The sequence below is a fragment of the Panthera pardus genome, unplaced genomic scaffold (assembly GCF_024362965.1).
Source record: "Panthera pardus isolate Hobbes unplaced genomic scaffold, ASM2436296v1 HiC_scaffold_10, whole genome shotgun sequence".
NCBI classification, from domain to species: Eukaryota; Metazoa; Chordata; class Mammalia; order Carnivora; family Felidae; genus Panthera; species Panthera pardus.
The window spans coordinates 19,263,170-19,402,990 of record NW_026526655.1 but is presented as its reverse complement, the minus strand read 5'-3'; the positions used below and the strand labels follow the sequence as shown (position 1 = coordinate 19,402,990).

The 139,821-nt window shown below is 49.0% G+C and overlaps 6 protein-coding genes across 14 annotated transcripts in view; 3 read left to right on the top strand and 3 right to left on the bottom strand.

Moving 5' to 3' along the window:
• Window positions 1–1,598, bottom strand: part of LOC109265077 (C-X-C chemokine receptor type 2) — a 3,404-nt gene extending 1,806 nt beyond the window's left edge. The window contains exons 1-2 of one of the 2 annotated variants that reach the window (XM_019446012.2): window positions 1,510–1,598; window positions 1–315 (exon numbers count right to left, since the gene is read on the bottom strand). The exon at window positions 1–315 is cut by the window's left edge and continues 1,806 nt beyond it. In XM_019446012.2, coding sequence (XP_019301557.2) covers window positions 1–306 — 306 coding nt within the window. In that variant the 5' untranslated portion in view covers window positions 307–315; window positions 1,510–1,598. The remainder of the gene's footprint in view (window positions 316–1,509) is intronic. The other variant, XM_019446013.2, reaches the window with a different exon arrangement.
• Window positions 1,599–37,193: 35,595 nt separating this feature from the next.
• ARPC2 (actin related protein 2/3 complex subunit 2) lies at window positions 37,194–66,456 on the top strand. The gene is made up of 11 exons (XM_019446010.2): window positions 37,194–37,318; window positions 37,535–37,616; window positions 45,334–45,368; window positions 47,381–47,493; window positions 51,336–51,381; window positions 54,371–54,557; window positions 55,456–55,549; window positions 61,159–61,285; window positions 62,774–62,874; window positions 63,327–63,427; window positions 65,996–66,456. Exons 2-11 carry the CDS (start codon window positions 37,543–37,545, stop codon window positions 66,018–66,020), a joined length of 903 nt encoding a protein of 300 aa, XP_019301555.1. The 5' UTR covers window positions 37,194–37,318; window positions 37,535–37,542; the 3' UTR covers window positions 66,021–66,456.
• Window positions 66,457–70,206: 3,750 nt separating this feature from the next.
• Window positions 70,207–73,496, top strand: GPBAR1 (G protein-coupled bile acid receptor 1). The gene is made up of 2 exons (XM_019446007.2): window positions 70,207–70,649; window positions 72,328–73,496. The coding sequence occupies exon 2, from the start codon at window positions 72,373–72,375 to the stop codon at window positions 73,363–73,365; it is 993 nt and encodes a 330-aa protein (XP_019301552.1). The 5' UTR covers window positions 70,207–70,649; window positions 72,328–72,372; the 3' UTR covers window positions 73,366–73,496.
• A 251-nt stretch (window positions 73,497–73,747) lies between these two features.
• On the bottom strand, window positions 73,748–79,158 carry AAMP (angio associated migratory cell protein). Of its 2 annotated transcripts, none has more exons than XM_053904922.1 (11): window positions 78,950–79,158; window positions 78,333–78,491; window positions 77,545–77,664; window positions 76,650–76,789; window positions 76,252–76,396; window positions 75,896–75,979; window positions 75,445–75,560; window positions 75,193–75,296; window positions 74,950–75,040; window positions 74,665–74,819; window positions 73,748–74,212 (listed from the first exon to the last, which is right to left on the bottom strand). In XM_053904922.1, exons 1-11 carry the CDS (start codon window positions 79,068–79,070, stop codon window positions 74,137–74,139), a joined length of 1,311 nt encoding a protein of 436 aa, XP_053760897.1. In that variant the 5' UTR covers window positions 79,071–79,158; the 3' UTR covers window positions 73,748–74,136. The 2 variants fall into 2 exon arrangements, with proteins under 2 accessions (XP_053760897.1, XP_053760899.1); XM_053904924.1 differs by having other exon boundaries at window positions 78,333–78,488; window positions 78,950–79,156.
• A 303-nt stretch (window positions 79,159–79,461) lies between these two features.
• Window positions 79,462–139,613, top strand: PNKD (PNKD metallo-beta-lactamase domain containing). 7 transcript variants are annotated; one of them, XM_019446001.2, is made up of 10 exons: window positions 79,462–79,584; window positions 80,323–80,491; window positions 133,259–133,374; window positions 133,545–133,624; window positions 134,244–134,302; window positions 135,026–135,118; window positions 135,462–135,625; window positions 136,351–136,437; window positions 137,372–137,487; window positions 137,726–139,613. In XM_019446001.2, the coding sequence occupies exons 1-10, from the start codon at window positions 79,518–79,520 to the stop codon at window positions 137,897–137,899; spliced, it is 1,125 nt and encodes a 374-aa protein (XP_019301546.1). In that variant the 5' UTR covers window positions 79,462–79,517; the 3' UTR covers window positions 137,900–139,613. The 7 variants fall into 7 exon arrangements, with proteins under 7 accessions (XP_019301546.1, XP_019301545.1, XP_019301544.1 ...); XM_019446000.2 differs by having other exon boundaries at window positions 133,512–133,624; XM_019445999.2 differs by having other exon boundaries at window positions 133,494–133,624.
• TMBIM1 (transmembrane BAX inhibitor motif containing 1) lies at window positions 82,716–99,397 on the bottom strand. Its single transcript, XM_019446008.2, has 12 exons — window positions 99,267–99,397; window positions 90,259–90,483; window positions 88,899–88,999; window positions 88,014–88,078; window positions 87,757–87,810; window positions 87,201–87,251; window positions 86,644–86,683; window positions 86,344–86,381; window positions 86,071–86,158; window positions 85,654–85,749; window positions 84,591–84,644; window positions 82,716–84,181 (listed from the first exon to the last, which is right to left on the bottom strand). Exons 2-12 carry the CDS (start codon window positions 90,458–90,460, stop codon window positions 84,035–84,037), a joined length of 936 nt encoding a protein of 311 aa, XP_019301553.1. The 5' UTR covers window positions 90,461–90,483; window positions 99,267–99,397; the 3' UTR covers window positions 82,716–84,034.
• Window positions 139,614–139,821: the final 208 nt, after the last annotated feature.

Sequence of the window (139,821 nt, the reverse complement as noted above, 5' to 3'; positions counted from 1 at the left end):
AGCCCAGATAGGTAAGGTTAGGGCGAAGAGCAAGTCAGCTATGGCCAGGTTCAGCAGATAGACATCAGTGACAGATCGGCTGACCTGACTGTATAAGACAACCAGTATCACCAGGGAGTTTCCCAGCAGGCTCAGCATGAAGACCAGGGCATAGATGACCAGTACGGCATATTTGTTGAGTGTTTCAATCTCTATCCTACAGGGACTATATTCTTCTGTCGGTGGTGTGCCAGTGAAATTTGCAAACTCGTCCATCAACTCCCACCAATCAGTCTCATTCCCAATATTTTCCATTAAGACAATCATGGAATCTTTCTAGTTGAAAGATAGAAAGAAAAAAATGTGATTTAGTAACTCAAATTAAAATCACTCATCAAGGATGTGAGAACAGTTACTCAAATATCTTTTGCTTTTCTGTTGGTTTGGCAACAGGAGATCCCTTCCTTTGCCCCTATTTTGGACTTCTTTAGAGGTCAGTTTCACAGCATCAGCATTTGAGAGAAGTCCCCATCTTGTTCCCTCATAGCACTCCCTAAATATCCACAGAACCATCAGCAGTTTTCAATTATCTTCCTAAATTGTGAAACATTTTGCTGAAGCAAAATCATACCAGAAGACCAATGTGTAAAACCGATCAAAGGTCATCTGCTGCGGGGCGCCTGGGTGGCTCAGTCGGTTAAGCATCTGACTTCGGCTCAGGTCATGATCTCACGGTTTGTGAATTCGAGCCCCTCATCAGGCTCTGTGCTGACAGCTCAGAGCCTGGAACCAGCTTTGGATTCTGTCTCTGTCTCTGTCTCTCTCTTTCTGTCCCTCCCTTGCTCATCCTCTTTCTGTCTGTCTGTCTCTCTCCCTCAAGAATAAATAATCATTTTTTAAAATTTTATTTTTAAAGTCAGCTGCTGGGAAGGAGGGGGGCTCCATCTCTACCCAGACACCTGCTAAGATGGTTCCCCCAAAACTCCCAAGCTCTCCAGAAAACAGTCTGAAAACCTTTGGAAAATTACCAAGAAATAAGAATACCTGCTATCCAGTCTTCATTCCATCCTGATTTATCATTAATAAGCTGTGTGACCTTGAGTGGGTGATTTTACCTTTATAGATTTCAGTTTTGTCATCTGCAAACTTGAAGCGGGCAGCGTATTTAACCCCTGAGCTGCTTCCAAGCCTGAGGTTCTAGAAATTCATTCAGATCCACACACTTTAGGAGGGTCTCCCCTTGCCAATACTTCTTTTTTTTACAGAAGACAACATTTTAGGGCAAAGCAAGCCTCTTCCCCCCAAAAAGGGGGAGGTGTGAAAGGAGGAGGTGACAAGACCGTGGCCCCCTTGTTACCACCTACAACCACATATGAGGTCAGAACTGAATACACAGTCACAAGGGAAGAGGCAAGAAGCCAAGTGAGCAGAAATCTTCAGGTCCCACAGAAATGGATGCATTTTGTAAAACACAATCAAACTAAATCTCCCTCCCCAAAGAAAGTCCTGGCAGTAGAGGTTGCTTCCTACCTGAGGCACTGGCAAGGTGTGTCCAACTGTAAGAGCCTGGGACTCAGAGATCAGAGTGACTTAACAGTTAGAGGAAACTTGATGAATAAAGGGAAATAGACAAGCCTCTTCCTAGCACACCTCCTCTCTGAGCCCTGCCCACAACCGTATTTGGAGAACAGATGAAGTCAAGGGACCACAGGGCGTTAGAGACTTCCAGGATCTGTATGTCCACTCAGGGTTACCAGACATGAAGGTGGAGTCAAGGGTCCACTATCTGAATTCTCCGCATGGATGACTATTTTTATTCTCTTCCTTTTCTGGCATTTGTTTCCATTTGTTGATCCCTTAAATTCCCTAGCAGATCACCTTTGAAAGCTTCCAACTTGCTTGAGTATGAATAAAGGGGAGAGGACTTTGCTTCTGACAGAGACTTCAGGAACCCACTGTAGGTGAGCCTTGTAGGAGCCCCCCCACTTAGGAGGGCCTGGCGGGGGTGGGGGGGCAATCACTATCCACAATTGGATGATTGGAATGGCCTGAGGCGGGGGGCGGGGCAGGGGCGGGGTTGGGGGGAGTGGGGGGCACTCCTGCAGTCTGGCTGGACCACAGGGAGACCACTGGACCTGGGGCAATCCCTGAACAGAGGGGTTGGAGTTAACGTCATCTTGCTTCTCTCCCAGAATGAAGGGTGACTTCTTGCAACCTGCCTCAGCTGCTCCCAGCAGCTAATGTCTGTCCCTGGCTTCATTCTTCTGGTACTGTAACCACTTCTCTGATACAACATGAACCCTACCGTATTGTAATGATATGTTTACAAGTCAGCCTTCCCCCAGGAGACCGTGAGCTCCTAGAGAATAAAGACCCTCTCTGATCCACCTTCTGATCCTCTACCAGGGAACAAAGCAGGTGCTCAATTGATGGTTGTAGAAAAAATGAGACATACCTCCTGTGATTCATGGATCGGATCACCACCATGATTCAGAGCGTCTATTGCTTTCGGCCACACAGTCATATATAAGGTGTGCCTGAAAACTTCACTTCCACACAGCCAGGCTGTTCTGTCTGGGATTGTGCTCTCCCAATCATCCTCTATGGTTCACAGCACCAACCTGTTCAAGCGTAAAATCTACCCCCTACCATAAGTGCCAATTAATCATGCCCCCAGTGCCTACAATTCTGCCACTGGCACTCCTCCTGGGTACTCTTATCATTCACGAACAGTAGCAGGAAGTATAAGGAGATAATTGTCCCCGGGCCACCCATGCTTTCACTCATGTCTTACTATCCTGATCTGATGCCTCCATCAGAAAGCACTGGAAGATGGGGTAGTCCCTGAAGGGAACAGACATTCCACTATTAATCATCTAGGGGAAAAGTAATCCTGGGGCAGTAAACAGTGACTGGTAACACACAAGAGAACAGACTGTCTGGGGCCTGTCTGCAGACCGCCCACGCATCCTCAAGTGCAAGCCGAGGCCAGGGGGGAAGAGAGTGTTTGCCACAAGGGGGCGGCAGTTGCGGGATGGGGAAGTCCTTGCAAGGGACCAGTGAGAAAGACCAGGGCAGGAGCAGCCCCAGTGAATACCTATTGTATTTATACTCTTTGTATAAAACTCCCTTCTGCCTTTCTTACGCCCTCAGTCCGGTCAGTACAGCATTCCCATCTAAACCAATGAGTGACTGAGGTATGGAGGGAAAGGGTCTGGTCCATCCTCAAGCCCAAGGAGCAAAAGACAAGCAGTCCTCTGGATGAGTGCAGGGGTAGCAACACTGGTAGCTTAGGTCTCCAGGGGGAAGCTGATCTGGAGGACAAGAGTTAAACGTCTAGATGGCCAACAGACACATTAGAAGATGCCCCACATCACTCCTCACCAGGGAAATACACATCAAAACCACACTGAGATACCACCTCACACCTGTCACGATGGCTAAAATTAACAACTCAGACATGACAGACGTTGGCGAGGATGCGGAGAAAGAGGATCTCTTTTGCACTGCTGGTGGGAATGCAAACTGGTGCAGCCGCTCTGGAAAACAGTGTGGAGGTTCCTCAAAAATCAAAAATAGAATTAACCTACAACCCAGAAATTGCACTACTAGGAATGTATCCAAAGGATACAGGAGTGCTGATTCATAGGGGCACGTGCACCCCACTGTTTATAGCGGTGCTATCAACCGTAGCCAAATTATAGAAAGAGCCCAAATGGCCATTAACTGATGAATAGATAAAGAAGATGTGGCTTATATATACAATGGAATACTACTTGCCAGTGAGAAAGAATAAATTCTTGCCATTTGCAACAACATGGATGGAACTGGAGGGTATTACGCTAAGTGAAAGAAGTCAGGCAGAGAAAGACAGATAACATATGTTTTCACTCATATGTGGAATTTAAGAAACTTAACAGAAGACCATGGGGGAAGGGGGAAAAATAGTTTCAAGCAGAGAGGGAGGCAAACCATAAGAGACTCTTAAAATCAGAGAACAAACTGAGGGTTGATGGGGGGGGGGGGTGGCGGGCAGGGGAAATGGATGATGGGCAATGAGGAGGGCACCTCTTGGGATGAACGCTGGGTGTTGTACGTAAGCGATGAATCATGAGAATCTACTCCCGAAGCCAAGAGCACATTGTATACGCTGTATGTTAGCGAACTTGCCAATGAGCTGTATTTTAATTTCCTCTTAATTGTTTTAATTAAAAGAAGTTCCCTTTCGTGGAAGGAAAGAGCATTGCACTGAAGGAGGGGAAAGGCACACATAGATGAGCTTGGAATAAAATGTTATCCACTTGAAAATGTTCCAGCAATCTGCCCACCCAGCATATCTGCTGTACTGCACCTTCCCGCTTAGAACTGCTCCCTCTTCGGCGGATCTATAATGTTCCTAACGGGAAAGCGTCTTTCTATTCTGTGCAGAACATCCAGTGCCACAAAGACTGTTGTGACATGTGTAGCCTGAATGCCAGTCCTCTGGCAAAGTGCGGGGGCCTCTTCTCGCCACTACCCGTTCTAAAAATGAAAGCTTCTAGGCGAGAGCCTGTGAACAGCACAATATGGCTGTAAGTATATCTATTCCGTCCCTGTGTCAGCTTTGATGTCAGCGTCAGCATCTCTTTACATTCCTGCAGAAGGACCCGCTTGGACCTGGGGACCAAAATACAGGCAAGGGAGGTGGAGGAGAGGATTCTCCCCTCTCTCCAGTGATCACCCCCGTTGCCACAGTGCCAGGAGCAGGGTACATATGTGACCTAAGATGAACCACACAGAGCCAAGTTCAGCATGGCTGTTTGGTGACTGTGGAAAAGCAAGGATGTGGTATTGTTACGGCTGGATGCCATTTTACCGTCATGAACGGCAAACCCGTCCAGAGACAAAACCTAACACACAGAGGAAGACAGAACTGAGAGAATCAGAGCCAGAGTCCTGAACAAACCACACCCAGAGGCAATCTTCCCTTGGTACTTTTCCGTTCCGTGAGCCAATAAATTCTCTTTATTGTTCAGACCAGCTCAGGCTGAGTTTTCCGTTGCTTGCAACCAAAACGATGACCAACTGAAAGAGTTCTGGAAAACAAAAGTGATCTGGAATGAAAGGAGAGGGGAGGGATGTCAGCGAATCACAGGGTCCAGGCTGTGACAGTCAGGGTAACAGAGGACTTAACAGAGGTATGACCTGGGCAGGTGCAGACCTCCTAGCCCTGCCTGCCAAACTCTGGCAGAAGTCAAAGAGGAACCTTAAAAAGTAAGCACATAAGAACCCATCTGAGAACACACTCTGGAATGAATTCAAAAATCCTCACGAACGACCCAGAAAGCTCTGCTTTGGAGTCAGACAGACCATCATTCAAATACTGGCCTTCCTTGGGGCACCCGGGTGGCTCAGTCAGTTAAGCGTCTGACTCTTGATTTCAGCTCAGGTCATGATCTCACGGTTCCTGAGTCTGAGCCCTGTGTCGGGCTCTGTGCTGACAGCTCAGAGCCTGGAGCCTGCTTCCGAGTCTGTGTCTCCCTCTCTCTCTGACCCCCCTCCACTCACATTCTATCTCTCTCTGTCTCTCAAAAATGAAAAAATGTTAACAGTGGTTATCTTTGGGTGGTGGGATTACAGATAGCTGCTTTCTTGTTTATATCTTTTGAAGTTGCCCCATTTCTACGATGAGCCTTACTTTTGCAATGAAGAAATATGTATTTAGCCATTTTCACTAAAAAAGAATATATAACATTCTAATGGTCATATCCCCCTCTCCTCACCTAGCTGGTCCAGCTAGGTTTGTGAGCAGACGTCCAGGACTCTGAGCCTCCTGTCCATTGAACTCCCAACTCCTCAAGCCCTAGGGGCGCCTGAGTGGCTCAGTCGGTTAAGCATCCAACCTCAGCTCAGGCCACGATCTCACGACTCATGGGTTCGAGCCCCACATCGGGCTCTGTGCTGACAGTGCAGAGCCTGCTTGGGATTCTCTCTCTCTCCCTCTCTTTCCACCCCTCCGCCACTTGTTCTTTCTATCTAAAAAACAAACAAACAAAAACTTAAGTGCCAACTCCTCGAGCCCTAAATGCCCTGCATCCTCCTGCCCCTCCCCTTGGGGCTCCCGTGTCACCCGCCCAGGTCCTCCACTGTTGTAGTTTTCAGACTGTATTACTGTATCATTCTTAGGAGCCTGTCCCTCCCACTGGGCTGTGAACCGGCGAGGCTCTGGCACAAAGTAGGGATTCATGAAGCATCCCTTCTTTCCTGGCTCCTCCTTAAAGGCAGGAACTAGAAAGGATTCCGTTTTGCATTCTTGGTGCCCTGCAAAGTGTGTGACACATACTAGCAGATGCCAGACAGGAAGTCGGTGTATGACCCGTGCAGCCACAGGAAGCCCCGTGCTCAGAAGAACCCCGAGCTTGGGGCCTGATGCCCTGCAGTCACTGCCTTGAAATTCTTAATAACTTTATCTTGGAATCCGTGCCTTCGCGTGAAGTCCGGCAGGACAGTGGAGCACACGCTGGAGCTTGGGGCTCAGCTCATGTGCAGTCCTGCCTCTTACTGCCTCCTTGGGCTCGGCCACCCACTCTCCCAGCCCACAAGCACCCCATGCTTCAGGGAGCACAGCATCAAATAGCAAATAAAAAACACGGAGTCCAGTTCAGAGAAAGATTGCAAAAGAAACAAACAAGCTTTTCTCTTGCTTTTGGAACACGGAGCCCCACATTTTCCTTTTGACTGGGTCCTGCAGCCAGCCCTGCCACCAAATAAATATTGGTTAAATGGACGCAGTAGTGGAGAGGAGCGAAATGGCAGATTGGAATCTTTATCTTAGCTCGGTCAGTGGCAACTCCGTCCTTCCAGCAGCTCGGGCTGCCATCTGTAGACTCTTCATTGACACCTCTTTATCTCTTACACCTGACATGCGACGCTTGATCTACCAGAAAATTCTGCTGACTTGACCAAAATTGATTCTAACTCCTATTTTTTCACCCCCTCTCCTGTTGGTGCCCTGACCCCTGCCACCTTCCCTTCTCACCTGGATCACCGAAGCGACAACCCAGTCCCCCTTGTGTTGCCCCTGCTCTTCTAGTCTGTTCTCATCACGCCAGCCAGGTCCTTTGACATTCTAAGTCAGACCACAGTCATACTTTCTTACTGCCCTACAATGGCTGCAAAGAATGAATTTCACTGCTTTAATTTTTTTTATTTTTTTAGGTTTATTTTCCAGAGAGACAGACAGTGAGCAGGGGAGGGGCAAAGAGAGAGGGCAACACAGAATCCAAAGCAGGCCCCAGGCTCTGAGCTGTCAGCACAGAGCCCAACGTGGGGTTCCAACTCACAAACCGCAAGATCATGACCTGAGCCGAAGTCAGATGCTTAACCACCGACTGAGCCACCCAAGCACCCTTCACTGCTTTGATTTTTGTAAATGCATTTTAAGCAACTTCACAATGGAGGAACCTGGAGAACACTACCTTACCCAGATAAGGAAGGCTGGTATCACCAGGGATGCCGTGTGGGCTCCTACATGCCCAATAGGATGTGATGAGAAAGGCATCTACATCTGTAGTGTTCTCTCCAAAAACCCATAACCCCCATCTAATCGGGAGGAAAATATCGGACAGACCCAGACTGGGGAGGCCTTCTATACCTGGTCAATACTCCTCATGACTATCAAGGTCATGAAAAACAAGGAATGACTGAGTGAAACTGCCATAGGTCACAGGAGATTGGGGAGACATGACAACCAGAGGCAATGTGACCCCTGGACTGGAGCCTGCTACAGAAAACAGTGATAATGGAAAAACTGGCAAAATCCAAATAAAAGCTAGAGTTCAGTTCATAATTGTGTTTAAAGTCATCACCTATGTGATGTTATTGACTTCATTTTTTTGTCTTAACACTGATTTTTGTTATTGAAAGATTCATTTCAATCTTATTTATGAATACAATTCCATTCTTCTATTTTTGAAAATGCTTTCTGCATACAGGTCTAGATGATTTTAATGACTTTTTAAAATTTTTCATTCCAGTGTAGTTAACACACAGCGTTATACTGAGTTTTATTTTTTAAATCAGGACTAGGTGTTGAATCTTGTCAAAGGCCTATGTAGATAGTCCTATGACTTTTTTTTTCCTTCTTAGATATATTAGCAAGTGAATTATATTAATGGTTTTCATTTAGTTTGCATGGGGGGGGGGGTATATCCCACTTAATCATGAAAAAAAATGAATTTGAATAAAGCCAGAGTCCTTTAAGGCCTTCCTCCATCATTCCATGCCCCGCCCCCCGCATCCCCATCCCTCCTCATCATCCCTGTGCCTTAGGTGTGCTAGGACCGCCACAGCAAAGTAGCACAGACCGGGTGGCTTAGACAGCAGAAACGTATTGTCTTCCAGTTCTGGAGGCCGGACCTCCAGGATAAGGGCGCCCGCAGGGCTGCTTCCTCCTGAGGGAGGGTCTGCAAGGGAGAATCCGTTGCAGGCCTCTCTCATAGCGCCTGCTGGTGTGCTAGCCACCTCTGGCATTCCTTGGCTTGTAGATGCATCGCCTTGATCTCTGCCTTCATCATCACATGGTGCTCTCCTCGTGGGCAGGTGTCTGTGTTCAAATGTCCCCCTTTTAAAAAAAAAATATGTATTTATTTGGGGGGGGGGCGGCTCAAGCAGGGGAGGGGCAAAGAGAGGGAGACCGAGGATCTGAAGCGAGCTCGAGCTCACGAGCTGAGAGATCATGACCTGAGCCCAACGGACTGAGCCACCCAGGTGTCCCCAAATTTCCCCTTTTCTTGTAAGGACACCAGTCATGTTGGATTAGGGCGCCCTCTCATGGCCTTGTCTTAACTAATTACATCTGCAACAGCCCTATTTCCAAACAGGGTCCCATTCAGACATACTTCTGGTTAGAACTCCAACACATATGAATTTGGGGAGAGGAGGACATAATTCACCGGCAGACCTCCCTCAGGGGAAACTCCCCCACCTGCTCTGAGACTTTGCTCAAATGCTCGAGGCCCGCCCTGTCCACCTATTCACAATTGCCCCTCCCCTAGCATTTCTGATGTCCCTGGCTATGCTGTATTCTAAACATTTTTCTTCTCTCACAGCACTTACCACTTCCTAACATATTGTATATCTGTTTGTTTATTACATATACCGTTGTTTATTCTCTCTCCTCTCTAAACTGTAAGCTTCAGGAAGGTAGAAATCCTTATCTATCTTGATCACCGTATCCCAAGTGCCTAAGAGACAGCTTAGTGATTAGGATGTGATAAAAAGTGGTTGAAGAAGGGGGCGCCTGGGTGGCTCCGTCGGTTAAGTGTCCAACTTTGGCTCAGGTCACGATCTCACAGTCCATGGGTTCCAGACCACGTGGGGCTCTGTGCTGCCAGCTCAGAGCCTGGAGCCTGCTTCAGATTCTGTGTCTCCCTCGCTCTCTGACCCTCCCCCACTCGCACTCTGTCTCTCTCAAAAATAAATAAACGTTTAAAAGAAACAAAAACGGTTGAAGAAGGAAAAGAAGAAAAAAAAAAAAAAGAGAGATGGGTTTTGTTTCTGGAGACTGGGAGACCCAGAAGTAATTTGCCTCCTGTTTATCTCACCTCCAGCCTGTGGGATATAGCACTGAAGGGACAGCGGACTTCACCATGGCTGTAAGACATGACTTAGCAAAGCCTGAGACCCCTAGCTATACAGACAACAACTGAGATCAAGCAAACGAATGGGCGGGGGGGGGGGGGGGGGGGGGGGGGGGGGGGCCGGGGGCGTGGGTGGGGTTCGCCCTGGGTGGCCAGGGGCTGTAGTTGCAATATCAGTCCAGCAGAGGGCAGCATTATCTTCAAATCCAAACAAACGGGATGGGGAGGGACAATGAAATCATCCCAGTGAAAATAACTCGGTACCCCATAGAAGTTGGGTCAGGCAGCCAGCCTCTAGAACCTAACGCCACTCTTGAAGGTTCGCAAATCCTTTCGCATGCATTCATTCTCCCCTCAAAGTCCTCCCCGAGGAGAATTTAGCACTTGCCAGAGTGTGAGCACAGCTTGGGAGGGGCCGGGAAGTTAATCACCTGTGTGCTCGTGTGCCATCCAATTATCTGTCTCCGGGTTCAAGCACGCAAGAGTCCTGTCTCTGTGGTCGTCCCTTTCGTCCAGACCAGTGGTTCTCAGTCTCTCGTGCCCTTTCAAATACAGCACAGTGGGACGCTCTCGGCAAGACAATTGAAAGGTATCTTTCAAAGCACCGAAAATCTTTTCACTGTTTTCTCAGAGCTCACTTGTTGGTCCCTGAACAGCGTCATGGGCAGCTCGGGCTGCCATCATAAAACAGCGTGGACTCGGTGGGGCCAGCCCGGTCGGGTTCTCCCTTGCTGGCTTGCAGACAGCTGCCTTCTCGCGGGGTCCGCACACGGGGGCGGCAGAGAAAGAACTCTGGTCTCTTCCTCTTCTCCGAAGGACCCCGAGCCCGTCCCAGAGGCCTCACCCCCATAACTTCATCCAAACCTAATTGCCTCCCAAAGGCCCCACCTCCAAATACCATGACATGCAGGGTTAGGACTTCAACATATGAATCTTGAGGAGACACAATTGAGTCCATAGCAAGCACCCTGTCACACTGTAAGGAGAATGATTGATGTCCCGTCCTGATGGTGCTCTCTTACCTATTCGTGAGGCAAGGTTCTAGCAAGTTCTAGCAAATTTCTGTCTGGCTTTAACGCAGCCTTCCTTATTTTCTGTTACATGCAGCCAACTGCACCAAGCTCTACCCTATGCGGCCCAACCAGCATACTCGACATTCTGGCAGCCGTGGCTGCCAAAATAGTGTCCTTGGTGGCGGTAAAAATAAATTGCACAAATGGTTACCTGGGGGTGGAGGGGTTGAAGATGGGAACTGGGCAGATGGGAGACAGGTGGGGAAAAGACTTCTCATTAATCATTTTTAGTGTTTTTTTTTTTGAAACATGGGAAGTGGTTCTTGTTACAAATTTTAATTGTAAAATGTAACCTTGAAATGGTAAAAACTAGGAACTTTAACTTGAGGGTAACAGGTAAGTGGTGCTGCTGCGAACCATCCTTGAAGCTCTGGCATCTGAGGTTGTATGTCTCGTGAATGCTATGTCTCAACCTCCACCGAGAGAGCCAAGAGGCCTCCAGCCAATTCCAGGAGGCGCCTTTCTGGGCCTGGGCTTAGAAAACTGTGCCTTCTTAGTTACCTCCACTCCAGATCCTTGACTCGGAATCAGCTCACCCTGGACTCTCTTGGTCCTCGTCTGTCTCCCTCACTGATCTGTCTAGATGCCTACGCTCTCAGTCCCCACCCCCGCTGCAACCCAGGGTATCTGTGGCCTCTCCTCATCTCCCACCCGGCCCTCTCTGCCTGTATTGTTTCTAGATACAATTCCAAATCTCTCCACAGATGGACTCCCCAGTCTCCTGGGCGCCAAAGAAACCTCAGGCCGGGGGTTTTTTATCTCACCCTGGCAGTGAATTCTCATTAACTTGCACTGACTATGGAAATCAACCTGCCTGCCCTTGGGCCATTCCCATTTTCTTCCACTTAAAATAAGGCCTTTGATTTATAGTGAATGTATGTATATCCAGCTTCCTGTTGAAATTACCTCCCCCTAGTCCCACGGCCACAGACCCCATGAGTTTCTTGGGCTGCACGGAATCAGTTTCTTCCTTTGTTTGTGCATTGAAACTAGAACTGGTGTTCAACGTTTAAAAATGTAGACTCGTTGGGGCTCCCGGGTGGCTCAGTCGGTTGAGCATCCGGCTCAGGTCATGATCTCACGATTTGTGAGTTCGAGCCCCGCTTTGGGCTCTCTGCTGACAGCTCAGAGCCTGGAGCCTGTTTCAGATTCTGTGTCTCCCTCTCTCTCTGCTCCTCCCCCACTCGTGCTCTGTCTCTCTCTCTCTCTCTCTCTCTAAAATAAATAATACATTAAAAAAATTAGACTCATTTACATTAAAAACAATCTGAGTTTCAGGGGCGCCTGGGTGGCTCAGTCGGTTAAGCGGCCGACTTCGGCTCAGGTCATGTTCTCACGGTCCGTGATGAGCCCCGCGTCGGGCTCTGTGCTGACAGCTCAGATCCTGGAGCCTGTTTCGGATTCTGTGTCTCCCTCTCTCTCTGCCCCTCCCCCGTTCATGCTCTGTCTCTCTCTGTCTCAAAAATAAGAATAAAAAAACGTTAAAAAAATTAAAAAAAAAAACAACAATCTGAGTTTCTAAGCTGTCCTCTAAAATTTGGGGGTCCGGCAATACTGAGCCCATGGCACAAATCAGCTGAAGCTGGTACAAGAAAGAGACCCTAGAAACAGAACCACACTCATACCATCGTTTGATTTTCAACGGAAATGCCAAAGCAGTCGAATGGGGAAAGGACAGTTTTATCAATAAGATGATGTTGGAATACTGAGGTATGGGGAAAATGCAAGCCTTTACTCCTGCATCGTACACAAACATTATTTTGAGATGAATCACAGGCCTAAATGTGAAAGCTAAAACCGTACAGCTTCTAGAAGAAAATGTGGATGAATACCTCCATGACTCCATAAGCAAAAAGTTTCTCAGACAAGTCAAAGAATAGAATAACCATTAAAAAATGTTTTTGCTAAGTTAGGAGCTCCTGGGTGGTTTCGTGGGTTGAATGTCTGACTCTTGGTTTCAGCTCAGGTCATGATCTCACAGTTCGTGGGTTAGAGCCCCACATCGGGCTCCACGCTGACAGTGCAGAGCCTGCTTGGGATTCTCTCTCTTTCCCTCTCTCTCTCTCCCTTTCTTTCAAAATAAATAAAATTTTTTTTAAATTATCTTAAAAATGTTTTTGCTAAGTTATACTTCATCAAAATCAAAATTTTCTGCTTATCAAAAAGATATCATTAAGCAAAGGGATAGGGGTGCCTGGGTGGCTCAGTTGGTTAAGCATCCGACTCTTGATTTGGGCTCAGGTAATGATCTCATGGCTCATGAGATCAAGCCCTGTGTCAGGCTCTGAGCTGACAGTGTGGAGCCTGCTTGGGATTCTCTCTCTGCTCCTCCTGCACTCTCTCTCTCTCTCTCTCTCTCTCTCAAAATAAATAAATAAAGTTTAAAAACTTATAAAAAATAAATAAACTTTTTAAAACAGGACTTTAGGGGTGCCTGGGTGGTTCAGTTGGTTAAGCACCTGACTCTTGGCTTCAGCTCAGCTCACGATCTTGTGGTTTTGTGGGTTCAAGCCCTGCGTTGGGCTCCACACCGATGGTATGGAGCCTGCTTGGGAGTCTCTCTCCCTCTCTCTCTGCTCCTCCCCCATTTGAGCTGCCTACGCCCCTACCCCTCTCTCTGCCTCTCAAAATTATTAAATAAACTTAAAGAAAACTTTTTTTAATGACTTTTCTGGAGAAGGGGAAGCCCAGGTATGCAAAATTAAGCATTGGTGTGAAGAGAAGTGAAATGCTATGCCTGACCCTGTAACACCATAAGGGCTGTTGTGACCAGCCACACGATTCTGTTTATAACTGTTAATATTAGGCAAACAGAGACAAATGCAGCGACAAATCAGTTATTTTGGCGGAATATTGTCCTCCTTGCTGGCACAGGTGAAGTACAGATTCCAAACTTGAGGCTGGGTTTCTTCCAGTCTGATCAAAAGCTCCTTTTCTCTTTGCTCTGAACAAAACTGAACCAGGGGTTTTTATAGAAGGTGCTATTTTGGGCTTTCCCTCTTTTTGGAAAGCGATTTCTGCCTAGTTTGTTGTCTAGATTTTTTTTTTTTTTAAGTTTTAAAAAGTCGGCATTGTAAATAAAACAAGTTACAAAAAGTTTTTTGAAGTAGGAAAAAAAGAAGAAGAAGAAGAAGAAGAAGAAGAAACTAATCGGGACAGCAGCTACCTTGGGGGGACGGAAGCAGAGACAAACTGGGAGGGACATGAGGGGATTTTGGGGGGGATAATGGCAATGTTTTCCATATTGATGGAGGTTGGGATGATAGAGGAGCACATATTTATCAAAACTTAGTGAATGGACACTATAGACTTATGCATTTAACTACATATAAATTTTACATCAAAAGAAAAACTCTAGGGGCACCTGGGTAGGCTCAGTGGGTTAAGCGTCGGACTTTGGTTCAGGTCATGATCTCATGGCTCATGAGTTCGATCCCTGCATCAGGCTCTGTGCTGACAGCTCAGAGCCTGGAGCCTGCTTCGGACTCTGTGTCTTCCTCTCTCTCTGCCCCTCCCCTGCTCTGTCTCACAAATAAAAAAAGTGTCCCCATTAATCATCTGTCTCTCTGTCAAAAATAAATAAACATGAACTAATAATAATAAAAGAAAAACTATAAATATTCATCTGTAGTTAATGCCTTACGGCCTAAAGTATTTAGGGAGAAGTGTCCTGCCGTCTGCAATTTACTTTGAAACATATCCAAAAGGACTGGATATATAAGGATGGCTAGATGCACAGACACAGGATAAGGCCAGTCAAATATTAATGGGAGAATCTAGGTGGTAGGTATACGGGCATATACTGTAAAATTCCCTCAACATTGCTATATGTTTGAAATTTTTCACAATAAAATGTTGGGGAGGGGCCTCAGTCAGCACTCAGTCTTGGCAGGCTCTTTTAAATGGGGTGTATGTCCTCCAGTCGGCCACACTCCCTACCCTATCTTATTGCCCAAAGCCCACACCGCTTCACTCACTTATACTTCCTGCGCCCCCTGGTACAGGGATGTTTGTCCTAGACATATACTGAAGATCCTAATGGTTGTTAGAGAAATCTCTGGGAGAGGTAGAATTAGCATAGCGTCAATCTCACCACTTACCAGTTTTGTGATCTTAGGCAAATTAACTCACCTCTGAGCCTCACTTTTCCCATCTGTAAGATGGGGTAAAACGGTGAATGCAAAGTTTCTAGCACACAGTGGGCACCAGATACATGTTGACTACTACTGACTATTATTGACTATTAAACTATTAGTACGCCGACTTTGTAAATGTAAATGGATAGTGTTTTATTTTCACAGTAAGAAACTCGATAGAGTTTACGCTCGTGGGAAAGAATGGGAGCATTTTTTCCTGGAAACTGCCTTATGTGCTTTCCCTAAATTTCATCTCACGTGGGAAAAGTACCCTGTGCGCTAAACATAGTCTCTTCAATAGAGAAGTCAGTGAGACAACTACAATAATAAACATACACTTGAGTCCCAGGGATGGCAAGGAAAGCTTCAGGGAAGAGGGACACTTGAGTGGGGTCTTGCAGGATGGATAGGAATTTTCCAGGTAGTTGTGGGGATGGAGGGCTGTCCAGGCAGAAAGAAAGGCACATGCAGAGGCATTGAGCAATGAAAAAGCAATGGGGTCCTCAGATCTGACCAACGGTTTTTGCTGTTAGAGCCCAGGGAAGGCAGGAGGTAAGACCAGAGAGGGAGGTAGTGACGAAATCACACCCTGTTTGTTATGCTGCAGGGTTGGGTTTTGTGCCACAGACAAAGAGCTATGGGCCCATTTTAGGAGGATGGTTCTATAGCAGAGGAGGGCTAGAGTGGCAGCAGAGAGCCCTGAGGCCAGGAAACCGGCTCAGAAGAATGGATTGGGATCATTGTTAAGCACAGGGATCCCAGGGCTCCACCCCAGGCCTATTGAATCGAGTCTAGGAGAAGGGCCTGAGAATCTAGATGATTAACGAGCAGGGCACGTTTCTAACAAGCTTAGAAAACAATGAGTCCAGGAGATGATGTCCACTATCTTCCAAAAGGAGATTAAGGCCGGAACTGAGGCATTGAGGTAAGAGGAGAGGAGGCATATTAAAGTGGGATTAATCTTAAATAACGTGGCAAGCACGCGGGGGTGATGACTTCCGGGCATGGCTGTGTACCACGGCTGTGCCATTTACCGAGATAGGGAATGCAAGAGAAAGGTCAAGTTTAGGGAGAGGAGATAATGACTTCTGCTTGACCAGGATGAATCACCATCTTGATAGCCGGCACTGTCTGGGGGCAGTAGAGGCTCTGGCCGGCTAAGGTCACCCAAGGAGAGACAGTGGCGTGAGAAGGGGAGCGCGATAGCGCCCAGATGTGGTTTTTTTTCTGGTGCTTCTCATACAAATCTGTAACTTGAATAACTCACATCTTCCAACCATGTTAAACTGTGTAATCAGGACAGTAAATTACATGCGTGAAGTTTGAAAATAGACAAGCAGAAAATAAACATTCCCTGGGTTTCCAAAACCCAGACGCATGACAAGCTGCCTCCTGCCTTTTGACTTAAGCCAGGGACAGAGCTGATGGGTGACCCTGACAGGCCCCAGATGAAACTCCATCTCTCATATATTTGTCCCTCTGTGCCCTTGATGCTATTTACGGAATAAACACTCCCCCTGTAAATGATCCTTCTAAAACTACATTGATGGCATAAAGAATATATTCGTTGTCAGAAAACCTGGGCCACAGTCGCATGAAAGTGGGCAACCTCACCTCTCAGAGCCTCTTGTTCCTCTGATGTCAAATAAGGACAATAGCAACCGCTGTAAGGAACAAATGAGGAAGCACCTAGAAAGATGTGTCACAAACTCTGCTCAGGGCTACAAGGAATAGAAACTCACTCCCACCAGCTCAAGTCAGAAGGACAGTTTTTGGCAATGATACAACGGGCAATCTCGCCAACTCACAAGAGCAGGAAATGAAGTAGAGTTTGTCACTTAGAGATTGGGGCTGAAAGCCCAACGTTATTCCTTGCTGGGCCATTCTCTCTGGGGCCATGTGGCCTCCCATCTCTGCTTCTGTCTGCAGGTCCAACCAAGCATTCCCACCTGACAGACACAGCACTTGTCCTCCCTTCCTCACTATCAGGACCCCAGCTTAATGAGGATGGTTAAAGCCAATGACGGCAGTCTGTTGTCCACGTTCCCAGCCTCCTTTACACCTAGCAGTGGCCAAGTATGTGGTTCTGGCAAATGACGCTTGAGGAAAAGACTGCTGAAAACTCCAGGAAAGCTCTTACTTTTCCTGACAAAAAAGGAAAGATGCTGCTTGGTACCACGTCTTCCTTTTCTTCCTTTTGGTTGTGATAGCTAGAGCTCTAACAGTCATCAGGGGACCATGAAGAAAGGTCAGAAGAATCACGAAGAGGTGGTTCCCCCTTGGACACCATCGAACCCCTGACTCAACATTAACGGACATGATGCGTAAAATCACAAACAAAAATACCACAACGTGTTTTAGCTATTATGAGTCAGGTTCTTGTTTCTTGCAGCGGAGGGCACTCTTGACTGACTGAGAGTGATTAGATTATCATCTAATTTGGGATTTTCCAAACCTCAATCACCCTCAAACCGTCTGCAGCCGTGTGTCATGTTTACTCAAGGGCCATGTTCTTCTTTAAATTGATTCACACTTGGGGTGCCTGGGTGACTCAGTCAGTCGGGCGTCCAACTTCGGCTCAGGTCATGATCTCACAGCTCGTGAGTTCAAGCCCCGCATCAGGCTCTGTGCTGACAGCTCGGAGCCTGGAGCCTGCTTCGGATGCTGTGTCTCCCTCTCTCCGACCCTCCCTGCTCGTGCTCTGTCTCTCTCTTTCTCTCTCTCAAAAATAAGTAAACATTAAAAAAATAAATTGCTCCACTTTTATCAAAGTAACTTAAATACCTATGTTAGCCTTGTGACTCTCACGTGTGAGTTTTATTTTTTTCCAATACCTTTACAATAAACATGTACCAGTTGAAACGAAAACAGGTTTCCAAATTGGTAAACACATCCACCCACCACAAGGGTGGTGCACCCCAACCCCACGGAGAAGTTCCTGCCCTCAGGACCCTTCCAGACCTTGCCTGTTCACCTGGCTGTTCATTTGCATCCTTTATAATAAACTGGTAAGGGGATGCCTGGTGGCTCAGGTGGTTAAGTGTCTGACTCCAGCTCAGGTCATAATCTCATGGTTCACAAGTTCCAGCCCTGCTTCGGGCCCTGTGCTGACAGCTCAGAGCCTGGAGACTACTTCAGATTCTGTGTCTCCCTCTCTCTCTGCCCCTACTGTGCTTACATCTCTGTCTCTCTCTCTCTCTCAAAAAAATAAACATTTAAAAAATAATAATAATAAACTGGTAAATGTAAGGAAAAATGATAATAATTTTAAAAGATTCTTTTTTTTAACGTTTATTTATTTTTGTGAGAGAGACAGACTGCAAGTGTTGGAGGGACAGAGAGAGAGGGGGACACAGAATCCGAAGCAGGCTCCAGGCTCCAGGCTCTGAGCTGTCAGCACAGAGCCCCATGCAGGACTCGAACTCACAAACCATGAGATCATGACCTGAGCCAAAGTCAGAGGCTTAACGACTTGAGCCACCCAGGCGTCCCGAAAATGATAATAATTTTAAATTTTTAATTAAACTAAATGAAAACGATTCACCACAGGCCACCCCAAATCACCTCATTTTTACCAGGGGAGCACTTTGCAAAAGCAAAACCAGCTTTGTGTCTGTCTCTGATACTCTTGTTCCAGATTCCCAGGAGGGAGTGGTAGGGTCTTCTCCTGGGCCACATGGCACATAAGGCCATACACACCTCAAGGAATTCAGGGAAGATGGAGATAATAGGCGGGTCTATGACAGCTTTGTAAAGGCTGATGATGATGAAGAAGGAGGAGGAAGAGGGGGAGTAGGACAAGAGGAGGAGGAGGATAAAGGAGAAAATTTTTATGAAAAAACTACAAAGAAATAGAGAAACAATAGGAGAAATTTTTTAGAATTTTGATGTGATAATCAGCTTTCTTAGGACTGTGTCAATGAAATGAAATGAAATGAAATGAAATGAAATGAAATGAAATGAAATGAAATGAGGCGGGGGGGTCATCTGTCTAGCTCAGTCAGTAGAGCATGTGACTTTTGATCTTAGGGTTGGAAGTTCAAGCCCCACATTGGATGCAGAGCCTACTTTAAATAAAAATAAAGTAAAATGACAAAAAACAGAAAGGGAAAGATTGAGAAATTTGACATGAAAATGTAAAATCTCTATATCACAAAGCAAACCAATGGCATAACAAATGAAAAAAATATTTGCAACATGATAGAGAAAACTATGGATGATGATGATGATGATGATGATGATGATGATGATGTAGAAATAAATAAGAGCATTACAAGCCTAATAGAAAATGAATGAAAGGCACTAAGAAACACTCCATAAGGGCACCTGAGCCTCGGTGGCTCAGTCAGTTAAGCGTCCAACTTCAGCTCAGGTCATGATCTCATGGTTTGTGGGTTCAAGCCCTGTGTCAGGCTCTGTGCTGACAGCTCAGAGCCTGGAGCCTGCTTCGGACTCTGTGCCTCCTTCTCTCTCTGTCCCTCCTCCACTCGTTCTCACTCTCTCTCTCTCAAAAATAAATAAACGTTAAAAAAAAGAAGCACTCCATAAAAGAAGACATGAACAGCACAGATCCCACTTGGGATTCTCTCTCTTCCCCTCTTCCTCTCCCCATGTATGTGCACTCTCTCAAAATAAAGAAACATTTTTTTTAAAAAAAGAAAACATGCAAATGGCCAAAACTCATGTTCAAGATGTTCTACGTCACTAATAATTACAGATGAGCAAAATAATTACAGATGAGTGAAAAATGGGACGTCATGTTTCACTTAGAATGACAAGGTTACAAAGATTTGTAATAGCCAGTTGTTGGTGAGAGTGTGGAGAAACAGGCAGCCTTCGATTCTGCTAATGAAAGCCCAAGCTGGCATAGCCTTCGGGAGGGCAATTTAGAGATAAGTACCAACGTTTCAAATGTGCACATGTATTTTTCTCTTATAGAAATTTATTTTAATGAAAAAATGGTGCAGGTGTGCAAAGTGCTGTGGGCAAGAATGATCCTTGTATTGAAGAATCAGAAACAACCTAAATGCTTATCAAAGGGTCCTCGTTGAATAGATGTATGAGACTCAGAGGTGTTGTGGAGACCAGGCAGGTGTAATGAAAGACAAGGACGATCTTTACATATTGACACAAAGGATATAATGTTAAAGTGAGAAAAACAGCTCGCACAGTTCCACGTATTGTCTTCTGTTTAATATGTAACCCACCGGCAAGGTAGACACTCACCATTAACAATGGTTATCTTTGTGGGGTAGAGCTTCAAGGGAAACTTTCTATATTATTTAAATTTTTTACAAGGAACCTGTGTTACATGCATGATAACTAAAGTCAATAAGGATTTCATCTTGAAAAAGTAAGGAAAAAAATCACTATGTATGCTGTCTTTTAGAGGGTTTCTGCGCGTGTTCTTTCATTCAACAAGTTCTATCAGTTTATTATGTGAAAGACGGTTGTCTCGGGGATTGAGATGGACATAAAAGATAATCGGACCTGAGTTCTGGGAACCGCCCCCTACTTCCTAACACCAGATCAATACATCGCTGGGCCCACGCCTCGCCTTCCTCCTTTACTTCCGCCTTTCCTCCGCCATGGCGGAGTCGCTATGTGATCACCCCAAAGCCAATCTTGTGCCCTAGAACTCATCTCCCAGCCACTTTCTCAGAAGCCTCCCACCATTAATTATCTTTTTTGCTCTCTTTATCTTCAATCGCTCCTCCTTTCTTGCAGCCTACTTGGCTACAATGAGAACTGCTCAAGTCTCTTCCATACTAATGAAAGGAAGAAAAGAAAGCATGAGGGAGGAAGAGAGGAAGGAAGGAAGGAAGGAAGGAAGGAAGGAAGGAAGGAAGGAAGAAGGGGGAGGAAGGAAGGAAGGAAGGAAGGAAGGAAGGAAGGAAGGAAGGAAGAAGGGGGAAAAATTCTGGACAGAAGTATTTGGGATGAGGAAGAAGGAAGGAAACAGGAGGAGACAAGGGGAGAGAAAAGAGGCTCTTTGAGCATATTTTCCAATCTCAAAGAACGATGGTGACCTGACCATAATAGAAACATGATAGAGAAAGCAGTATAAAAGCAAGAACGTGAGACAGGCCAAAAAGGTGCTCTGACCAAGAGCACCACCCACCTGCATGCCCTAGCCCCTGCCTTGAGGGTCCCTCTCTTGATGTTAGAACGTGGATGGTCCCAGCAGTGGATGATTCATCTCCTTCCAGTTATTCGATCTCTCCTCCCCTACAGCCAGACTTCTAGAAAGAACTGTCTGCTTGCCCTCCCTTTCCTCACCTCCTGAACATTCCTCAGCCCATGGAGTTGGCTGCTGAGCCCCATCACTCCACCAAAACCAGCTCTCCCCAAGGACACCTCAGCCCTGTCTCAACTTCTCAGCAGCATTCAGTCCGACACTCTCGTGTCTATCTTGTCTTGGTAGCCTTTGCCAGTGTTTCCTCTCCAGCCTGACTCTTCAGTTTTGGGGCCTCTGGCACTCAGTCTTGAGATCCTTGCTCTCCCTCTATCCTCCTTCCTAGGCGATTCCATCCAAGGCAGTGTGTTAATCACTGTACAAACACCAGTGACCTCCAGGAGATATTGGCCTCATCCCTGTCTCCACTAGGGTGCCTCACAGATTTCATTCATTCATTCATTCATTCATTCATTCACTCACTCATTCTATCAAGCACCTACTCTGTGTCAGGAACTAGCCTAGGTACCAGATAAAGAGGGAAGAACAAAAGGGTCATGGCTCATACCCTTGAGCAGTTTGACCTGACACATCCACAACTGAACTCAAGATCTCCCCTCAACCAACGTGCTCCCCCCATGTTCTCTATCTCTGTAAACGGCAACATCTCCACCCACCTGCTCAAGCCAGAAATCTTAACTTTATAGCAGGCACTTTGCTTTCCTTTATCCTACCTGTGAGAGACACACTCTAAGGGGATCCACCCCCCACCTCCAATGAGTCATGCTTTTATATAATTCCTTCCCCTTGAGGCAGAACCTGTGACTTGCTTCTAATCGGTAGAATACGGCCAAGGTGATGGATGTCAGCCCCTTGTTTAGGTTGTGTTCTATTGCAAGGATGACAGGATGTCACGCCCATGATTATGTTACATAAGACTCCATCTTGCAGGCTGAAGCGAGAGAGACTCCGTCGATAGCTTTAAAGAAGAAAGATGTCATGCTTGTCAAGGAACTGGGGGGGATCCCCTGACAGCCAGAGCGAAAACAGAGATCTCAGTGCTACGACTGCAAGGAGATGAATTCTGCCAACCACCTGAGGGAGTTTGGAGGTGAATCTTTTCCCAGTTGATCCTCTGGTGAGAACACAGCCCCAGTCAGCACCTGACTGAAGCCTGATAAGGGCCTGAGCAGAAGACCCAGCCAAGCTGAGTGTGGACTCCTGACCCATGGAAACCACGAGATCATAAGCGAGTGTTGTTTAGGTTGCTGAGTTTGTGGTAATTTGTTGCTCAATATAGAAAAATATTGAGCGTCTCTCCAATCCACCAGAACTTCTTGATTTCTTCACTGAAATAATTCTCGAAAACATTCAATTCTTTCCATCTCTACTACTCCACCCAGAGCAAACTGTCACCAGCTCCTATGCAGACAAATAGAAAAGCCTCCTGATCTCCCCTGTCACTTCTGCCCCCCTCATCTCCGCACTGGGCCAAGGCATGAGAACATCCCCGGCAAGCAAATAATTTGGCATTCCTTCAGCTCAGCGTTTATTCAGCAGATACGAGGAGAAATTGTCTATTAATAAAAGTGGTATGCCTCTCTTCTTATGCCAAAATGGGACATTCGATACATGTGATTTTCCAAAGCAGATTAACTCTTCAGGAGGAACATTAAACCACATAAAATTTGAATAAGATAAATCACTAATTTCCTGTAAATAGCACAACCCATTGCATTATTCATATTCAAACTTTCAACTGATTATACTTAATGACAGTTCTTGGCTGACTCATGTGAGGTTTGGAGGTTCAGTTTGTATGCGTCTACCACAAGTTTTTAATTTTTTTAAATTGTTTTTATTTATTATTTTTGAGAGAGACAAAGCACATGAACAGGGAAGGGGGAGAGAGAGAGAAATGGAGAGAGAGAGGGAGAGAGGATCTGAAGTGGGCTCTGTGCTGACAGCAGAGAGCCTGATGTGGGGTTTGAACTCATGAGCCGTGAGATCATGACCTGGGCCGAAGCCAGATGCTTAACCAGCTGAGCCACCCAGGTGCCCCCTACAAGTTTTTTTTTTTTTTTTAATTTTTTTTTAATGTTTATTTATTTTTGAGACAGAGAGAGACAGAGCATGAATGGGGGAGGGGCAGAGAGAGAGGGAGACACAGAATCAGAAGCAGGCTCCAGGCTCTGAGCCATCAGCCCAGAGCCTGACGCGGGGCTCGAACTCACGAACCGTGAGATCGTGACCTGAGCTGAAGTCGGACGCTTAACCGACTGAGCCACCCAGGCGCCCCCCCCTACAAGTTTTTAATTTTGAGGAACAGTTTACCAGTTTTTCCTTTTGTTACTTATGTTTTTAGTGGCAGGTCCAAGAATCCATTTTCAAATCCGAGGTAATGAAGATTTTGCCCCTAGGTTTTTTTCTTCTAATACATTTACAGTTTAAGCATTTATATTTGGGTTGTTGATCCATATTGAATTAATTTTTGTATCTGGAATGAGGTAAGGGTATAACTTCATTCTTTTCCATGCGGTTAATGAATTGTTCCAGCACAATTTGTTTAAAAGACACTCTTCTGGGGTGCCTGGGTGGCTCAGTCAGTTGAGTGTCTGACTCTTGATTTCGGCTCAGGTCATGATCTCACAGTTCATGTGTTTGAGCCCTGCATTGGGCTCTGTGCTGGCAGCTCAGAGCCTGGAACCTGCTTCGGATTCTGTGTCTCCCTCTCTCTCTGCCCCTTGCCCTCTCTCTCTCTCTCTCTCTCTCTCAAATAAATTAAAAATACACTAAAAACAATCAACTGGCCATAAATGCTGGGTTTATTGCTTGGACTCTCAATTCTATTCCATTGGTCTCCAAACGTCTGTCTTTATGCTAGTACCACACTAGTTTTATTGCTGTTGTTTTGTAGTAAGTTTGGAAATCAGGAAGGGTGAGTCCTCCGATTTTGCTTTTCTTTCTTTAAAAGTTGTTTTGGCTGTCTGGGGCCCCTTGCGTTTCCCTATAAACTTGAAGACTGGCTTTTCCATTTATTAAAAAAAAAAAAAAAAAAAAAAAAAGCCCACTGGAATTGTAATAGAGAGTGCACTGAAGCTGTAGATTACTTCGGGGGGGGGGGGGGGGCAGGGTGGGAATACTACCATCTTAACAATATTCAGTCAAAAAAAAAAAAAAAACAATATCCAGTCTTCCAATTCGTAACCATGGAATCTTTCCACTGATTTGTCTTCAATTTCTTTTAACTATGTTCTGTAGTTTTTAGAGTACAAGTCTTCTATCTCCTTGGTTATACTTATTCCTAGGTGATTTATTATTTTACTTTTTTAATGTTTATTTATTTTGAGAGAGAGTGTGTGGGGCGGGGGGAGGGGCAGAGAGTGAGGGGAAAGAGGTTCCAAAGCGGGCTCTTAGAGAGCCCAATGTGAGGCTTGAACTCACAAACCTCAAGATCTTGACCCGAGCCAAAGTCAGACACTTAACCGACGAAGCCACCCAGGCACCTCCGTAATTCATTATTTTAGAGGCTACTGTAAATGGAATTGTTTTCTTCATTTCCTTTTTGGGTTTTTTGTCTGTTTTTGGCATGGGGAGGGGTAGTTGTTTTGAAAGTTTTTTGTTTTTTTTTTTAAGTAATCCCCACACCCATCGTGGGGCTTGAACTCACAACACCAAGATCAAGAGTCGCACGTTCCACCAACTGAACCAGACAGGTGCCCCTCTTCATTTCCTTTTTGGATTGTTCATTGCTGGTGTATAGAAACACAACTGATTTTTGTGAATTGATGTTATACCCTAAAACTTTGCTGAATTCATTTATTAGCCCTACATTTTTTTGTGTGGATTGTATGCAATTTTCATTACATGGACTCATGTTCTGCATATAGAAATAGTCTAATTCTTGATTTCCAATTTCGATGTCTTTTATTTATTTCTATTGCTTAATTGCATTGCTATGGCTTCCAGACAATGTTAAATAGCAATAATGAGAGAGATGTCTTTGTCTTGTTCCCAATCTGAAAAGGAAAGCTTTCAGTCTTTCACCATCAAGGATATTGTGGTTGTGGGTTTTTTCATAAATGTCCATTATCATGCTAGAAGTCCCTTCTATCCCTAGTATTCTGAGTATTGTTATCATGAAAGGGTGCTGAATTTTGTCAAACGCCTTTTCTGCATCTACGAGATGTTCTTTTTTCTTTTTCTTCACTCTGTTAATGTGGTTATTACATTGATTGATCTTCCTATGATGAACCATTGTCATATTTCTGGGATAAATGTCACTTGGTCATGGTATATAACCTTTTCAGTGTGCTGTTGGATTTGGTTTGCTAGTATTTTATTGAGGATCATTGTATCTATATTCATAAAAGATATCACTCTGTAGTTTGCTTTTCTTGTGGTATCTCTGTCAGGGTGATGCTGGCTTCATAGAATCTGCTAGGAAGTTTTCCTTCCTCTTCTGTTTCTTGGAAGAGTTCAAATAGAATTGGTATCAATTCTTCTTTAAATTTTTTCTGGTAGGGGCGCCTGGGGGGCTCAATTGGCTAAACATCCGACTTTGGCTCAGGCTCTCACAGTTCATTTGTGAGTTCGAACCCCACGATGGGCTCTGCAACGACAGTGCAAAGCCTGCTTCAGATTCAGTCTCCCTCTCTCTCTCTGCCCCTCCCCCTGCTTGCATGTGCATATGTGCTCCCTCTTGCTCGCTCGCTCTCTCTCTCAAAAATAAATAAATAAACATTTAAAAAATTAGCAAATTTTTCTGGTCTTTCAGAGGGGAGCTGGGCTGGGGGTGGCTGAAATAGATAAAGGACATTAAGAAGTACAAACTTCCAGTTACAAAATAAATAAGTGAGAGAGATGAAACATATGGCATAGGGAATATAGTCACTAAGATGGTAATAACATTGTTTGGTGACAGATGGTGATTACACTTACTGGGGTGAGCACTGAGTGATTGTTGAATCATTATATAGTACTCTTGAAATTAGTAATAATACTGTTTGTTAATTACACCTTAATTAATTAATGACTTTTCTTTCTGGTGAGGTTTTTTTATTACTACTTCAACATCTTGTTATAGGTCTATCAATATTTCCTACTGGTTCTTGGGTAACTTGTGTGTCTCTAAGAATTTGTTCATTTCATCTGCATTGTCTAACTTGTTGGCATACAATTATCCATAATAATCCTAAAAATACTTTTAATTTCTGGGGCGCCTGGGTGGCTCAGTCAGTTAGGCGTCCAGCTCTATTTCAGCTCAGGTCATGATCTCGCAGTTCATGAGTTCGAACCCTGCATCCGGCTCTGTGCTGACAGCTCAGAGCCTGGGGCCTGCTTTGGATTCTGTGTCTTCCTCTCTCTCTGTTCCTCCCCTGCTCATGCTCTGTCTCTGTCTCTCAAAAATAAATGTTTAAAAAAGTTTTTTAAAAATACTTTTAGTTTCTGTAAGGTCCCCATTTTCATATCTAGCTTTAGTAATTTGCATCTTGTCTCTTTTTTTTCTTAGTTAAGCTAAAATGTTTGTCCATTTTATTATCTCTTCAAAGAAAACTTTTCTTTTGGTGTCATTGTTTTTCTTTATTGTCTTTCTATTCTCTATTTATCTATGCTCTAACCTTTATCATTTCCTTCCTTTTGCCAGTTTCATATTCAGTGTGCTCTTCTTGTTCCAGTTCCTTACGGTGTAAAGTTCAGGTGTTGTTTTGAGATCTTCCTTCTTAATGTCGACATTTGCAATTATAAATTTCCTGTCGAGCACTGCTTTTACCACATTCTATCCATTTTGGTATACTGTGCTTTTGTTTTTATGCATCTCAAAGTATTTTCTAATTTCTCCAGTGATTTCTTCTTTGATATGTTGGTTGTTAAAGAGTGTGTTGTTTAATTTCTGTGCATTTGTGATTTTTCCAGTTTTCCATCCGCTACCGATTTCTAGATCCATTCTCTAGTGGTTGGAGAAAATATTTTGTATGATATCGATCTTTTTTAATTTATTAAGATGTTTTTATGACCTGACACATGATCTATCCTGGAGAATGTGCCATGTACAGTTGAGAAGAATGTATATTTGCTGTTGTAGAGTGGAGCGTTCTGTATATATTTGTCAAATTTAGTTGGTTTATAGTGTTCCTCAAGTCCTCTATTTCCCTATTGATCTTCTGTCCAGAGGTTCAACCCATTATTGAAAGTGGTATACTAAAATCCAACTCTATCTGTTATTGTAGAACTATTTCTCTCTTCAATTCTGTCAATATTTGTTTCAGATATTGGGGGGGGGTCTGTTGTTTAGTGTTTATGTTTATAATTGTTACATCTTCTTTATGAATTGACCCTTCTATCTATATATAATGTCCTTCTTTTTGTCTTGTAACAACTTTTAACTTAAAATCTACTTTTCTTCCCCCCTGACAAAATCTACTTTTCTGATAGTAATATAACCACCCAGCTCTCTTTTGGTTAGTATTCACATGGACTATCTTTTTCCATCCCTTCACTCTTAGCTTCTTTGTGTCTTTGTATCTAAAATGAGTCTTTTGAAATAAAAATTAAAAAAAAATAAGTGAGTTTATCCAATTTACATTTAAAATGATTACTGAAGGGCACTTGGGTGGCTCAGTCAGTTAAGCATCTGACTTCAGCTCAGGTCATGATCCAGCCTTTGGGAGTTCGAGCTGCACATGAGGCTCTCTGCTGTAGCACAGAGCCCACTTTGGATCCTCTCTCTCCCTCTCTTTCTGCCCCTCCCCGCTCTCTCTGTCTCTCTGTCTCTCAGAAATAAGCATTTTTTAAAAATGATTACTGCGGGAAGTTGGGGTGGGGGGTGTGCCTGGCTGGCTCAGTCAGTTAAGTGCCTGACTCTTGATTTTGGCTCAGGTCACGATCTTACGGTTCATGGGTTTGAGCCTCACATCGGGCTCTATGCTGTGTCAGCGCAGATCCTACTTGGGATTCTTTCTCCCTCTCTCTCTCTGCCCCTACGTCATGCATGCTCTCTCTCTCAATATAAATAAACTTTAGGGGCGCCTGGGTGGCTTTGTCAGTTAAGCATCCAACTTCAGCTCAGGTCATGGTCTCACAGCTTGTGGGTTTAAGCCCCACACGGGGTTCTGTGCTGACAGCTCAGAGCCTGGAGCCTGCTTCAGATTCTGTGTCTCCCTCTCTCTCAGCCCCTCCCCTGCTCATGCTCTGTCTCTCTGTCTGTCTCTCTCTTTCTCTCTCTCTCAAAAATAAAGATTTAAAAATTTTTTAAATATATATATAAATAAACTTTAAAAATAAAAAAATGTTAATGATTGCTGATAATGAAGGACTTACTTCTACTATGTGCTGTTTGTTTCCTCTATGTCTTATATCTGTTTTGGTCTTTATTTCCTCCAGTACTGCCTAATTTTATGTTTGACTGATTTTTCTAGTGTACAATTTTGATTCCTTCTTCATTTCCTTTTCCATACATTTTTTCAGTTATTATCTTGGTGGTTACCATGGAGATTACAAATGACACCCTAAATTTTAAAAATCTAGTTTAAGTTAATATCAACTTACTTCAATAGCATACATTTACTCTACTTCTGTCCAGCTCTATTCCCTCTTTATTTTGTCATTGTCACAGGTGACATCTTTATTGTGTGCCTGTTAACATAGACGTATAATTATTATTTTATGCATTTGGCTTTTACATCATATAGGAAATAAATAAAGTTACATTAAATAAAAATATTAAATAAAAATAAAAAGTTACATTAAAAATACAGTAACAGTAGCTTTTATGTTTATCTATGTTGTTACCTTTACCAATAATCTTATCTAGGATATTTTTGTTTCAGCCTGAAAAGACTCTTGTTAGCATTCCCCGTGTGCAGGTCTACAAATAATGAATTCCATTTGTTTTTGTTTATCTGGGATTGTCTTAATTTCCCCTTCACTTTTTTTTAAGGATAGTTTTGCTGGATATGGAATTCTTGATTGGTAGTTTTTTTCTTTCAACACTTTAAAGACATCATTCCACTGCCTTCTGACCCCTATGTTTTCAGATGAGAAAACAGCATTAAGTCTAATTGACAATCTCTTGTAAATGACAAGCCACTTCTCTGTTGCTACTTTCAGGATTTTCTCTGTTTTTAGCTTTCAACCATTTGTTTATAACGTATTTCAGTATGGCTCTCTGAGTTTATCCTGCTTTGAGTTCTCAGAGCTTACTGGATGGTGTATATTCATGACTTCCAACAAATTTATAAAGTTTGTCACCATTATTTCTTCAAATATTTTCCCCCTTTATCTCTTTTCCTTCTGGGATTCCCATAATGTATATGCTGATATTCTTGATGGTGTCCTATATCTCCCTTAGTCCCTGTTCATTATTCATTCTCTTTGCTTTCTGTTCCTCATAGTAGGTAATTTTAATGTGCCCTATCTTCAAGTTTACTGATTCTTTCTTCAACCTACTCAGGTCTTCTGATAAACTACTCTTATGCTTTTCAGGTCCAGAATTTCTATTTGGTTCCTGTTTATAATTGTTTATCTCTTTATTGATATTATATTCTTATTCATACATCATTCTCCTGATTTCATTTAGTTATTTGTGCATGGTTTCCTTCAGCTCTTTGAGTATATTTAAGACAGTTTAAGTATTTTTCTAGGAAGTCTAAGTTTCCTCAGGGATGGTTTCTATCAATTTCTCCTCTTCTTTACTATGAATAGGACATACTTTCTGGTTTCTTTGTATACTTTGTAATTTTAGATGAGAATTGGGAATTTTGAATGTTAAAGTGGTAACTATGGAAATCAGATCCTCCCCTACAAAGGAATTGTTGTTATTGCTTCAGGAAGGTTGCAGTCATCTGTTTATTTAGTGCCTTTCCCAAACTATTTTTATAAAAATTATAATATTTATTTTGTGTAGTCATTGAAGCCTCATTTTTTATCTCTGTAGTCAGCCAGTGACCTGACAGAGATTTTCTCAAATGCCTGGATCCAGAAAGGAAAGGAATGGAAAGGAAAATAAAGGAAAGGGGTGTCCTGTTTCTTTAAAACTTCTCAATTGACACAACTGGGGAAGACACTTCTGCAAGGCCTATGGGAGTTGAAATGATGAGCAGCCTCAGTGCATACCTATTAGCAAACTGCCAAGCAGATCAAAACACAGAACTCTGATTTTTTTGGAGGACAAGTCGCTGTTGCCCACACTTGAATCAAGTAGCCACACCATGAATGTGGAATGATCCATCTGACTACCTGCTGTGGGTGTGGGGGGTGGTGAGCATACTCAACAAAAGCATCTTCCTTCATCAATCACTCCCTTAGATACTGCAAGTGTTCAACTAGGCTCCAAAGTTCCAAATAATTGATTCTGAGAGCTCTTGCCAGCTCAGTAGTTGTTTCAGTAAAGGGACCAATTCCTGGAGCTTCCTAACTTCACTGGATAACTTCACTTCACAGTGATATCATGGAAGTATCACTCTCCACCCCATATTAGTCTTGATCCCACAGGAAACAGATGGGAGACTTAAGACAGGATAACTCAAAGAGGGTGTATTAACAAAGGACTATTTACAAAGTGTGGATGTATGGGAACCACAAGAGAGAGTGCAGTAACCGAGGACTAACAGCAACCAAGCTGGTACCACCTCTAGGCCCTAAGGGTTGAGGAAAAGAGGTGGTTACCAGGCACTGAAGGAAGGGAAGAGTTGTGCTAAGGTGGTCACCTTGAGAGGAGGAATGACATTTGGTTGAAGGACACAGCCAGCCTGAGGAAACCTCACAAGGAGGAGAAAGCAGAGGATTAAATACCTTGATTTCTCTCTCTCTCTCTGTCTCTCCCCCCTCCACCTCTGTCTCTTTCTCTCCCTCTCTCCTTTCTCCTCCTTCTGGGCTTCCCTATTAGCCACCAAAGTCTGAGTGCAAGGGGGTCCAGCTGATGTGAGAGTAAAGAAGGTTGAAGAGTAGATCCCAAGATAGCCAGACAGGTCCCCAATCCCAGGATGAGCTCCAGTCTCTAACTTTAAGACCAAAAGCACCATATTTCTGGCTATTTTAGAACAGTCAATTTCCCTACTTTGGCCATCAGTGTTCAGCAGGATGAAGGTTCAGTCAAGAATCTGTTATCATCATTTTTAATGGAGTGTTAGGTCTAGTTTTTTTATACTTTGATTTTATCACACTTGAACTAAGATACAGAACTATCCAGTTCAGCAATGGATACCAATATTACATAGTGGTCAAGAGCATGACATTTGGGGTCTATATCTCAGCACAGTGACCAGCCACATATATGACTTTGGATACCATTCTTCAGCCTCTCAGCATCTGTTTCCTTATCTAAAAAATGAGGTAATAGGAGTACCTACTTCTTAGAGTTGTCCCAGGGATTTAATGAGATAATACATGTAAAGCTCTTCAAACAGCCTACCACAGAATAAATCCTCAACTGCAATATATGTTAGCTATTATTGTGCCTCCAGCTGTTAATTACTTGGCACATGCCCCCTCCAGACCCCACAATTATTGGTCTATTTTCACTTTCTGCAAGATATCACATTCTCTTGCTTTTAGGCCTTCATACATCCCTCTCTTTCTGCCTAACTAATTCTTATTTTTAAAACAATCAGATGCTTTTTCATATCCATCCACTTCAAAGGCTGACAATACCAAGTGCTAGTGAGGACAGGGAGCAATGAGAACCCTCATACATTGCCAGTAGAAGTATAAATCAGTACAACTACTTAGTAGCAATTTGGCAACATCTGGCAAAGTTCAAGATATCTGTAGCCTACATATTAGCAGTTACATTCCAAAGAACATACTCTAAAGAAATTGTCACATCTATACGTAGGAAATAGGTACAAAAATGTTCAAAGCAGCATTGCTTGTAATAGCAGAAATACTGGAAAAAAACGTCAGTGTCCTTCAATAGGATAATGGATGAATACCTTTAATATCATAATGTATAATTGTACATTGGAAAGCTATCTCACAGTTAAAACACCTACATGTAACAACATAGGTAAATCTCAAAAATATATTGTTGACTAAAAGAAACAAGTTTCAAAGGAGATGTACAGTATAAAACTATTAAAAGCTTAAAATATGCAAAAATGCTATACATTGTTTATGGATACATATTTATGCAGTGAAAGTGTAAAAACATGCACGAGAAGGATAAACACCACATGCAGGGTGTGCCTTTATGGAGTGGAGGAGGAAGGAGCGAAAGGAATGGAATTGGGTGGGATTCTCAGGAAGTTTCAACTGTATTTCTTTTCATGAAGCTCTGCAGTAAGTTTAATTATAATATGTTAAGATTCAAGAAAAGTGGGTGGTAGTACAAAGATATATCTTCTATTAGTCATAAATTTAAATAAACCAAAAGCAAGATAAAGAAAATGGGAAGAAAATCTGTATCAAAAGTTTTGGAATTCTAAGTCCACTAGTAGTCAAGGGATTATACCCTTTCCCACCCCACCCACCCTCCTTCCACCCCCTCCACCACTAAAGATTTATTTTCTATAGACTCTAGCCCAGTGGAAGGCAGTGGGGAGACACAGGGCTAATAATGGGATTAAGTGGAAGTCAGCTGGAATTCAAAGCACTCTTCCCTACCCCCCATATAGTCTGGGAATGCCAAATTTATAAGCTCCCAACGCAACTTGAAGATTCTTCTCCAGAGAAAAGACCTCCCAATATTGAGCTTTATGGGCCCCCAATGAAATCTAGCACATCATTGTTGCACCTTATGGTGAAGCCCATTAATCCAGTGCTTCTCACAACATAATGTACATTTAAATCCCCTGGTAATTTTGTTAAAATGCATATTCTAAATCTGTAGTTTCTAATGGAGACTGAAATTGTGCATGTCCAAAAAGTTCTCAGATGAAGCCAATGCCGCTGGTCCCTCTTGAGTAGCAAGGCATCAAGGAACTCATCCTGCCCATATACTCAAGTCTCCACTCAGTTTTTTTAGTCTCATTCTTTAGCAGTCAAACAGACTGCTAAAGTGGCCAGACTTTAGAGGATGGCCATTAACATAAAAGAAAAATACCTAAATAAATTAGCATTAAAAAGGACCCAAAGAAACAGATCATAGCAGAGAGCAGAAGAAAAAATAAAAACAAACACGCTGTAGCATCCAGAGAGATAGAAGATATTCCTGTATTCCTGTCCATAAAACAAAGAGAGAATAATATGGGGTGAGGTCATTCATTAAAAAGGTCTTGGGAAATAAAGATAGGAAAACTGAAACTTAAAATGGTTGAAGATAATGACTAGGCAATATCCCAGAAAAGTAGGACAACAAAAACAAACAAGCAATGGGTAGAGAGTTTTCAGTTTTGCAAGACAAAACAAGTAATTGTATAACAATGTGAATATTTTTAATGCTACTGAACTTTACACTTAAAAATGGCTAAGATGTTGGGGCACCTGGGTAGCTCTGTTGGTTAAGTGTCCAATTTCAGCTCAGGTCATGATCTCGCAGTCTGTGGGTTCTGTGGGTTCGAGTCCTGCATAGGGCTCTGTGTTGACAGCTCAGAGCCTGGAGCCTGCTTCAGATTCTGTGTCTCCCTCTCTCTCTGCCCCTCCCTTGCTCTCTCTCTCTCTCAAAAATAAAGATTAAAGAAAAATTTTTAATGGCTAAGATGTCAAATTTCATGTTATGTGTATTTTACTACTATTAAAAATAAAAGTCAATCAAACAAACAAACAAAACCCAAAGAAATAGGAAATAGAAAAGAAAATTAAAGGATCAGTCCAGAAATCAAATTTCTAAGTAACAGGCATTCCAGAAAGAGAACAAAGAAAATAGAGAAGAAATGATCAAGGAAATAATTAAAGAAAGTTTCCTCCCAAACTGAAGTACATGAGTTTCCCTTTTGTTTTAAAAAAAATTTTTTAATGTATATTTATTTCTGAGGCAGAGAGAGACAGAGCATGAGTGGGGGAGGGTCAGAGAGAGAGGGAGACACAGAATCTGAAGCAGGCTCCAGGCTCTGAGCTGGCAGCACAGAGCCCGATGCGGGGCTCGAACTCACAAACCGTGAGATCATGACCTGGGCCGAAGTCAGTCGCTCAAACGACTGAGCCACCCAGGCACCCCTGAGTTTCCCTTTTGAATGAGTGCTCAGCACAGAAACATTAAGAGTCATAGCAAAATGCATCATTATACAATTTCCAAACAATAGCTTAAAGAGAAAATTTGAATGCTTCTAGAGATGGGGAAGATACAAAGGATCAGGAATACGAGTAGGAATCAGACTTTTTAAAAAAATTTTTTTTACATTTATTTATTATTTTTTTTTGAAAGAGAGAGAGAGAGAGAGAGAGCACAGCAGGGAAGGGGCAGAGAGAGAGGGAGACACAGAATCTGAAGCAGGCTCCAGGCTCTGAGCTGTCAATACAGAGCCCGATGCAGGACTTGAACCCACAGAACCCACAGACTGCAAGATCATGACCTGAGCCGAAGTCAGACACTTAACTGACTGAGCTAGGCGCCCCAGGAATCAGACTTTGTATATAGCAGCCCTGAAAGGTCGAATAACATGAAATAATACTCCAGGCGCCCCAGGAATCAGACTTTTTATATAGCAGCCCTGAAAGGTCAAATAACATGAAATAATACTCAAAATTATGAGGAAAAATTATTTTCAAATTTGAAATCAATAACCAGCTGTTAAGAAAACAAAATTTAACCGAGTAAATTTGAAGATTTAATTGGCTTTATTAAACAATTCATGAATCAGGCAACATCCCACCCAGCAAGTAGAGGGGAGCTCTGAGGGGCTATAGAAAAGGACAGGTTTCAAAAGGCAGGACAAGGAAGCCCTGAAGAGAAAAGAGGATTATTTCAGGTGAAGTCTCACCTTCACTTGGGAACAAAAGGGTCTTAGTAGGTGCATTACCTCATCTTCCTTTAGGGGATCAAGAAGGTCCATGACACTAACCTGATTGGTGCTGATCAGAAAATTCCTGACTAAAGACTAAATTTCTGAGGGAGGTTGAAAGTGTAATTTGGTTTGGTATTAAGCCCTTCTTTGCAGAGTTGGCCTAAGTAACACGAGTTTGGGTTTCTTTTTTCTTTTTTTTAGTTTTTTTTTTTTTAACGTTCATTTATTTTCATGAGATAGAGAGAGGAAGAGCTTGAGTGGGGGAGGGACAGAGCAAGAGGGAGACACAGAATCTGAAGCAGGCTCCAGGTTCTGAGCTGTCAGCACAGAGCCCTACGCAGGGCTCGAACTTGTGAACCGCGAGATCATGACCTGAGCCAAAGTTGGACGCTTAACCAACTGAGCCACCCAGGTGTCCCATTTTGGGGTTTCTTTTTAACACAGTCAAACTACAATTCAAGTGTTAGAACAAAGATATTTTCAAATATGGGGGCACCTGGTTGGCTAGTTGGTAGAGCATGTGACTCTTGATCTTGGGGTCCTGAGTTAGCGCTGTACTTTAGGCATAGAGATCACTTAAAAACAAAAAAAAAGCTATTTTCAAATATGCAAAGATTCCAACAACATAGCCCTTAATTAAGTCCCTTCCTTAGGAAGTTACTAAAGAAGGTACTTTAGCAAAACAAGGAAGTAAACCAAGAAAGAGGAAGACATGGGATCCAGGAAATGGGCAAAACAGCCCAGAACAGCAGTGAAGGAAAATCCCAGAATGACAACTGTACAGAAAGTCTGGAGAGCAGTCAATCCAGATTGAAATAAGAGACAGGAGGGCTCTGGGACAAAGACTCCAGAGAAAAAGTGGAACTTATGTATTTGAGTATATGGAAAATATTGCTAGACTTTGACAAAGTCTTAGAGTACTTACAGAGGGGATGGGCAGGCAACTGTAGATAATATGGGAAATTGACAAGAGAGAAAAAAGGCAATAGTTAACTCTAAGAAAAATGAAGGGCTGTATAAGCTAGAAGGCATGGTTGTAATGTACTTTGGAGCTCATTGGCAAATAATATTTGCATACATAATAATTTAAATGCTGATTATTGGTTTCACCCAAAATTGTTACATAACTTTGTGGGGGGCAGGGGCAGAAGTGAAAGGTCATGTTCTTATCTATCATAGGAAGTCAACAGATAATGCTTAAAATTAACAAATCAAGAATAGTAAAAGCAATTGTTTCGATATATGGATGGAATCAGGATGAATATGTAAGAGTTAAAGATATTGCCTTTAAAAAGTAGGCCAGGGAACTGCTTTTTTCATTACAAGACTTTTAGTTTATGTATGTATTTTTACACTATGTATATGTAGTATTTTAATTCAATAAACATTAATGCTAAAATGTTAGCCTTTAAGAAATGTTTTAAAGAGCTGTGTGGGCCTTGATGACAAGGACTAGTTTTTGTTCATTTTTTGGATTTTCCCACTCTTACCCCAAGAGTACATAGCAGAAAATAAGTCAGTGCAGGTAGAAGAGATTTAACTAAGTTTGTTAGATTCCCCCAGAGGATGGAAAATACAGAACAAGACACACAGACAGAAGGTGCAGATTCTGGATACAGATGAGTATGAAGGTAGGTAGGTCTCTGGAAGAGGTAGTTAGGTTAAGGGTCTCAAAGACAGAAATCATGTTCTTGGCAAGGGGCAGCTCCCCAGGCACACAAACGGAGACATGACAAGACCCCGGAGAGACATATTCACCACGGTGACTTCTCATTCTTTTCCTCCATTACACGTTTAACAATTTGTAGTTCTATAATTGAGAATTTATTATGCTTCCTTTACCAGACTATAAGCTCCACGAGGGCAGGACGTCGTGTCGTTCACCACTGCGCCCCCAGCACAGAGCACAAGCCCACTAAATATTTGTTGGAGAAATGAATTCGTGAATTCGTGGTAGTGCCGCTGGACAGCCATTAGTGCGGCATGAGTAAGGGACACACAACTGAGAGCAAAGGAACCGCCTGGGAGAAGACGCCGGGGTCTTTGAAATGACAAGACCGGAAGGGTGGAGCTGGACCTCTGGGACGAGCGGTTGGGAGGCGCTGGACAGTGAAGCAGGCTTTGGGGAATGACAGCCCGCTCGGAAACAAACTCGCAAAGGCTGTAAGTGAGGGGGAACTGTGGGAAGGCGGAGGCGACCGGGGGACCGGGTGGGGGTCGCGCATGCGCCACGCCACCCCAGCCTCCGCGGCGACCCTGCGTGCGCGTGCACGAGGGGTCGAAGCGGAAATGGCGCCGCGGGGCCGCGCGTCCGGGCAGCGAGCGGAAGTGGGTGTGAGAGCGGAAGTGGCCGGCTAGAGCCGGGGGCTGGGCGGGGACCGGGCTTGTCGGTGAGGCGGCAGCGGCGGCGGCGGCGGCGGCGGCTCGGCAGGCGGGTTCAGGCTTCGGGGGCCAGGTCGGTCGGGTGGGTGGGTGTCTCCACAGCCAGTGCGTGCGCGGGCGAGCGCTCGCGTCTTCCCCTTCCCCCCACCCTGATCCCTCTCCCCTTTTCCCCTAACCTCCTACCCCACCCAACCCCCCTCCTCAGGGGGCAGCAGGGCCGCTCCCTCCGTCCTTTTCTCCCTTACCCACCCTCACCGTCCCTTGTTTCTCCTTCCCCTGCCCGGGGCAGCCGCCGCCATGATCCTGCTGGAGGTGAACAACCGCATCATCGAGGAGACGCTCGCGCTCAAGTTCGAGAACGCGGCCGCCGGGTGAGCGCGCGCCCGGGGCCGGGGGGTGGCGGGGGAGGCAGAGTTGACCCACGCTAGTCCCTAGTATCGCTCAGTCCCCCAGTCTTGGAGGCACGAGGTGGGAGACCTGGCCGGGTGTGGGGACGGCCCCGGCGGGGTAGACGTGGGAGGCGACTGGGCGCGGTGGGGTGAGGGGCAGAGATACGTGGGGAGAGGCTCCGTGGAGGGATGCGGAAGCGGCGAGTGGACAGGAGCGTGAGTGCCAAAGGGCAGGAGACCTGTAGGACGTGAGGACTGCCGGGCCCGGAACTCTGGCCGGGGTATCCCATTGCCTTCTGGAGCGAGCAGTGGACCCCTTCCTTCTGTAGTCCCCGTCATTGTTCTGAACCCGAAGAAAGCTCCTTTGGGATTGGATTGAAAGGAGTTTCCAGGAATTCCCAGGACTGGAGGAGGGAAGAAGATTCAGGCCCAGATCACCACCAGCCTTCTTGCTCCCCTCCCCCCCCCCCCCCTTCGTCTAAAGGAGCAGGAGGCAAGACTGAAAGCAGATTCAGTCTTGCAGCCCGACAAATGCGACTTCTCTGGTTTCCCTTCTTGGAACAGTGCTGTAAGACACTTTGGCCATTTTGTTACATCTTTCTCAAGCAAAGCTTATAGTCTCCCAATCCACACCCCTTCCTTATCTCTCTTCTGAGGTTCTAACTCAACTTTCCCCACCCATTTATCTTTAAAACGCTTATACAAGATCCCTGGTCTGTGATTTCTTCCGTGGTAATCCTGGCCCAGGTACACACTTAATAAGAATCCAAAGTCTATAAAGGTGATTCTTAGATCACTTTTTTTACCACTGGCCTTTTTAAAGGTGGGCTTAGCACATGTTTCCAAGGCAGTCTTCTCTGTGAAACACGGGAACCTGTAGAAAACAACCTCCTCCTCCAAAGCTGCTTTGCTTTCTAATGTTTAAAACGTGAGCCGAAGATTTGGTTTTAGCTTTGAATTTTTGGTGGCCTGTACATAGTCAGTCCCTTTGCCTCACTTCTCCATTGTGAGGATGGGGCTTCACATCTTGGTTGCACAGTTGAGGAAATAAGTGCAAACTTTCTGGTGAACTGGGAACTAGTGATGGGAAAGTAAGTGCTTGGAGATCTGCAGACGGGAGAGGATTGGTAGAGGGGAAATTCTAAGTAGTCATAATGAACTTGTGGCTTGGCATTAAAAAAAAAGACTTCTAACTCACTACTTAAATGGAACATATTGTGTCTCCTGTCTCTTTTAGTAAGGTTACAGATTTTATTTGTAAAATAAAGCATGGCTTTCCATGAAGTAACGCATACAGTAAGCAGTAGCTACTGTTTCCTGCCACGGGCTGCAGTTGCTTATATTTTAGGTCAGATTCTTTGCATTTTAAGGGTTCAAGTCAATCAGATCAGAGTCTTATTTTGGGTGATTGCTGTGTACTTTTTTGAGCAGTGTAGCACAGAGGAGGAAGTTGAATTAACTTCTGCATTTTCACAGCTGAACCTGTTAAATGCGTTTTCGAGTCCAGACTAGCAAAGAATGAGATCTGGGTGGTTATAAGCCGATTGACAAGATAAATGCCTGTTCATTTTCAAGTAGAAGCATGCCTTGTAGTGTAGAAGTACATTCATATCTGTTTGTGTATTTGTGATTCCAAATTGAAGCCCATTATCCAGAACGTCAGCTCTTTTCCTTTTAGAAAATTAACTCTTACAAATACTCTTTCAGAGGAATTAAAATAGGCACTCAAGTCTGGAAGCGTAAGTTGGAATTTCTAGGACATTTCTTAACAAAGCATATGTTCTAGCAGTGTTGCATATTAGGGCAGGGCAGCAAGTTTAGGCTTTACTATGGCCTGTCTTCCGTTTGATAAGTGACTTTAAATAGGTAGGCCCAAAACAGCACTTTGAAAATCTTTGAAAAGAGACCCTGATATCAGGCCTAGGAAGTGGGGCTTTCCTGGGATTGTAGATGTAACACCCAGCAGAAGCTGGCATCTAAGCCCACTGTGAGTTTCCAGGCATACACGGTGAGGCAGCATTGAAGTAGTTAACGTATTTATCAAGGCACATGGCTACTACTCCAGAACTTCTAGCAAAAAATGAGTAGTGTGATCATCATAAATATTTATGGGATTCTTCCAGTGCCCCAAGCAGGAACAGAGGAAGGACGCCTTTCTGAGAAAACCTATTGGCAAAAGTTATAGAGGAGCCAAAGGGTGAGATGTGTTAGGGTGGAGATGGGAGAAAGGCATTAAAGAAGGGGAGTAGCTGGGAGGAGAAACCCTGGAAATTTGAGAGGTTTTACCAGCGTGAGAACTTGCTGGGAGAGGTCAGCTTCACCCTACTTTACACTTCTCAGAGTACACAGAGAGCAGAGAGTGCACTTCTCAGACCAGTTGGGGAAATTATACTTCTGAGCAGCCTTTTCCAGAACGAATCTCATAGTTCTGTGATGCCCAGTACAATAGCCAGAAGCTACATGTGGCTAGTTAAGGTTAAATAAGAATTAGAGTGAAATAGAACTAAAATTAAGTTCCTCGCTCCAGCCACAGTTGTAGTGCTCAGTTGCCACATGTGGCTAGTAGCAGCCTTATTTGGACCGCACAGATGCAGAACATTTCCATCATTGCAGAAAGTTCTATTGGACAGCACTAGCACTGTTGCAGCTGCTGAAAATGCAAGCATGAGGTAGTCTTAAAATCGTTCTGTGGTGCATGCTGCAGAATACAGTTCGGCGATTTTCCTCTTCAGGTTGATTTTTTTTTTCTTTTTTCTTTAAATCATGCCTCAGGTCATCCTGCTAGATCTTCTTGCATGTGACATCCTACTAAGTGTCTCAACTTCCTTTGGGTAAAGCAGTTCTTTTATCTGAACTGTTTAACATTGGGTCGTAATCACCTTTTAATTTATTTGGAGGCAGTACTGACGAAGCCTAAGATTCATTCCAACAAATTGCTTTTTATTTTTTTCCTACCACACTCCTGTGAAAATGGCTTCTTGGAATGATTCATATGTCCTCACAAAATGATAATTATTGGTAAATTGTCTCCCTGACAGCCTACAGACTAAGAGAACATGCTGATTAAAGAGCCATGCTCAACACTGCAGGTAACCTCATACACAGGTCTTGTCAACAGCGTTGCCTTTTCATTTAGGAATTCTTACCCAGATGCCCAATTAAAGCAGAAGTAATCTGGCAGATTAATTTAATTTTTTTGTTGCTGTATATACAACCAAGAACCTTTTCAGCCTCAGAAGCTAGGCCTACCAACTTAGCTAGAGTCTGGAGGCCAGAATTGAGGAAATGCTGTCAGATGCGAATCGCTGTTGATTTTAAGTGCATGCTGGCTCCTTGCCACAGCTGTGCATGTTGCGGGGCTCTGTGGTTCTGTGAGGGGGAGTGACGCTCAGGGAGCAAGCGGTGCCAGTTGGGGTGGGCAAGGACTGTGGGAGGAGAAATTTGAGAAAGGAATAAATTAAATCTTGCTGATACCCTGTTCTCGTTCCTAAATGTGCTGCATCTGTCCTCAGAGAGACAGACTGGTTTGAAATGATTTGGAATTAGGACATTGGTTAAGCATTCAGAAGAAATGGAATGGTCTGATGGGTCTGTTAACAGGTCGTTACAGTTGCACACTGCTGCCTGACTTCCGACCTCTGTAGCAGTGCTTTGGGCGTGAAGCCCCAGAGCTACACTCCCTCAAACTGATGACTCCTTAAGGGCAGAGCCTGTCCCTGGTCATCATTCTTTCCCAGCATCCTCACTGTATATAGAGTTAGCTCAGTAAATATTTTCTTGAAGGAAGGGATGAGCCCAGATAGGATGGATCTTAGTTTCTTTAGGTGCTGATTTTATCACTTTTCTGACATTGTGTGAATCGACTTTTAGATCATCTTTGTTCTCCATATCTTGAGATACAGCTTAGTAGAGAGTAAGGACCGCATTTCTCTAGTCTTTGCTCAAATGGGATGATGGGAGCCTTCTAGGAGAATTACAGAAGAGAGATCAGAAACCTTACAGTGAGATAGCAGAAGTCAGTAATTCGTCTCATTCAGCTCAGTGAAGGGATAAGTAGAAGAGGGACATAAATGCCCAAATGGGGAATTGGATGCATTCAGGAGTAAAGGCTCCAAAATCCTTAATGAGAAAAGAGGATTGGAAAATGAAGTTGTCAGGAGTTCTTAACTGATGAACTAGTAACATTCTAGGAACTTCCTTAGAAGAAAGATAAGAGTAGGAGTGCCTGGGTGGCTCAGTCGGTTCAGTGTCCAATTTCACCTCAAGTCATGATCTCACAGTTGTGAGTTTGAGCCCCACATCGGGCTCTGTGCTGACAACTCAGAACCTGGAGCCTGCTTCAGAGTCTGTCTCTCTCCCCGCCCCCCGCTCATATTCTGTCTCTTTCTCTCTCTCAAAAATAAATGAGGTTTTTTTTAATGGAAAAGGATAGCAATTTTTTTCTAAGGATTTTAAGAATAGTGTTTGAAACCCATCTTAATGAATTGAATATGTTTTAGTATCTTGTGCTATCTAGTCAGTAACCCTGAGGGCTTATCTAGCTGATTTGTTCCAGGATTCTGGACATTAAGCACTCTGATACTAATAGGGTTCCGTTTCTCCTGGTACTGCTGACCAATTTCTGATTCTGGGATTTAGCACAATCCCACAACTTCTCCCAACCATGGCTTCAAAGTGTGGTCTCTTCTGACTCCACCTAGAAGAAACACTAATTCATTGATTATCATCTATGAATTAGACACTTTGCTATAAGCTTTAACATAATTTCATTTGATTTCAAAATGGGCCTGTGTGACAGCAGTTCCCATTTACAGTTGAGAAAAGTAGGGCTGATGGGAATTGTGGAGGGAGTAGACATAGGTATTATGCACATAGGTATTAACCAGCTACCTTTCACTGGTGACTTCTGACCTTGTTTATGATATGTCACAAACAGAATATGATATTCATAAGGCATGTTGGGTAAATGGCCTAGCCTAGAGATCCTTCCACTGGACTGCCCTAAGGGCTGCAAGGATCATTATTATCTCAGCAGGTCTGTAACTTAAGTCACAAGACACTGGTTGGGAAACTTGCACACATGTCATCTCAATTAGTCTTCACAACAACCTTTTAATCTCCATTTTCTAGAAAAGGATCCTGAAGCTCAGCAACATTGAGTAACATCGAATGTGGTTACATAGCCAGTAAGTGACAGGACTTGTGTTGAACAGTCAACTCAGAAGGATTTGCTTTTATTGTGATTAAACTCCCCCTCAGCATCTGAAACTTTGGCAGATGGTAAAACAAAAAACAACTTACCCATTTATCTTTTGGTCTATTAAGTGGTATGCTTTCCCCCAGTAAGATAAAACATATCTTACTCCCCTCTAGCTCCTTGGTTTTAAGCCACAAAAGTAAATAACAAACACCTGGTCTTGGAATTGACACCATCCTGTTTGGTCTGTGTCACGCTTGGTATGGTCTCCTTGTTGGGGCACAGAGTTGTAACTCCCATATAACTTCTCAGGAAGACTCCTTTGGCCCAGTGTTCTCCTCTACAGCCTGTCTCCTCTACAACCTTTTGTGCAGCCATAAATAGTAAACTAAAATATTAATGGTGGTTATTTGACAGATATTCCCAAGTCAGGCAGCAAACCACTTAGGATAGCTCTTGGTAAGCAACTTCTCCCTGTGGTTAGGGAACTTCACAGTCTAGAGAAATTCAGAGTTTCAGCCTTAAAATGTTTATCGCTTAGAACCTTAATGTTTTTTATTTATACCTAATTTTTCTTGGTCTGTTGATGAAGTAGGAGAGTGGGGGGGGAATTCAGTCCTCCGTTGGCTGAGTTAAAGCCTAAAGATTAAAAAAAAAAAAAAAAAAAAAAAAAAGACCCAACCACCTACTAAGTGATCCAATATGGACTTTTACAAGCCTCCACCCTGACTTTTTGGCACAGCCACCCTTCCCCAGGAAAATACACTTTGGTGCTTCCTCCCATTGTGCAGCTTCTTAATATTTCGTCTAAATGAGCCATAGATTAATGTTTGTGCTTCTTCTTCCTTGTCCTTGTTTTTTAGCAATGAGGAATGGTGGTTGGCCATTCATTGCCTTTGTCTCCTGGGGTGCAGTTTCAAATGAAAGATCAGAAGCAACTTAAATTTTCATTTCTTTTTTTTTTTTTTTCCCATCATATTCTGAACTCACTGCTTCCCCATAAACACACCTGATGCTTCCATTCTTAGAGACTCCCGAAGTGTTTTTCCTGAGTCACATATGGATGGCTTTGAAGGAGTAGGGTGGAACTTCATATGTGACCTGTATAGGTTGATTTTTCAACGGGACTAGCATATGTTTAGTAGAAGCCAGCTTCCTGGAAAGGTATTGTTTAGCATCTGTAGCAGCTTTTTAACAGTCATAAACCACACTCTATATTCCATTATTTCCCAGCAACCCTGGAGGGCAACTCAGTCTTGGTTCCCTTTACAGGTGAGGGAGCAGAGATAGTATAAAAGATATGTTCTTGATTATGAGGTCTTGAGCAAATTAGGCAAGGATAAATGTGAAAATGTGTATGTCTTGTCTTCTGGTCCATAAAACAAAGTAGAGTCATTTGAGTCATAGGTAGCTAGTGATAAAACTGTGGCGTCTTCCTTTGTTTCCTACCATTGGGCTTGGAGAAGTGGGGCTATCACGTAAGGTAGCTTTTCACAGGAGGTTAATTGGCCATTATTGTTTATAGCTAGGATGTATGTCATGCTTTCTAGGTAAGAACTCAGCAACATTTATCAAATAGAAGTTTACATACCAGGCTGAGCTGGCAGCTGCACAGAAAGTATCAGGCTGTCGTCACTACCTTCCAGGATAAGTTGTTTCGTGTCCGTTCTCTTGCTTTATCTTTAGCAGTTCTATGAGGTCAGTAGGGTCATCGTGTTCTCCCATTTTATAGGTGAATAGGTGAGAAAATAAAGGTGTGTGGATGTTAACTCGTCTGAAAAACATGGTCTTGATGAAGAGCTAAAGTTGAAAAATCGGAGTCCTGACTGTTCCCAGTGATTTCACAGTGTTACTTTGTGCTGCGCTTTCTGTGGAAATGTCACACTGTAATTTCAAAACAAAACAAAACTAGGGTAGAACCAGTCAGAGAGGACTTCATGGAGGAGAGTGGTGAGTACTTTGGTGACATAAAGGGAGAGGAAAAGATGTGTAGGAAGACTTACAAGTTGTCTTCGAACTGATACAGACTTTCTGTTTTGTTTCATGGCCTGAGATCATCCTTTCATCTTAAGTATATTAAAAACCATTCTACATTCTGTTTAGCAGTTTTCCTGCTGAGTGTACTACCTCTGTCTCCATCACTACAGTCCTGTGGAGGGAGACACTGATCAAAAGATAGCATTTTGTAGTTCACGTATGCAAAGGTGTATATCATAATGTTAAGGAATTCTAAATTGAAGTTAAGCGCCAACCACGGCAGAGATTCGACAGCAGCTGGAAAACAAAAGCAGCACCTGTCCTGCTTCCTTTTTGTATCCTCCACCTTAAGTGAGCCCAAAGGTTCGGGTACATGAGGAAATGAATTGTGTACTCAGATCAGCAGTCAGCATAAAATTGGTACTGAATGCTGTGATCTGAAGTAAAGCTCAGGAGCCTTTGCAAGGCCCCTGGAAGGCAAGCTGCAAAACGTCTTAACTAAGGGACTCTTCTTTTGTTTTGCAGTAACAAACCAGAAGCAGTAGAAGTAACATTTGCAGGTAAGTGTCCTTACTTCAACCTTGTAAAGCTAATATAAAAATAGAAAAACAAAATAGCTTCTAAAATAAATTTTGACATTCGGGGTACAATCCCTTGATCGTGAAGGCTTTTTTGAGGTCATTGTTTCAGATGACTATTTTATGGATTTATTGGACTGTGTAAAGTTAACCTGCTGGTACCTTAGAAGGTTGTGTTTACTTTTGTGGTACGAACCAAAGTTTGTTTAATTTGGAAATACTAAATTATCTTCAAGTAGCCTTCCTCTCAGTTTGCCTAGCACTAGAGTAGTGGGGAAACATGGAAAATGCTAGAGACCTGTTCAGCAAGTCAGAGGTTATTGCTTTCTATTTCCTGTAAAGAATTAGATATTGATACTACTCACTTGCTGTGTGAACTTCAAGGAGTTAAACAGTCACCCTCCATAAAATGAGGGTACTTGACTAGATGGTCTTGGAACACTTCAGCTCTAGTGCTATGACAGGAGTCCGGCTACCATCCCCGTCCCCTCCTACTAACTGGCAATGCCAGGTCTCCCTAAAGTGGTGGCACTCAGCCCCTGGTTTCAGGAACTACACAGGGTGAGTTCTCTCTGTACTGCAGGAAAATAGCCAAAGAGAGGGGAGACCTATATAGAGATTAGAAGAAACTTAAGAGATAACCAAATGCAGTGTGGATCCTAATTCAAATAAGACAACAGTATTTTAAAACTGTTTTTTTGGGGGCGCCTGGGTGGCTCAGTCGGTTGGGTGTCCGACTTCGGCTCAGGTCATGATCTCACGGTCTGTGAGTTCGAGCCCCGCGTCGGGCCCTGTGCTGACAGCTCAGAGCCTGGAGCCTGTTTCAGATTCTGTGTCTCCCTCTCTCTCTGACCCTCCCCCATTCATGCTCTGTCTCTCTCTGTCTCAAAAACAAATAAACATTTAAAAAATAAAAAGTAAAAAAAAAATAAAATAAAACTATTTTTTGGGGTTTTTTTGAGACCAAATATTTGAAGACTTGACTGGATATTTGATATTAAGTAGTTGTTTTTAAAAATATAGGCATGGCAACAGTATTGTGGCTGTGTTTTCTGAAATTTCTTCTTTATCATTTAGAGATACATTCTGAGATAATTATGAATGAAATGATGTGATGTCTCAGATTTGCTTCAGAATAAATCATTGCGAGGGGGGTATCCCAATAAGATTGGGCCGTGTTGATCATTGGTGAAGCCACATGGTGGGAACTAGGAGTTCATTATACATTATCTCGTATGCATATTTAACATACATCACAACAAAAGCTTTTTAAGAAATAACTTTCAGCACCAAGCTGTGATGAAGGTAAGAATAGCTTTGTAATTTTAGTAAAGAGCAAAGAGGGGCACCTCGGTGGCCCAGTCAGTTAAGCATCTGAAACTTGATTTTGGCTCACGTCATGATCTCACAGTTCGTAAGCTTGAGCCCTCGTGAGCCCTGTCTTGGGCTCTGCACTGACAGGGAGGAGCTTGCTTAGGATTCTCTCTCTCTTTCCCTCTGTCCCTGCCACTCCCCTGCCCCTTCTGTCTCTCTCCCGAAATAAATAAATAATTTTTTTTTTCCTTAAAAAGAGCAAAGTGGGGCATCTGGGTGGCTCAGTTGGTTAAAATGTCTGACTCTCAGTTTCAGCTTAAGTCATGATCTCACGGTTTGTGGGTTCGAGCCCCACGTCAGGCTCTGCACGGACAGTGCTGAGGCTGCTTTAGATTCTGTCGCCTCTCTCTGCCGCTTTTCTGCCCTTGTCTCAAAAGTAAACATTTTTTTTAATTTTTTTTAAATATTTTTTTTTAAAGGGGGACAGATAAGTACTTGACAGTTCTATCTCAGTGTTTATACTTTCTGCATGGATTTAAACTTTTGCTTATCTGCACATATTTTGCTTATATGCCTACTTACAAGGGAGACCTCCTTGTGGTCTGTAACGAGGTAGCCAGGTGCCTTAAGGTCTTATTCCCCATTCCCAAGTTAAGCAGTTTTATTTGCTTTCTTCACAGATTTCGATGGAGTCCTCTATCATATTTCAAATCCTAATGGAGACAAAACAAAAGTGATGGTCAGTATTTCTTTGAAATTCTACAAGGAACTTCAGGCACATGGTGCTGATGAGGTATGTTCCACATCATTTTCCTCAGGACTCTTATTTCCTTGTCACCTTTAACTGGCAGCTTGCCACTCATAGAAGGTCCATGGCACTGACCACCCCTACCGGCACTGGCCACTTTGGACAGCTTGCCCACCTAACCAGGGGCTCTTGACTCCATTGTCCATAATGATAGAAAGGGTGTTTTTTAGAAAAGGCTTTGGCTGTTTATTACTCGGGGAAAATAAAGATGGTCCCTAACTAATGAAATGAAAACTTTTGTTCTCCAAAAAATGCACTGAAGAATATTTCTTTGACCAACATAAAAATAGCTACTGCAAGACTGAGATAGGTTCCGTTCTGTTTCTATGATATCGTGAAGCAGGTATGTAACTCTGGCCTTAAAGGTTTATGATCTTAATTTCATACTGTAGAAATTTAGGCACAAATCTACCCTTTTAGTTTTTTGGTTTAAACTTCTTTAGAGCTGGCCTCTTTAAGTATCTCTTCTTCCTTTTGACTACTGTACGGGAAATAAAAAGATGTCTATGCATTATGAAATTCTTGATGGCCATGCCTCATTCACTGGCTTCTTTCTATAGCTAAAGTAGCAGGTTTGGTTCCTGTTGAACTGTATTTGCTCTGGGGAGAGCCATTTATGGAAGAAAGAAAATGCTGTTACACCAGTGTGCACACGTTGTGGTTGGGTCTCAAAGCAGGAAGTATGACTCAGTTCCTGAATCAGTTTTCAAATATCTTTTAGTTTTAACAAGCTAGGTTCTCCTTAATCTGGTGAATGAAGATATGGCCATTTCTGTTTTCTTTGTGATTAAGGGTAGTAGTTTTTTAGTTATTTAAAATTTATGCAGTGAAAAGGCTGTTGGCAAAAAAAAAAAAAAAAAGATCAAAATCTCGATAATATTTTGGTATAAAAACTAAAATTAATGTTAACCAAATAGAATACCAAGAGCCATAGGCAGTCACTTAGATATTCATATGCAATTGATCTGTCCCAGCATTTCAAGGGGAGAGCCAAAACCTTTTCTGATTTGCCTCATAAGTTCAACGGTAGAAGAAACGTTTACAGAATTTGTGTTCAGGGTTGTTTTACATGAAACAAAATCTTCAGCAAGAAGACCTAGCCTTATAAAGCATAAGAAGGATCATTCTATAAAAGCTAGTGGCCAACTCTTCCCTTTACCACATTCAGAGTAAAAAGAAACAAGTGGCTGTTAAGGTGGCCCTGCTTTTGATTAACCATAAAATAACTAGCTGTAAAGAATTGTTAAACCTTTGAACAGACAGCTCAAAATCGTGTAATCGTTTTCCCTAGACAGTCCTCTCTGTGTAAAGATGCAGGTGTGGTGATAACAATAATCCTTGGGAGGGGAAGAAAGTGTAACAGCTAGATTTCTTAAATCTCCTTTCCAGACTGCTCTCCAGGCACTGGAGCTCCATAACAGCACTATTCTTGTAGCTCCCACAGGGCCAAAGAGCCAGCTCCACCCGCTCAAGTGGGTGGAGCAAGTAACATTCACAGTTCGGGAGCAGAGGGCACAGTAAATGGCTCCCTGAGTTGGTTAAACAGTGACCAGCCTGTGATAACCGGAGGCAGCTTGTTACTTTGAAAGCCTCTGCTGCTAGGGTGGGAAGGTCTGATGGTGAGCATCAGTGGGTTGCCTCCACCCATCTCCTGGTGTCAGGTTGGAAGATGTGCTCATTGAAAAAGGGAATCATACAGGGTTAAAAGTGCAAGTGAAATAAACAGGGAGGCAACCGTTGGTTTCACCAAGGGGGAGGGAGCAGAGGAGTTGAACGTGGCTCAAATTTGGCTGTAAGAACCTCTCAGATCTCAGAATTTTAACTTTGCTTGGAATTAAACTAAGAATTAGGAGCTATGGTTTTTTTTCTCCCACATCTAACTTTCCCTTTCTCCTGGTACCCATAGTGCTCACAGTACAGAATTGTAGCTCAGAGGTGGGATGCCAGTGAAAATTCTTAAGGGATGTGCCTGTTACTTCCCTACCCCCACCCCTTCACCCCATCTCCAGGACTCTTTAGGAGAAGTGGTATATAGGACACCTGAAGATCAGGTCTCCCTGTGCCACCAAAAAACTCTGTGACCTTGAACTTCTCCCTTCAGTTCCTCTTCTGTAAAAAAGATAACCTCACAGTGGCTATATGGTCACCAGATCACAACTGCATGTGGCATTACTTGTCTTTTGCCTTTGTACAAACAGATGTGATCGCTGATCCATGCTTTGAGGTCCATTCCATTATCCACATTTACAGATAGAGAATTTCTTCCAGCTGTATAAAAATGGTTACATAAATATGTGGAATCTTAAAGAATATTTAAGAACAGAAGGAAAGAACTTCACCATGTGAAAAATTTTTCAAATATGACTTAAATATATGGTTTGCTGCTGATTTTTTTTTTAATCTCTGAAGTGTACATTGAAAGTAAGAGTCAAAGAAAACAACAGTATTCACTCAGCTCTGTTTATTGAAAGTCCCCATATGTGGGCGCGTGTGGATGCAGAGACCACAGCAGTGAGCAGGGCTGAGTGCTTGCTTGCACAGAGCTCCCCTCTAGTGCTCCTGTGTCTGCAGTCCTTTTCTTAGCTGATGGAATTCTGTTGAAGATGCATGTATAACTCCTACAATTAAAAGTTGACGGCTTTTGTTTACTTTTAATTGGTAACTTGTCAAGGATTAAGTATCCTTTTTTTTTTTTTTTTGGCATCCCAGAAAATTTCAGAGGATCATTAATGTGTTTGTGGTGAGATAGTGTTAAGAAATTGACTGAATGTCAAGAGACAAAACCATGCAGCCTTTTATATTACTGTTACATACGCTGTTAAGTATACTGGCCTCAGTTTTCCCTTCTTGTGAAATAGTGGTGACACTTTCCCTCCCTAAGTATGTTTTTAATGAGGGTTAAGAATAAGTCATGTCTGTGTTTAGTTTGTTAGTCATATAAAGACTAGTAAATACCAAAAAGGTTACCAAGTTCTGACGATTCTAATATTTACTTTTTTCTGTCTTCAGATAGCTGCCTTTCTACTGCTTATTGTATTCTATATAACATTTAAGTCTGAACTAGGCCTTCCAGAATAAAAGGTTTGTTTCCTAAACTGTCAGTCTAGGAGAAATTACCACCAGGTGAAACAGTCGTACTGACAGAGAAGAAATAGGAAGGTGTAAAAAGGGCTCTTGTTTTATCATTTACTCCCCAAAGCTGGAGAGTAGCCAGCAGTAAGTATTGGTTTTGGGGAAAAAACCATTTAGAGAGTACAACCTTCTGTGGGCCCTCCAGTAGAAACAACTGGCTAAGGTGCAATTATCTGTTGTCTTTTGCATAAAACTGGTGATGAACTAAATAATTTGAAAGCTTACAAGATAAGCAGGCTAACTGGAATCCGATCCCAGCAATTCTGGTTTTTCTCTCTTCACTCACCTCGGTTACTGGTTTGGCCTGTACTTAGTTGATAACTGACGTAATCTGTCACTCAGGTTTGCCATTCTTCTGCATTCTTAAAAACATGATGGTGTGCAGTATATGGTCTGGAGGAGAACAGAGAACATATAAAGGATGTGACTGAATCCTGAAAGAGTAAAAGATGAGCCTTGACTGAAAAACAGATCCTAGATTAATTAACCTTTTGTATTCAGTCTCAGTTCTGTGAGTGATTTGCTTGGTAACTCAGATACATGTGCTTCTCCTTGTGTATCCAGTGTCCCATCCACCAAATGAAAGTTAAGAAATCTGGCTTAGAAGAAGCTTGGGAAATTCAGTGCTTTAAAAAAAAAAAAAAAAATGACATTATCATGACCTTTGGATTAACATTTGTTTTTGTATTTTCTAGTTACTAAAGAGGGTGTATGGGAGCTTCTTGGTAAATCCCGAATCAGGTATGTAGTCCCGTAAGCAACTGTGGAATGACCTGGAAAGAGACCTGTCCTGTTTGTACTCTGCTTTTTTTTTTTTAAACAAAGCATTTCATTTAAATAGTTTTCATTTTACAAATATTTCTGCCTGAGCCCAGTTCCCACTTCAGTCCTCTCCACAAAAATAAAGCTGTTTCCAAAAGCTAAGGGGCTTTGCACTGTCCAGGAATGGTTCACAGTGTGGTGTGCAGAACTGCTATATGTTGTCATTTTTAACATTTTACTTGGTGGGGCCAAATGACTCTTCCTTAATCTTTCAACCAGCGGGCCATTTTTATTTGCTTGCTCATGGTGATGAAAATGTCTTTTGAGATTAAGCAAACCTTGGTTTTCACCCCAGCCCCCTATTAACACCATTTTCTGTGCTCTGCACATGTGGAGAAGGAAACACAACTGTTCTCACATATTCAAGTAACAAAAATTTCAACCCCTTCTTTTAATCTGTTCTTCTAATAAAGAATAAATCGCCTCTTTGCAGCCGCGGGAATTGAAAAGCACCATGGCCCACCATGGCCTTCCTTAATTACAAGAGCTATGTTATACTGCTTTATAGGAGAGACAAAGCAAAAAAACTGAACAATTTTTTCCTCCTTGTGAATAGGTGGTAGTCTCAAATTCTGAGGCGTTTAGCTGGACCCCCCGATGAGGACCAAGTAACACAGTGTTACTCAAATGTTGTTCCTGTGGTACTTTGCAAATTTTACCCGTGGTGCTTTGCAAATTGTTCTAAGAAGGAAGGTGTGTCTGTGTCTTTTAACAGCAGTTACTACTTTTGCTAGCATATTTCCTTCCCCAACCTTCGTGGCATTTTTCTTTGTTTTCATGTTTATAATATGACATGCTTCACCACTCCCAGTAGAATACCTTCTCCTGTCTTCTGTATGCTACTCTGGAAACAAAAATAGCAAATACAGAAGCCTTTGGGATATAACTTGTTACTAGGAGTACTGCGCGTGGGAGCATTGACTGCAGTCCAGAAAGAATACTAAAATGTGTTCATCCCCAAATTGATGTAAAAGTGTATCGCAGAAATAAAAACCAAAAAATAAATAACATTATAGGCTTTAAGAGGAATCAAGGAATTTCAGAAAGAGAGTGAGGAAAGGGAGGGAGGAAGGGAAGAAGCAGAACTAGAACAGAAAAAAATCATATAGGAACTCTTGGGCATGCTTGTCACAGCTCAGATCAAGCAGTGTGTCGGAACCACTGGGGTGTAACACAGAGGTTAGGTTTCTGTCCCTGAGCCTTTTCTTACACTTCCCGCTAAAGCCCAGGCAATGCCAGACTGCAGACCTTGTGTTCATACAAGTGCAAAATATAAAAACTTGTGGAAGTAGTGTGTCTCCTGTTTCTCTGTGAGTTTATCTAGGCAAGTTTGGGGAACTCACCAGGCCGTACTAGGTCTTTACTTTTAATCTGTTCTCAGGATGTTCTCTTCATCATATCAAAGCCTTCTTTAAGTCTGACTTCAGCTGTAATTTACTTAATTTGTTTTATTTGGCTTCTTGAAACTAACAAACCTCAACTTTAAATATTTTATTTTTCTATCTAATCTTACAGTCTGTTTGCTTATCTGGTTTGTTTTCTGGTACCCAAAATGGAATGGTGGTTGATATTATTTAATATTGGAGTATCAAAAATGTGCTAAGTACAATCTAGAACAGAGATTTAGATAGCTCATGTTCTCAGGGAGGATAGATCCAACAAAAAACACAGACCTGAGGAATGCTCTTGGAAAAAGATTAAATAGTAACAAAGTATAAATGTTTAAGATATTCCTTACAGTTCTGGTAAAATTATTTCCAGCACTTACCTAGCATGTGAAGTGATACTCAGTGATGTACAGATACTCTTACAAAACTGTCTGTATACTTTTTGGGGTGTATTCATCATTTGATCAGATAATCAGTTGTCCCCCGCCTTGTTTGCTGGAACTCGTACTCGACATGCTGTAAAGAGGCAAAATAGTGTGTGGTGGTCGCAGACTTAGCTTTGGGGCCCATTTATTGATGACCTACTGTGTTCCAGCCGCTTTAAAATGCTATTTTAATTTTCCCAGGTGCCTCTCCCATCCTACCACCCTTTTTAAACAGATGCCAGAATTATAGAGGTTATGTAGTTTGTCCAAGATCACAAAGTGGCAAGGCCAGAATTTGGATCCCATTCTATTCAACTCAAAATGGAGTTGCTGACACCTCTATATCCTGCTGCATTTAGCATGGCACTTTGCTCCTTTGAACTTCCTTTTCCCTCTAAGATGAGAATAACCGTATCTGGCCTGCTTACTTCAAAGAATTTTTACAGAAATTAAATGAAGTAAGATATTTTAAAACACTTTGAAATTTTTAGTGTATACAAAGGAAAGCTATTGGAGAGGTATACACACACACACACACACACACACACACACACGTTATATATATAGACATACACACTCTTAAGGTTTTTCCGTACCTTCCCTCCTTCCACAAAGGGTTTGTGATGGCATGCAAGAAGTTGTATTGTGTTTTTATCAGAAAGCTCCCCAGCTGTTGACTGTGTTAGCACTTGGCAGGTTAAACCATCGAAGAAAAATATGTAACTCATTATAGCTTGATAGCTATAATGCAAGCCCCCTTCCCAACAGTGTCTAGAACACTACATTTCTAATGAGAGTTCCTGGATTATGGGTTCTTCCTGTTCCTTATTTGTAATCTGTCATCTTTGATATTGATTCAAATTTTTGCAGAGAATTTGTTAATTAGCTGTGTATACTTACAGTGATTTTACAAGAATTGGGGTTTTATTTGCCTTACCTCATTTGCCATATGAGGCGTATGGGAATGCACAGCAATCTACCTGGCTTAAAAGGCATTGAAACAAAATAAAATGTCATTAGAACCTGCAAAGTTTTTTGGTTTTTATGTGTTGTTTTTTTTTTAATATAACCTCTGGGTTTTTCCTCCCCTTCCAGGATATAATGTCTCCTTGCTATATGACCTTGAAAATCTGCCTGCATCCAAGGATTCTATTGTGCATCAGGCTGGCATGTTGAAACGAAATTGTTTTGCCTCTGTCTTTGAGAAATACTTCCAATTCCAAGAAGAAGGCAAGGAAGGAGAGAACAGGGCAGTTATCCATTATAGGGATGATGAGACCATGTGAGTATAGGACTTGGCCCTAAAGCCTGGGTGTGTCTGTTATATGCCCTTACTGAAAGACACATGGTTAGATCAGACCTTAAACTCTATTGGGTGAATATCCCTAACATGTCTTTCTCATAAAATTCTCAAAGCCAAGGTATAGATGATGGGGGGCGGGGGGGCCACTTCTGCTAGTCTCCAGATATCAAAAGTTGGCTAAAGAAGAAAAGTGAATCCACTGCTTTCCTTTAAGACACCACTGTTGAAGGTTTCCTTCAGTAATATAGCCTAGGTAATGAAGAGGTAGAGGGTGACCATGGAGTCTGTGTTTTTGCAACTCTTGAATCATCTACATACTAGGAATCTCATAGTATATAAAGAAATAAAAGGGGCGCCTGGGTGGCTCAGTCGGTTAAGCATCCGACTTCAGCTCAGGTCGTGATCTCACGGTTCTCGTGGGTTCGAGCCCCATATCGGGCTCTGTGCTGACAGATCAGAGCTGGCGCCTGCTTCAGATTCTGTGTCTCCCTCTCTCTCTGCCCCTCCCCTGCTCATGCTCTGCCTCTCTCTATGTCTCAGAAATAAATAAATGTAAAAAAAAAAAAAAAATTTTTTTTTAAAAAGATGTTTAGGAGTGAAGTTCTGAGAATCACTAACACTAGTAGATTCCACATCTTACCACATAGACAGATTAGTACCATCTACTTTGGGTGATCTTCATCTCCTACCCCTCTCAGGGCATGTGTGCATTATATAGACTTTGCTGGTCATACATACTTAGTCTCCTTTGGCATGCCTTGTTTTATGAATTAAAAGATTTATGACTGTACCCGCCTGTTCCGCTTCGAGATCAAGTTCTTGACAAAACCCCATTCTGATTCTGTACTTACTACTTCATGGGTTGTGTTCCCCTCAGGTATGTTGAGTCTAAAAAGGACAGAGTCACAGTAGTCTTCAGCACAGTGTTTAAGGATGACGACGATGTGGTCATTGGAAAAGTGTTCATGCAGGTATGGAATGGACATGTTTTGGGGGAGGGATGCCGCAGCGTGGCGGTTTATACTGTGAAGCATAGAAGAGGAGAGCTGGCGGCTCTGCCGATGCCAGAACTTGTTGAAGGTGTAATTAAACAGCTCCCACCCAACCCACTGCATGTAGTTGTTCCTTAGTGGTTTTAGCCTCTGCAGGACTAGACTGAAAGAGTGAATGGAGTACCAAACATACTAATGCTACGACTGAATATTAAGCACCCTTGCTGCCACTGAGTCTTTGATTTAAAGCTTGGTCGGGTTTCCTACCCTCTTGTCAAGTTTCCTGAGGTTTCTGGCAAGGTCTGCTCTTGGTTTAGTCCTAAAGTCTTTTCAGAACAGAATCCCTAGAAAATTCCTAAGTAGTAGACAGTACATTAATAGGCTAGAGTCCTTGAGTGGACCATGAAGCAAATTGACCCGAGTTTGCCTGAGGTCACTGTAGAGCTCTTTCCTCAGAAGCAGCTCGCCTACCAAGAAGAGAGTAATGGGGCTCAGCGGGACATTGTGTAATTGGATTTCTGGTACAATTGGACTCTGGTCTGGTACAGTACCGCATTGTGGCTCTGTCATGCTGTCTGCTAACCAGTTGCTGACTCTAGGACAGGAGAGCTCGTTGGTGAAGTGGTATCCAGGCTGATTTCTTCTGAGGTGGCTCAGCATTCAAAATCTAGCTCAGTGCTTACGTTTTCAAGCACCTTTTGTGCATTCGTCCTGTCCCTGGGCAGGGTGAGGAGATTTAAGGACTCTGGACAGCAAACCTTTTTTGCTACATAAGAGTTGTGCTTAATATAGTGAGGATATTTTACGTGTAGCCTCTCTAAAGTGACTAGGGAACTATTCAAAAGTGATAGCCCGAATTTGATCCGTCTCTAGTGACTTTTTGTGTTTAGTCTAATTAATCAGAAATGCTGATTTTAGAGTCCCTAGGCGGAAAAATTGGAATATTGACACTTTGAGCATTTGAGAGTACTAAACTTTACGAGAGAGAGAGAGAAAACGAGTGTTTTGTGTGTGTGTGTGTGTGTGTGTGTGTGTGTGTGCGCGCGCGCGCGCGCGCGCACAGCTATATAGACCTATATCGTGGGTCCTAAATGTAAGCTTCCAGACAGGCATTTCATGTGTTTTTACGCAGAATTGACAGGGGAATTAAATGCACTAGCTTAGAAATTGGGCTGAATCCAGACTGACATACTAATTTTAAAAGCTATGAAGTATATATTTAGATTTAGCTGGTTTTTTACCAGTCTTGTTCCATTTTATTCCTGGCGACATCTTATTTTTATGCTTTAAACAGATCTTATCTTGGAGAGCTTACAGGAGATTTGTTCCTTAGGAAAATTTTGTGTATTTTTTGCACATGAATTTAAACTCCTCCCTCAAAGTACATGTGGTAGGGGCACTGGTCTAAAAGGGAAAAGAAAGTCTGCATTTTTACACTGACAGTATCTCTAGTTAGTGACTGGACTGGCACCATGCAGACCCATCTGGTGTCCAAGAATGTGAAAAGGCTGTGCTCGGGAAGCCATCTGCTCTGCCTCCCTCTCCAAAGTCAAAGGCTGGGCAATTTATTTGAATTCACCTTTAGAATCCTGGGCTTATTTTGCTGGATTTTACCCCAAGTAAATCATCTGAGAATTTTCCTGGGCCTGGTTATTTTAAATTTCTAGGAGAATGGAGAATAGCACCTGCCTAGCACAGAATGCTGTGACCAGGGACACTATTAAAAGTTCCCCCTGGTCACTGACCTGCTTGCTGCGTATCTTTGTGGGTTTCCGGATCCTGGAGTGGACCTCCAGCCTGGGCAGAACACGTTTCCTGCTTTTGTCATTCAGCAGACTCTGAGGGATGCTTAATGCCCTTGGGAAAAAGACAGAATTTCCATTGCATACTCACATGGATATTCTAGTATTTGCCTTTGGTGCATTATCTCTGTAGACGTGCAAGCTGAGCACTAAAGTCTGATATCATTTCACTGCTTATTCCATGGGAAGCATTAAGAACGATACAGAATTTTGGAGATAAGAGTATGGTGAACTAGAATATCTTTCATATTTCTAGATCTTTTTTTTTTTTTTTTTTTTTTTTTATTTTTGGGACAGAGAGAGACAGAGCATGAACGGGGGAGGGGCAGAGAGAGAGGGAGACACAGAATCGGAAACAGGCTCCAGGCTCCGAGCCATCAGCCCAGAGCCTGACGCGGGGCTCGAACTCACGGACCGCGAGATCGTGACCTGGCTGAAGTCGGACGCTTAACCGACTGCGCCACCCAGGCGCCCACATATTTCTAGATCTTAACGTCAGCCCAGTAACTGAGAAAAGTTAAGTGGAAACCACTGGTTTCTCTATGTTCAGGGACAAGACACAAGCAATCTGCCTCTTAAGCAGTAGTGAAGATACTATGTTGAGGACCCTTTCTACCTGGATACCTGTGTGGTGATAGCTGTAGGATATTTTCCTGTACTGGGAGCACTGAGTCAAAGTCAGTAATTTTGGTAGATCTTGCCAACCTCCACGGAGGTTGTACCCTTTTCCCTCCCACCTACGATGCATATTTTCCCAGAGTATGTTGTCAGACTTTTGGATTTCTGCCAATCTGATCGGTTTAAAAATGGTATCTATATTCTCTTGCGAACGAGGTCCAATATCTTTTCTTCTGTTGAAGTCTGTTTTTCTTTCCTTTGAGGTGTCTCTATGCCCTTACCCATTTTTGTATTGGGTTATTAATCCCCATTTCTTTATATACTAGAGAGATTAGCCTTTTTATCTATGGTAAGAGTTACAAATATTTTTTCCAGTTTGTCATTAGAGTGTATGGGTTTTTCTTCCCTCACACAGAAGTTTATTTTCACAGAGTTAAATCTCTTCTGTGGCTTTTAGATTTTGAGTCCTTGTTAGAAACACTTTTCCTACTCTAAGATTGTAAAGTTTACCTGTATTATTTTCCTAGTATTTTTACAGTTTCATATTTTACACGTGATCTTTTGATTATCTGTTTGGAGTTTCTCCTGGCATATGGTATGAAAGATGGGTCCATCTTTTTTTTCTAAATGGCCACCCACTGGTCTCAGCAGTTGTTTAAAGGCCCATGTTTATACTACCGATTTAAGATGCTGCTTTTTATCATTTACAGGACTCAATTTCTGTATATATTTGGATTTACTCTGAACTTGCTATGATAAATCATGCTTTGATGGAAGAGAGAAATGATACTGTGATATTCAAAAGACATTCTCGTTGGAGGGGGAAAAAAAGAGGCATCATTGCTGACGTGCACTTAACAAAGACCCTAATGAAAAAGGAAAGTGATTCAGTCAGTTAAGCATCTGACTCTTGATTGCGGCTCAGGTCATGATCTCATGGTGGTCAGGCTCTGCACTGACAGCCTGGAGCCTGCTTGGAATTTTCTCCTTCCCTCTCTGTCTGTCTCTTTCTCTCTCTCTCAAAATAAATAAGCATTTAGAAAAGAAAAAGGAGAACTGGGTGGGTCGGTTGATTGTTTCTTAGGTATTATTTAAGAGAGAGCACAGAGGAGCAACAAAGACACAAAGTTGGCCAAAGGGTAGTTCCCCACATGGGAGTATCCTCACCCAAATCTTGAATGTATTGCTTTACCTATACAGAACTGATGAAATGCTAATAAGTCACCGCAGGTTTACACACGCCCCATTGGGTTATGAATGCCACAGGTACCAGTGAATTGGAGCCTTCAAGAAGCTTACTGAACACAAGAAAATGCCAGCAGCTATTACCTGTTCTATTTTTTCCCCTGGAGCTAAAGAGTAAAAATAGTAGAAGTTAGAAAACCTCCCAAACCCTTTGCAGAATGAAAAGTGTTTTCTAGAGAAGGGTAACCTCAGAAGCTTTGCTTTAGGAATTACCATTTGAATGATCTTGACTCCTTCCCTACCTCTCCAAATATTTTTCCTTTGAGGAACAAAATTTACAAGAGAGTAAGCTAATCTGGCTATGTTAGTTTATTTTCCACCAACCTTTAGAAGCCAAGCAGTGCCAGCTCAGGAGGCAGGGTGGTGGAACAGGCGAGATCCCAGACTGGGCATTAAAACTCCTCAGGTGTTACCCTTCTTTTGCCATTAATTTGCTGCGGGCTTGCTGTATTAGTCCCCGTCTCTTCCTTTCCAGTGTGACAGCACTAAGTCAGCTAGAGTAGAAGTGCTTGCTTTTTCACTCAGCAAGCCATGTGCTGTCCAGCCTCTTTGAAGGAAGAGAAATGGGTACAGAGTAATAAAGATCCCTGGCTTGTGGAGCTTACAGCCCCTTAGGGAAGCCAGACGCATTAGTGACTAGTAAAGTGTGAGAGTCGAGGCTTAGAGAGAAGACATGGGACCTCCCAACAAGATAGCAGCCAGCTCCCCACGTGTGTTAGAGATGGCGTGTGAGAAGAGACCATATCTGAGCAGCGGTAGGAGAGTGTTGCAGACCAAACAGCTGTATAAACATGCTTTCAGTACTCCTAGAACTGTGGATTTACATAGCCCTTGGTTCCATTCTTCTGTTATCACTGTGGATTTGGATCACCCTGTTTTACTGGCATGGCTGGAAAATCTGGTTCTGTTCTTGCACATCTGGGTTGAGACAGGAATGCCTTGTGTCGTTTTCCTGTGTACACGGGAATGTGTGTGTCAGAGAAGCTTGAGGTTTGGAGATTATGGAGATTAGAACATAGGGGGAATGGCCTGGTTTTTACATCCTCAGTCATTTTCCTGTCGTTTGATGAGGATGGGTACATTTTGTTAAGGGGAATAAGTCCTTATGCACAGTGGTGGTGGGCGAGTCCATAGCCATTCAAGACCAGAATTAACAATCAGGCTTTCATTTCTCATGTCGCACAGCCTCCTCCTGTCAGTATACCCTAAAACAACTCAGCTTCTTTAACTCCATTGTCTTCTGCCCCCAAGAAGGGCTTACATTTAATCTGAAGTGCTGATTTCTGGATTCTAAATAGTAACAGTCTAAGATGCCTCCATGAAATAGGACTTGTGCAAAGGCCCAGAGCCCTGAGAAAGCATGATAGTCATGAAACTGGAAGAAGTGGAGATGGGGTAAGGAGGGGTGAGAAATGGGTCAGCCCATAAGAGGCTTTCACACAGAGATGAAAGGAGTTAAGATTTCATGTTGGGTCTTAACCAAGCTAGAGCCTAGGTTCCATGCACCCTGAAATTTTAAAGATTTCCTGAAAAATATAAGCTCTTCACATTAAATCTAAAGAAACTAATATGCATTAGTCCTTAATCCTAAAATGTAATCTGGTTCTCTCATGCTTTGCAGTTCGGTGTCTGTTTAGTCTCAGATACACTTTTATCGCATATGTGGTTCCAAAACAAGAGAAAGGAAAAGGGATTAAGAATGCTCTCATCACATTTTGAAGATCCGACTTGTTAAATACTCTGCGATCTCTCCTTTTTGAGTCCAAATCGCATCGATAGCAGCCAGCACTTGTAATATTTCATATTAGGTGTTTATTTTTAGCTATCTGCCAGTCACACCCCACGGGGCCAACCTCATCGCATGAGTCGCCACTCATCTTACATCAGATTCTCTTCTGGTTGCTTTGTGCTTCTTCCCTGCAGGAGTTCAAAGAAGGACGCAGAGCCAGCCACACAGCCCCACAGGTCCTCTTTAGCCACAGGGAACCACCTCTGGAGCTGAAAGATACCGACGCTGCCGTGGGTGACAACATTGGCTATATTACCTTCGGTAAGCAGGGTGGGATTGCTGAGGTTGGGAGCCTTTGATGCATTCACACTGCAGGATGCCAAAACCCAGACGGACCTTTGTTAAAATGTAAAAGGGGCGAAAGCAGGCGTACCACGTCGTTCTTGGCCATTGCTGTGGCTGCAGGAAGGTGTACCGTAATCATTTTCTTTTCTTCCTGTTGGTGTCAAGTGTTGTGAGTTGGGACCACGCAAGCATTGCTGAGTAGCCGACTGGGAGTTCTCAGTCGTTTGGCATTTCTAAGCCAGAACTCCAGCCGTGATTCACTTACTCCACTGAAGAAATTTAAGTCTTCCCTTCTTACAGTCGCTCTAGACCAGTGAGCCGGCTCATTATTGTAGCTGATAGTGCGGAATAACAGCTCATTCACTGCGCCTGATGCCACTAAAATGTTGCCTTTTATGAAGTTTAAGTCCCCTCTGTACTGAAGGTGTACCCGTTTATTGGTGATGAGCCCACTCATGTACCATATTTCATTAAAACTGAGCTCCGCTTTTTTTCATGTTACTGTCTTTGAGGTTGGGATGCAGCTTGGAGTTCATGCATGCCACACAGTTTAGTTGGCAGCCTTTCTCTTTATGGTGTATAAACTGAGGGTAGACTTAAAATTGTTGGCATCTTAGATTCTGTGGCCTGTAGTGTTACTACCTCTTGTTTTGCTATTTGTTTCTTTTCAAGGTAAATTGACACAGAGGGCCTACCCTTTCTTATGAGGCATTCCTTTGCATTCTACCAAAACCTCATACTTGGAGGATTTTATTGCTCCCAAGACCATGGAGTAGAGTAGGTGGAAGAGGTGGAGAGGATTCTGGGAAGCCAAAGGGAGGGGTGCAGAGGGCGAGGCTTCAGCTTATAGTGCCGAGGGAGGGGCTTTCCTCATCTCCTAGCCGAAACAACTTCTGCCGTGCCCATCGAGAGGGTTGAGGCCCTTAGGGCTTCGTGTCTAGTTTTCACCACAGGACCACAGAATCTTCTCTGGAAACGAGTTCCTTTGGGCTCACTGTGCCGCAGCACCCGGGGACGTAGAACAGGAAGGCTTTGTTTGCTAGTCATGATCGCTTAAGGTGAAATGTTTTCTCTAAAGTACCCCCCAGATTGCCTGTAGTATCACCTAAAGAGGCTGCCGTGCTGCAGAGGCAGGAGCCAGCAGGTGGAGACAGATGGGGACAGATTCCAGAATGCACAGCCACAGGATAGGATCCAGACCTGGAGTGATGCCCGGGACCAAGCCCTTTTCTGGGGAGCCCTAGTTTTCTACCATTGACCTCCTCCATTTTTCTTGACTTCCGGCATTTGCACTCACTGGTACCAGTCCTGGTTGTGGTATTTATCCTTTCCTCGTCTGAAGGAGGAGGATACAAGTGCATTGCACTAGGCAGGGAGAGGCTGGAGCCAGCTGTAGGCTCTGACCTTCCATCTCTTTGGCCTTGCTGTTACACCCGGACGCCTTGTTTGTGCCCCCACCCACAGTGCTGTTCCCTCGCCACACCAATGCCAATGCTCGAGACAACACCATCAACCTGATCCACACGTTCCGGGACTATCTGCACTACCACATCAAGTGCTCTAAGGTGAGAAGGGACCACGGCACCTTGGCTCCTATGCACCGGGTCGTCCTCTCCACCAGAGTTAATAACATAAAAAAATCATTTCTGTGTGGGGCACACCTGGCTGGCTCAGTCGGCAGAATACGTGACTCTTGATCTTGAGGTCATGAGTTCGAGCACCATGCTGGGTGTAGAGTTTACTTAAAAAAAAAAAAAAGTCATTCCTGGAGTCCAGCCTGTTGCTATGAACCCTGATGGTTCTAGAGACTTTAAGATATCATGGCCTTTCTTCCATCTCTTCCCCGTAGTAAAGAGATGAATCTCTGTCTCCAGGAAGGGTTGCCCTCCTGCTTCCCTGCATGACCTTATGTCGCTCGTAAGGCATATGTTCCCAAACCTTCCTGATAACTTCTACTGAAAGCAAAGCTGTCTTTGTAGAACACGACTGCTTCAGTATCCATTGTGTTTGTTTCCAGGCCTATATTCACACACGTATGCGGGCAAAAACATCTGACTTCCTCAAGGTGCTGAACCGTGCACGCCCAGATGCCGAGAAAAAAGAAATGAAAACAATCACGTGAGTAGGGCAGCCTCGCAGCAGGACCGCCATCCTCTCCTAATCTCACCGAGAGGGAAATGGTGTTGGAGACCTGGTGCTCCAGGTGTCTGGGCAGCAGCTACATGTGAAGCAGGCAGGATGGGGGCCTGTAGCCACCTGACTGACTAAAGATGCAGTGGACAGGTTTTCACTTCTGACGGGGCTGGGCTGCGTTCCCTTGTTTCCACATCTTTGTGAGCCAGGAGAATGGCAGCTAGGGGACGCACAGAGGGACCTTTTTACTGAGATAGCTGTGTTCTCCTTGGGCAGTCTTGTCCTGTCAAGGTCTGCCTGGAGAAATGGAGAGATTTGCTTAAGGACGTTGAGTTGAGTGAATAGGTCTGGAGCCGCCCACTCAGTGTTTTGATCCCCTGGTCTGCTTCTCAGCAGGAATTTTGCATGAAGACGAAGTTGTCTCTGAGATGGAAATGTGGACTGGCGCTCCAGTGTTGGCCCTGCGTGCAGGAGAGTCAGTGTGCCCTAGAGCCTAGCTAGAGATTGAGGTCTCTGGGCAAAATGTCAGGTCTTAGTTCCCCTTCTGCTGAAGCTTAGGTGATCCTGTTCTCAAGATAAGGTAACAGGTGCTCATCTGCCAACCTTTGTGCCCGTTCAACGCAAGTCTGGAGGCGAACGAAGCTTCCGCGTACCCCTCACAGCCAGTGCATTTGCCGCCACCTGGTTCTCTTGGGGGTGACCTTTGGCAGGTGTGGTGTGCATAGGACCCCAGGTCCCCTCCCCTGACATGTGAGGCCTCTCCTACCAGACTAGTTTCTGCTGCCACTTGACAGGATGAGAGAGGTGCCTGACTCTTGGTACCTGAGCAGAAGATTTCCAGTCTCCAATACAGGCAGTTGAAGTCACTCCTGACTTCTTTAGGCAAAGGCTTAGGGGCTGCCCGTCTCATGAAATTGGTACCAAAGGCCTCTCTTCTGTAGTAGCTCTGCACCTCCTGCCCAGAGCCTAAGGAGGGGTGTTCAACCTATAGCTGGATCCTCTGCTTCCAGAGAGGCGTCCAAATGCTCTGGTTACAAAATGGCAGCATTATGCCTTCTACCCTGCAGCTTCACGGCAGGGCCTAAAATGGGCAAAACAAATCCAGTGAGGAGGGTATGTGTCCTGGAACACACATACTCTTGCTGCCCCTCCAGAACCCTGCCTCCCTCCTGGGGTTTACAAGTTCCCCTGCCCGCTCCACCTCCCCCCCCCCCCCCCCTTTCCATGGGACTACTCTTCTCACCAGGCACCACTTTGGTGACCTCAAGTGTGAGGCAGCTGATTCTGTGCCGTTTTCAGGGCCAGTGGAGAGACTCAACCGGCAGCTAGGCACAGCGGAGGGGAGGCTGGGCTCTGTAACTAGTCAGTCATGGGGCTGCCTGCGCCATCTTCGGCCCAGTAACGTCTTATCTGGTCAGAAGAGCCCACCAAAGCAGCCACCGCCCAGTGTCTCCCCACAGGGCTTCTCCCCTCCCCTCCCCTCTGGCCCCACTGGCAGGTGGCCTTGCGGTTGCCACAGAGCAAGTGCACCTGTCTTGGGCTGGGGCAGGAGCAGCTCCAAGTTATCTGTGAGTCTCCTTCCTGGGAGACACGAAGAGCAGCTTTGCCTTTTTCTCTCCTGTGATCTCTGTCTAGCAGAGACGGGCCTCAGAAAGGGGAGGGGGAGGCTAACGACCGCATCCAGGCTGAAAACCGGATTGTGTTACTAAGGATGAGTAGAAGAAGCCAGGACCCTCACACACAGCAGGGAAGGAGGGTTTGCATGGAACAGGATGGCAGGCCTGGCTCAGAAGCCAACTGTACGTGTCCATGCCCCACGGTGCTCTCTGCCAGAATCGAACACTCATGAGCTTTGCACGGCGGGGGGAGACGGGGGCTGATAAAGCATGGTTTCGTTTTGGGGTAAGATGTTCAAGGCAGGAAATTTTAGCCCCCATATCTTTGCCCCAGTTTTCCATCGTTCTCAACCCCAGCTTCCAGGCTGCTTTACCAAATAACTTCTGTCTTTGGGAACCAGCCTGTTCCCAAAGCTGGCCCTTCAGAGAAATACCAAGTGGGACAGAACAGAGCACCAGGACTCAGGAGCCTAACGTCAGGCGAGTGTTCTGTAACCCTGGCGTATGGCCCCACATGGCAACACAAAGTGCCTGTACTTGGAAAGTTTGAGCATCTTGCTCCCATGGTGAAAAATGTAAGGGACTGCTGTCCGCGAGCCCAAAAAGGTACAAGCTGTGCAGGAGGAGCCTGAGCTCTCGACCAAGAAGAGGGTTGAGCCCAGTCTGAGATTCAGGTTGGTCTAGGCCGTCCAGAAATTGTGGGCAAGGGATCCTCCCATCTCACTTGGTACATTTAATGCCCTTGTGGTCTTGGCGCAGGTGCTACCCGGGACCCCAGAGTATTCAGCACGAGGAGCTGACGAAACTCTCTGAGCTGGGTCTTGTTCCGGGCCTAGAGGTCCTACGTCCTCTCTCTGGGATGTCATCCCTAGTCCAGGAGTGTGGGGTGGCAGGAAAGGGGACCCAGAAACCCTCACGCTTTTCTCTGCTTTTGAAGGGGGAAGACGTTTTCATCCCGCTAACTCTTGGGAACGGGAAGAGGAGGCGGCTGGCAACTGAAGGCTGGAACACTTGCTACTGGATAATCGTAGCTTTTACCGTTGCACCTCTTCAGGTTCTTAAGGGATTCTCCGTTTCGGTTCCATTTTGTACACGTTTGGAAAATAATCTGCAGAAACGAGCTGTGCTTGCAAGGACTTCATAGTTCTCAAGAATTAAAAAAAGAAAAAAAAAAGAATTCCACTTGATCAACTTAATTCCTTTTCTTTATCTTCCCTCCCTCACTCTCCTTGCCTTCCCCCCTGTTTTCCAAGCTGTTTCGCTTTGCAATATGTTACTGGTAATGAGTTGCAGGATAATGCAATCTTAACTTGTTTTCTCCTAAGTATTTGAGTTCAAAACTCCTGTATCTAAAGAAATACGGTTGGGGTCATTAATAAAGAAAATCTTTCTATCTTACGTGAGAATTTGCTGGGTTTCTAGACTGAGTCCAAAAGAGAGAGGAGGGTACACGTGGCACTACCCTTGAGCCTACAAACCCAATCTGGAAAACCTTACTTTCAGGAGTGCCTCGGCCCGCCTTAGAGGAGAGAGAGAATGGCTGGCTAGTGAGCTCTTGGTTGGCGTTTCTGAATAAACTTGAACCTGTTTCCTGTAAGCTTTGTTACTAAGTCTGTCTGGCTGTGGCCAAGAAGCTACTGGGCCAGGGACAGTTACATTAAAGTGTTTCTGGCTTACTCTTATCATGAGTAATGCACAGCATTCCCAGAATGTGTTCCATGGCCTGTGTTCTTCTGCAGGACATTGATGGGTATCAAGGTGTGGACCTAATGCAGACCAACTGGCCACCGTTTCTCTTCTCACACAACAACCCAAAAGACGGGCCCTCCACAAAATTCACTTTGGGAGATGCTCACCTAACAGTAGAGAGCCTAGCAAAGTATGCTGATCCCCAAAATAAAGTCAGTTCAGAAAGCTTGCTTGGTAAAGAATTATCAGGAGAATTTTCTGAGTACCTGAAATGATCTGAGGGCCAGCCAAATGGTTTCTAGCTTTTTGCTTTCCCTTCTAACTTGTCTCCACCTAGTGCGGTACGTTCCAAACTGGTTTGAGACCCATTAATGAATTGTGAACTCCTGACTTTTTTATTTCCTAGACGGGTTTGAGATCATTGTAGGTTCATACGCAGTTACAAGAAGCAATACAGAAATCCTGTATACACTTCACCCAACTCCCCCTAGCGGCAACATCTCGTAGGACTGTAGCACGGTGTCACCACCAGGACGAGGTCATAGACACAGTCCTGGCCATTCTCATGCACATGCACACGTGTGCATATGTGTGCCTTGTGTGTTTCTGTGTGTGCCTCTCATGTGTGTAACTTCATCACCAGCGTTTTTAATGGGATGGCATGGATCGGAGTGCACGACATTTCTTAAGGGTAAGTACTGACTTTGGGTTGTGTTTTAGTTGTATACATGAAAAACGTCCTCTTAACTGTGGTCACAGTCAAGAAATCTGAAAGCTACATGTCATTCAGTCATCTGGACTTCACTGAATCAGGACTCTTAGCTCAGGACGTAGCTAAGTGCCCATCCCAACAAATGTGGGCCCTGCGGAGTGCTGGCCCTGGTGGGACTGGGCCCTTGTCACCTGTTTCTGGTGGGCGGAACACCTATTGACTGCAGCAGCAGCCCTCTTACAGGGAACTGGCACTTAGTTGCCATTTCAGTTCCCTTTGGTCTCATTGGAAGTTAAGACCGTCTCAACAGTGAGGCTAAAGACCCAAGCCTGGGTCTGCTCTGGGGGCTGTTTTGAGTTCAAGCAATGCTACCCCCTTCTGGAGATCACCTAAAATCACCAGTGTCTGTGGCTTTTAGGGAGCCATGGAGAATCTGGTTTAACCCTAACAGGAAGGACCAGGGTTTCTTCTGCCCGTAGACCTGACTTAGGGTTTTCTGAGGCCAAGATCCTGGCCAGGATTATGCCAGGTGGCTCCCAAGGGCTCGTCTGCTCTTTATCTACAGGGAGTGGAGTTTTGACAGTGGCTTCTGGAGGCCAGCCAGGGTCCAGGAAACCCCAGTGCCCTGTCTCTTCCATTCATCCAGTTAGTGAGTACCCCCAGCCCTCGCATACCGCATCCACCCAGTCCCAGGCACCGAGGGTCAGCCAAGAGCTTCAAATATCCCAAGGGTTAGAGTGAACGGAGGAGGCCCAGGAGGATTCCCTGGTGGGATTTGGCCCCTTGACCTAGGCTCTACCTGAGGAAAAGAATGAGGACCACGAAGAGGGCTCTCCAGCCTGCAGCTGGAATGAAGCATCTGGAAACCACCTGTACCAGAGCCCTCCTGTGGGCCTAGGGGAGGCTGGAGATGAGTCCGGGCCAGAGATTGCCAGGGAAGCAGAGAAGGACTGGATGGTCCAGTAAGGAAGAGAGAGGGCTGAGTGGGGACAGAACCCAGGCTTCCCAGCTCCCATGGCCTAAGATGTCCCCTTCATACGTCATCCCACACACAATGTTTAGACAAAGCAGCAGAGAAGAAACACAGACATCCTGGATCTCGTAGGGAGGAGGCCATGGCTTGGAACAGAAAGACGTCTGTTTATTCCTGGCAATCCTGTATTTGAGGGGCCCCACACCCACTGCTGCCCAGGCCCCAGGCTGAACTCTCCCAGAGCCTCTGACTTCTGCTTGACCAGATAGCGTGGGTCTGAGGGCCAGCTGCTGTAAGCCAGTCTCCGGCAGCCAGCTCCCTTGAGGATGGGTTTGAGGCTGGATGCTTTCCTCCTCCCACTTTTTGTCCCAACAGAAGTTCTGCTCCCCAGGTCGCCCCAACCACTGTGCAGGATTGGCAGAGCTAGACCCCTCGGCCCCCAGCCTTCAGCCCAGGTCTACCCCACCACCACCCCCGCCGAGGGCACAGAAGTCCCCTGGCTCAGTCTACCTGTGCTCTTGAGCAGGGAAGTCTTTGTCCTCATGGCTCATCTCCAGCTTTCTCACAGTTTCATCCTGCTCCCTCCCACTTCAGGCCTCAGGGGGGTGTAACTGGCCTCTCTCCAGCACCCCAAGACCTCACCTGATACAAGTGAAAATTGGAGCATCATGCCTCTTGTCTTCCTAGCCTTGAACTTGCCCTTCCTCTCCTGTACCTGGTTTCCCCAGTGTCTCTCTGGAGCAAAAGCACCCTTCCCCTCTTGCTTTTTGCGAGCTGTCTTTCTGCCTTTCTCTACAGAGTTCTTTCTTAGAGGATACAGGTGGCTGGAGGAAGGGACATGCAGAGAAGGGCAGAAATCCTAAGATGTTAATAGCAGCTGCTTTTCATTGTGTGCTCGTGTGCCTAGCGCTTCGTCCTCATCACACATTATCTCGGTTAGTCTCACAATAGGTGAGCACAATATATTCTACAGATGAGGAAACTAAGACAAAAGAGCTTTAGTACTTTGCCCAAGTTCACACAAATTAAGAAAAAAAAAAAAAAAAAAAAAAAAAGGATCCCAGCCAGGATTCTGGGATTCAAACCCAGGCTTTCTGATGCCAACACTAGCTCATGCCTCTTAATCATCGTGGAAGTGGAAGGAAATGAATCATTTATCGAGACCCCCACCCCCACCCCACATTAAGTGTCAGGCACTGTAATATATGCAGCCACACATGTTGCTCTGTGATATTCCTCACAGCAGCCCAGAGAGGTGGTTTTACTTTGTTCCCATTTTACAGATGGGAAAATTGAGGCCCCAGGGTAGGTCACACCCCCAGAGCCATTTTTACCTCATAGCCCAGAACTTGACTCAAAGTAGTTAAGAAAAGTGTAGACTGACCCCAGGTTCTAGAAGGCAAGGCTGGCTTTTATAAGCTGAAAGGGATCGGATGAGAGCAAAGTTCCAAACACCCCTGCCACTGCCACCATCAGACATGGAGCTGGAAGTGCTGTCAGCCAGATGGCCACTCCAGAGGGTTAAAAATGTAAATGTATTGGGGCTCCTGGGTGGCTCGGTCGGTTAAGTGTCCAGCTCCAGTTCAGGTCATGATCTCACAGTTCGTGAGTTGGGTTCTGTGCTGACAGCTCAGAGCCTGGAGCCTGCTTCGGATTCTGTGTCTCCCTCCCCCTCTGCCCCTCCCCCACTCACGTTCTTTCTCCACAAATAAACGTTTAAAAAATAAAATAAAAATGTAAATGTATTAGCTGGGACAGGAAGTGGGGGATGGACAAAGCCATTTTTATTCATTAACTGGGATGCATTTCTCAGATTAGCCAGGCTAGCGGATGATGGCTCCAAGTTGGGTGACCTGAGGTAGAAGATGGCTGGCGGCTGGAGAGGGGGCATGCTGGCACAGGACAGGGAGAGGGCACTGGACTCAGAGGGGAAGGCCTCGCAGTCAGCAGCTCTGGGTGTGCCGGGTCCCACCCCCAGGGGCGGGGCCGGGCTGAGCCCCACCAGCCCCGGCTCCATCCCTCCAGAACCCAGGCAGGGGCAGAGCCTGGGCAGCAGAGAGCCCGGGGCCCTGCTGTACCCAGGTTGTGGAGGCACCATGCCCTCACCGGCCGGGACACCAGACAGCGACAGAAGCCCTGCGGGCCTGCCTGCAGCAGCTCCCTGACACTCTGAGGAAAGCCCAGACCGGGCCAGCAACACCTGTCCCCAACAGCCATGTGAGTAGCTGCTCCCCTCCCCTCCCCCTGCCCCTACCCAGCACCCAGCCTCTTCTGGACACCTCAGCCCCCGATCCTCAGAGGCCATTGCACTTGGCCAAAGCCACCAGAGCCTCCAGGGGGTGCAAGTCACGGGGCCAGCACTCTGCTGGGAAGGTGGCCCTGGGGCTGTCCCTGCCTTTCTCGCTGCACTGGTGGAGGAGGGGTGGGGACTCACGCCAGGGGAGTCCTTGGGAGCTGGAGCTCCAGAGTCCAGCTTGGAAGGACCGGACCCTGAGGTCTTGTGGAGTTTCATAGAGTTGGTGGCGTGGGGACAAAGGGAACAGAAACCAAAGGGCCTGCTAGAGAGGGAAGGATGTCCTGGGTAGAGAAAGGGGGTAGGGGTGGGGGAGGTTGAGGAAGAGGAAACAGGCTGAAGGGAGGGGAAAGGGGCAGCAGCCTGGTGGGGCTTGGCAGGCCTAGGGGGACTGGGAAGAGGAGTAAGGCAGCATCTCCTGAGCTCAAGGTGGTGGTGGTGCCCTCGGTTCCTATGACCTGGGGGTGGGGGCAGCTGGGAATCCTTTCCGTGTTGACTTAATCCTAGCAACAGCAGCTGCTCCCCGGTTGACAGCAGCAGGAGCTCCCCCGGGGCCAGGACCCTTCTTCCTCCCCACGATGTGGCCCCAGCAGCCGGGGTGTCGGAGGGGGGCCGAGAACACAGAGCCAAGAAAGGGAAGGAGAGGGACAGATCAGAGTCACAGAACGGCCAGGCCCTGCCCCGCGGCTCCCCCTGCCCCTCCTCTGGGCTCAGCTTCAGCTCCCCAAGGCGTGGCGGGGTGTCCTCCTTGCTGCTGGCATCTTCACTCTCCCTCCTCTCCTCCTCCAGTTCCAGGAAGGGCCCTGTTGCTAGTGTGGTGCAGATGAGTCAAGTTTATGGGCTGGAAGTCCTACCCGGAGGCCGCTCATTGAGCTGTAACCAGCTACAAAGATGGCCGAGGGGCAGGGCAGGCGATGCAACGGACAGAGCACCCCGCTTGCTGCTGCCACCCGTGGCCCTGGCCTGTCACTAACTCCAGCGTTCAGCGAGCCCTGCCTTTGCCTCCGCCTCTGCCTCACTCCTGCCCCCGCCCCGCAACCCTCAGCAACCCACCCTCTCCTAATACTCTGGTGCCAACCAGGCTGTGAGCATCTAGGGACGGGGACCCCTCTCCTTTATCTTAGCACCCACCCCTAGCACTGGCCCCAGCCCAGCCTGAAAGGGGCTCTCAACTGTTGGCCGGCCAGAAGACCACTACACGCCAGCCAGACCTCCCTGTTGGCTGATTTAGAGGTCTTGCCTTGTGGATCCAGAGATGCTTCGGGGCTCTGGGGCTGGGTGGGTTGGCTTTTCAGTCTAACCGGAGGCATAGACACAGCTGCCCCGAGGGGGTCAGACAGAAAGTAGCCATGGCCAACACGGCAGGATGGGGAGCTGGTCAGCTCCAGCTGGTGCTACCCTGCAGGACATACTTGTTGCTGGACAGGACTTTTGAAGAGAAGCCAGAAGTAAGAATTTTTATGTAACTTTTTAATCAGCCACTGATGGAAAAAAAAAAAAAAATGTGTATCAGCAAACAAGATAAGGCCCGCAGTCTGTGGGTGTGCAACCTCTGGTTGCATGTGCAGCGCCCCCTAATTTTGGCTGCCGTCTTCCATCCAGGCATGCTGGCGGCTGCTCCAGGCCTCCCCTGTCCCCAGGCCCAAGATGACACCCAACAGCACCAGGGAGGTGCCCAGCCCCATCCCCGTGGGGGCCCTGGGGCTCTCCCTGGCCCTGGCAAGCCTCATCGTCGCTGCTAACCTGCTCCTGGCCTTGGGCATCGCCAGGGACCGGCACCTGCGCAGCCCACCCTCTGGCTGCTTCTTCCTGAGCCTGCTGCTGGCCGGGCTGCTCACCGGGCTGGCGCTGCCCGCGCTGCCCGGCCTCTGGAGCCAGAGCCGCCGGGGCTACTGGTCGTGCCTCTTCCTCTACTTGGCGCCCAACTTCTCCTTCCTCTCCCTGCTCGCCAACCTCCTGCTGGTGCACGGCGAACGCTACATGGCGGTGCTGCGGCCCCTGCGGCCCCGCGGGAGCACGCGGCTGGCCCTGCTCCTCACCTGGGCTGGCCCCCTGCTCTTTGCCAGCCTGCCTGCTCTGGGCTGGAACCACTGGGCCCCCGGCGCCAACTGCAGCTCCCAGGCTGTCTTCCCAGCCCCCTACCTCTACCTCGAAGTCTACGGGCTCCTGCTGCCTGCCGTGGGGGCTGCCGCCCTTCTCTGCGCCCGCGTGTTGGCCACCGCCCACCGCCAGCTGCAGGACATCCGCCGCCTGGAGCGGGCAGTGTGCCGCGGCGCGCCCTCAGCCCTGGCCCGGGCCCTTACCTGGAGGCAGGCGAGGGCGCAGGCCGGGGCCACGCTGCTCTTCGGGCTGTGCTGGGGGCCCTACGTGGCCACCCTGCTCCTCTCGGTCCTGGCCTATGAGCAGCGCCCGCCACTGGGGCCCGGAACTCTGTTGTCCCTCATCTCGCTGGGCAGCGCCAGCGCGGCGGCCGTGCCTGTGGCCATGGGGCTGGGTGACCAGCGCTACACGGCCCCCTGGAGGGCGGCCGCCCAGAGGTGGCTTCGGGTGCTGCGGGGAAGAGCCTCCCAGGGCAGCCCCGGCCCTGGCACTGCCTACCACACCAGCAGCCAAAGCAGCGTGGACCTTGACTTGAACTAGGGGAAGGGCCTCTGCTCGCTCCTACGAGAAGCAGCCGTCCATCTCGGCCACCGCACCTATCTCTTCTCATCTCCTCTCTGTCCCCATGCCTCTGGATCTGACCCCACCCTGATGGAATAAAGCTCCTTCCACCCGGTTTATGGTTATCTCATTCCACATCTCAGAAAAGGAGGCAGGTGGGACAGCAGCAGAAAAACTGAAGACATACGTGCATCGAGGGAGACTGCAACCGAGTCACCCGGAGGGGAGGACGTGCCACCGCCTGAGAGGCTGGGCTGAGATACCTCGAAATCTAGCAGATTGTGCAGCGAATCTCACCCTGACAGGCCCCCGACTGGTTCCTCATTTCCAGGCGCCACAAAATCCACACACACACGCCATCTCTGGGAAGTATATTTTATTTACATTTTTAAAATCTGTAACTAATATCTCTTCCTCCTTTCCACCCCCCGAGACTTGGGAAGGGAAAGAACGGGGACCTCAGAGACCTACTCCCCACGTCCAAACACACACCCCCGTGGCTCACACCAGCAAATGAAAGTGAAAGAGAAAGAGGCCTGACCCCCCTCTGAAGGGTCCGCAGGTCTGGGCGAGGGTAGGGGGGGCCAAGGGGTGGGTCTCTTAAGAGAGGGGACAGGGGGGCAAGTCAGTTTGAAGGGGTTGGAAAGTAGTCCGAGGCCCCCCCTCCTCTTCCCTCGTACCCTACCACCTCTGCTGGTGGGGTTCTCCCTTCACCCCTCAACACCAGACACAGAGCAGAGGCTGCAGCCATTAGCGGTCAGGTCTCTGGACACAAAATACTTTTGCTTTGTGGTCTCCTGACGTAGTCACCACCAGAGAGGCATCTCTGTAGACAGAAAGCACAGGTCGATGGGACGGAATGACCTGGGGCCCGGCCCCAAGCCCGCTACCCAGAGGCCCTCGGCTGGTCTCCTCCAGCGCATCCTCAATTCCAGATCAGTAGTGCCTGGCGCCGGGTTGCTGGGCCCACACTGACTGAACACACTTGGATCAGCCATCAGTAAGGGGATCAGAAAAGAGCCGCAGCAGCGAGGGAGACAATCCCCGCCCCTCAGCCCCTGAACCGAGACGTGAGGCCCCGGGTACGTCACTGTCAACCCGAAGTGACAACTCCCTCAGGCTGCCCAGCACTTCTGCCTCACAAGCCACCACCAGGCCTTGGCTCCCAGCTTCCCTCAGGAATCCCCTCCCGCACCCCAAGGACCCTATGGCCCCCCATGTGCTAGTCCCACCTTCCGAGTACACAAGGAGACTCTAGCCCTTGCCCAATTCACTTACTTGCTGAGGGCAAAGTCCAGGATCTCGGCCGTGTGGCCCCGGTAGTCAGTAAGCAAGCGGCCGGTCCGAGCGTCCCAGAGGCGCACGATGCCGTCCAGGCTGCAAGTGTAAACCACGGCGGTGCCTGCCTCCCACAGCAGTTGCACGATGCCCGACTACGCCAGGGTACGACAGAGACACAGCGGAAGTCAGGGGCGGGACAGCTGACAGGCGTGTGCCCCCACCCGCCTCACGGAGGGAGGAGGGGAGGAGAGAGCCACAGCCATAGCTGCGGGCGGCCTGTACCTGGTGCTGACACTGGTGCCTGAGAGTCTGTGTAGACAAGTCATAGATGGCCAAGGTCCCGTCCAGGTAGCCAACAGCTGCAAGAGGCATCCTGGGCAGAGAAGAGAACCACGAAGGCTCGCAGAGGGACCTGGACTCGCGCACTCTTCACTCCTCCCCGGTTCCCCGGCCCAGGCACCTCTCGCCAAGCCCCCTTCTCCCCAGCTGCCTTTGGCTCCAGGCCGAGGCCTTTCTCTCACTCACACGCTGCAGAAGCCCAAGGACTCCACGGAATTGGACTCGCTCTCCTCCCCTTCTCCCACGCTGGGCTGGGAGGCCACGGTTTCAGGTCTGAAAACACCCACTACCTGTAAGCCACGGGAGAGAATCAGAGGATCGGAGGAAGGCTGACTGGAAGGCGGAAAGGCAACGGGAAAGGGGCCGAGAGAATAATCAGAGAGGAAGAGGAAGACACAGAAAGCAGAGCCTAACAGCCAGGCTCCAGGTCGCGCTCACCTTGCCGGTGGTGGCACTGACCAGCTTGGCCTGACAGTCCACAGAGCCAGTTAGGATCAGGCTGCCGTCCTGGTTGGTGGCGACACAGGTCAGAGGGCCCTGGTGACCCTCAGTCCCTAGGATGGAGCAGATGGCTAAGTCAGGCTTCCTCCCAGCCCCTGAGTCCTGCCCCAGGCCTTCTCCACAGAGGCCCAGTTAACCCTTCCCCTGCCTCGGATGCTTTTATTTACTTATTTATTTTAATATTTATTCATTTTTGAGAGCGACAGAGACAGCGCAAGTGGAAGGAGGGGCAGAGAGAGAGGGAGACACAGAATCCGAAGCAGGCTCCAGGCTCTGAGCTGTCTGCATAGAGCCCGACGTGCAGCTCGAGCTCACAGACCGTGAGATCGTGACCTGAGACAAAGCTGGACGCTTAACCGACTGAGCCACCCAGGCGCCCCTTGGATACCTTTTAATACATGGATTGGGCTTCCCTGCTTCAGGTCCCAGATCCTGATGGTGCCATCCTCATAGCCGACCACAGCTCTCTTCCCTGGAGGGCCACAGGCACAGACGGAGAGAGAAAGCACCCTCAGGCACACCCAGCAAAGGCGGGGGCGGGGAGATGAGAAAGTAAGGGAAAAGACGGTGCCCCAGGGACTAGTGGAGAAAACCGAGTTCGGGGTAGGAAAAGGGAGCGGTCCTGCTCTGGGGCCTGGGTCCCTGTTCCAGACAGCAGGCCTTGGAGTCTGCAGGCCACGGCTTGGGAGGGAGCCCAGGAAGGTGAGTAAACCTGGATCCCACCTCTCCGCACCCAAGACTCACCATCAGGGAGGACTCGGCCACAGGTAGCTGGGCAGTTGGGACCTTGGAAGGTCTTGCAGTCACCGTTTGGGACCTTCCACATCCAGGCGTTGCCATCAGCCGTGCCCGCCAGTAGGACAGGTGCCCGAGGGTGCCACTCCATCCACTGGACAGAGAGGAAATCACCCTGTCGCCCCATCCCACCCAGGAGCCTGTCCTATAAGCTCCACCCAAGCTGCCCCTGCTTCCAAGGTCAGCACGGACGGCACAGGGAACAGACACAGACGCCCTTGCTCAAGGCACCCTGGGAGCGCACTGGCTTATAGCTGGCTTGGTCTGGTAAAGGCCAGACCGGATCCCCAAGTTCTCACTCTCTACCCGAGGCCCCACGTAGCTGAACACCACTCTGATGATCTCACCTCCAGATCTCCTGCTTCAAAGGACCAGACCTCCTCCTTGGTGTCCACCTGCCACACTTTTAAGAGGCCACTCATGTCCCCTGTGGCCACTAGGGTAGAGTCGTGGCTGAAACCAGCACAAGTAACCGAGTCTTTATGGCCTGCAAGGGAAAGTAGGCAGAAAGAGAGGAAAACATCAGGGTTCCCAGGTGTCTCGCCCCCAGAAAGGACCAGCTCGGTAGAAAAGAAGAGTGAGTCTCATCACCCCACCATAACGGGTGATCAAACTCACTGCCACTCCAGGAGTCGATACCCCCAGATCTCCTCAGGGGCGAATGCTGGCTTCCTACTCAACCATGCCTAGCCCGGCCTATGTCCTGCCCACACTGTCCACTCCACACCTCTGCCCAAAATACCCACTCCTCCTCTCTGCCTAACTATTCTCACACCAGGGCGCCTGGGTGGCTCAGTCGGTTGAGCGTCTGATTCTTGGTTTCAGCTCAGGTCATGATCTCACAGTTTCGTGGGTTCGAGCCCCGTGTCTGACTCTGCGCAGGCAGCACAGAGCCTGCTCAGGATTCTCTCTCTCCCAATCTCTCTGTCCCTCTGCTGTGCACACTGTCTCTGTCTCTCTCTTAAAATAAATAAATAAAAAAGTTCTTAAATAAAACAGATAAAGAAATAAATATTCCCACACCAGTGCTACCTCCTCCCAGACCTTTCCCACCCTCCTCTGACCAACAGTGGCTCCCTCCCCAGTGCCCAAGACAGACAAAGTTACTCTGCTTTGAGAGCCTCAGGCCCAGCACAGAGCTGGCACAAAGTGGGACTCACTAAATAGCTACTGGGTACACAACCACTGCAGGCTAGCCCCCTAAGACCGCTACAGGAACACGACCTCACGCGCGCCCCTCACCTGCACACTCAAAGAGAAGCTCCCCATCACTGAGCCTCCACACGAAAGCTTTGTCATCTTCACCCCCTGTCACCGCCAAGGTGTTGGTCTTGGGGTCCAGGCTCACGCAAAACACAGATGCTGTCCCAAGAGATATTCCGTAAATGGACAGGGCTCCCCGCTAAGGTTCTGTCCTTCAGAACCTTCAGGAAGCCCACCCCGTTCCACCCAAAGCAGCATGTATTTCCTCCTGGAAATGAAGGGCGCATCCAAGTGCTTCGAAGTTTCAAACATCAGGTTGTTGGAGAAATCCCTCCAAAAGCTTGCCAAGCCCCAAGTCCCTCCCCAGGGCTGACCCCTTCACTACCCCAGACTCGTGCATAGACAAGAGGAGTGTACACGTGCAAGGCTTCCAGTTCTCTGCACGGGCTGCCACCAGGCTGAGCACAGAGTGGGACAGCACCGTGTGACTTACCTTATTAAGAGCTAATATTGGAAAAGATTATATAAAATGCGCTCAAAAAGGTACTATCATCCCTAATTTACAACAGGGTAATTTTCTGAAAAGAAACTAAGACCCGGAGAGATTAATAAAGATCGTAAGTCAGTAAGCAGCCACAGGAGGATGGGAACCCAGGTGTCTCGGCTGGCTCAGGAGCCACGCTGTCTCCCACTCCATCACAGGGTGAGCTCCAGGCCCGTCTGTTTCCCCATCTCCACGTCCCTTCTAATGCTCCGTACACAGCAGGTGTCTGATGTTCCAATGCCCACCTGCACTGAGTTTCTGACGGATCTCCTCAGAGACCTACCTGAGTGCAATGCAAAGGTGACTTCGCTATCATCTGGGCCCTCCATGCTGCCGACCACCCCTTCCTGGGGTTCCAGAACCCAGCCCTCCTCATTGCCCTCTTCCTCTTCTTCCTCTTCTTCAAAGTCCACATCTTCCATCTCTTGGGCCAGATCATCTGCTTCGGGGAGAGGGTTAAAAGATGGGGCTCGGCAGGCAGTACGAAAGAGGGCAGGGGAGAGGTGTGGGGAGGCCTGACGCTGGCGTGCAGCAAGAGGGTCGGCTGAGGTCAGGCAGCCAGGGTGAAGCGGGGGCGAGAAGCGGCAGGGAGGAGGGGGCATCTGGGACGGAAGACAGGAGAGGTCTGAGGACCTGGGGTTGGCCAGAGACAGTGTAAGAAGGGAGGACCGAGGGGATGATGGGAAGGGGGTGTGTGAGGGGAAGGGCCAGAGGAGGCGTCAGGGGAACCCCCACCCCTGCCAGGCCTGAGAACTAAGTGTGGGGGTAGGGCAGGGGGGAAGGGCGAAGGAGGTCGGTAGGAATGACCGGTGGGGAGGGGAAGGGAGAGGGGGGAAGCAGGGGTCAGAGGCCAGGGGTGAGCGCCTCCTGTCCCACGGCCTGAGGAGCGGCAGTTCTCACCTGGGTCCGGCGGACCAGGATCCAGTTCTACCACCTCGATAATCTCCTCATCACCATGGAAGCTTAGGGTCTCCAGTGGAGGGGTGTCAGCAGCGGCCCCGCTCTCGGATTCGGACTCCATGCGGCGCAAGCGGCCGATCCACTTCTTTGGGCCCAAACGCCTCCCAGAGTCAGCTCTGCGCGACGACGCGGAACTCGAGCCCCTCCTCCCGGGAGGAAGTAGGCGTAAGCGACTCTCCGGCAGGAAGAGCGGCGGCCGTTCGACCAATAGCGAAGGGGGCTGACTGGCTGACTCACCAATCACAGGGCAGAGTTGGGAGACGGGGACGGGGCGTGGCAGGGAGAATCCAAACTCCGCCCGGCCTGGCTCCGCCTCCAACAGGAGGGAAACAAGCGAGCGTGCGCGCCTCCGGGGTCTCCTGGGAAGAGTAGTTCTCCTGGGTCCCCTCGTGGGCTTCTGGGAGTTGTAGTTTCTGGTCTGTAGGCAGAACGGAAGGAGCGGGGGAGGCCCCTTACGCAAACTACAATTCCCGGCGGGGAGCGCGGTGAAGGGGGGTGGGATCTGAACATGGCGGCGGTGGTAGCTGCTACGGCGCTGAAGGGCCGGGGGGCGAGAAATGCCCGCGTCCTCCGGGGTAAGGAGAGGGACCCCGGGGAGGGCAGGACTGCAGGGGGTCCCCCTTTTTATACATCCCGACCAACGATAGCAGGAGGTCATGGCTGTCGGTTCCTGCCCGCACCCCTCTGCAGGATCATAAAGAGTCTGGGGGCTAAAAGATGCTCTCTAGAGGTCACCCAGTCCATCCCCCTGCCTTCAAGTTACACGACACCTCTAGGGTCATGCTGCGAGAGGGAGCTCCGAGGAAGCCTTTTAGACTCCCGCGCTCCAGGTGTTTCACACTCACCGCAGTGCAGAGGAAAGAGCCCTGGAATTCAGGAGGCTTGGGTTCTAGCCCCGGATAATTAGCAGTTTGACCTTGGGCGAAGCAGTTCATCTTTCGGGGCTTCGGTTTCCTCTTCTATAAAATGAGGGGATGGAGTAGACTACCTTTAAGCTCCCAGTGCTAACATTCTGCAGTTTGAAAACCTTTTTCTCGGATTTCCTTCATACGTCTTATGTGAGTCCCACTGCAGTCCTTCACATCCTGTCGTCTGAGCAGATGAAGAACAACGAAGCTCGTTCTCCTGGCACCAGGGTGATGAGCCCGCAGTGACGTGGAAGTGGCTTCCAAAGGTGCCACCTCGATGGCAATTTTCCCATTTCCCTTTGGATTCTCCCTGGCACTTGTTACTCCAAACTGCAGTCACTCCCCTTCCTCCCGCGGGCTTTCTTCTCATACTCTCTTACTGACCTTTCTTCCTTCCATCCACAGGGATCCTCTCAGGAGCCACAGCTAACAAGGCGTCCCAGAACAGGACCCGGGCGCTGCAAAGCCACAGCTCCCCAGAGTGCAAGGAGGAGCCTGAGCCCCTATCCCCTGAGCTGGAATACATTCCCAGAAAGAGGGGCAAGAACCCCATGAAAGCTGTGGGACTAGCCTGGTGAGTTTCAGTTAACTCTTTGCCCACCAATGGGGAGTGGCACAGGGGAGGGCGGGACCCAGAAACTTCTCTTAAGTTTCAGGTGGTGAGTTGAATCCAAGGTTGTGGGGACAGAATTGCTTGGTGTGAGGACCGGAATCTCAGAGGAATGGGGCAGGGGAGTTGGGAAAGTATGTGGAATTGGAGAGACAGTGGGCTTTCTGTGTAGTAAGCTGAGCTAATCTGATGTGAATTTGGGCCCCTGGCCTCATTCTCTCTTTTGGGAGCTTGGGGTGAAACCCAGTTGAGATCTTTCATTGAGATCGTGTGAGATTACATTAGGTGTATAAGTAGCATCTACAAGGTGTTCAATACATCATTATTTGGATCTGACTCTGGCCTTAATATGTGTTGTTGGTCAATATTAAAAAGAAAGGAGAGGGAAATTAACATATTTTTCCACACCTCAGGTGTGCCGGTACTTTACAGTGTAACGTTTTAGCTTTTCTGAGATAAATAGTACATCCCCTAAATACAAAAAACAAAAAGCATTACAAAAATTACGTCTCGTTTCACAGGAGGGAACTGAGGCTCAGAGGTGGGATTCTCACCAGGTCTTGTGACTCCATGCCCTTTCCCCCACACCAAAGTGCCTCCCAAGTAGCGGTTACTGAGATTAGGAGGGGGAGCCTGGGAGGGGATGTGGGGCGGTTAAGGTAGAGGGAAACTTTGCCAACACTTGGAGAAGGAAAGAGGATGGGCTGTCTGGAGAACCTTGCAGAGTCAGTATGGCAGGATTGCGGGACTCGTGTTGAGGAGTGTCAAGCTAGAGGGGAGAGGAATGGAAAGGTGGACAGAGACCCAACCACACTGGGCTTTTGGTGCTGTGCCTAGGAGTTTGGATTTGGCCAGAAAGTGACGGAGCGCTGTTACAGAGTCTTAAGCAGTGCAGCAGCAGGCTCTGATTTGCTTGGGACCCTCCAGCAGCCGGTGCAGAGGCTGCATAGACACAAGAGGTATTGCAGTGTGCGTGTCATCGATGAAGCTGGAATGAGATTCCCCCAGCTCTACTGGCTCAGGCCTGGCCCCTCCCCAAACCCCATGCACATCTCCCCACCCCTAGGGCCATCGGCTTCCCCTGTGGTGTCCTCCTCTTCATCCTCACCAAGCGGGAAGTGGACAAGGACCGTTTGAAGCAGATGAAGGCTCGGCAGAACATGCGGGCATCCAACACGGGCGAGTATGAGAGCCAGAGGTTCAGGGCCTCCTCCCAACATGCCCCGTCTCCTGAAGCTGGGTCGGGGGTGCAAGCCTGAGGAACACTGCAACCCTCCCCTAGACCGTATTGACTGTGGCCTCCAGAGCGCAAAGTCCTTTGGGTTTGGCCGTGATTCTGGTCCTTGCCTGTGAGGTCCACCAGAGGGCGCCTGATGCACAGGCTGCTGCCAGCCCCTACCCCACCCCTCCGGAGAAGCCAGCCAAAGGCAAATAAAGTTACTAAGTGTTTTGAGCCGAAAGGAACCAGGACTGGGCTTGTGATTCCCTTGGGATGGGAGGGGCAGAGGGAGGGCTTGGTTACTCACATATGCTCCCTCTCACAGAAGCACTCAGTGTTCCCGGCTGGCTGGTTGGGGAAACCACAGAGACTTAAGTACAACAAGCCTAGGCTCAGGCCCTGGGGACCAGGCCCTCAGAGCTGTTGGCCCGGAGGGTGGAGTCCTACTGAGCCTCTAACAAAAAATAAAGAGAATCAAAAAGGGCATTCAGGGTGTGGGGGAAAAAACACGACTCCTCTTGGTCTAGTCCAAGTGACTCAGCCTCTCTGGGCCTCAGTTTCCTTGTTTGTGAGAGGGTTTGGACTAGTGGTTTCTAAGACATGAGTTCTAAACTTGAACCTGTGGTGCATCTCCCCCCATCAGTGTGAAAATCACGTGTACACATACAGCTTTGTGAGTAAGAGAGTTCCTAGCTCTCGTGTGCTTTTGTGAAGGGTCCATGATGCAGAAAAGGTCACGTTACCACTCTCATTCAGAGAGAGACCATTCGTCCGCGCCAGACCCGGTATTGCTAAGGTTGAACCTTTATCGATCTACTGCGTCCATCACCAGGAAGCACTGGGGCAAAATATGTTTTGTGATCTTAGACAAGGTAGAGGAAACCAAACCAAAATGCAGAGGTAGGAAGTGGACGGTTTGGGCAGAGCCAGACCAGCCAGAGTGGACACCTTAAAGAAACCAGAGCCAAGTAGGGTTTTAACTCCGAAACACAAAACTTTATTACGTTTCTACTTATGTCCTTTTGTGTGATATATTTAGGACCAAGTACTTAAGAGAAGTCCTAAGTATACCCTTGGGCTGATTTGGTTTCTACCCCCACTGACAGAAGGACTCTTGTCCTCCTTCCCCATTCCAGCTTGAGGCACTTGGTGTCACGAAGAAAGTGGCAGCTGGCTGGAGAGATGAGGCTCAAGTCTAAAATCCCCCAGCACAAGTTAAGAACAAACTGAGAGGGGAAGTCTCCTTTTGCTCAGGATCCTTCCCAGGTTAGCACAAGGAAAGAACACAGAAATTTCCATGGACACCACAGTAGGCTTTCATACCCCTCAGATCAGGGAGAGGACCCCAGAGCATTTTCCTGCCCCCACCCTGGCCTTTCTTCACCCTGGTACTTCCTGGCCCCACTTATAATCCTACAAACCACCCCATCTCCTGAGCTTTGCTCCTCACTTTCTTCTCTGAGCAGCTTGAGCACAGGAAGCAAGGGGTCTCTCTGACCAGAGATCTCAGAAGCCCCCAAGGAGGCCCCAGGGAGCTTTGGAGAATGGGGACCAGATGGCTGTGGACAGGCCTGCCCTCTCCACCACCACAAGCCATGAGGAAGCCCAGGGTAGATGCTGTTCTGTCTTGGCCCGTCCTTGGCTTTGCTTACTCTCCTCGTCCTCCCCTATTCCAAATGAACAGTATGTACATGCCATCGAAAGAAAAGGGACTGAAGCAGGGGAGACCCATGGGCACAGATCTCTTCTACCTTTGTGAGCCGGAAGGCACTAAGGGTTGTCAGAGGAGTACAGGATAATGGCCAGTGAGTCCAGGAGGCTGGGGACAAAGCTCTCTGGCTTTGTTGGGGGTTGAGGGAGGAAACAGCTTCAGCTACCAAGCCCAGAAGCCTATGGCAGAAGTGGGAGGGGACACCTCATCACCCCAAAGTTACTTCTACTTTTCATATTCCCTTTTGGCTGTAGAATAGGCTTTTTCTGTCCTCCCTGCAACCCCAGCAGTCGAGAAGAATTTGGTGCCACGGAGTGGGTGGAGGGAGGAGGCACGTCTTCTGCCTGGTCCCTGCCGAGTCTACCAGAGGCAAGAGTTAGTCCCCGGTTCCTCCAGCCCCGCCAGGTCCCTGCACATCCACCGCCACAGAGGCCACCCGTCCCAGGACAGAAAGGAAACTGGGCATATTACTGGAGGGGAAGGAAGGGGGTCTGAGGTCCGGACTCCAGTCACAGGGCCCAGCCCTCTAGGGAAGGGAGAGCCCACAGTGGGCGCACAGTGGGGTGGAAGGTGCTCCTTAATTGCGGTCCCCCACCAGCTGCAGCACAAAGGTGAAAATGTAGATGATGTCAGTGTAGATCTGCAGGGCGCCAGTGATGTAGTCCTCCGGGCTGATGGTGTGCTTTCGGTTTCCCAGGACCAGCTGCGTGTCGTAAGCCAGGAACTGCAGGAACAGGGAAGGCTCGAGTGAGGGCTCAGGGGCCAGAGCTCCTGTCTGGTTCTCGTTTCATAAGCACATCTGTCCTAGGAGCCTCCGTGCCATGCAGTGTACTTAGGGACTCTTTAATGACCAGAACAACCCATGGTCTCTCCCCTCAAATGGTTCAGTCTAGGAAGGCAGAAAGACACGCCATCATCTATAATACAGCCTGCTGGGTATTCACAGCAGGCGATATGAACGAGTGATGGCAGGAATGCCCAGGAAATCGGTCACCTCTTGACCGTGGAAAGAGGAAAGGGCAGCTGTGGCCCCACTCCCTGGCTCCCAAGCAGCCTAAACTCCTGCTCCACCTGTATAGTTCCTCTTCTCCAGCCCCCACTCCCCTTCCTAGAGACAGCAGGGCCTTACTCACCAAGGTGAAGCAAATGGCCCCCAGAGCAGCATAGACCATGTGGAGCCAGTAAATCTGGGGAGAGGGGACAAGGACAGTGTTAGAGATCTTAGCAAAGCACAGACCCAGGCAGTCCCTCAGGGCCATTTCCCCCAGAATTCTGGCATCTGAGTGGGGAGACCCAGGAAGGTAGCTATGTGAAAGGACTACTTCTGCCTTCCACATCCTGAAAGAAATTAGGAATAGTAACATATTTGGGGTGCCTGGCTGGCTCATCTGGTAGAGCTTGTGAGTGTTGACTTCAGGGTTGTGAGTTCGAGCCCCACGTTGGGTAGAGATTACTTAAAAAAAAGAACAGTAACATTTGGCAGAGAAAACAGAGGCCATCCTCCAGGGATCATATAAAACCAATCTCCAAAGTTAGTTAGGTTACAGAAGTGTCCACTGTACTTCTGGAAAAAAGCAGGTGGTTGAGCTATAGCTCTGGGAGGGGCAGGAGCCAGGCAGGTACAGCTTGAAGAGCCCTAGACATAGTCAGCATTCAGTAGAGTGGTTCCTGCAGCCTGGTGTGGGAGGGAAGCCCCACTACCACCCTGACGACTGTCAGAATCATGGACCCCCAGGGCAGCCTGCTCAACAGCCCTCCAGGTGCCTGTCCACAGAAGGGTAGGGCCAGCCATGGTCAAGTAGGCAGGTGGCCCTCCTGATTGTACGCCTCCCTTCCCAGCACCACACTCCCCTCCTCGGGGGTCCCCTCCATCGAAGCCCATCTGCCATCTCCCTCCTCAAACCTGACTTCAGCTGCCAGACACATCTCACCCACTGTTTCCCATAGGAATTCCGTAATGTCATCCAGGGCTTCAGGTTCTACGGTGCCCAGGGCCTTCCATCTCCTAACAGAGACGACCCTAACCAAAGGATGGTACTCCAGCATTGGTGCCTTTTCTAGCCAGCTGAGAGCTTCCAGAAGTCAGAGCCTGCCCGGATGCCTGGGGCGTGGGGCGTGGGCGTGCTGCAACACTTCACACGGAAAGTCTCCTGTGAATGTTAGGTTTGCGGACCGCAGCTCTCCCAGGACACTCACATATTTGAAGGACAGCACAATGGCGGTGACAATCCCAGTCACCATCATCACAATTCCCAGGACACAGAAGAGGCCTGTGCACGAGGTGAAGTCCACCTGCCAGGAAGGGAGGAGGAAGCACCTGTCAGACAAGTGTCACAACTAGCAGCCCAGCTAGACTGCCCTGCCTCCCCCCCCAGGGAGTCCCAGTGCTGCTTCTTGGAAGGCCTGGGCGTAACCATGACGTTCTAAGGACAGACACAAGAAGCAGTTTTATAGCTGCAGACAGGAGGGGAAGGGGACTAGACTCTCCAAGGGAAATCCCTGGTGTAGAGGAGTCTGGGCCCTCACAGGCCTGCTCAACTGCCAAGCCTGGAGGGCCAGGTTTATAGAAGAAAGGAGGTGGGGTGGCCAGGGAAGGGCCCTCCATACCCTCACCTTGGTCTGGAAGCAGAAGATGGTGACCGAAATGGACACCACGGCAGTGATGATCATTGCAATGATGACGGCTTTGGTTTCATACACACTGAGGAGAAGGAGTTCAGAGAGGCCAAAGGGATAGATAAGTCATGTATGAATGCCTTCAAAACCATCCCTTCTAGAAGGATCTTGCCCAGCATCCACCCACGCAGATGACTGCCAGCCCAGGGATGCCCCGCTCCCACATAACAGACACTTCACAAGAGTGCGGTGGTTTGTCCTGGAATATACCTGGAAATGGTGCCCGTCATGAAGCCCATGGCAAGAGTCTGAGGGAAGGACAGAGACAAGAGTGAAACACATGAGAAGGGTGGCATGGAGGCATGGCCACAGTAGATTGCCAGAGCTGGGGGGGCAAATGTGACTGAGTAGGAAAGAGGCAGTGATGAGACCAATGCCATGGGTCAGGTTAGGGTCGGGGAGAGAGCCAGGGACATCTTCCACAGTGGTGTCCCCAGCCCCTTCCCTGGGACCAACTCTCTCTCTCTCTCACACCATCTCCACACCCTCCCTCAACCCTTCTAGACTTACAAAGAGGGTCAGCAGGATGATATTCCATGGGAAACGGCGTCTGAAGGGAAAGAGACCGTGTGTGATTAAGCGACTTGGGTCTAGCCCGGTATCAGAGGCTCCTTTAGCAGAAGGAAGTTCTTGGCTCAGGTGCGTAGAGAATTAGGCCTTGACTTGGGGGTGGGGAGGCGGGCATGGCCTTTGGTACCTGCTCGGGGGTTCTATGCAGGGACAACATGGGGCAGTGGGACAGACCTGGGCAATGGAGCCACAAACACCTGGGTCCAGTTGCAGTTCTTACAATGACTGCGTGACCGTGAGAAAGTTACTCAACCTCTGAGCCTTTGGTTTTCCATATGTGTTAAATGGTTAAAACGTTACATACCTTGCAGATGTACTGTAAAAATTACAGCCGCGTGGCTGAATAGATCCCACCCACCCAGGGGACTTTGTACGCACCTCAACTTCAACTGCGCCCATGACCACGCAGCTGCTCTAGGGATCCCCTTGCTTCCCCAAACACTTGCCCCTCCCTCGGGCCCCCCACCATCCCTTCTCATCGTCTGTCCAGGACTCACCTGGGTCCCTGGCAGCAGGCGAGGGTCAGATAGGTGCCCAGGAAGACAGCACTGGGGAGAGAGAGATGAGGAAATGGACGACAGGCCCAGCCTGCCCCTCAGCCCCATCTGGGCCCCGCCTGGTGGCACTCACCAGGCCGGCAGGCTGGGAGCCGTTGGGAAGTCTGAGGGGAAGCCGCCCAGGACAAGTACCCCCGCCAAGGACACCAAGAACCTCTGAGACAGGGGGCTTGGCCAGGAAGGAGGCTGAAGGAGACCGTGGCAGACAGACTAGGAGAATCCGGGGACCATTTGGCAGTGTGCATGCAGCCACCAGCCCCCCACCCCCTGCTCCCAGGAGCTCTGCGGTGCTGTTACTCCTCACTTGGTGGCTCACACACACCCACCCTTGCCAGCACAGCCGGCAGCCTGGAGGGCCCCTCAAAAAGCATTTTGATCGCTGCCCTGAGAAAAGCTGGTCAGTTGTCTCCCGCTCATCTCGCTGCCCCACCCCCAACACACACACACACACACACACACACACACACACACACAGCAGACAGGCGCAGAGACTCACTAGGACACATAGTAGACAAACAGGTTTCTCCTCACGAAATCGCCAACTGGTTTCCTGTGGAGCAGGGGAGGACAAGGGAGGGGAGTCACACACCTCACACTCCGTCACACCTCAGCCCGGCTGCCTCCCTGCCCAGGCCCTCCCAGCAGCCTGCGTTCCCGCCGCCCACCCTGGCCACCGCATGCAAACTCCCCTTCCAGTGCATCTGAGCACAGGGCCCGGCCCCACCCGCAGGGCCCCCGAGTCCTCAGACTCACACAAAGGTGAAGATAGCGATGATGGCCACCGTGATGAGCAGCTGGATGGAGATGATGCTGTAAACCTGGAACACAGGCCAGGGTGGGGGCAGCATGTGTCACCATCCCCCGTGTCCCCCCGGGAAGCAGCCAGTCCCCCCCAAGAGCCCCAAAGACCCTACTACCCTGCCCACGTCTTTCACGGGGGGCGAGGGGGCCCCTTCTTAATGGTGAAGGATCTCCTTCTTACTTCATTTCCACTAGGGCCCTCCTCGGCTGCAGCCTGGCCCGAAGGCCCCCCACCCTTGAGGAGTCTGGCTCAGATACTAGACGCACCCTCAGAGCTGACCCCCACCTCCAGCTGCTCCCTGACATCTCCCCCACCCCCTGTCCAACACCTAGCCTCAGTTCCCCACTTACTCCCCCTGCCTCGCTGCACTACCGGGTGTGGCCTCCACACTTCTGGGAGTTCAGTGTGACGTCTGTCAGGTATCTACCTCCTCGGGTATCCACCTACTCGGAGCAGGGCACCGTGCAGATGTGAGATGGGGGAGGGATGGAGTATAAAAGAGTTTGATCATTCTGACTTCAAGTTGCTCACAGTCTAACAGGAGAAAGACGTTTGGGGAGGACAGAACACTTTGGCGAAGCCCGCCTAGATTTTCCCAGATTGAATCTGTCCCCCACCACAAGGTCAAGGAAGAGAAGAGTGAAAGGCGGGGAACGTAGGTCAGCGGAGCTGGGGGCCCCTCTGAGGGCAGGGCAGGACTAAAGAGAATTCGGAAGGCAACAGCGTATCTGCATGGGAACAAGTGCCCCGGAACTAATAGTGTCTGGCCATCTCCACCCCCGGCCCCACCCCATTCCCACAGCCTACGTACAGTGGCCTCCCCGCCCATATCTCACCTTTCGGATGAAGGTGTGTCGGACTTTCCTGTCATCCCATTCTCCAGGCCCGAAGCTTTCACTCACTGCTCTCTCCTCCGCATCATAGCCCTGGCCTGGGCCTGGGAACAGATCAAATATGACCAACTGGGGGCCTGGGACATGTGGCCTCAATCCCAAAGCCTGCATGACATTATCTCAGAGTCTCAGGGATCTCCAGCCAAAAGACAAGGGTATAACTCAGGAACTCCTCACCCAAATCAGGTCCTCTGGATGCCCTCAGAGTAACCCAGGGATGGCCTGGGCACCATGCGGAGCCGAGCGTCCCTGTCACAAGGGGACTTTGGTGTAAGCCACTCCATCGGTGCGCATTCACTGATGGCTCCTGTATGGGGGTGCCCGGCCCACACCTGGGTGCTCTGGGGAATGAACACTCATGATCTTCAACTAGGGGTCATGATCTAGTGAGGAAGCCAGGCAGGGGCAGGGCTTGGGGCATCAGCCAGAGGAGCTGGCAGGGCCGGAGCAGGGGCGTCACGGATGGAAGGAGGAAGAGGAAGATAGAAACACAGCGCATGTGTGGAGGGTGGAGAACAGAGTGAGGAGCATAATCTGCATCCGGCAAACATCAGCACTCGGGGATGCCAGCGGCCTGCATGCACAGGACAAAGCATGACTGTGACCGTGACTGATGTGCTAGTATTCCCAACAGAACACAGATGGCCAGCTGAGAGCTGGCCGTGCCTCAGAATTCCAGAGGCTACAGGACTCAAAACATTCCTTCAATGCTTCCTTGGACACTGCTTTCAAAATCCGCATGTGAGCCATTCAGGAAAAATCCCTGCATTCTAATCTCTCATTTCTGACCAAACAGAGCATTTACCTGCCATGACATTTATCAGACATCCAAATGACTTCTGGATGTCTGTAAGACTCAGATGTTACCTTAAAGGATGAGGACTTGTCAGCATCGAGAATATTTAAGGGAAAAAAAAAAAAAGTGCCTCAGGTACCAAAGGCAGTTACTAGAAGAGAGGAGTCCAGGGGGTGGCAACTGTCTAGCTAGGACACGGAAATGGCCTCCAGGAACCAGTTGCCTTACCCCGCCACTTTCTCATCTGATATGGAAGTTCTGGTGTGTGTCTATGGACTCAGTCTCCTTGCTGAATAAAGGGGCTAGTGGGTGGCTCAGGGCCAGGTACTAAGGGGACGGGGTGGGTGGGGGCAGGTAACAAAGATGGTGAAACAGGAGAGATCTAAGGAGAAGATGAAAAAAGGGATGGAACAGGAAGCTGAGATGGAAGGAAAAGAGGTGGCCTCATGTGGTACAAGTGCTGCCTCGTCCCCCCCCCCCCCCGCCAGCTGCCCCTCGGGGACTCACCGTAGTTCATGGGCATCGGGTGGATGGGGGGCATAGGCTGTGGATAGCCAGCAGGGTGACCGTAGCCAGGCTGTGGGTAGGCCGGGTAGGCCGGGTAGCCACCAGGCAGGACAGACGGCTGCCCGTAGCCCCCCTGGGGCGGAGGGCCAGGGTACAGAGGGTTGCGGTCCTCATACGGAGGGGGGGCACTGGGGCTGGACATGGCCGCTCAAGGGCTGAGGGCACCTGAAATGGAGATGAGAAAATCAGTCAGGAGTGCCCGGACCCAGCTCACGGGGCCCTAGTCCAGGCTGCCTCTATAGAGAGGGGACCCTCACATTTTCTCTCTTGATCGTGATCACAGTGTCATCCTCTGCCCACAGGCCATCCTCCCCATCCCCACCAGCTCAGCCCCTGTCCCTCTGCCTTCATGCCAGCTTTCTGTCTACGGCCCTCCCTCCTGTGCCGCTTCGTGCCCCCAGGAAAGCAGAAGGGGGGATTTGTGCAGGAGCCCAGAGCAGTCACTGGGCATCAGTGGTGTGAGAGACAAGGGACGGAAGCCCGGGAACTCCCCTGTGCTCATTTAAGAAAAGTTTTCAGTGACCACAGAAGAAGCTTGATGGCCCCAGCCAAGCCTGGGGGTGAGTCACGGGGCCAGCCGGAACCCATTGAAGGGGTCAGCCCAGCCCCCACAGCAGCTGGCAGGAGCCTCAGGCCTGAAAGGCAGAGCTGGGGAGGAGCCAGGGCTCTAAGTGGAGGGGGAGGACAAGCTAGCCCCAGGGCCGAGCCACCAGGCCCAAGTGGGAGGGCAGGGGGCCCGTGGCCAGTGGCTCCGTGGCCAGTGGCTGAGTCAGGGGACGCCTGAGAGGCCTGGGCGAGTAGCTGCCTGGGGCTGGCCACTCAGGGCTGGGGAGCTGCACAAAAAAGGTGAGGCCAGAGACAGGACTTTCTGGTTCCTTCAAATAACAGCTAAGGTGCATCCGACGGGTGTCGCAGCATATGGCTGCTACTGTTCTCTTCACAGCCTTGCCAGGTAGTAGATAGTGCGTACAGGGCCCCGAAACCCCCTGGGAGGGAGAGACCCATGTTTTGGGCTCTGGAGCCTCTGGTATCCCCGTGATTCCTGCCTGTTCCCCAGCAGGAGCTGTGGCTAAGTGGGGAGGAGAATGCACTGATGAGTCATGCCTCAAGACCCAGCAGGTGTCTTCTCTGTGGCAGGAGGAGTCCCATGGCCAGGGGAGGGCTGAGGAACGAGGAGGGAACCCCAAAAACACAGCTGAGAGGGACCTCCAGGTCTTATGGCCCCAAATGCTCAATTTAGAGAAGAGGAACAAGGCGCAGAACAGTGAAGCGACTCTTGACTCCCCAGGGCCACAGAACGAGCAGGTTAATGGTACAACCGGAACTGAGGCCTTCAGGGTCCTGGGTCTGCATCCTCTATATTAGGCTGTGTTCTTTCTGCCTCTTAGGCCAAATAAATGTCCTCCAGGCCTGGTGTTCCCCTCTGAGATGGCAAAGATGGGGGCTTGGGAGAAGCTAAGAAGGGGGTCCCTGAAAAGCCTTGACAGGGCCATGACCTCCTCCTACAGCATCTCCCAAGGGGCAGACCTTTAGGACCCCCCAGGGAGGAAGCACCCCCGGATCCAGGCAGGCAGACGTGCTCAGAACCTCTGCTGGAAGGAAGAGAGAACCGGCTTCTCTTTTTAGGGCACCCCGCACAGTCCAGGGATCAGATAAAGAATTGTCTTATCTCTTCTCTCTTAGGAGAACTGGGATAATTCAGAGAGGAAAGTGGTGGGGAGGGGCAGGGAGGAGGGATCGGATATCAGGCCAGGGCTCTAAATGGGTTACTTTGAGGAAAGCTGTTCTCCGTCTTCCCAGAGTAGATGGGCCAGCACAACAAGAATGTGTCAGGTCAGAAATAAGAAAGACCTTTCTGACAGTGAGGGTGTGACAGCAAACCAAGGCTTCAAAAGCAGGGTCATGGTGAAGGTCCTGCACAGTGGAGCAGGGCGACCTGAGGAAATAAGGAGTGAAAGAGAACGAGAGAAGACCAAACACGGAGTGTTGTGAGCATAAGAAACAGATATTAACTGCTTTGGAAATGTCCCGGTCTTCCGTAAGGATAGGGTAATAAGTATAAATATGTGAATCTTAATAGACTTTGAAAAAGGAAGAAACATGAACTGGCTCTCCTCCCCTGAGGCAAAAGGCTCCTTCTCCCTACACCCCTCTGCCCGTCCCTCTCCAAGAATCCCCTTTTAACTCCACCAAGAGAATGGCATCCTGTCTATAGGAAGAGGTGCAAACAGGTCACTTTGGAGTAGGGCTATATCTAAAACTTATTAAAAAAAAGAAAGGGGTGCCTGGCGGGCTCAGTCAGTGGAGCATACAACTCTTGATCTCAGGGTTGTAAGTTCAAGCCCCATGTTGGGTGTAGGGATTACATAAAAAAACACAAAATATTTAAAAAAAAAAAAAAACTTACTATGGAGTAGGGCTATGTGTTATTATTACAGCCATCTCAGCCCGGGGTTCCTGTGATGCCCACCCATCTGGGTGATGGCACACAGATGAATAGGCTGAGCATGGCCCAAGAGGCACTGGCAGAAAAGGCCCTGTGGTTTGAAGCCCCAGCTGGGCCACCACAGGTGATGACACCATGACCTGGCCCTGTCTCCTGCTGGGGGTGCTCCTCTATAAAATGAGGTGTTATGGGTCAGATGATCTGTGAGCTCATTTCCTGCTCTAACAGATTGTGAACTATCTGAGGCACCCAGCGACATGGGGCTTCCCCTTTGCCTGGCCAGCAGTGACCCCTCCCTCCTCCCTCTAAGCCAAGCTGGGCAAACAGGCTCCTTTCCAGACCACAGGGGCTGTGGCCCCAGGGTAAATCATGGAGAGGAAGGTCAGCCTCGGATTGGCCACCAGGTCTCCAGGGGCCTGGTCCAGCTCAGGAGGCCGCTGACTCACGAGGACTCCCTCTGCACGTTCTCACCCCTCCCTTTGACTCTTCTGAGGAATTCACCAGTAGACCCGCCTGCTGGAGACGCAGCAGCTCACAGTCCAGTTCTCCAAGGGCTCAGCCACCAGCCCATGCTCACCAGAGACTGGCACTGACCATGTCACCTCACTATGACTCACTGTCTCCACCTGGAGAATGGGTTTAACACTCTTAACAATACCGTTCTCAGAGTTGTAAAAATATGCATAAAGCACTTAGAAGGGTACCTGACCCCTGATAAAAACAGTAAATGCTGGCTCTTTATAGTTATTATTTTATTAGTCCTTACAGTAGTCCAACAGGGTGGATGATGTTATCCCTATTTACAAATGAAGAAATAGAGGCTTAGAAGAATTAAGTCACTTGCCCAAAGTTACTTAGCTAGGGTGTGATGAAGTCAACACCTGAGCGCCAAGACGGACTGCAGAGCCCCATGCTCTCATCTCTCATTTTGATGCCCCATCTATCTAAGCCTCTCGTCACCACTCACGGCTACCCGTTTAAGACCCTCTAATGACAACAGAAGGCTCACATAGCAAAGGACATGGAACCACTCAGGCCCCTCCGTAATTCCCCATCTCCCGGTTCCCAAACAGTGCCAGGAGGTTAAGAGGGTATTCAGAGCTAGAGATTCTTAAATGACAGAGCTAAAAGCAAACTCTCTCATCTAAGGTGAGCCAGCCCACTCGCTTTACCAGCCAGACGGGGAAGTCGAGTGACCTCTCCATGGTCATGGTCATGTTGCCGGACCTGAGGCGGGGTCTACATCCCCGCTCTCTGATGTGCAGTCCTGGGCACAGGAGAAGGGGAGAGCATTCAGGCGAGTCAGAGGAGTGGCAGAACACAGCCACACCCACCTCTGAGCAGTGCCAGGCGGGCAGGAGCCTTGGCCCACAGCCTGGCCTGCCCCCTGACAGCTGCCCAGCCTACATGAGGGCCCTGGTCACTCTGTGTCATGGAGACCTCGGAGAAGGATGAGGTTTGGGGCCCGCCTCTGCCTAGGCAGTAGGGAAAGGGGGAAGTGGTCAGTGTTTACTTTCAGAGCTGTGAGTAATGGTAGGCGCTGGAGAATGTGGAGTTGAAAGAGAAGGAGGGGAAAGAGGAGGGAGACGATCCAGAGATGGGGAGGATGACTGATGCCCAAAGACTAGAAACCAGGAGTCAGGTCATCTGGGTTCTGCCAGTAGCTAGTAGAGGAGCTCACAGTCTCCATGGGCTAAAGGGACCTTGAAGGGTCCCCACTGGAAGCATGAATTTTCCTAAAACACAGTAGGCATTCAGTTTCTCCTGAACACACTCCAACAACAGGGAGCAAGGCTGTGCCACTTGCAGGCAGCCTGAATCATTAGAACATTCTTCCCCACCATGCCTGTTATTAAGACGTTCTAACTGCCCCATCCTTGCCATGTTACAGATCTAAGTCTGCTCCCCCATCGTCAAGACCCCAATCCCCCACCAGAAGGAGCCAGAAGCTCTCCTTTCTCCTCCAGACCCAGCCGTCCCAGCAGCAGCAGTGGGCGGGCTCAAACACAGGACTTGTTGGCTGTCGAGGTTTTCAGGTACAGCCTTGGGGAAACAGCCCCTTCCCCCGGAGCCACCTCGGTGTGGCCACCACAGCTCTGGCCAGCTGAGGCCCAGGCTCAGGCTCCCCTGGGCGCACCTGAAGGGTTAAGGCTCTGGAATCTGCAGAGAGGAGGCCTGAGCTACTGAAGTCACAGCAAGCAAGCAAGCAAGCAAGCAAGCAAGCGGGTGTGTGTTGGAGGGAGGGGCGGAAAGGAGCAGCTGACTGGTCCAGGCAGCCTGCCCTCCTCGCTGCCAGGAACCGATGCCCAGAGTCAGAATGGAAAGAATAGCTCAGAGTGTGCATCTCAGGAAACCCCACCCGGCAGGCACAGGAACACAGCCCCTGGCCTCGTAGGACGGTCTCCTTCCCTCCCTTTTCCTCTACCTACCCCGACTCCTCCAGCTCTCCCCAACCCCCAAGAACCACACCCCCACCCCCAGCACAGAGCCACCAGGGCAGAGGACTAAAAAAGATACACCCAGGAGTGTCTGGGCAGTCACCAGGCCTGCTGCACACGGACCAAGAGGCCCAGAATCAACTTATCCTTCAGTCTGCCTGGCTTCTGGGAATAACAGGATGACTCTGAGGGGATCTAAAACCTGACGTAAGAGACGGAGTGGCCTTTAGAAATCATCCGGTTATCTAACAGACAAGGAAACCCCAATGCCAAGAAAGTTCCTGTCCCAGCCCACAAAAGGGCCTCTTGGTCATGGGTTTGGAACTTCCATCCCCAGCCCTGCCCAGTGAGGCGGGGCCAGAACAAGATACCCTTTCCCCCCTATCCTCGCCCCCCGCCCCCATCATGCCTTCCTGCTCAGAAGTAGATAAGACTGCCAACCCATGACTTCCGTCCCAGCCCCAGCCCCGAGCCAGGGTGGCCTCTCTCAGATCTGAGGCTAAGAGGGGTTGAGGAAGATGCCCTGGAGAGCAGAAGTAACCCAGGCCCCACAGCTTCAGCCCCCGTCAGTGGGTGATAGAATTGTGCCGGCAGTGTGGGTGAGCTCAGCGACCCCAGCCACATCTATGGTCCCAAAGGCCGGGCCATGCAGATGAGGGAGGAGAATTCAGAGACACAGCCCCTATCCACCTCCTCCTTTGGTTTCCTCTCTGCCTCTCAGTTGGACTTCAAGACTAGGAGGGAGCAGAGGCAGGCAGAATTAACAACCCACCATGCAGAAAGGAACGAACCCTTCCCTGTGATAGGCAGGGAAGGAAGAGAACCGCTCACAGCAGTAAGTAACGTACCTGTCATTGGCTACTCAGGCAGGTCTGAGCCTCACAACGGCCCTCTGGGGTGCATGTTCTTACCCTCACTCTATAGATAAAACTGAAATTCAGACAAAAACAGATCTAGGGTCCCACAGCAGGCAAACAGCAGAGATGTGTTTGAACCCAGATTTGAGGTCTGATTTTACAGTTCATGCCCTTTGCTTTGACACCTGCTTGGAACAGAAGCCCCTGAGGCACGCCCACCAGCCACCTGTGTGCCCAGGCCAGCACCTGGGGCGGGCTGAGGTAGCAAAGACCTTTTCCCTTGCACAAAGTCAGTCCAACGCCAGAGCCCTGGGTTAGAAGGCAGGGAGCAGAGTTCTCGTCCTGGTCTTAACCCCACTGTGAGTCATGGTGGGCCACTCCACATCTCTGGACTCACTTTTCTCCTCCATAAAACAAGTACATGGAACCAAAAGATCAAGTCCATTCTGACTCCAAGAGCCTCTGCTTCTGAATGAGCAGCAGGTTTCAGGGCAGAATGACCCACGGGTTTCAGGGCAGAGTGACACATTTCCTAAGGAATCTACGCTGGGGTCACTACTGATGTAAAATGTCCGCAGAGGCAGAGGCACCTGACACATTCCGGGTTTGGGACTGGCCCTAATGCCCTCTCCTCCCAAACTGCCCCATACTGCCCTCTGGACCCTGCAGCCAGCATTTCCTGGGTGCTCACTTACCCCAGAGTCTGCAAAGAAAGAACGTGACACCATAGACAAGAAAGATTACCAGGCAGGAAGGTGAGAGACCCGGGCTCAAAAGTTCTAACCCTGCCACCAGGCAAATGCCCTCCCTCGGCTTCCTTTTCCCCCAAATCAGCCCCCATGGGGGCAAAGGGGAGGGACTCATTACCCAGAACCATGGCATTGAAAGCTAAATTCATCCAGCCAGGCATTTCCCAGACTGCTCTAAAGAACACTACCCCGGGAGATGTTAACAAATGAGCTCTGAAACAGATAAGTTTGAAAAAACAATCCATACCCCTTTTGGAAATTCCCAAGGCACAAGGGCATTTATAGCTTCTGAGCAGCCCTGCCGTGAGCAAAAGCTGTTCAACTTTGTTTCACCCAGTTTTCCTCCAAACTTGCTCAAGCCTGAAACATTTTTATCAGAGCACACCTAATTAATATCCTGTGGGATCCTGACCAGGCCACCTTTGTTTTACAGATAGACCCAACCCTGAGAATGATTCATGTCCCAACTCCTCATATCTTAAAATCCCTGTCCTTCTACCCAGCCCTCAGAGCAGTCACATGAAGTACAGGCATGCCCCCTCACTCTGAGTCAGTTCACTGCCAGCCAGCGTCCACGGCAAGGGTCCTTCTCCTCTCTACCCCCCACTTCCCAGACAGCTGCTATTATATTCTCCACGGTGGAATTTACTGATCTACTGCCAAGGGCTGGGGGGACATCTTCAACTAGCATAGAACCAGGAGACTGGCATCGCCTACCATCCCCTTGCTGTCATGGGAAAAAATACAAATCATTAAACACAAGAAGAAGGACTCATTCTTATCTTCCTCCCTGACCAGTGTATGGAGTACCCTCAGTACCGGCACTGTGGCCTGTAGACTTCTGAATATCATCTCTACTTCAAAACAAGACCCAAGTTTTGGCCCAGAATCTCAACTCTTAGGGTTGGAGGTCAAGGCCCTCCCCTGTACAGCAGTCCCAACAGAATGCTCAAGAAAGCCCACATCAGCATTAACCGTGTTGTTAGCGGAGACCTTCTTCCCAGAGCTGTCTCGGCTTCCCCTCTCTGACCCTGCCCCTGCAGCCCTCCGAAGACACAAGTGTATGTCCCTTCTCTGGGGCCTCTGCGCTTTCTGAAGGACCCTGGGTGAGAAGTTTGGGGGGTGGATGGAAGTGCTCTGAGGTAGACAGCTTCCAGCTGAGGCCCCTGTTCCCATGGGAGGAGTCTGAGCTGAGGTGGCTATTACCCCAGCTCATGACATGAAGCTCTCCCCACACTTATGGTGTAACCCATCATTACGTCTCTGACGTGCCCATTTTTACAAGCGAGGCCCTGAGGTCATGGCACCAGAAGACAGAAGAAGTCAATGCCCTTGACATTTGTGTGGTCCCGCCACTTCTTTCTAAGTTACAAACTGGGTCCTCTGTTTGGGTCCCGTGGCTAGAGAGGCAGGGACAGCAGGCAGGTGAGGAGAAAGTAAGGCTGCCCCTCGGCCCCCGACAAAGCAGCCCCAAGGCAGCACCTGGCTCCCCCTGCCACCACTGGCCAGGCCAAAGGCGCCAGCTTTGAAACCAAAGCTCACTGGTGAGATGAATATTTCAGAGCCCCAGAGAACTGGACACCTGAAGGACCTGCCATGACATCTGGCCCTGACCCTGGTTCCCTGACCCCCACTTAATCCCATGTCCAGGTTCCTCAGGTAGAATGCCACCCCCTGGATACCACACCCAGGCCACAGTGGGGTGAGAGGGGATGGACACCCTGGAGGACAAGCTGATGCAGGACCCACAGATCAGGGCCAAGCCTCCCAGCAGCCTTCCCCTGCTGGCACTCCCACTGGCTCCTGGCTCCTTCCCCAGCTCCACTTGTTTTCCCCTTTCCCATGTTCCCGTTGGGTTTTTATGCTGACCCAAAGAGGCCACGAGGAGGACAGTACTTCCTTGTAGCTTTCTGAATCCAGCCTGGGCACAGTGGCTGGAAGCAGGCAGGCTGAGGCAAAGTCACGGTGACAGGGGTGGCACTTCCCCACGCCAAGCATAGAGGGCTGCTGACCCCTCCCCCCACTCACTCACAGACTCATTCACCTGTCTACACCGAGGCTGGCACCAGGCTCCCCGGCCGCTCCCCTCCCCCTCCCACCAGCCGAGGGACCTGACAGCCTCATCCCACGCGCAACTGGCCACTCTGGGGGCTCGTACGGGGGACACGCCCTGCGACGCACGCGCCAGAAAGAGGGGGACGCGACACCCACAGACCCTGGCCCGCTCGCTGGTGCCCACCACCCACTGCTCGGCTCCCAACGCCAAACAGGCGCCACCCGGCCTCCCGGGGAGCAGCGGGAAAGCGAAACTCCAAGGGCGAAGGCAACAGATTCCCATTCCGGCACCGCCTCCCCGGGCCGAGCACTCGGAAAAAGTTTGGGGCGTCGTCCCAGCTCTGGCTCCGTCCCCGCCGACACGGGGTCCCCAACTCCCGCCGGCCCCGGCCCCCTGGCTTGCCTGACCGCTCCGACGGTGCGCTCCCGGCCTCCCTCCCGGCGCGGCGAGTCCGGCACCGAGCGCGCTGACCAGGCCTGGGCTGGGCTGGGGCTCCGCGCCCCGCCCCGTCGTCCCAACCCCGTGGGGCGGGGCCTCGGGGCGCCGCCAGGGGGCGCTGGGGTCCGCCCGGGGTCTCGCCCGCGTCTGCCAGCTGCGCGCGCGTGCGCGCGCGCGCGGCTGCCGAGGCCCCGACGTGATTCTAGTGTTCTCACATTTAAAGGCAATACGTGATCACTGATGGAAACTGACAAAACACAAAAATAGAGGAGGAAAATCACGTCTTTCCACGCCCCCCGAGTCCCTTCGGAAAGCGCTTGCGTTTGTGCTTCTTTGCCTTATACGTCCATGTGTTTCACTTGTCTTTCTGGAGTGGGGTCATATTATATGATGTTTTAAATATTGCTTTTATTTTACTTAACATTTTATCAAGAACATTTTTTCTTGACACTAGATAATTCTTCAAAAGCGTAATTTTAATGCCGCAAAGTATTCTATCACATAGCTGTGGTGATTTATTAAATCAGTTTCCTGCTGGAGGACATTTAAACTGTTTCCCATTTTTCATTATTAGACATAAATCCCTGAACACCCTTGACAATTCTCTTCTTTTAAGCCGAACGCCCTTTGCAAGTTTAAAACTTCAAACGTCCAAATGTAGAGGGAACTGGGAATCTCTGACCCTGGGAACTGAGACATTCCCCGATTGAAGTTACTTCAACCAGGAAAGCAGGTGTTTGAGAGTCAGAAGGCCTGACTTGGGATGTAGGTTACTAGTATTAGTGTGCCTGTCGTGTCAACCCTCCCGGTCACTAATGCAAGGATGCCCTCCTCGTACCATTTCCCAAACCAGGAAGTGAGTTCTGGCACGTTTTGAAACATTGCCGGGGTTTGTATTGTTGCAAAGTCCATGTTTTTTCCATTAGGCCAAAGCTGCCGGTAGAGGAACAGCCTTATTTCAGGTGTTTATCTAGTGCTTATCTAGTGCTAATAAGCTACAGATCAACGTACTGCTGAATGTCTTTCACAGCCCATGGGCGCTAACTTTCTGAATGGCGGGGGTGAGGCAGGTAAACTTGACAAAACACAGCTAGAAATGAATGCAGGTAGACCACCAAGACCACCTGAAGCCCTCCTGATTCCAAACGCATCACTAAGCAGTTTTCTTTACATGATTATCTCTGGTGGTCTGTCCAGCTCTGTCATAGAGCAGACTTAGGAAGGAGGGGCCCATGGACTTATCTGGAAGCTTATATGCATACCAAACATAAGTGAAAACAGTGTACTTACTAGTAAGCATAGTAAGCAAAATTGCCACATAGATTATATATTTCAAACCAATTAAAATACAGATGTTTTTAAAATTACACCCCCCCCACACACACACATACTATGTATATTCGTATAGCTACCATTTATTTTTTTTTTAAAAAATTTTTTAACGTTTATTTATTTTTGAGACAGAGAGAGACAGAGCATGCACGGGGGAGGGGCAGAGAGAGAGGGAGACACAGAACTGGAAGCAGGCTCCAGGCTCTGAGCCATCAGCCCAGAGCCTGACGCGGGGCTCGAACTCACGGTCCGTGAGATCGTGACCTGAGCTGAAGTCGGACGCTCAACCGACTGAGCCACCCAGGCGCCCCCGTATAGCTACCATTTAAAAAGGAGTTACTTAGGGGGACTGGTAGACATTGTGGCAGGCTAACTCCCCCAGCCACCCCAACTCCCAATGTAAATTCAGTTCTTAGGGGGCCACAGACCTCATTTTAAGAAGTCCCCTCCCAAAGCGTGAGCTCACCGGAGCAAGTCCCCTGATATCAGAATAGAGCCGTAGGTGAGATGCAAAGCCTTGCAGAATCTGGAAAGATCTCCAGACACCCCTTCATGTTCTCTACCCTTGGGCCCGTTCCCCAGAAAGTACCTCTCTACTTTCTGGGAACTGCTAGAACAGTCTCCAAGGAGATTTGTTTCCCAGCCAGCAGTCACATCTGCCCCATGGGCAAGTGGAATGTGGGGACACACACCACCAAGCCCCATGCAAGCCTTGCTGCTTGCTTTTTCCTGGGCCAATCTGCTGATCATGGAATCAAGATTATAATCCTAAAAGAATCTGAAACGAAGCATCTAGCCCAGGGCACACCAGAGGCATTCAGTACCCTTCTCTTGACCCCTTTTTATCCCTGGATAAAAGGGATAAACGTGTTATTCATAAGACTCTTAGCAGATCATTAATTAAGCCCCTATTGTCTGTCAAGCAGACAGCAATTTCTGGTTCTGGAGGTGACAAAACTGAAGGACGTAGCCCCTGTCCTCAAGAAACTCACAGTCTAGGGGAGATGGTTAAAGACCACCTAATTATAATTTTGACAGTTTGGCAAGTGCTGGGATGAAGAAATGCTTACTTGGGAACAGCATCTTATCTTAAGCATGGGGTTTAGGGCCCCCTGGTCCCAGCAATCTAGGATTGGGCGGATAGAGTGGGGTAGGAGTGGCAAGAAGTTGGGCTGAGCTCGGAGACAGGGAGTCAGAATTGAGATTTTACCTCCAGGGCAATGGGAGGCATGTGACTATCAGCAGCCACCTAGAAGGAGGTTGGGAAGGTCGCGGGAGGCCCGCTGGTGCCCCTAGAGTAAAGTCGCTGGCTTCAGCAAATAAAGATGCAGGATGACCAGTTTTATTTGAACTTCAGACATACAACAAATAATTTTTCCCCTAAGTATGTGTCATTGCCCCATATAATATTTGGAAATACTTACACTAAAAACTATTCCTTGCTTATCTGAAGTTCAAATTTAACTGGGCGTCTTGTATCTTTCTGTCAACCCTGCCCTGGGAGGAAAGTCAAGTCAAGTTCAGTCAAGTCAGAGGCAGCTGGAGGCAGCGTAGAGGGAATGAAAGGAATCAGGCTGCTGTTTGTTTTAGGGACGGGGTAGCCAAAGCTTAGTGATTGATGAGAGGAGAGGCAAAGGGAGGTCCGGGAGGAGTGGACCCCTGGGTGGTGTCCCGGGAGCCCAGGTGGAACCAGAAGGGAGTGGGCAGGGAAAGTTCAGCTTTGCACCTAGCCCCAGGGCTCCAATCATCTGTCCTACGAATTCCTCCTGCAGTGTGCCTGATTACTTAGAGTTTATGCATTACTCCACCCAAGAAAGGTCTTTTCATTTATCACTTTCTCCAAAAAGCTGCCGGTCCCCCCCTTTTTTTTCCAGAGGACTCTGTGTTTACTGACTCAAGGCATTTAACCCAGCCTGGGGGTAAATATGCCTCTTTCTCCCCACTGGAGGGCTAGGACAAAGTCTCATTCATCCCTAGCTTCAGACAGCCCTGCCCCATCATCTGTTGAATTAAAGGGATTCTAACATTAAAAAATTAGAACTCTTTCCCCTAAAAATTAGTCTTATTATCCATAAACATTAAGTCAGCACTTTCTTCTTCTTTTTTTTAAGTTTATTTATATATTTTGAGAGAGAGAGATTGAGAGAGTGTTCACGAGTGGGGGAGGGGCAGAGACAGGAAGAGACAGAATCCCAAGCAGGCTCTGCGCCATCAGGATAGAGCCCCATGCAGGGCTTGAATCCACAAACCGGTGAGATCATGACCTGAGCTGATTGAGCCACTCAGGTAGGTGCCCCTAGTCAGCACTCTCATAAAGAAATTGGGAGTAGAAAGAAGGGTGGATGTGGATGTCCCAGAAACAAGAGGTTTGTCCTAGCTTTGCCCCTGAATGGCTGTCAGGCCTGGGGCCCATCTCTTTACTTATGAATGAGTCTAATCATATTGTTTTTTCCTACCTCCTGCACTTTTGAGGCCTCGGATGAAATCATCTACGTGAAAAGCACTGAAAATGGCACGCACGTGGCACTGTTGCTAGCGATCTTAGCAGCTCAATAGAACTGGAGACAGGTTGGGTAAGAGCTCCTTCCCTGGATGCGTCACCTTGTGACAAAGGCTGGGCCACAGAATCCGCCTGGTATCCACTGTGCTGCAGCCAGGGCACCGGGCAATGCTTTCCAATCTTCCCTGACTATCAGAATCACCTAAGGGGCTTGTGAAAATAGGTCAGTTCCCTTGGGGATACCTCTTCCTAGACTCAGAAATGTGAATCAGCATCTTAGCGGAGGCTGAAACGAAGGCCCCCTGGTGAATCCGAATATCAGCCAGCTTTGGTGCTAGACAGACTTGGGCTCTGTTCAGATCACTTTAGTGGCTCTGTGACATTGGGCGTATTACTTAACTTCTCTGAGCCTTGATATCCTTATCTATAAAAAAGGGAGATTAGGGGGTGCCTGGGCGGCTCAGTCGGTTAAGCATCCAACTTCGGCTCAGGTCATGATCTCAGGGTTCATGAGTTTGAACCCTGTGTCGGGCTCTATGCTGACAGCTTGGAGCCTGGCACCTGCTTTGAATTCTGTGTCTCCCTCTCTCTCTGCCCCTCCCCCACTCATGCTCTTGTCTCTGTCTCTCTCAAATATAAATAAACATTAAAAAAAATTTTTTAAGGGAGGTAACAATAGGGTATAAGGATTAAAAATGGCAGTTTTCAAATACTTGGAGCCTAGCAAACTCTGTGAATTGCTGTGGTCAGTTGAAAGAGAAGCCCAGTGACTCAGTCGGCCAGCGGCGTGATGGTGTGATTGCATTCAGGAAGACTTAACAGGACGTGATAGGTGAATTCGCCTTTGTGTAGCTCAATCCTGCCCTCACACGCTGCCCTCCACAGCTGCGGACCTTGATCTCCTCTGTCACCCTGACCCGTTGGGGATTCCCAGCTTCTGCAGGTCTCTCATGGGCGGAAGGCCTTCCTCATTTGCCTAAACAACTGCACGCTCCAAAAAGCCAACAGCCATTTCCTCTTCTCTTATTCCCAGCCCAAGATAATAGCTGCCCTGCAACCTCTCGTTACCTGTAACTGCACCCCCTCTATCATCTCAATTTCAAGTGCCCACGCCCTGACCATCATCTGTCTCTCCAGCTCAACAACCCCAACTGCCATTGTGACCACACCAGGACTGACAACTCATGTGTCTCCCATCCTCCTCCTGTCCCTCCCCGCTTCTCTCCCCTCCTTAACCAGCTTCCATCCCTGGTCCCTCGTGAGAATCACCGCACTGCTCTGCCCCTCTCTGCCTGGGGGAACTCAGCGGGCAGATACTGCCCTGCACGCACACGGCTGAAGGGGAGAAGGAAGGTGCTGGCTGATCTCACAGAGTTCATGAAGACTTGGGTTTTTTTCTCGTCATTCATCTTGACATCCCCACCCTAGATGATTCCTCCACATTTCCCTCAATCTCTTCAGCACTCCAACACCTTCTCCAAAGCCTCACTCTCAGCCTTGGCCTTGCTTCCTATGTCCCTGAGGAAAGAAATGCAGAGAACTGCCCCCTGTATCTCCACTTGGCTCTCCCAAACTTTGATGTGCAAACAAGTGATGTGGGGATCTTGTCTAAATGCAGATTCTGCTTCTCAGGGTGGGACCTGAGAATCTGCATTGCTAAGGAGCTCCAGGCAAGTCACTGCTGCCTGGTGGACCGCACTCTTCTAGACGAGGCCATAGGCATCCCAACCTTAATTTGGCCAATGTTTAACTCCTTTTTAAAAATTAATTAATTAATTTTGAGAGAGAGAGAGAGAGAGAGAGAGCGAGCACAGGTGGAAAAGGGGCAGAGAGAGAGAGAGAGAGAGAGAGAATCCCAAGCAGTCTCCTCACTGCCAGCGTGGAGCCCGATTTGGGGCTCAAACTCATGAACCACAAGATCATGACCCAAGCCAAAGTTGGACACTTACCCGACTGAGCCACCCAGGTGCCCCTGGCCAACACTTAATTCCTAATCCCTGTCCCCATCCCTACCCAGTCTGATTGAGGATTCTAGCATCTTCCTTCACCTCCATCAAAGATGCAAGATACACAAGAGGGGCTGGAAGGAGAGATGTCAGAAGAACTCCAGCCTTGAGAGTGTTATTCATTAGAAATATGATTTAAGCCACATAAGTAGTTAAAAATTTTCCATTAGGCCCATTTAAAAAGTAAAAATAGGGGCGCCTAGGTGACTCAGTCAGTTGGGCATCTGACTCTTGGTTTCAGCTCAGGTCGTGATTGTAAGTTCGAGCCCCACATCAGGCTCTGCACTGGTGGTATGGAGCCTGCTTAGGATTCTGTCTCTTTCCCCCTCTCTCTGCCTCTCCCCTGTTCACTCTCTCTCTCAAAATGAATAAATAAAATTTAAAAATAAGGTAAAAAGTAAAAGTAAACACGTGAAATGAATTTTAATTATTTATTTATTTAACCCAACATATCCAAAAACATTATTCCAACATTTAACCAAGTATAAAAAATTAAGTTGGCAGGATTTTTTCCATGCTAGGACTTTGAAATCTCGTTTACATTTATAGCACATCTCAATTTGGACGTTAAATTTTCATCAGAAATATTGACTCTTCATCTAGATGTTATAAAAAAACGTACAGTTGAAAAAGTATTGTTCCATACATATTTGAGTAACTGAAATAAGTGTTGATTTTTATATTTAAGTTTAAATGAATTGAAATCAGACAAAATTAAAATTCAATTTCTCAGTTGCACTAGACATAGTTCAAGTATTCAATAGCCACATGGGGCTGGTGGCTACCATACTGGCCAGCACAGATCTATAGCAGTTATGCTGGTCATCAACTGGAGGAAGACTCGGGGTCAAGGTCTATGCTGTAATTCATCGCAGACACCCCCCCCCCCCCCGGCTTCTCCCCAGATGCCTTGCATAGGTCCTGAACTCGGCACTTTTTACTGAAATGAATGTATTTACTGAAAAAATTGACCTCTCGGAAGACAAGCTCAGTTCCAAATATGACCACTAGGGGGCAGGATCGGACTATCATTGTTTGGCAAGAATTTTTCTAGGTAGGTGGAAGATCATCCAGTGCGGTGTCCTTTTATTGCTGATCATGACCCATTAGTGAATTCAATTAAGTGGGTCATACCGACAGTGAAAAAATAGACCAGAAAACAATGAGGATACAAGCACTATTATTACGTGTAACTTTGCTTTAGTTTTGTTGACTCGTCTAGTGTGTATGAGTCTTCATGAAAAATGTCCTTATTGTGAGTCATGGTCAAAAAAAGGTTGAAGATCACCCTAATCTTCCTTACCTATGGATAAAGAAACCAAACCCACAAGTTGACCAGTGTTGAAGTTAGAAAACGGGGATAGGAGAGCGCCTTCTACTATTTTCTCTTTCGTTTAGTGGCTCTAAATTCTCCATAAGTCAATTTGAAAAGGAACTGAGCTCAGAGCAGTAGAACGCACACGCGGGCTCACGGTGGCGGTGGCGAGGAGCTGCGGAGTCAGGCCTGATGCCCGGTCCTGTTGTACTAACTCGGCAAGTGCTGCTGGGGGGCTGAGGGGTGAACCGTGCCCTCAGCCCTGCACTAGGGGGCGGCTAGACGGGAGGGAAACCGTAAATACAGCTCCCGCCCTCTTGGAACCTCCAGTGGGGAAGACAGACAGGAGCAAGCGCTCTCACTGGTGAATATATCACGACAAACAGTAACACCTACGCCGAAGAGAAATGGGCGTGGTGCCCTAAGAGAGCAGTACATGGGACCTCGTGGCAACTGGAGAGGCCAAGGCAGCTGCCCGACAGGGTGGCTTTGAAGAATTGAAGAGTAGCCTGAGTCAGATGGGCCGTGTGTGTGTGTGTGTGTGTGTGTGTGTGTGTGTGCGCGCGCGCGCGTGGCGTACAGTGTGTGGTATGTGTATCTGTGTGTATGTATATGCTATGCGATGTGTGTGGGGTGTGTGGATGTGTGTGTGCGCACGTGTGTGGGGCGGTGGCAGGCATGCTGTGGTCATTCTCCACCGAAGGAACAAGCTGTGAGGAGGCGGTGGAGGCTACCCGGAAGCCGATAGTGCGGGGGAGTGGGTGGGGGGGGGGTCCTCGGGGAACTTTGAGGTGATGGTGAGCCCTGGGGCGTGGCCTAAGAGGAGACTGGGAAGTGGGCGGGGCCCAGATCTACAGGACCTCTTGGTCCTCCTTGAAGATTTTGAATTTTACTTCAAAGAGAAGTCACTGAATGGTTCCGAGCTGGGGAGAGGCATGATTTGGTTCGTATTTTAAGACCATGCCCTGGCTCCGAGCGAGAATGGGCTGGGGGCGGGGGAGGGGAGGGGTGGGGAGGGGAGGGCGGAGCGTGAGAGCAGGGAGGCTAGTTAGTAGCGGTTCTCCGCACGGGTCCAAGGCGGTGGTGGGCCTCCACCTCTGAAGAATCAGTGCACTTCCGTCACAGACCCCCCAAACCCACATATCTTCTTGGGCCTCATTTGGCCGGCCGTCTTCCACGTGCCCCCACATTCATCTCTACCCTGCTCGGCTGTGCGCAGAGCTGGCCTGTGCGGACACGTCGGTGGGACTTCAGTCCTCCAGCTTCGGTTGGGTTTGGCCAATGGAGAGAGGGGAGGCAAGGAGCGAGCAAAGTCAGGGTATTTGTTCTCCTTCCCCCTCCCGAAGGGTCACCACAGACTGGCTCAGTCCTCAACCAAAGTTCCCAGTATCCCTCAACCCAAAGTCAGGTGCCCCTGTCCACACATCTCTGTCCCTCCAGGTTCCATACCTGCTTCATCCCCTCGCCTGTCGGGCCTACAGGTGGTGCCAGGGCCTCACTGTCACTAGCCCTGGGGAGTTGCACTATCCCTTGTGTTTCCTACACCGGGCGCTTCGCCTTGTAAACCGTTCACAAAGCTCTCCTCGAGTCGTTAGTTGGCGTGTTTCCTGGAAGACTCTGACCGAACCATCTTCTACCCCGGCGGGCAACACAGTGTCAGGGGGATGAGCCTGGGATTTGGGGTCACACAAAACTAGGACTGAATTCTGGCTCTGTCACTTACTAGCTCTGGGATGGGGTGTGTCACTTAGCCTACCCGAGCCTCAGTTTGTCCATCTCTAACGTGAGGACGTCATCGCCAGCCTTATACAATTGTTAGGATGATGAAATAACACACACAAGGCACGGCCCATGCCTAGTGCAGACTAGAGCATCGCTCACCCTAGTTCTGGTCTTCCTTTCCCCGCACCCGAGCACGCACGTATCACTCTGCACTGACTCCAGCACCGTGCTAGGCGCTGGGATGAGGGAGGAGACGGGGGAGGCCATGGTCCTGGAAACCACATACAGTGGCTCCCCCAGTGGACCCCCCCCCCCGACAGTTCAAGGTCAGAAATATTGAGGGTTACGTTTCAAACTATTCATTTCATTTCCTTTTGACAACTATGCGGCATGCATTTTACTAGAGTCTGGAGATAGAGTAGTGACCAGTTATGATCAGAAGGGGCTTTGGAAAGGAGGTTGCATTTACTTTCAGTTTTAAAGGAGCTGTATACGGGGCACCTGGGTGACTCAGTCAGTTAAGGGTCAGACTTCAGCTCAGGTCATGATCTCGTAGTTTGTGAGTTCAAGCCCCGCATCGGGCTCAGTGCTGACAGCCCAGGGCCAGGAGCCTGCTTCAGATTCTGTGTCTCCCTCTCTCTGTCCGCCCCCCCCCCCCCCCCCCCGCTTGAGCTCTGTCTCTCTGTCTCTCTGTCTCTCTCTCAAAAATAAAATAAAATAAAATAAAATAAAATAAAATAGCTGTACTCCCAGAGAAGACATACCAGTCTCCCTGGGGACTGCCCTCACACTCCTCCCTTCCTCCCTGTGGGAGAGCCTTCAGAACTCCCTGAACTGAGAATCGGCCTTAATTAATTACAGCTATTTCTGGGAGTGTATTAGATTGCCTAGGCTGTGCGGAGGCAGAAGTGTGCCTCAGAGGATTTCTCCAGGTGTGGTGGGGCAGATGTAGGGGGCAAAAACCCCAGGACAGTGACCAGGGCAGGCTGACTGGAGGGGTGGGGGGCACGTGGAAGGGAGCAGTGGGAGCATAAAATGCTGGAAAACTGGGTTGAGGCCATATTGCTAAGTCAAGCAATGTGAATTTAATGGTGTAGACACTGGCTTTGAGCAGGGGGTCAGACCTGATTGAGAGCTGGGCTTCCAAAGGCTTTGTCTGATAGTCCGCGTAAGCCAGGCGGGGGCTACAGGTGTCTGCGGTGGACTGGGTGTTAGGACTCCAGGGCCCAAATTTGGGTGATGGCAGTGGGGAATGGAGGGGGAAGGATCACACCCTTTGTTTGCATCCATTCATTAAAATGTGTATTTGAGCACCATATGAGGACCAGACGTTGATGCTGCAAGAATGATACAAGATTCAATAACATCATTGAAAGAACACCTCCGATGAGCCAGGCACCATGTACGTTCCCTGGGTAATCACAGTTAATCATCAGAATAGCTCTGTATGGATCCTCGGTCCCTTTTGCCACGAAATAGACTGAGGCCCCTCTACACCTGCTCTGCCACACCTGGAGATGACCGGAAAGAGGATGGGCATTTCGATTTGGAACTCGAGAGGGAAGCCAAGGTGTACTTTCCTCTTTGGGAGTGATGCGTTCCATGTCAGACTGAGGCAGGGAAAGAAAGCAGTGAACATGGCTCTGGAAATTTAAGGGCTACGTCATGAACTCTGGGGAACTGGACACATGAGTGGCAGCAGCAGAATGGGATGCGTATGGGAGAACAGTCGGAAGAGACCATGACAGGAAGGCAAAGCAAAAAGAAGGCTCTGCCCAGAGGTTAGGTGACCAGGACTGAACAGTGACAAAGGGGGTTGACGTTGTAGGAGTCAAGAGCCAAATCAGGATGGACCGGTGGGGGCAGAAGCTCAGCTGAGTGGCCTGAGAATGAGTGGGGAGTGAGAAAGAAAGGCAGGAAGGAGGAGTGCTTTATTTATTTTAATAAAACAATATAAAAAAAATTTTTAAGTAAACCCTATCCCCATCGTGGGGCTTGAACTCATGACCCTGAGATCGGGAGTCGCATGCTCTACTGACTGAGCCATCCAGGCACCCCTAAAATAATCTTTTTGGTTAAAATAATAATACAATCTCATTCTAGAAGGGCAGAAAATATTTTTAAAATATAAAAAAAGAAAACAAGGGGTACCCCATAAGTTCATCAGTCAACAGTCATCACTGGTAGCATCTTAGAGGTTTTTCCATGCATTTTTGTTTACAGAAATCATATCAATTATATAAAATATATATACTTTGGCATCATGTTTCCCCCCTTTATATTGAAATGGAAATTCTACCCACAGTACTTGAGTGTTTGGGGCTGCAAGTATCAAAAAATAGAAACAAAAACAACAGCTAAAAGTGGCTTAAACAATGAGGACAATTTTTCTTTCACATAATGAGAAGTCCAAGGGCAAGGTAATCCAGACTGGTTAATACAGGGACTTGGTTATGTCTTAAGGACGCTGGTTCCATCCTCACTTGTGCTCTGCCATCTCCAGTGTATTGCAATACCCTCTTAGGCTCCTTCCTCAAAGTCCTAAAATTGGCAGCTGCCGTTCCAGGCATCACAGGCAGATGACAGCATCCTGGAGCAAAAGAAGCGCACAGTCCTATTATATCCCTTTTCGATCACAAGGAAAACCTCCCCTAGAAGGCCTGCAGCCTATTTCCTGCCCCACCTCACAGCTGTGCAACGTGGAGCAATTGACTTGATCTCTCGGTGCCTCGATGTTCTTATCTGTGCAATGGGAATTATAGCTATTTGACTTATAGGGCTGTCGTGGGAGCTGAGAGTTTTCTGCATAAAGGCACTTAGAACAGTGCCTGGCATGTGATTTGTGTTATATAAATATTTGCTATTATTATCTAATGGCAAGAATTGCATCACATTCCTGGGTCTAACCAATTACATGGCGGGGCAGTGAGTGCACCAAGTGGCTTGGACCAATCAAGATCCACCCACCGGGGCTGGGAAGGGGCTCACTTGGAGGCTATGGCAGTTCATAAGAGAGCTAGCAAAATAGGGGTTAGCAAGGGAAATGGGGTGGGGGATGGAGAATGGGTATTAATCAACCAGCAGGATCTGCCACACATGTATTGATAAAAAACAACAACAACAACAACACACATATGAATGGGAATTGCTTTCTAGAAAATTGTGCCAATTAATAATCATCACAAGCAGCATATGAATACCCATCTTCCCATAGTCTGTAAAACCTTAGTCTTCATTCTATTAGTCTTATTCTTTTCCATTTTGATAGATGAAAATCATATCTCTTCATTTAGCTGACATTTTCTGGATTTTTTTAATTTAAGAAATTTAATTTCACTATAGATGTTAAGAGTTTAAAATTTTTTCATGTATATTAGCCATTTATCCCTTTGTTAATTGGGCTCTTCAGGTTTTCTCATTTATTAGAGTCCTTATATTTGAAACATCCTTATTTGGGCACCTGGGTGTCTCAGTCAGTTAAGCCTCTGACTTTTGGCTTTGGCTCTGGTCATGATCTCAGGGTTCATGGTATCAAGCCCTGTGTCGAGCTCCCTGCTGACAGTGTGGAGCCTGCTTGGGATTCTCTCTCTCTCTCTCTCTCTCTCTCTCTCTCTGCGCCTCTCCTGCTCATGTCCTCTCTCTCAAAAATAAATAAACTTTCAAAAAAATATTAAAAAAATTTTTTTTTCTTAACATTTATTTATTTTTGAGACAGAGAGAGAGAGCATGAATGGGGGAGGGTCAGAGAGAGAAGGAGACACAGAATCTGAAACAGGCTCCAGGCTCTGAGCTGTCAGCACAGAGCCTGACGTGGGGCTCAAACTCACGGACCACAAGATCATGACCTGAGCCGAAGTCAGACGCTTAACCGACTGAGCCACCCAGGCGCCCCCCAAAAAAATATTTTTTAAAAAAGGTCTTTATTTATTTACTAAGTAGATTAACTCTGACAAATTTGGGGCAAATATTTTCTACATTTTTTTGTTTTTGGCTTTTTCTCTTGTTTGTGTGTATGTGCATGTTTTCTTTTAATATACAAATGGTTTAAAAATTTTTAAGTAGCTGAAAGGGTAATTGTTTCCCTTGTTAGGTCTCTAGTTGCTTTTTCTCTGAGTTTAATGGTAATATGTGCCTATTGAAAAATTAGAAAAATGCTTCTATTGCTTTTAGCCCTAGAAAGTCTTCCACTATCCAGAGGTTGAACATGCATTTAATTTTCTTCTAATTTTGTATGTTTTATTTTAATTTTTATTTATTTTTGAGAGAGAGAGCACGAGAGCTAGTGGGAGAGGGACAGAGAGAGAAGGAGACAGAAGATCTGAAGCAGGCTCTGTGCTGATGGCAGAGAGCCCAATGCGGGCTTGAACACATGGACCATGAAATTATGACTTGAGCCAAAGGTGGCCACTTAACTGACTGGACCACCCAGGCACCCCTAATTTTGTATGGTTTAATTTTATGTCCTTAACACTTTAATTCACTTGGAATTTATTTCGGTATACTCTGCCAGGCACAGGTCTAAAGTGCTCTTTTCCGAATAGCTAATCAGTTGTCCAAGCATCATTTCCAGCACCATTAATAGCTAAACATTTTTGCTTCCCCCGTCTCCATCAGCGATTGTTGCAATAATGCTGCATAACAAGCAAATCTGAAACTGAGATGTATACAACAATAAGCATTATTCTCTCAGGCATCTGTGGGCAGGCTGAGTTTCAGCTGATCTAGGCCGAACTCTGCAGGGCTGGGCTGGCTTCTAAGCTGGAGTGGGGTCAAGTTGGCTTCATGTTTTTCATCCTCCTTAGACCAGCAAAGACCCGAGGGATGTTCTTACAGCAAAAGGCATGTACATGTATCCATATACAGAGACCGGGTTCAACCACAATTGCATGTTTAAGACCTCTGCTTATATCATGTCTGCTAACATTCCACTGACCAAAACAAATCACAAAACCAAGCCCAACATCAATGGCATGGGGGAGTCTATTTTGCCTTTATGGAAATGCGCATAGTCACATAACAAAGGATGTGTTTACGGGGAGAGATGAAGAATTTCAGAACTGAAGGAAAACAAAAAAAAAAAGAAAGAAAGAATTGAGAACTGAAATACAATCCACCAAACCCATGGAGACTAACTTTCAGGAAAGTTGAGATAAAGGCAGAATAGAATCTAGAAAGGGACCCACAGTCAAGGGACGTTTGTAAGGCAGTGAGATACTCAACTTTGCTCGTAGGGTGAGGAAAAGCAGCGGCCAGGAGGAACACCAGTTGAAGATATGAACAAGGCTAACAGCATTTCCTCTAAAAATTCACATGGAAGAAGCAAAATTTGTAGATGGTGGGTGGGCACAGACCTTATCTCCTCTAAGGATATTGGCTGAAAGTAAAGGAAGTGGAGGTGTGCCTGAGGTCTCCAATAGCAACTGGAGGTAATGAGAGGGCATCTCGGCAAAGTCAAAGCACTGTCAAGTATAGGTGTTAGGGGTCCCAGAGGGGTGTCGGGGGTCCCTGAATTGTAGAGGCTCTAATTCACATTGGATGGCCATCTTCTCCAGCTTTGTCCATGAGGTTTGAAAAGGTGAGTGACTGTCAGGTTGGTACAGGTAGGTCTCTGGAGATTGGTAGGCTAACGATGGAGGGACAAGGTGGGTGAGGAAGCTGACAGGTGGTGAGTGGTTCAAGGGACTGAATCCAAGTTCTCACTGGGAGGGAAGAAATGTGGGCAGGAGGGGCTGAGGGGCTGGGAGAAAGCACATGGTTTTAGGGGTTGGAGATAAAGGAGTACAGGTCGTGGGGCTGACGACGTGGGGCTCCCCAAGTAGTTCTTAGATTCCCTAAAGTTTGAGAACTGCTGAGCTGCAAGTTTCAATGAGCCATGATTGTTGCAATTCCCTGATGGCAGGAAGTAGACAGGAAGACCAAAACAGGTGTCTAACTCCTCAGAGTCTGGGCTGGGTCAGTGGTCGGACTGATGAGGAAGAGTGGAGAGAAGCTTTCAAATGAGGCAGGAGGAACAATGATCTTGACCTGGAACGGCACATGACAAATGTGGGAGGCTGAAGGTTTCTCCTCCAGAAGGCAGGGCAGCAGGAGGGAGGAAGGGAATAGAAGAGAGGGGTCATGGTCCGTCAGGACAGGGCAGGCTGTGAGGAGGCAGAAGATGTCAGAGGCATTGTTGCTATGCAAACCAGGGTTGCAGGGTGTATGGCACACGCCTTGGAGGGAGGTCCACAATGGGAAGGTGAGCTCGGCGTGGGGGCAGCAGATGAGGGTACAGACTGATGTGAATGGGGCTGGGCTGTGTGGGGGCCAGATTATGCTAGCCACCACTGCTGCATCTGGCTAATTTTTCTACACTGAACTCACTGTTCCACCCTGGTCCAACAAGATGTCTCTTTTCTCTAATATTCAAACAGTTCTTCCATATCAGCTCCTTCATGATTGCTCATTGTCACTGGCATTGCCATCATCATCATCATCATCATCATCATCATCACCATCAATACCATGATCTCCTGAATGCCAGCCAAGCACCCGGCATTAAGCCTGAGCCATGATACGAGATGAAGGCAGGCTCTCGATCCTAATGGAAGGTCCCAGGCCAGTTGGGAAGACAGGATTCAGACACCCTGGACAGACGACCTGAGATGGCAAGTGGATAAGGGGCAGATTCCAGAACCCCTGGCCCGCCTCAGGAACCTGGAAGGAGTCTTACTCTTTGGGAATTGAGCTCTAAAACCATCACATCACAGGCCAGAATGGCACGGCTTCCGGCCACCTGACTCAGGTCATTAAGTGAGTCTCTCCTAGGAGAGTCACAGAAGCAAACCTTAGCCTTGCCAGCGCACCCCAGGCTGCTCAAGGGAGGAGGTCATGGGAAAAGAGGAGTTCCTCAGACTTGGCTCTTCTGCAGCCTGCCCTAATGGTATGAAACATGGGCAGTCACCAGGCTGGGTCTGACTCCCCGTTCCAGCTCTCCTCCTGCGTAGGGCATGGCTTCTGCACAGCCGTCCTGCACGGACGGAACCAATGCTCAGAACTCCAGTCTTGCAACAGTCACGGCACTCAGTGGCAATAACCAAATTATCATTCATTCATTCTTTGTTTCTATCATTCGCTCATTCGTTCAACAGACACTGAACTGGACACCTGCTCTGAGCCACGCATTGTGCACACCGCCGGGAATACAGTGGTGCAAAGACAGACAGATCCTTCCCTGACTTCATGGGCCTTACATTCCATGTAGCAGGAATGGAATGTAGCAGGGTGGCAGACAAGAATCACAAAATCATGTCATGTTGTGCAAAGTGTGACAAAGGAGGTGAGCAGAGCAGTATAATCGAGAGTGATGGGGTAGGCAACGAAGGCCTCTCAGAGGGTAACGTTTTTTCTTTAATTTGACATATAACCTAAATATGGTAAATGCACGCATTTTTAGGGCATGGTCTGGTGAATTTTTCACATTTGCATATGCAAGGATTTCTCAATGTCTGTACTATTGACATTTAGGGCTGGATAAATCTTTGTTGTGGGAGCCGTCCTGTTCATCACAGGATGTTTTAGCAGTATCCCTGGCCCCTACTTACCAGATGGCGGTAGCATGCCTCCCTCTCCCTTTTGTGACAATCAGAAATGTCTCCAGACTTTGCTAAATGTCTTCCGGGAGGCAATTTCACCCCTCTGGGGAGCTCCTGGTATAAGCCATGCAGTCACCAGTCAGCTCAAGATACAGGCTATTTCCATCCCAGAGGGGTTGGCATTTGAGCTGCGACCCAATGGATGAGAAGCTGCTACCTATTCAAAGAACTGAGGGAAGAGTGTTCCAAGAGGGAGCATGAGCAAAGGCCCTGCGGTGAGGATGACCTTGCACATTTGAGGAACAGTGTGCCTGGTCCGTAGAAACAAGGGTAAGAATGGCATCTGAGAAGGTGGAAGACACAGGCTTGGTCCCATCAAGCAGGAGCCTTGGAGTTGGCCATTTCACTTGACCTTAGCCAAAAGGCCGAGAAGCGATGGAGTCGGCCATTTCAAAGAACATTTGTGTGAGGCACCTGGGTGGCTCAGTCTGTGAAGCATCCAACTCTTATTTTGACTCAGGTCATGATCCCACGGTTGTGGGATTGAGCCCTCCATTCTGGGAGTGGAGCCCTCTGCCCCTCCCCCACTTGCTCGTGGTCTCTCTCTCTCTCTCTCTCTTTCGGTCTCCAAAAGAACATTTGTGAGTATTTGCTATGTGTCTGGTACCACCCCAGACACTGGAGATTCACATCAAAGATGAATAAATTAAACCTTAGTCCCTACTCTTCAGGAAGACAGTAAAGTCTTCAAGACTATAGAGTCTGAGATAGACAGACACGTACAAAAAAATATACAGCATGAGGTATTGCATTGAAAGATAGAATTATGTACAAGACCTAGTGGCACAAGGGGGGACATGCATAAGCCCATGCTGGAGTGGGAGGGTTCGAGAAGAGCTTTCTTTTTTTCTTTTTTTAAATGTATACTTATTTATTTTGAGAAAGAGCCAGCGCGTGTGCAAGCAGGGGAGGGGCAGAGAGAGAGAGAGGGAGACAAAGAATCCCAAGCAGGTTCCTTGCTGTCAGTACAGAGCCCGACTCAGGACTCGAACACACAAACCGCGAGATCATGACCTGAGTCGAAATCAAGAGTCGGACGCTCAACCAACCCAGCTACCCCCCAGGTGCCCTGAGAAAAGCTTTCTTGAAGAGAGTGCATCTGACCTGAGTCTTTGGGGAACGAAGGATGAACGACGCTCCAGGCAGAAGGCACAGCATGTACAAAGTCACAAGGGTGTGAAGCAATGTGATGGGTTCAGGGACACACAAGCAGTTGGGTATCATAAGGTACAAAGTGCAGGAGTGGGTAATGAGGCATCAGTCTGGCTGGGACAGAAGATTCTCATGGGAGACGAGATGAAACTAAAGCAGATTCTGGGGTACCTGGCTGGCTCAGTCAGTGGAGCATGAGACGCTTGATCTTGGGGTCATACATTCGAGCTCCACGTTGTGTGCAGAGATTACTTAAAAAATAAAATCTTTAAAGCAGACTTGGAGCAGATGTTGGAAGTCTTCCAGAGCAGTCTAGGGAAGGAGAAGAGGGCTTCCTGAGCCTACGTGAGTCCCCTAAAACACCCACTCTCACTCCTTATCCCTACCCGTCCTGGCTTCATGTATTTCATAAAATGCATCTTGGATGATTATCTGTCATCTTGTCAATGTGTGTGTGGCTGAAGATTTAGGACTCAATCATTCATGCCCTGAGCCTGCATTTCCTGTTTCAGATGACAGAGACTGTGTTTTGATTTCTCAATGTAATGCCTGGCACAGCCCTACCAGCAGAAAGGTGTGTTCATATATATACACACACACACACACACACACACACACACATATATATGTATATATACGTATGTATATATGTATATATACATATATATGTATATATACGTATGTATATATGTGTGTGTGTGTGTGTGTATATTATATATATATATATATATATATATATATATATATATATATATACATTTTTTTTTTTCTGACAGCCCTTGGTGTGCCAGGCATGGAGAAGGAGCTGAATTGCTGGGCAAGGGGACAGGGAGGGAGCAGGCCATAGGCTCTGTTCCTCAAGATGCATCCACATAAGAGAAAGTCCATGTCTGGGGTTTCTGAATGAAACCAGGATTAGGCGTTGGGATTACACTCCAGTCTGGGGATAAATCAACCCATCTCTTGGCTTTTTTCAAGGGTGGGGATGAGGCCTCCGACTCATTGTCCGTATTGATCCTACACTTCCATGCTCTCCACACTGGGGCCCCAGCCTTTAGATCCAGCTGTCTAATCAGAGTCCGTGAGAAGGAGAGTACATGGGTCAGTTTATCTAGCCTCTGAGGCCAGAGCACAGGCAGCAGGGAAGAAAACAGGAGCATTGCCTCTCCTGCTACCCTCCCCAACCATCTCCCAGCAGGACAGAGAGCTTACTGGACTGTTGACAGCATTTCCTTCCCTTGTTCTGGGCCAGGGCCAGGGCTGGAGCCAGAAGGTTTGCCCAAATTTGTAGGTGTCACCACGCCTGCCCTCTACTTCCCTCCCACCGACCTCAACAACTTCTGGAACCCATCAGGAAGGCAGCAGTGCAGGGAGTGGGAGGCAGGGGGTGGGGGGAATGATGTGGAAATCCCACTGGGCTGGGGGGGCAGGATACCAGGGTCCTAGTCCTGTCTCTGCCACCCATTGTTGCATAATCCTGGTTGAGTCACACCCTCTGAGCCTCTGCGACCTTTTATCCTTCAGGGCATGGTTTACATGTCACCTGCTTAGGGAGGCCCTCTGCCATCTAAATTGGTCCTCTCTGTCCTTCATATCATTGCCCCCTCTGCTCACTCCCTTTCTAACAGCACACTTTGTAATCACACACAAGTATGTATGTATGTATGTATGTATGTATGTGTGTGTATATAAACATAAATAAATGCATGTGCAATTATATTTATTTGCTTATTTGGTTTGTTTCCTTGCCAGCAGATTCTAGGTTGTAGGCTCCGGGAACGTAGAGGCTGTGTGTCTTTGACCCTTGCACTCTCAGAGTCCAGCATAGTGCTTGGCACATAGGAGGCCAGAGAATGCTAATTGAATGAATGAATAAATGAATGCATGGCAGTTGGCCCAAGTGATCTTCCAGGTTCCTTCCAGCTGAAAAAGTTTGTCTAACGTTTCCTGCCAAGAGGACCATTCCAGGGACTCTCCCAGAGTCCCCTGTTGGGGGAAGGTGGGAGGAAAGCCGGGCGGGGGAGGGGGGCGGGGGGACCTTCGGGCTTCGGTCCCCTCCCAGGCCACTGGAGATCTTGGACCGGGATTAGCGCAGGTCCGAAGCCCACACCGGCCCCGCCTCCCGGTCGGCCAGAGGGGGCGGGGCCAGGCCGCCTCCAGCCCGGTGGCATTCGGGGCGTGCGCCCGGCCGACGGTGGCGAGGGGGCGGGCTCGAACGCGAGTCGCCGGGCGGGGCGGGGCCAGAATGCCCCCCACTCCCCCCAGCCCGGCAGTGCAGGGGGCGGGGCCCCATCCCAGAAGGGTTCCCTGCCAAGGGGCCAGGGCAGAGCCGTCGCCTAGCAACGCCCCGCCCCTCCCGCCCCCGATCCGCCGCGGGCGCCTGCCCCCAGCATGGCCTGGCCAGGCTGGTCCGCGCCGTGGCTGTGGGTCGCCGGCTGCGGGCTGCTGCTCCTCGTCCTGGTCCTGCTCGCGAGCCCCCGCAGCTGCCGAGCGCGGCGGACCCTCCGCGGCCTGCTCATGGCGCGCAGCAAGCGGCTGCTCTTCCGAATCGGGTTAGTGTCGGGCTCCAGCGGGATGCGGGGCTCGGGAAGGCGGGCGCGGGGGGAAAGGGGACTGAGAGGCGGGGGCCGGGGGAAGGACTTGAGGGTTCGGGTGGGGAGGGGGCTGGGGGATCCAGAGCCAGAGAAGAGCGATCGAAGAGGCGGGCTAGAGAAACCTCTGATTTAGGGGGACTGAGGAAGAGAAGGAGTTGAGGGGGGCTGGAAAAATGGGATGCGTTGGGGAAGGATTGGAGCGGCAGACTAGGATGGCCAGGGAAAGGAGGCATGAGAGGACAGCTGAAGAAAAGAGCCAGATGAGGGGCTGGCGACAAGGGAACTGGAAAAAGAGGGCAGGTGCAGAACAGAAGGAATGCCTCAGACCATCAGAGTGTCACCGGGAACGGCGGGCTCCTTCCATGTGTCCCTGTCCTTCTCCCCATCACCCAGCTCCCCACCACACAGTGTAAGCGCTTCTGTCTCAAGCTAGAGTCCCAGCTGTGTAGGGACTCTGTCTCTTTCCTTCTATTCCCCGACCCTGGCCCGTGTCCAAAACCCGACTCTACTCACTCAGATCTATCAAGGTTCACTGACCTCCAATGACTTTTTCCTGTCAGACCCCCTTTCCTGAGTCCTCACTCTTTCCTTCCCCCTACTTTTACCCTTTCTTGGGCCAGACCAGGGCGGTAACCACCTCTGATCTGCCACGGAGACACTAAGAGCCTGGGAAAAAACCACAAGAAGCCTTCCTAGGGCCCCAAGAAGGCTTCTTAGGGCCCCTAATCCGTACCCACAGCCAGCAGGGCAAGGGGGCAGGACCTCAAGCTTGAGGGCAGCTCTGATGGGGACAGGAACTGTGGGAGCCCTGGCCACTGGCCAGGTTTGGGGGAGGGTGCAAGCCCGGGAATTTCCTGAGCTTCAGAGAGGACATTGTATGATTATCCCTCCTCCCCAGACCACCCCAGGTCTTCCAAAAAGCTTCAGCCCTAGGATTCTACTCAAACTCAGTCTGAGGAGGAGAGATCTAAAGGCCTGGTGGGGGGAAAACCAGAAAAACATGGGGGGAGAGAGAATCATGGGTGCCTTTGGGGCATTCACATCTCTAATGGCCCAAACATTGGTCGTATTCTTTTTTTTTTTTTTCCTATTTATTTATTTATTTATTTATTTATTTATTTTTGAGTAATCTCTAAACCCAACATGGAGCTCGGGGCTCAAACTCACAGCCCCAAGATCAAGAGTCACATGCTCTAACACTGAGCCAGCCAGGCACCCAACATTGGTCACATTCTTGATCATGCTCCAACCGAGTCACCATTGCTCTGCAAATAGTGTTAAAATAATGAGCTTTACAAGCATTTAAATAATTTCATATCTGGGACCCACAAAACTTCTAGGAATTGTACAGCTCTATTTGGGGAAGGATTTTTAAAATTTACTTCTGGCTTTCAAAATCAGTAATGCTGAAGTCATACAAACAGCCTGAGGAAGTGAAAAATAGATATTTCCACAAAGAACTGGAAATCAGAAGTCCTGAAATAAGAATTCCCAAGATTGCTGTCCCAGAATCCTGAGGTCTTGGATATTCGTAGAACTTAGGACCTGGGAGTTTCCAAATCCCAAAACTTGGAATTCTCGGAGAACTTCTTTGGAATTCAGTATTCCTGTTGGGCTTTCCTGTGTCTGGATTTCACCATTGCCTTGGAATCACCTCCCAAAATTTGCAGGGCAGAAGGGCGTGCCTGGAATCAGAATTCCAGACCCTGCCCCTCCATGGTCTGGGAAACAATTAGTCCAGTCCCTTGGGGGAGAGGCCGCTTGCTGCTGGGAGGGACAGGGGGTGTTAGCAGGAAATGGTCTGGGGGAAATGGGCAGGTGTTGCTGCTGTGGGGTTGCCTCCAGGAAGGATGGAGGGGGGGTGACGGGACAGGCCATGATGCGAAGGGGCAGAGTTCACGGGCACACTCCACCCTAAATGTGTGGCTGAGAGGAACACAAATAGAAGGTTCCATTGGGGGCTGGAAAGCAAGTGATGGAAATACTAAGAGGAGAGTAATTATTATCATTAATAACAGTAATCACTGGTGTTTGACAATTTTATAAAGGGGTTTCCTCAAACATAACCACAGCTGCCTTGGGATGGGGATGACTGGGTACCGCGGAGGGTAGATCCAGGCTAACCTGAGATAGACACACACATTCGAGACTCTGCAGGGCATGGGAGACAGTGAAGCACATGGCATGCGGGTTCAACAAATCTGCTTTTGAATCCTAGGTTTGTTGCTTAGTAACCATGGGGCCCTGGACAGATAACTCAGCCTCTCTATGCCTCAGTTGTTGGCGTCTGTAAAATGCGCCTGGTGATAGTACCTACTTCGTGGGGATCCTTTGAGGATCAAATGAAATTTGCATATTAAGTGCAAAAGGTCTGGCTCATAGTAAGTGCTTGGGAAATGTTAGCAATCGCTCATTCTGTAGCATGGAGAATGGATGCGAAGGTGGCACCAGCTAGGATCTTTCTGAAGCTTTCTTCCTTCTCCTGTTTTCCAAGCCTATCCTGTCCACCCACCCCTCAGGAAATCCCACATCCCTTTATTCATTCATTGAAATCCTAACTCTTCTGGGTTGGGATTGTGGGATCACAGATATGAACAGAGTCTGGTTGCTGCTTTCCAGGAAGAGGGGAAAGGAACATGTGAAAGGGACCCAATCTGGGGCGGGAGACAGGGCATGACAAGTTCCCCAGGGAGTGGCAGGTTATGCCTACGGAGGCTGGGGTCAAGGGTGTGGGACTCTCCCATGTGTGCCACCTACTTCGTGCCTCAGTTTCCCTTTTGCCCTTTGCCTTCTCAGTGGTAGTTGAGGGGGTGTTGCAGAATGGGGCCCTGAGCAGAGCCTCAGGGGGCAGGGGTGAATGGGGAGCAAGGCTGGGCTCATCCAGGGCTGGGAATGTCTCACAGAACTGAGAAAGTAGATGGTAGCCAGCCTTTGGGGCTAGACAGTCCTAGGTGGCAAAGCCCTTCTACCCTCCCTGACCAAACCCCCTCTTCATTCCTAGGCATAGAGGGTCTTTCTTGACTCTCCCAACCTAAGTAAGGCCAACTGGCCCTGGGACAAACCTTGCTTGCTCCACTTCTGCAAGAGGAACGCCCTCCTCTGGGGCCAGTAAGGTCCACTGACTTGATTTCAAGGAGTGGCAAGAATCCTGGGCTGATGATTCTTCAGTAAATGACCCACCTGCTTGTGACCTGAACGAAGGCTGGGGTAGAGGCAGTGGGCTGGGCCAGCCCCTGCATGAGGGGAGCAGAGGGTCCTTTTCCTTTCTGCAGGCCTCTGGGACCCTGGAGAGCTACAGCTCCAGCATCCACAGTGGCCTCTTTGCTGCAGGGTAGTTTCCAAAGCATGGCCCTGAGTGAGTGTTTCCTTCCCCAAGCCACATTGCCTCCAGAATGGAGTCCGCACCCCTCACCCAGGCCTTTGGGACCCTGGTACACCCCCTCCACACCTGGCCCAGTGCCATCTTCCCCAAGCCCTGAGCTCTTTCTATACTTCTGTCTGGGCCTGTCAGACCTTCCTTCCTTCCTACATCTCTACCTGTCGAGTTTTGTTGCATCCTCAAAGCTCACCGTTAAAATGTACCCAGGGGTGCCTGGCTGGCTCCGTCAGTAGAGCATATGACTCTTGATCTTGGGGTCTTGAGTTCAAGCCCCATGTTGAGTGTAGAGTTTAGCTTAAAAAAAAATAAAAGAAAAAATATATCCAAACTCTGAAAACACTTATCCCCACTTCCACTGTTAACACCCTGGGCCAACCCACAGTCTCTTCCCAGGCCTCCTCAATTGACTCCTTCCTTTAGCATCTGTACCCCCAAAGTATTCTCAGCACAGCAAATGGGACAAAACCGTTAAGATTTACGTTAGAAATGTGCCGCTTCTCTGCTCAGATCCCTCCAGAATGGCTTAAAGGCCCTCTGAGAGCAGCCCATCCCCCACCTCACCTGGTATGCTGTTCACCTTGCTCATTCTGCCCAGTCAGCCACTTCACTCTTCCCGGAACATTCCAAGACAGGGTTACCTCTGTGCCCTGCCACTGCTGTTCTCTCTCACTAGAACCTTCTTCCCCCTGATGGCCACATGGTTTGCTGCCCCACTCCCTTCAGCTCTCTGCCCAAACTTCACCTTACTGGGGAGTCCTGCCCTGACCACCCCCTGTAAAAATAGCAGCACTCACACCCCTGTACTCTATCCCCTCTGCCCTGCTTTATTGTTCTCCATAGTACGTATCACCATATGACATCCTATATATTGACATGTCTATATGTTTATTGGTTTTCTCCCCCAACCAGAATATGAGCCACACGAGGGAAGAATCTCCTTTCACTCCTGTATCTCAGCTCCCAGAACAGTGCCTGGCACAGAGGTGGCCCTTGTTACAAGTTTTTGGAATGAATGAAAAGCTTGACCCCGGTGCCATCTTTTCCATGAAGCCTGCCCTTGCTCCCCAGTCAAAATTCATCTCTGCCTCTGTCGTGATCCTTGGCACTGGCATCCCCCTTAGAGCTTTCATTACACACTCTTGCTTGTTCTTGCATTAGGTGTTCCCAGATCTGATTCCCCCACTGGACTCCAAGCCCAGGGAGCAGGACTGAATCAAGAGGGCCTGGCATTGGGATGAGGTCTCCCTCATCCAGCAGGGGAAAGCTGAAACAGACCAGAATCCAAATCACACAAAACCCAGGGTTCTTGGCAGGGATTATAGGCAGGGAGACATGGCCAAGAGGCCTCCAGCAATGGCTGTGCCTCTGGTCCTCCCTGAGAGCCCTCAGCAGTGACTTCTCCTCCCTCTGGGGGGGATGGATGGAGTCCTGAGAGGGCTGTGAAGGCTGCAGAAGCCCAACCCGGGACAGGCATAGAGACTGGAGATAGGCCCCGTGGTCTCCCAGGCAGGCTTGGTTTTTGTTTGTTTGTTTGTTTTAAAATTTTTTTAACATTTATTTATTTTTGAGACAGAGACACAGCATGAATGGGGGAGGGGCAGAGAGAGAGGGAGACACAGAATCAGAAGCAAGCTCCAGGCTCTGAGCCATCAGCCCAGAGCCCGATGCGGGGCTCGAACTCGTGGACCGCGAGATCGTGACCTGAGCTGAAGTCGGACGCTTAACCGACTGAGCCACCCAGGCGCCCCATTGTTTGTTTGTTTTTTTAAGTTTATGTATTTATTACTGAAAGAGAGAGTGCACAAGGTGGGGAAAGGCAGAGAGAGAGAGAGAGAGAGAGAGAGAGAGACAGAATCCAAAGCAGGCTCCAGGCTCTGAGCTGTCAGCACAGAGCCCGATGCGGGGCTCGAACCCGTAAACTGTGAGATCACGACCTGAGCCCGTCAAACGCTTAACTGACTGAGCCACCCAGGCACCCCAGGGCAGGCCTGTTTTGACCACGTGCAGGTACTGCCCCTCTCCTGGGCATGGAGAACTCTCCCCCCCGCCCCACCCCCCCACCAGGCATGCTGGCAGCTTCAGGAAACTCACTCTCTAGGGCCATTTTAGCTGTCTCATTAACTTCAGTTTCCTCAGTTTTGAGAAAGCGTAAAACATTGAGCCTCTTTCTGTTCCTAAGGGCCTGTTCCAGCACAGCTCTGTGCCCTGGTCGCCTTCCAGGCCCCTCGGCCCTCAGACAGCGTTTCTGGGTTTGGTTTCATAAAGAGCGTCAGGTCAGACGCAAAGCCTGGGGCAAGCTGGGTCCTGGGGGATCGGAGGGCAGATGCCCAAAGGACCTCTTGACCAGAGGCCTCAGCCACCTGGGCTTGCCCATCGGGTCCCAGTGGAGTCTGGGGCCCAGGCTAGATGGGAGAGCTAACGAGAGCCCTCAGGCCTCTCTCGCCAGGGATAGGGAGACTGCCCGAGGGAGGAGGGGAAGAAGAACTCCATTGTGTGTTCTCCCTGGGTGTCTGAGGGAGGGGGGGGAAGGGGTTGTGTCTCAGTCCCCAGCTGAGGCCCCATGGGGCCTCCCAAGGGGCTGGAAGTGCAGACTCAGAAGCCAGAGAAGCCACACTCTGTTCAGTGCGGCTGGGAGTGAAAGGTGTGCCAGTGAGCCCTCACTGGGGTGGCTGTTGCTGTGTCCCAGCCCTGACCCCCCTGACCCCTCAGGGCAACTGCAGGGAATCACCTGAGGCAGGCTGTCCCCCTCTCCCCTCTCCCCCTTCCCCCTCCCCCCTCCCCAATCTGCACAGCAGTTTTTCTAAGTCCCAGAGGACCAATTAAGGAACTTTCTTTTCTTTTTTTTTTAATTTTTTTTTTTTTACGTTTATTTATTTTTGAGACAGAGAGAGACAGAGCATGAATGGGGGAGAGCAGAGAGAGAGGGAGACACAGAATCCAAAGCAGGCTCCAGGCTCTGAGCCATCAGCCCAGAGCCCTACGGCCCGGCCCGACGTGGGGCTCGAAATCACGTGAGATCGTAACCTGAGCTGAAGTCGGACGCCCAACCGACTGAGCCACCCAGGCGCCCCAGGAACTTTCTTTTCTTTTTGGTGAGGTGACAGTGAGTAGTTCTGGGCCCCAGAACTGCTGGATGAGAATCTGGGTGGGGGTGGGGGTGGGGGTGCAGGCAGAAAAGGAAAAGGTAAGAATCTTCTTGTTTAACCAGCAACCCCAGATCACTCTGATGCAGCTGCCCAAGGCACACATACATCCCAGCTTCCTGACAATGCCTGGGAACCCCATGGCAGAGAATTTGAATCCCACATCGGCCCTGGGGTGTCTACATCATCTTGTAAATCATGTGACATCATGTGACCTTTCGGGGCTGAGCTGCTCTTTCAAGGAGGAGGAGCACCCGGTTTCATTGAGAAGGAAACTGAGGCTTGGGGAGTGAGTTCCTGCTTCTTGCCTCTGGCAACAGAAGAAAGGAAGCTGTAGGGGCCCATTATATGGGGCAGTGACTTCCGGCTAGGTGGGAGGCTAGGAGATAGGACTGGTTCTTCCCAGTAAGTGCTTCACATTTCCTGGCCAGGGTCTGTTCTGCCTTCCCACTCTTCTGCATCTGGTGCATGATGCTACCCATGGAACCATCAACCCAGTCATACATCCAGGATTAGGAATCAGTCAAGATTTGAAAGGGGCCTTCAGGATTCTCCAGTTTAGGGTGTCTTACCCTGAGGCCTATGGGGTCTCGGACCCTCTGCATTCATCGGTAAAATGCCACACATGTAATAAGTTCGGCCCAAGTCTGAGTCTCAAAAAGGCTAAAACCAGGGATCCAAGAGGTTCCAGTGGCCAGATCCTGGGTTGTGTGTCTGGGTCACTGAAAGTGACCCCAACATGGCATTTTTTGTCAGCAGAGGCCCTCAGAGGCGTTGGGTCTGCCCCAAAATAGTTCAGGCCCACTCATGTCATTCTTCCCCCTGATTTGGGTTTGGGGGGGGGTGCGGATTCTAGCGGTCAAGGGTGTGTACTCCAGGATCAGGCTGCCGGGGATGAATCTGTGCCCCACCGCTGGCCTTGGTGTGATCATGGGCGGCCCCCTCCCCACCTTTCCGGGCTTCAGTGTCCTTGTCTATGAAATGGAAGATTGGTAGCAGCTGCCTCCAGGTCACTTGGAGGCCGACTGGAGGCGATTGATGGGAGGCACTTCGCTCAGCTTGGGCTGCCCTGAGGTGACGTTGGGGAAGAATGGACCAGTGAGCTCCAGAGCTCAAACACACATAGTTAAACTGACAGACACACTGTGGGGAAAACAGATGATCTGACAATAGTTAACCTGCCTGTGCAGACCCCCATCCAGTGCTTCCTCCAGCTCCTCCATTCAGGGGCCCTGGGTCCAGACCCCAGGGTCTGGGCAGCTGGGATTTTGTGCCTTGTAACACAGCCCACCCATGTCTTTGAGTCTAGTGACCCGCTTCTCAGAGCACCTTGCTTGGCCAGGTGCGTGGGTGCAGCAGGGGTGGGGGGGGGGCGGGACTTGAGAGGCAGGTGGGGGAGTGGGGGAGGGGCAGAGGTGGTTGAAACTGGGGCCCCACAAGCCCCCACTGGGCTTCACAGGGTCCACAGCCAGGCCTGGGGCCCACTGAGCTGAAGGAACACCTTCCATTCCAGTCACTTTAACACCTGGATGTTTGCCCCCCCCCCCCCCCCCCCCCCCCCCCGCCCCAGCCTTTCCTGGGCATTCAGCCAGCATTTTCTGAGTGCCAGTTCTGTGCTCTACTAGTGCAGGGGGCCTCCCAGGGGGATCCGGAGGAGCCACGAGGAGCAGGCTGGGTCACCAGCCAAGTCTGCCTCCCCCATGCATGGCACTCACTGATTAGACACCGGATAGAAGTCGATAAGTTCCCTGCCACTGAGGGGCTCAGCTCCTGCCACCCCCAGGGGTGGGGGTGGGGTGATGGGGGGTGAAGCTGAATGTTCTAGATGGAGCAGAGGAAAGTGGCTTTCTGCTGGGGTAATCAGGGTGGGTTTGAGCAGAGTCCTGAAGGATACTTAGGATTCCAGTAAGAGGAGAAGGCCTGGAGGGTATTCGAGGCCAGAGACCTGCAGGAGCTGAGGCAGGAAGGTAGCTTGAAAATTTAATGAGTTATTTCAGGCATTCGAAAGAAGATGGATAATATAACAACCTCCACCCCCACCGCCCAGCTTAAGGAACAAAATATTACTGACTCTGTGAAGTCCCTGTGGCCACCCCCGCAGCCTACTTCCTTCCTGCCTCCGAAGGAAGCCTGCTAACCTGCACGTTGACCATACACTCAGATGCCTTTATTCTCTGACTACATACATCTGTATCCCCAAACAGTACAGATAATGGTTTGGTGTGCTTCGGCATTTTTAATAACTATTGTCAGATTGTCTGTTTTCCCTACAGTTTGCCTGTTAGTTTAATGCTGTGTGTTTGAGCTTTGTGCACGTTGAGTGAGACCTGGTGCTCTGGATGATCGTGTGGTGACACTCTCCTGTCACCAGTGGGGAGCCAGCGAAGGCTTTTGAGCAGGAGCAGGACTCATTCAAAGGTGGCGTTTTAGGAACTTACATTTTTCCAGTGGTTTACGGTTTGGTTCAGAGGCAGAGAGCTGAGGAAAGGAGGCTTTCGTAGAGACCTCGTGAAGAGCTTCTGGGGCCTCTTCCCCGGGGCAGCCCGTCTTGGGGTTGGGGGGAGCAAAACTGAGAGGGTTCTGTTTTGGTAGCATGTGGCAGGGACAGGGTGAAATGGTGGCCTAAGCTGTGCCACTGGGAGGATGACGGGGCCTTTCCCAGAGAGAGAAGACATGGTGGGAGGGGTTGACGAGCATGGTTTCAGACCCCGGTGATCATGACACCCAGCCAGCACAGGAGGCAGATGAAGAAGAAGCCACAGCTCTGGGACTGGAGAGAGTCACGTGGGGGTCACTGTCAGGGGAAGAGCAGGCCTGAGGACAGGATCCCAGCAGTCACTAGGTCCTTGCCCCCACCCCAGGTCCTTCCCCTGCTCTGGACAGTGATCTAGACTCGGGCCCATAAGGGCCACCTTGTCCCTCTCTCCCACAGCCAAGCAGGGCACAGATCTCAGGCCTGGCGTCCATTCCCAACTTTCTCCATCTCCCCACTCCTCCACCCTGCTCCCTTAAACGGCTCCCTCCAACACTGCAGGCCGGCAAGCTCCCAGAAAGGGAAGTCAGAGCGTGTGCCTCCCTGCTTTAAGAACCACCAGCAATTGGGGTACCTGGGTGGCTCAATCGGTTAAGCGTCCAACTCTTGATTTCGGTTCAGGTCATGATCTCACAGTTTGTGGGTTCGAGCTCTGCATAGGCCTCCCTGCTGATGGTGCACAGCCCTCCCCCCTCAGCCCCCCCCCCCCCGTTTGGGATTCTGTCTCCCTCTCTCTCTGCCCCTCTCCCCACTCGCTGTCTCTCAAAATAAATAAATAAACATTAAAAAAAAATAAAAACCACCAGCAGTTTCCTGCCCCCTTCCACTGCCTGGCCCTGCCCACCCCTCTGACCCCTCCCCTGGCACTCTCCATCCCTCTGGCCCTGCCTAGAGACTCCCGAGACCTCCTGGCAACTCCCAGAACATGCCCCACTCCTGCTTGCTTCGGGGCCTTAGTGCTGCTGCATCGCCCAGACAGTCCGCACTCCCTCTCTGATTTCCATTCCCAGCTCATTTGTGACCCTCAGAGAAGAGACAGGCCTTCCCGGAGCACCCTGTCTCCAGTAAGACGGGCTCCCCTCTGCTGCCCTCTTCCACCACCAGCTGCAGTTAGCTCGCTTGCTTGCGATTGATTTGTTTCCTGGGTTGGTGTCAGTTGGCCACTCCCCTCTCTATGTTGGCAGGGCCCTGCCTTGCTCTCCGCTGTCTGCACCATGTCCAGCACGTGCAGGAAATAGTTGCTGAAAAGAGTAAATGAAAGAAAGCGGCCTTGTTCACGGCAGCCTCTCAGGGCACAGTCCCTCCCTTTGTGGATCTTGACCTTCGCTGGGAAATCAAGCACATATAATAAGCATCCAATAAGGAAGACAAGGGAACATTTATCAGGTCCCTCCCAAATGTGGACAACCACGTTCTAACAGCTGTGAGGGGTGCCCGGCTGAATTCGGGAAGGAAGCGACAGTTGCTGAGCCTTCCCCCCACCAGGCCCTCAACTGACTGTTAACATTTGTTATCTTGTCTTATGTCACTGAATTTTCACACAGGCCCGCAGAACTAAATAAGTCATGGTATCACCACTTTATAGATGAGGAGCCCAATCTAAGAGACCAATAACTTGCCCAAGGACACTGGGCTGGGGGAGCCAAGCCATGACTGGAACCCAGGGCCCCCACGCTTTCCATAAGCCTTAGTAGGAAGAAATGAAGTCAGGAACAGGACTCCAAGCACAGATGCGAGGTGGTGTCGGGGCACAGAGGAAAGGGTGATTTTATTCCCTGATTTATTATTTTGTAAGTTTTCACTTTGAAATAATTTCAGACTTGCAAAAATAGCTCACGGGATTCCTATACACCTCTCACCCTGCTCCCCTGAATGTGACGTCTTCCATAACCACAGACAATTAGCAGAACCAAGAAATTGACACCCATAGAAACTCTTTAACTACCCTCCAGACCTTACTGAAATCTTTCCAGTTGTCTCACTGACATTCTTTTTCTATTTACGTTGTCCCAACCAATCCTGTCTCGTTGGGCACAGAGAATCAGCAGCCCCTGCCAGCTGGCTCCCTTCCTCCCTCTGGGGACTTTTACACTTCCGGTCTGTCCAGTTCTGGGTGAGCCTTCCCCACATTCTGACACAGCATGCTCCCTCACTTCTTGGAAACGTTACCCTCCAGAGAGGCCTTCCCTTGATGTCATCATTCTCTGTTCTGTTGCCCGGTTTTATTTTGTCACTTTGACTTGACATGTCTTTATTCTCCTGTCTGTCCCACTAGAATATAAGCTGCTAGAGGGCGGTGACTCTGCCTTACTCACTGTGCGCCCAAAGCAGGCTAAGAGCAAAGGCCTCACTAAACATGGTTTAAATGCATAAAAGTGTGAAGCGGCTGGAGCTGATGTGAAAGCACAACAGAGGGGGGCCTATGAAAACTGCACATCCAAACACAGAAAGCATGGCCAGACCCTCCCGTGGTGTATCCAAATCCCAACCTGCACACGTGTGTGGGTACCCAGAGCAGGGATCGCAATGATCAAACTCTGGCAAAATCGAGGAAACCTGCTTGGTTTTTGAAGCACGTGTATGCAAATCAGCCAGCTCTTCCCAAAGGGGGGCCTGAAGAGCGGCTGCCCCTGCCCCCACCACCCCAACAGAAACACAGCAAATCTCTGTAGAGATTTAGGGTGCATTATCGACCCCCCACCCTGTACCTCGAACTCTCTGTCCCAGGCTTAATCAGCCAGAATCTCTGCCCCTCTTCTGACTTGCTGTACAACCCTAAACATTGGCACAGAGGCTTTTGGAAGCCCCCACCCGCCCTCCCAGCACCTGACCACCCCAGCCTACTTCCATTTTCCCTTCAGAGAGGCCAGCATGTGGGACAGCTCCAGGTGGCTCGATCTGAGCCAGCTGGGCTGCTCACATTATTTGCAGGGCCTGATGTAAAATGGAATTTGGAGCCTTTTGTTCAAAGAGCAGGAAAAAGGTGCCATGAAAGGTACTAAAATATAATAAGCTTTTCCTTTCTTCTACAATTTCTCTTTTGACCTGTCCTCATATTTTTAGTTTGCTACTTAATGTCATTCTAAGTAAAGAAAAATTAAAAATCTGAGTCATTAACATGAATTTTGCCTTCTGCCTTAGTCTTAAATGACATTTAAGTCACATATGAAATCATTGAAACTACGTAATTCACATTTCTTAGCATGTACGCAGATAATGTGTTTTGTTCTTACCTGAGCAGTGGAAAATGCCGCACAAAACGAAGTTACCTGTTTCTATCCCTTTTGACACACACACATTCTGCCAGCTCTGTCGGCCTTCAGCTCACTCAGGAGCGAGGGAGGACAGAAAAGATGGGACAGATAGGTTACCCTCTTTCCTTTTCCCTCTGTAGCATCTTTTACAGCGTAAGTGATCGGATCATACAGGGTAATAACACGAGTGAGAAAGGATGGACAGGGTTTCTTGGTCATTGGTGTTTCTTAGAATGCCACTAACTTCCTTCTGCATTTAAAGCCAATTCTGGTTTGGGCTAAGGTGTGGCCTCTCGGGCCAGCCGGTGTGCCCCGTAGTCATAGGTGTGTACTCACCTTGTAACCACTTGGAGTCCGAATGCCCACCATGACGGATGCACCAGAAGCCCCGGCTGTGGGCACCGCGCACGCGGTATGGGTGCGGGGCAGTCGGGACAGAGCGCACACGTGCTCTGTCATCTCCTCCACCCACCGCCTGTTCCCTTGTCAGGCTTCACTTGCAGGACACAAGTTCTAAGAAAAAATCATGAAGAGCTTCAAGATGGTGACCACGGAGCGCTAAGCCGAGCTCAGGGGCCTTAGGTGACCGCACTGGTCACACGCCCGTGAAGCTTGCCCTGCCTGCCCGTTTCCTGTGTTTGGAGGCCTCTGTCACTCACAAGTCCCCTCTGTTGTTTGTGCTGACTTGTCGCCTTTTCCTTTCTCTGTGCAGCGCGTGGGATGGCCTGAAATCGTGGCGGGAGGGGGGAGTGAGTGTGGTCAGACCGTCCAGCCTACCTCTCCCTGCTTCCTCCACCAGACAGCCAGACAGAACTTTCTATAGTTCCGCAAAGGAGAGCGCGCTGCTGTCTGCCGCCTCTGGGCCTGGCCTGTTGTTTCCTCTACCCCAGTGGCTCTCAAAGTTTGGTCCCTGGACCAGCAGCAACAAGCATCACCTGGAGCTCGTTAGAAATGCAAATTCCCAGGCCCCACCCCAGACCTGCTGAGGCTGGGGATGGGGCAAAGAATCTGTTTTAACTCCCAGGCGTGATTGTGATGCATCACTGCTCTCCGGAAACACTTTTTACACCTCATTTCAGCTTCCTAACGCGTCCACCCTTCTCGCGTCCACCCTTCTCGTGGAATAACCCCCTCCCCTCTGAGTCCCCTCTGAGTCCCCTCTGTGAATCCCTCCGCTCACATCCGCCCTGATGGGCCCGGGGCTCGGGGTGTGTCCATCACGGCAGTGTACTGAGCAGGGCAAACAGTAGGCACAAGATAATGGTAGCGGTGCGCTGAAGGGGGGGGGGGGGGGGGCGTGGCCAAGGGAGTGGACACGTGGGACCTGGGCATCTCCGAGGGCCCACGCCCACGTGCAGGGGCGGGGCTGAGCACAGACATCCCGCCCCGCAGGTACAGCCTGTACACCCGCACCTGGCTCGGGTACCTCTTCTACCGCCAGCAGCTGCGCAGGGCTCGGAATCGCTACCCCAAAGGCCACTCTAGAACCCAGCCCCGTCTCTTCAACGGTGAGCTCTGGCTGCCCCGGGGCCACCATCGCCCCAGGCTGTGCCCACCCACCCTCCCTGCCTATGCCCCATCACACGCCCCTGGCTGCTGGGCTCCCTACGCGTCACCCTGTCCACAGCCCATCTCTGTCCCCCAGGAGTGAAGGTGCTTCCCATCCCCGTCCTCTCAGACAACTACAGCTACCTCATCATCGACACCCAGGCCCGGCTGGCTGTGGTTGTGGACCCCTCTGACCCTCAGGCTGTACAGGTGAGGGGAGGGGCGGGGGGGGGGCAGGGGTACCTGGTGTCACCAGAGAGGGGCTGACCCTGATCCCTCTACCAGTGGAATGTGTCCCCTTGCACATGCCCTCACACATAGACCCCCACAACCACAGCGGGGTTAAGGGCCGGTGTCCAGGGCATGGCTGGGATGGGGGGAGGACAGCCGTGGGGGATCTGAGCCACAGGGAGAGGGATGCTGACTCAGGACCATGGTCTGAGGTTTCTTCTGTCTCTCACTCTCTGTGGCCCCTTTCTGACCGTCTTTCTTCTCTCCTCATCTGTGTCTGTCAGTCTCTGGATCTCTCCATCTTTCCTTCCCATTTCTGATTTCGCTGTATGTGGCTCTATCTGTGTGTTTACACACCTCGGGTCTCCACCTCCCCACCCTCCCCCCATTGCCCTTGCTCAGTCTCAGCTTCCCCCCTCCCCCCTAGCTCCATCCTCTAGCTCTCTCATCCTCTAGCTCCTCTCATCCTCTCATCCTCTAGCTCCATCACCTCCCTGTCCCTCATCCTTCCTGCTGCCCCCTCTGCAGCCAGCACCTGCACCCCTGTCCCTCTCTGCACACCACTCCTCAGTCTCAGTACCTCCTCTCTCTCCCCCAGGCTTCCATTGAAAAGGAGGGCGTTGATTTGGTTGCCATCCTCTGCACTCACAAGCACTGGTAAGGGACTGGGGTGGCATCTGGGTATGGATGACCTTCCCTGGCCGACCCTGGCCCCGGCGGGCTTGTTGGGACTGGACCTAGGGAGGACAGGCTGGGCTGGGGGGCCGGGAGTCAGGATGAGCGGGCACCCACCTTCTTCCTAAAGCCACCAGGGCATCAGCAGAGAAGGAGGGAAGGGGCGGGTCTCCCACCCTGCACTTATCAGACTCCTAAAGCCCTAGAGGAGGGCAGGGCAGGCATTTATCTCTCATTCTGTGGGCATGTAGTAGATGCCTGCTGTGCTTGGGACGTGGGCAGACCTCGTGAGTTCTTTCCTCAAGGAGATTATAGTCCAGTGGGGGAGACAGCCCCGCATGACAGTGTACAACGATGACAAACATTTAGGTGGCACTTGGCACAAGGTGCAGGAGGTGGGGGGCATTTGGTGAAGTGTGACCAGGTCCACTTGGAGAGACTAGAGGCTGATGACCCTGGAGCTGAGAGAGGCCAGAAAGATTGGTTGGCATTGGCTGGGTGACAGAAGGGAGGGGTGGCAAGTCGCGGGGATGACCTTCTGAGCAGGGGAACAGCTTGAGCAAAGGCCTAGAGGTGTGGACAGCTTGGCTCACTTCAGAAGCCCGGGGCTCAGTGCCCAAAGGCCTGGAGATCTGGAAAGAGGAAGGCAAGGAGGCCTAGTACCATTGCCCCTCAGAGTCCCTGCCTGTCTCTGCCATCCCACAGGGACCACAGTGGAGGGAACCGTGACCTCAGCCGGCGGCACCAGGACTGTCGGGTGTATGGGAGCCCTCAGGACGGCATCCCCTACCTCACCCAGTAAGTCCCTGACCCCAGGGTGGATGGTCCTTCCGTGGGCCCTTTCCCGCACCCCACCCTTCAGTCGAGGATCGCAGGATTGACAGCAGTTGGGTCTTTGCTGATGCCCTTCCTGACCCTTAGAGGGCAGATCAGAGCCCATCTGAAGACTGGCACTACCCATCCCCCAACTCATCCAGCCATGGTCCCCAAAAGAGGAAGAGGAGAGGGTTTGGATCTGAAGCCCTGGGCATCGTGGGTGCCTTCCCTCTTTGGTGTGGAAGCTCCTTGGGCTTAGGGTGGGACAAGGAGCAGCACATCCCAAGCTCTAGTACCTTCTCTCCGCTATTGCCTTGCTTCTCAGTCCCCTGTGTCATCAAGATGTAGTTAGCGTGGGACGGCTCCAGATCCGGGCCCTGGCCACCCCTGGCCACACGCAAGGCCATCTGGTCTACCTGCTGGATGGGGAGCCCTACAAGGGTCCCTCCTGCCTCTTCTCAGGGGACCTGCTCTTCCTCTCTGGCTGTGGTGAGTTCCCCCAAAAGGGAAGCAGGAGGAGGGGCCAGAAAGGAGGGGGAGAGGTCAGGACAGGGACCCAAGGACAGCCACAGTCCCATGCAGTGCATTAAAACTTTGGTTTTAGCACAGATATTGCCTTGACAGTTACTCCCATCTGTATTAGCCCCCCCCCCCTTTTTTTTAATACCTTCACAACTTCCCACAGGGGATGGACAGAATGAGACAACACCGGTAACTGAGTACAGACCTCACAGGGTATTTGTTTCCACCGTGAAGCCTAGTTCTCTGATACAGTCACTGGAGAGACTGGTTACAAAAAGTGGAGAACCTCCAAATGAGAGGGTAAACCATGGGTGGGGGAGGACCACAGTCCCAGGCTGCACGGAGTCTCAAAGGGCAGCACTGGCAAAGAAAAAAGTGCTCCGTGGAAAAGAGCAACCCCACACCAGCTGTGCTTGGGGCCCTTAGAACTCAGCCTGAAGGTTCTGTACCTCCTCCCCACCCACATGTCAGTATATGCAACAGAGGCTTCAAACAGGTCTGGTTGGGGAGTGAATATGTGGGCTCAGCATCCAGTGGGAAGGACGGCACGGAAGCCTGGGGGAGTGGGTATGGCAGGGGCAAGGCTAGGGCTGCTGGCCAGTCCCAGCTCTGCAAGCTGGTCCCCACCCCTCTTACTTACGCCAAGCTGTGTTCTCCTTGTATCTTGTAACATACCCGCCGATCCTCACCAGGACGGACCTTTGAGGGCACTGCAGAGACCATGCTGAGCTCCCTGGACACGGTGCTGGGTCTGGGGGATGACACTCTGCTGTGGCCCGGTGAGGTGCCCCTCCACCCCTCCCTCACTCCCCCTAGAGTCCCAGCCCACCCAGCTTTGGGCCCGGAGGTGACGCAACTCCACCTCTGATGGCTCCGGGGAGCCAATTCTAGCAGTCAGGGCAGAGCGCCCTTCATTTTGGAGCACTGGCTCTGAATGCCTCTGCTTCTCACACTAACTGCCCCTGACAGCCAGCCCTCTGCCTCCTGGGAGCCCTGTAGGCCCTGGTGCATCTCAGAGACATGGCTGATATTTTATAGCTAGAGCCTAGAACAGAAAATAGCCTTTGCTTATCAGAGAAGTCAGTGAATCTACTCTGCACGCATCCAGATCTATACTCCCCATGCATGTACGTTGAGTGTCCATTTGTCCATCCATACAGACACCGCATGTCCCTACACACACACACACACACGCACACGCACACACATTGGATATCCATAGTTTCTAAAACGCATCACTAATATGTCAATTAATCCTCAAACCATATATTTATCCATCCATTCATTTGACAAGTGCTTTATTGAACACCTAACATGTGCCAGGCTCTGTTCTAGGCACCAGGGACACATCTGTGTTCTAGTAGCATTATAGTTTGTTTTCTCCACTTGCCAAATGAGAAAATTGTGGCTCAGAGAGGTGCCACGATTTGGCTGAGGTTGCACAGCTGGGCAGGGGCAGAGTCAGGGCTAGGATGCAGGTCCCCCGGCTCCAGGTCTGGTGGTTTTCCCCCCTGAACTGCTTCTGCCCCTTCACTCATGGCTGACCTGTGCCCACATTCAGAGAAGCAGCTCCGTGTGGCTGGGGCTTTCCTGGAAGGGCCACGCCTCCCCCTGGTTGTCAGGTACCCAGAGGCCAGTGGGTAGGGAGGACATTCTCTGACCCCACCACCAATCTCTGTGTGTCCTGCTCTCTGCCCCCGTGGTGGTCCTCAGGTCACGAGTACGCGGAGGAGAACCTGGGCTTTGCGGGTGTGGTCGAGCCCGAGAACCTGGCCCGGGAGAGGAAGATGCAGTGGGTGCAGAGGCAGCGGATGGAGCGCAAGAGCACGGTGGGGGCTTGGGTCCAGGAGGGGCCCGAAGGCACTCCCCAGCAGGAGCCCCTCTCTGCTGAGCTGGGGCCTGCAGGCCCCTCCCCAGAGCTCTGACGGGGGAGGGGGGGGGCTCCGTTCACAGGCCTTCAAGCGAGGCCTCCTGGACCCTGAGACAGGGTAGGGGGTGGGGAGGCTTCCCTGACTGGGTCTATTTTCCAGATTCTCTCCGCTCAACCTGGTGCCTCTCGTCCCACAGTGCCCGTCCACCCTGGGAGAAGAGCGCTCCTATAACCCATTCCTGAGGACCCACTGCCTGGTGCTGCAGGAGGCCCTGGGGCCAGGCCCGGGCCCCACTGGGGACGACAGCTACTCCCGGGCCGAGCTCCTGGAGAAGCTCCGCCGGCTGAAGGACCTGCACAAGAGCAAGTGACAGCCCCCACCCCATCCCAGCCCTCCCCCCCGCGGCGGGGAGGCCACCCGTCGCCCGCACCACACCATCCCTCTCATCGCTACCACCCGCCACCTCCACCGGCGCCCACGGCGGGCATCAGTCCCAGCACTGTCAGGGGAGGAGGGTCGAGGTGATGAGGACGTGAGACCGAGGAGGAGGAGGCTGGTGGAAGGCTTGGAGACCCCACTGGGTGAGGCTGAGTTATCCGGGGCGAGAGGAAAGGCGGAGCCTTGGGACATCTCCAGAGCCAGCTGCGAGGGTGCCTCCTCTCCTGCCCTGTTCCTGCCCGGGCAGTGAGGGGTCATCTTCCCCCTTCTCCCATCCAGGGTTGGGAAAGATGGTCCCCCAAAGTGGCCTGAGGTGTGGTGCCTTGGAAAAGCGGTCACTCAGAGGGGGAGCTGGGCTCTGGTGTCCTGAGACACTGGGCCTCCTCCCCAAGCCTCCCCCCCCCCCCGCCCCTCCCCCCCCCCCCCCCCCCCCCACTCCACAAAAGCATTTTTCAAACAGCCATTTCTGGGAAAGATGAAAGGGCTGGAAGTCTGGCTGTCTGGACAATCTCGGCCTCAGTGACTCCCCTACAGCCTGGAAAAGGGAGGGTCCTGGTTGCCACGGAAACTGGAAACTGCGACCTCAGGCTGAGGAGACACAGGAAGCTGGGATTGCAGCCCCACAGTCTCCTCGTGCAGCAGGCCTCCGCCCCTGCCTGGGGCCCAAAGGACTCCCCTTTCCAGGGGAGAGAAAGCCATCTTCCGCCCCGGCCACGGCAGTTTTCTCCTGACGGTCCTTGTTCTTAGGAACTTCTGCCTTGCTCTAACTCCTTCTTTATCCTCTCAGTCCCGCTGTGCTTTTAGTTATAAAGACATTATTCATCTGGCCCTCTGCAGTTTGCCAAGAACACCCCCATGTCATTTCTCATTTGATCCTTGGTCCCACCCTGGCTGGGGGTGGGGGGTCTGCGCAGCAGAGCGCAGAAGTCAGAAGTCCGGGAGCAGACTGCTGTCAGAGTGGCGGCTTCCAGGACCCCAGGCCTGGGCCTTTCCCCCAGCTCAGCCTCTCCTCTGGTCTCTAGTCCAAGTCCTCCTGGAGCCAAAGAGAGGAACCATAAGGTCCTCGAGCGGGCATACCTCGGGTCAACCAGGAGCCTTGGCTTCCTGTGTGCAAGCCTTCCCTCGGGCTGGGCTCCGCTCACCTCTGCTGAGACTCGGAGACGACCCCTCCCTTCAGCTTCCCCTCATCGTCCCGCCTCTGCCTCCCTCTCCAGCCACAGCCTCTGGTACCAACTCTAGCAATACCACCAGAATAGAGTTCCCTGTCCCCCAAGACATGCAGTTTCCTGCCTCTGTGCCTTCGCTCATGCTCTTTCTTCAGACTGGAATGCCTTTCCCCTGCCCCTCCGGCCTTGTCTGCCTGGCAAACACCCATTCATCTCTCACAATCCCCCTCAAAGGCCCCCTCCTCCGGGAAGACATCCCCCATGCCCCTCGCCCTCCAGGCTACCTCGCTCTTTGTAAATGCTTCTCTTGTGGCAGTTATCACACTGTATTTTACTTGTTTACATGTTTGTCTCCCCTTCTAGACTGTGAACCTTTCAGGGCATGGACTGTATCTTAATGCATCTCTGTATTTCTGCGCCTAGCACGGTGCCTAGCACACAGTAGGCGCTCAATAAATCTTGAATGAATGAATAATTTAACCGGGGCTTGGTCACTCAGTGAGATCGTCTTTAGGGCTGGTCCCACTTTCCCGTCTCCGTCACAGGTCTGCTAACTTGGAGTTACTGCTCTCCAAGAGCCTTGGCCGGAAACAGTGCTATAAATACATGCTCCCGTGGCTCGTGTGCACTTGTTCGGGATTACAGTGTGCTTCCCTTAGCGTTTTCCAGAGCTTGAGAGGCACAGGTG

What these genes read in the sequence shown, in the direction of transcription:
- ARPC2 (XM_019446010.2), top strand. Translation starts at nt 37,543, where the DNA reads ATGATCCTGCTGGAGGTGAACAACCGCATCATCGAGGAGACGCTCGCG. An exon ending in AGGCACATGGTGCTGATGAG is followed by an intron (nt 47,494 to 51,335) that starts GTATGTTCCACA and finishes TGTATTTTCTAG; the next exon opens with TTACTAAAGAGGGTGTATGG. An exon ending in ACCACATCAAGTGCTCTAAG is followed by an intron (nt 62,875 to 63,326) that starts GTGAGAAGGGAC and finishes GTTTGTTTCCAG; the next exon opens with GCCTATATTCACACACGTAT.
- GPBAR1 (XM_019446007.2), top strand. Translation starts at nt 72,373, where the DNA reads ATGACACCCAACAGCACCAGGGAGGTGCCCAGCCCCATCCCCGTGGGG.
- AAMP (XM_053904922.1), bottom strand. Translation starts at nt 79,070, where the DNA reads ATGGAGTCCGAATCCGAGAGCGGGGCCGCTGCTGACACCCCTCCACTG. An exon ending in TCAGTGCCACCACCGGCAAG is followed by an intron (nt 75,297 to 75,444) that starts GTGAGCGCGACC and finishes CGTGGCTTACAG; the next exon opens with GTAGTGGGTGTTTTCAGACC. An exon ending in CTGGACTTTGCCCTCAGCAA is followed by an intron (nt 74,213 to 74,664) that starts GTAAGTGAATTG and finishes TTCTGTCTACAG; the next exon opens with AGATGCCTCTCTGGTGGTGA.
- PNKD (XM_019445999.2), top strand. Translation starts at nt 79,518, where the DNA reads ATGGCGGCGGTGGTAGCTGCTACGGCGCTGAAGGGCCGGGGGGCGAGA. An exon ending in CCAGCCCCGTCTCTTCAACG is followed by an intron (nt 133,375 to 133,493) that starts GTGAGCTCTGGC and finishes CCCTGTCCACAG; the next exon opens with CCCATCTCTGTCCCCCAGGA. An exon ending in CTGACCCTCAGGCTGTACAG is followed by an intron (nt 133,625 to 134,243) that starts GTGAGGGGAGGG and finishes TCTCTCCCCCAG; the next exon opens with GCTTCCATTGAAAAGGAGGG.
- TMBIM1 (XM_019446008.2), bottom strand. Translation starts at nt 90,460, where the DNA reads ATGTCCAGCCCCAGTGCCCCCCCTCCGTATGAGGACCGCAACCCTCTG. An exon ending in TTTGTCTACTATGTGTCCTA is followed by an intron (nt 87,252 to 87,756) that starts GTGAGTCTCTGC and finishes CTCTCTCCCCAG; the next exon opens with TGCTGTCTTCCTGGGCACCT. An exon ending in TCTTCTGCTTCCAGACCAAG is followed by an intron (nt 85,750 to 86,070) that starts GTGAGGGTATGG and finishes CCTTCCTGGCAG; the next exon opens with GTGGACTTCACCTCGTGCAC.